The sequence below is a fragment of the Acomys russatus genome, chromosome 26 (genome assembly GCF_903995435.1).
Source record: "Acomys russatus chromosome 26, mAcoRus1.1, whole genome shotgun sequence".
Taxonomy (NCBI): Eukaryota; Metazoa; Chordata; class Mammalia; order Rodentia; family Muridae; genus Acomys; species Acomys russatus.
This window is the reverse complement of record NC_067162.1, coordinates 3,138,276-3,282,454: the sequence shown is the minus strand read 5'-3', so window position 1 is coordinate 3,282,454 and position 144,179 is coordinate 3,138,276.

Sequence of the window (144,179 nt, the reverse complement as noted above, 5' to 3'; positions counted from 1 at the left end):
GAGAACTCAGGGGACATCAAAATGAAGTGCTGCAGTTCAGTGTCGAAGGCCCAGGGGAGCAGTGGTGCTGGCTTCTTCCCTGTCCTGAGACTGGAGCTCTCTATTCTCAGAGCAATGGAAGATCTTTTGCGGTGTGTCTTACTGCCTGAGAAGGGGAAAGAGAGGAGCATTTGGAGGAAAGAGTAAATAGGGATCTATCACCTGGGTTAATTCCCTTTAAACGTGAAACATATAAGCTGGCTGAGTACTTTCTAACTCCCTCATCTCCCACCTGTCTGTTTCTGCCCACAGGTCAACACTCTGCAATGAAGCCCTAGCAAGATGTCCGTCCAAGTCCAGCTGTCTCCAGCAGTGTTTGTTGGCAGATAGGAACCCAGGTAAGTAAGCACACTCAATGGAGGGTGCACAGGCTACCCTTGACTGGTTCCATCTGTCTCTCATCTGTCTTCAGTACCACTGCTCCTGACACAGGCCTCAGACTCATCAAAATGTAAGGCTCCTAAAATGCCAACTCCTCACCATGGCAAGTGGCTCCTCTGCCGCCCTGCCTCCCAGCTCTTCTCACGATCACTTAATTCATGCTTCTAAGAGGGAGAAACACCTAAAGTCACCCCCAAACCTCAGAAGAAGGAGAGCTGGTAAGTCACTATCCAGAGTATCTTGATCTCTTTTCTCTCACATTTTTGTTTATATAAATATGTAGTTATGTAGTTTTTATAGATGGTCTGGATAACTGTCAATCAAGCTTTACTGTATGTATAAGTCACCCAGGAGCTTGTTAGAACGAAGATTTTAACTCCACAGCTCTGTATTTCCAGCCAGTTCCCAGGGAATTCTGGGGCTGCTAGCCTCTGGATTGCATAGTGATCAAGTAACCAGGAGCCCTGATGGGCCTTGAGCTCCTCACTTCTGATTGCTCTCCTGTGATTATGTGAAAAGGGTCCCCAGCCTTGAACTCCATCATCTATTTTAAGTCAATATAAAAACTCACCTTACCCAAGACTACATAGCCACGTACATGAAACCTAGAAATAAATCCATCCTATAAATTTTTCTTCAATGTTTTTCACTGAGGGCTTTTAGCAGTGCTGTACGCTGTACCCTAGTTCAGTTTGCATACAAATTATAATGGAATATATGTGCTCTATCAATAAGAAATAGTAATACATGAAATCACTAAGCATTACAACTAGCCATCCCCACTGCTAATGACTTACCGTGCATTATCTTGTTAGATTTCACATAAACTTAAATAGATCAGTACTAGTTTCACTTTAACGTTGAGAAGCATAGAAAAAAGTGAATGAGCCAACTGTGATTTCCTTTTTTTACTCCAAAGCTAAGATGTTAACTGAAAGGCTACAACATAGCATATGTCATGATGCTAGGATCCTTTTAGCCTTAATCCAAGGTAGATATAAATAATTTCAGTAATCGAGAAAAAAAGTGGAGATACAACATGACATTGCAAGGTGTAAAGGAGACATTTGCTCCCAAATTATCTGGAGTTTTCTACAAACTTCCAACAGAGTCACGTTTTGTTAGGTTTGATCCTTAAATGTTTAGTGCATATATCTAAGTGTTGTTATTTCATGAAGCTGTCACTCTCAGAAGCTCACATTTCTGCTTCTCCTGCTAATTTAAAGTATTATCTGGGATTTTTCACCTATAAAACTGTGTGTATGTTTTTCACTCTTAATTACAGAATATTACAATAGAATAGAAGATATAGCTATACAATTGCTTTTGGGAATAGTATGGCCAGAGTCTAAACTGGCTTTTCTAGAGCATCCATGAGATACTTTCAAGCTTGGTCCTGGTCACTCAGGAGTCCTAAGTAGTTGCACACACTCAGCCTGGGTGGCATTTCCCTCCACCTCAATATTCGGAGTCAATGTACAGGGTTAAGATCTAGTCTCAACAGCCTGTTGCAAGCTCTATGAGGAAATAAAATCACCAGGTCTGATTACTGCCATGTTGTACAGCTGATACTGGCTGCAAATCTCCCAGCCCAGCCTTAGACAACGGGAGTCTTCTCTGGAGACATCAGGAAGTCCTGTCCAAGGCGTAGCTGCTCCTGTAAATGGGACACTGTTCTGTTGTGCACCTCTCTGCCTGTGACCGGGCATTCATCTGCCTTTAATGAGATTTTGCAGTGACAGGATTGGAACAGATTGCTAGCATTATGGCAGCCAGGATATTGTCAGGAGGAACTTGGCAGTGCTCATAGGTGTTATGATACTGGGTCTTTGCTCAAGGGCAAGAATATCGAAGGGAAAATAGGAGATGAGACAGACTGAAGGTAATGTCACAGAAGTTCCAAAGATGAAACCGGTAGCAGTAAATGCATGGGAAACGGTTTGGGGTTTACACACTTTTGAGCCCTTGGTGACTGAAGACATAGCCAAGAATTGCTTCAGTGATATTCCTTCATAAATCTGCATAATAATCTCTCAGCGGGGCTTTGGTGAAATTACAAGTATTCATTTACTAAATTGGGTTCAGTGTCTGTATCCTGCACGCCATATGAATATTCAGCTCAGTGAATGCCTCCCAAGCTATGTTGAAGTTAACACATAAGCTGAATATAACTCAAGTAGAACTCAAAATTGCATGCTTATTTTAACCCAACAGAGGTCCTAGTGCCTTAAAGAATTGGACCCCCACCCTCACTATGTCAGTTAATACTCATTCTAATAAAGCTCAGTGTAAAGCTTTGTAAGTATTTGAGTCTGATTTTTGGCATTAAGTAGTTTTCTTTATAACAGGGGATTAGGATAATAATACACAGGGCTATGAATGGTTTCTTGGAACACTGGCAGCTGCCGAACAGATTCAGGAAGAATGTTTAATTACAGTGCTCAGTAATAACAACAAAGAAACAGTTCAATGAGAGGAAACAAGTCTATTCTGTGACAAAGGTCTGTGCTGATGGAGGAGGTGCAGTGTACCACAGAGTGTACCACAGATAGTAAGAGCTGCAACTGCCTTGGCCATCTACAGGCACTTTACCTTCAGTTTGAGCATTATTTCTTTTCAGCAAAGCTCAGTTGGCAAGCCAGTTTAAACAAACAGAACTGCACACACTTTCTCTCCAAGGTATGTATATCTTTTCCGGAAAATGAACGTATTAATAATTCTTTGAGAAGAGTTGGTCCTATCCACTTCTGCAGTGCAAGAGCACACACCTAAGCATGGCAACCTGTGTTCTTACGTGCAACTCTCAAGCTTCAAGTGGCTGGTTACTCTCTCTGAATCCCTTTCACTCTAAAGATTTCACAGATATTCTGATTATGAAACATGTTCTGAAAACACTCGTTTGGAAACATTTTTGTTTGTATTATTTTATATTTCCCTAAAGTATTATATGACATTAGATGCACAGTCAAAGGTCAGATATAGTATGTAAGATTTTATTCTAGGGAAATATTTGTTTATACTTTTGATATGCAAAGTAAAGTTCTAAATGTGTTTCATATAAAAAATGTCAGTATTAATTTTACCTTCATTTTACAGATCAGTCATTTTCAACCTTCCTAATGCTGCCAAACTTTAATATGGTTTCTCATGTTGTGGTGACCCCTAAACATAAATTATTTTTGTTGTCACTTCATAAGCGTAATTTTGCTAGTTATGAGTTGTAATGTAAATATCTGTGGGTTTTGATGGTTGTAGGTGACCCCTGTAAAAAAGCCACTGATTCTCAAAGGAGTCACGCCCCACAGGTTAGGAACCACTGTTATAGATGTAAAATTCAAAACCATCAATGTTAAAGTCATTTCTGCAAAATGAGGGTATGAATAAGTAAAGTGAGATCCAGATGTGAGGTGAGGTTTTATTCCTAAAAATCCTGGTTTTCTCCTTCCCTTAAGATAATTTCTGGATGTGAGACAAATGTCCCAAGTCCATATCAACTCCACAAAGAGGAAATTAGTTTGTATCTTAAACTGACTGTGTCCTCCATCTAAGGAATTCTGGAATGAGGGGTGGGAGACAGACTTGTTTTAAGGACAGAGCCTTGGCTGTCAAAAGAGTTCAGAGGACAGAGATTCATTTTTTTCCCTGCTAATCAATTCCCCAGGTCAATTTTCTCCCGTTTAAAAAAATGCTACTTCCATGTCTTTATCATTAGGAACCCAGTAGGACACCTTAAGAAACATGCAAATCACACATGCATTGGTGAGTGAGGTGTGTGTGTGTGTGTGTGTGTGTGTGTGTGTGTGTGTGTGTGTGTGTGTTGATCACCAAATGACTAGGTTGAAATAAAAAACCAGAAAATTGTAATCTTTCTTGCATGGGTCTTGACAGTTAGAGAAAGTCTGAAGTGTTACAGGGATTCAGGGAATGTCCACCCTGGAAGATATGTTTTAACAGATATTGTATGTGTAGATTAGGAAATACAGGCCATTGCTAGTGTTGGATGTGGAATTGTCTTAATGGTGCCAGATAAATCAAGTCTTGGGGGTGGAGGGAGGATTTAGCAGTGGTTATCAGAAGATATGAATAAAAGAGCTGGAAGGAGATTCATTGATCTCAGGTGATGAGGTGTCAAGATGTGCTCATCCATAGGAAATGTCTTACAGTAGGACTGCTTAAACAAGAGCAACGTTATCAGGGAAACTGAGGTGGAATCTTCTTAAGGTTAGTCAGAAATTAAACAAGATTCTTCAAATATAAAACTAGGGTGTGTGTGTATGTGTGTGTGTGTGTGTGTGTGTGTGTGTGTGTGTGTGTGCGTGTGTGTGCGTGCACGCCAGGGGCCAAAGGTCTGTGGATAATTACCAGAACCCAGCTCTTGGCCTGGTACCTTGAGAAACAGGAGGCTGAGATAAGATCACCAGATGGGTCACAGGAAAGTACTTGGGACACCTGGTGCCTTGGGACAGCCTGCGGTTACACTGCCATGACAACCCACTCATGTAGATCTCCTCATTGCTTACCCTTTATAAACTATTATGTGAAAAATAGTTTGAGAAAAAAAGTTTGAGAGCTTGATCAGAACCCAGACTTGCTCTCCTTCTTCATGTCTCCTGTCCCCCCAACTCATCCACCCCATCCTCAGGTACCTTTTGAAGACACCGTGGGCCAGAGTGTGTGTGTGTGTGTGTGTGGTGTTTCTATAAGAAGCTAGAATTAGACAATTCTTCTCCACCAAGCACTGTAATTATATATATTGGAAATAGCTGGTGAAGATTTGTAATGAAGAATGCGGGCTTTCTAGGTAGGTAAAGACTCGGATGCACTATGCACAGCCTAGGGACTTACACACTGTAACAGTGTTGGAAAGCAAGCTTTGCCAACTGGACTGCAGGAAATGGGGAGACCAATGGTGTAGGAATGTTTTACCCTTTGAATTTGCTACTAACATACCCCAGAAGGACCATAAAGCTAATACAAAGCTTAAAGTAGAAAAGTATTTTTAATTTTGTACCATCTTAGCTCAGTTTTAGAGGAAGGACGTCATATATCAGTAGTATAATGGGAAAAGAAGCCACATTGCTGTGAAAGTACCCCTGTCACACTATCTGTAGGTAACAGATACATTTTAAAAAATAAAAGCAATCTAGTTCTGATATTTTTGCATGTTTTTTTTTTTTTTTACAAATTTAAATGCTACTGTGATTTGAAGTGAGCAAATGTAATGAAATGTAAACTAGGAAGTAAAACATAATGGGTCATTAGCAAAATGTCTAATGGGATGTCCCACTGATGGGATGGTGTTTATAAAGTCAGATGACTAAAAAGGGGCTCCTCTTGTCCACCTCCCTACAAGCTGCCTGCTAAGGGTGAGTCAAAGTGGTGATCAGAGTGGAAATGCGTGTATCCAGGGTGAGATGGTCCTCACTCTGCTCTGCTTAGCTGCCTAACGGAGCATGGAACTCAGCCCCAAGCAGGTCAGAGGAGGATTTATGGTCCTTGGTGATTTCACTTAGATTACAAAGAGTACCCTGATTTCAGGAATGGCATTTAATGGGAACCGTGGAGCTCGCAGAGGCAAGGAATGAAGCTGGGAAAACACACCCCGAGGCCAAACATCTTCAAATGAGTTTACCTGAGTTATTTTACGTAAGTGATTTTGTTTAATCAGACTTTCTGGGTTCATCTATGAGACAAATGATTTTAAAAGAATTTTGAAAAATAAGACAAAAGAGATTTCTTTAGCTTCTCTAGACTCGTCTCTCTTGTGAGGTAATTTTCTTTCTGGATTATTAAATTAGTAAACAGCTGTGACCCACCACAGAGACTAATGGGATTGTTTTATTTACAAAGCAATGGTGGTTTTTCTTGATTCCTATGCTTAGATTCCAATGTATTAAATTTATACTTAATGAACTCTTTCTATAAGAAGTGGCTGGACTGCATCGCCTTACCGCAGCAAACTCTGCTGTTGCTTTAATTAATTTAAAACAGTTACAACTTTTTGTACCAGGCTTCAACACTTTCATTAAAACCCGTTTGAGTCCCTGTTACCATCTGCAAACTATGTTTCAGTGCTCACTTAAAAGCATTTGGCCATGAAAGATAACCGTGAAGATTAGCCGAGGAATGAGTGAAGCAACTCATACACATATTTAGTTCCAGTTCAGTAAGCAGAGGTCAGACATTGCATAAGAAAGAAAAGCAATATCTTAGGAAAAAAAAGGAACAAAAAATTTCTGACCCTTTAGAGAAGAAACATTGCCTTAATCCTGACACAGCTTTCCCGTGGACTGGTGACTTACCGAAGGATGACTATAGGCATTTGTTTTGATACCTATAAACTGTAAACAACAACTCCACTCTACCTTACGCTAAGAGTAATTAATGTGTAGATAGGGTTCAAGATCATGAGAGCTGCGATGTCCTGAAGGGAGTAAAGGATGAATGATTTAGTCGTTTCTAACGAAGCACCTGAAGTTACAGTTTACAATCAGTTTATTAAAATGTTTTAAGCATCTAGAAATATGTTCTGAAGGAGTTTCTGTGGAGAAGCTGAGGTTTACTTTGATGACTAAGAAGGTAGACACAGTAATATAAGCCTATAATTTAGTTACTTGGGAGGCCAAAGTACCAGGATTGCAAATTCAAGGCTGCCTAGGCGACTGAGCTAGTTCAAGGACAGCTTGAGTAAATTAGCAGGACCGTGTCACAAAATTAAAACAGTATAAATAAGGGGCAAGTGGATGGGTCATTGTCAGAGCTCTTGCCTTGCATGTGTGAAGTCATAAGTTCAATCCCTAGCACCGAAAGAGAGAAAGATAAAAAGCACATTATGTGAGTTTTCATTTAAAACATGGCCATCCTTGTATTGTTCTTAAGTGAGAATCTGCTGTTCACAGAATATTCTCTTGTTCTTTCTTCACTTTGTCATTTTCTTCTTCTTCTTCTTCTTGAACAGGCTCTTACCTTACAGACTAGCCCAGGCTGCTCTCAAAATATCTATATTCCCAGGTCATCTTCAAACTCCATTTTCCTGCCCAAATTTCTGAGGTTCTGGTGTCACAGGCATGTACCACCACATCCAGCTTTATTTTTAGTAATTTTAAATGACACTTATTGATATGTGGTGAGAATTCTGTGTGTGTGCTGTTATCTAAATGCATGATGTATTATTAGCTACCCCAAATAAAAGTGTTGCTATCCATCTGTGTTTCAGACATTATGCTTGACCCTAAAAATACACGAAAGAAATATATACATAGTGTAGACTCAGGCTGCCATGAAGATATTTTGAGTTTTTATTTTTTTATGATAGAAAGAAGGCCTATAAAAAATTAATAAAGGTTATAGTGCCAAAAATCGACAAAACAAAACAAATAAGGGCATCAATCGACATGTCCTACATTCTTAGCTGACTTCTAGCATATAAACGCAAAATCAGAATGGCTTGGTCTGGCCGGTGGATAAGACAAGGTTCAGGATGCAGTGTGAGTTCTTCTGCTGCCTCTTCATTTTATAGTACTTGCCTACCACCCCCGGACCTTCAAAACCCAAGACCAACACACACACATGTGAGTTTCTTTGAACCACGTCCATAGGACCTAATCTCTGGGGAAAAAATTGAATCCTTATGTGTTGAGACGTTGCATGTGGTCCTGTCTTAGCTACTTTTCCACTGTCTTGGCCAGAGGACTTTTAAGCACTTAATTTTGAGCTCACAAAGGGCTAGAATCCGTTACCAAGATGGGGAAATCATGGCAACAGGTTGATAGGCCGGGAGGCATGGTGCAGGAGCAGTAGCTGAGTGTGTATGTCTGATCCATAAGTATGAGGAAGAGCTAGAGAGAGAGAGGGAGAGAGAGGGAGAGAGAGAGAGAGGGAGAGAGAGAGAGAGAGGGAGGGAGGGAGAGAGAGAGAGAGAGGGAGAGAGAGAGGGAGAGAGGGAGAGAGAGAGAGCGGGAGAGAGAGGAGAGAGCTAGGGATAATTCTCTTTCTCTTGATATAGTGAGGGAGGCAGGCAGATAGACAGGCAGACAGACAGGCAGACAGACAGGCAGACAGACAGACAGAGACAGACGGAGAGACAGAGGAAAGGTAATTGGGAATGATGTAGACTTCTGAAACCTCAAAGCCTATCCTCAGTGTCACACCTCCTCTGAAAAAGCCACACCCCCTAATCCTTCACAAATAGCTCTGCAAACTGGGGACCAAGCATTCAAACATATGAGCCTAGGGAACCATTCAGCTTACCATAGGTCCTCCATCTGAAAGGTGGATCTGTCAGAGGGGTCTAAAGACTTCATACAGGATTGTCAAGCTTCATATAACAGTAAAAAAAAAAATCGTATCTATCTTCAAGTAAAATAATGGAGCATATCATGTACTTGTAATGACATTCTGATTGTAGACAACGAGAAAAGCAACCTAGTTGCATATAGAAGTGTAGCGTGTTGTCTTTTGAAAATTAAGGTGATTGGACGAATTTCCTCTAAGATGCTCCAGCAGTTCTGAGGTTTCCTGAGATCTCATATTACATCTTTCCTTCTCCTGAGGTAACCATGAGACTTAAAAAAAAAAAAAAAAAGATACTGAGAGATTTGTACAGACCAAAAAAGGTTTCGCACTTTGATGTCATGCGCTGGATTTGTTTAATATAATTGGGGTCATTTAGAAGCAGTAAATTGTCTCAGTGGACTTGGAGCCTCTTGCTCAATACTCCTGGTACCATTTACCTTGTTAATTTGCTCTTAATGAGTTCGTCAGCAATGATTTAATACAACTTTGAGGAACAGCTTTCTTTAGTCTTTAATTTGCGACAGTTCCCCTTCTATTTGGCAGTACATTAATGGAAATGGAAAATTGCCTCATTCTAAATGTCAGAATAATACTGCACCAAAAACAATTCAGTCATGTCTTTCAAACCACGCACATATGGTTTATCAGCAAATGTCACAGTTCTGCTCCCCTCCCCCACGCCCCCGTCCTGCCTGCCCCTTCTCTACTCATTCGCTTTCCACACGCCTGTGTCTGGTAACCGCGGTGGTTCCCATTAAGTTTGTCACTTCTTTCCTGAAGCTTCATCTCTCCTGTCACCTGCATTTGCTAATGATCCAGAAGCCAGGTCTCATGACACCACATTTGTGTAGATCTTGGAAATGACAAGAGTTCACAGATCAGGTGACAGCAATTGCTTTCAGTGTTATAAATGTCTTTCATCTGCTCTCAAAATTGAAAAGAAAAGTTATGTGAAGTTTCCTCCAAATATTTCTTGTGCCTAATTTTGGAGAGTTTTGTGACATTCCCTCAATGAAGCTATGTTCTCTATGGTACCTATGCTAGGCCAATGCTCTTTTTTCCTCCTAGCACTGTATTCAAGCAAGTTTCTTTATAAGATTAATGCTTTTATTATGAATGCCTTACTTGTGATTTATTGAGCAAGTTCATAATGCGAACTCGTGGTAAGTACAGCTTCACTTGGCCTTATGCTAACTAACTTTTAATTGCAGGTCTTAATTCATTAACACTCAAATGGCATTTCAATAATGTTCAAAATTTGTCTAGAAGCTGAAGTGCCCAAAGACACAGCAATTTCTAAAGTTATTGATCAAGCATGAACTGCCATGGCTATCCTCTGCACACTATTTGTAATGATAAATTTCTCTTCCTGAGAAAGACTTTTCAGATAATGTCTGGAAGAAACACTTCATGGTTTCAGAATATTCACTCTCAATGTTTTTATGTAAATACATACACATTCACACACACATACATAGAAAATATATGTGTATATATGTATTTTATGATATATGTATATATGCATTTGTATGTAGATGTGTGTGGATATTTATGTATTCATTTCAAAACACTTGTCTGACACTGGAATTTTGATGCTTAATTAATTTGGGATATTTGCTTTCTATTTTTACTAGAAACCCAACTCATCTGTGAAGTATGGTACATTAATTCAAATCAAACTTCCTCATTTTTAAATAACAGTTTTATTCCTTGAAAGTTTCATCAACCTGTACTCTGTAAGCTCACTGGGTTAAGCTGAGACTGATCAGAGGAATTTATGGTTTTGCATTAGAGAAGATAGTTCAGAAGGCATAAAGAATTACTCAATTTCTCTCTCTCTCTCTCTCTCTCTCTCTCTCTCTCTCTCTCTCTCTCTCTCTCTCTCCCTCTTCTTTTCTTTCTCTCTCTCTCTCTCTCTCTCTCTCTCTCTCTCTCTCTCTCTCTCTCTCTCTTTCTTCTTCTTCTTTCTTTCTGTCTGTCTCTCTCCTTTCTCTAGCTAGTAGTCCAAAGATATTCCCCAGTCTTACTTTGGAGGTACTATCTTACTTTGGAGGTACTATATAATATTGTAGTAAATGTGTGTTCTGATAGTTTATTAAACATCTAGTATATGACAGATGATTTACAAATGTTATTGAGTCTTATTGTCCCAAAGGAAGTGAAGCAATTTGGGAACAGTTTTGCTGAGGTTTGAAATGTTGTCATTTACAGAGATAGTGTACATGTGTGTGGTAGTTTTAATAAAAATGGCCTCCATGAGTCCATAGGGAGTCGTACTATTAGGAGGAGTGGCATTGCTAAAGAAAGTATAGCCTTGTTGGAGGAAGTGTATTTCAGTCATTTCCTACTTCCTGGGCATCAAAATGATCAAGATGTAGAACTCTCAGATCCTTTTCCACCCTCCTTCCCACTGTAATGACAATGGACTGGACCTCTGAAACTGTAAGCCATCCCCAGCTAAAGATTTTGATTTATAAGAGTGGTCATAGTCATGGTGTCTCTTCACAGCAATAGAAACCCTAACTTGAACATAATCTATGATTCCATCTAGTCTACAACTGTCCATTATTTGTTGTTTACCTTAGAGCAAGAAAGGATGGAGGAGGAACACTACCATGCACTATGCCTCCTTGTCTGTCATAGAGGGGCTCTTTCTCCAATGCTTCACTGTAAGACAATGGACCATGAGAGTTGTGTCTGTCCTATACGTATGTCTGTCCTGGCTGTTTGGCTGCCCTGAGATCAGGACACAGTATGTGCTTCTGAAGCCGTTATGTGTGTTCCTTTACATATTGCCTCCCACCTTCCACAATTCCTTTATCCTACCTACAGCAAATTGAGGCACCCACCTACTTCCTTGATCTGACTTTTTGAACCTAATATAAAATACACACACTTTTTGTGTAATTCTCTTTCCTATTACTTTAGTTGACTGAGTATCTCATTTTAAAAGAAAGATGATTTTTTTTTTTCAGTTCAAAGTGTAAACATTGAAGTAAGGTGGGAAGCTCATATCCTGTGCAGGTAGGGGATTTTGTAGGTTCCAGAGGTGCTCAGGACACTGATACAAAGAGGCACTAAATGGCCTAATGAAATGTTCTCTTCTCCTTATAAAGCCACAGACTTTATTCCAAATACGGTACTGCTTCATAATGAAGTTATTGACATATGTATGTGGATATGTGCACTAAAACCTTTTATTTGTCTATACCAACTTGAACTATCAGAATCACTTCCTTTCTATCTTTTGGCATTTTAATACTTTGACATAACCTCATTCTGCAGATTTTTTCCATATTATTAGTCAAGACTAACAAAAAGAAAAAAATATTGAACTGGAATATGTTGGAAACATATTCTTATAATACGGTCCCTGGGGTTTATTCCAAAAACCTCATAAGTACGTGATTCCTTGGAGTTTGCCTGAACTCTGCTGAGGTAACCCAAGCTGACACCAAGACATCTCTTTAAAGCCATGCTTGTCATGACTTCACTGGCACCTTCTTGTGAATTTCAGTGGTTTGTTTTTGCAGTCACAATCCTGTTGCGCTGTTACTTTCCCTAAATGTCCCTTTTTTCTGGGCGTTCTGTCTGATATACCTTTTGGTTTTATAACATATTTGGTTCTATGACAGATTTATTTGTACTTTATTAATTATTGAGTGAAGTCAAACACACAAGCACGTACTTGCTTGCTTAGAACTTTCCAAATGTATTTTAAAAACTAGGTTCCCTGGACCCTGCAAATGCATGTGGCCTGCCCCTGAGTTATCCTCTGAGAGCAGAGTTCAAGCACCACAGGAAGACATTAACTTTTCTTCATGTTTTACCCTTTCCTTCTTTTTCAAAGCGTTTTAAAGTTTCCCTTCTGGGCTGCAGGGCTTATGTGTCTTCAGCTCCAGCTTGTTCAGTAAGCGACCCTGGGTAAAAGTTATTTATGCTGCTCTCAGCTGAACTAACCAGTGAGAATTTTCTTCATCAAAATTTCTTCTATAAGCTCTGTAATCTCCCTAGCCCTCCTCCTGTTTCAGAGCTGAGACCTTCTTTCTTTCTTTTGAGATCTGTATCTGACAGATTGAAGGTTATTTGACTAGGAGTGTGCCTGTCCTTTTCCCAGTTACTGTGATGAACCACTCTAACAAAACCAGCTTAAGAGAGAAAGGGTTTACTTTACACAAAGTTCAAGGTACAGTCAGTCATGGCAGGAGGTAAGGTAGTCATCCCCAGCAGCTGTCCACATGTCATTCACAATGAAAGAGGACAAGGAATGTTTTCTTTACTTACAAGGTCCAGGACTTCAGCCAGGAAAATAGTGCCACCCAGAGAAAACATTTTCCCCACTTCAATGAACACAATCAAGACAATCCCCACAATATGCCCCACTGTTCCATCTCCCATGTAGTTCTATACCCTTAGATGTTACCAATTAGTACTAGCTGTCATACTACCTCTTTGAGGTTTTCTAAGCAGTGAGACCCAATTAAGGCTATACAGTCCTGGCTCTTTTATATCCCTTGTAGCTTTCTTCCTGGATACTTAATATCAAGAGCATTAGAAAACAGCAACCATAATAACAATAAGAGGATAATGAAACATCAAAGTCAAGAAGTGTTTCTGAGTGATAAATTCTCTTTTAAATCTAGAATTACAAGTAGCAATTCTTGAGTGTGTCAATGGTCAGAGATAAGCTAACATATCACCAAGTATTTGGAAGATAGTTAAATAGTCAATTCTTTAGGTGAGTTATTTTGTTGGCCCAGGCTAATCAAGGAGATGAATGACAGGCAAAAATTGTTTGCCTTAATTAAGAGGAAATTTGATTGTCTTTCTGAGGCCTTTACAATTTTGATTGACATTCTTAAACCATGTTTTTATATCAAGTGTTGGAGAAAGTCAGACTTAACACACACACACAGAGAAAGAGAGTGAGAGAGAGAGAGAGAGAGAGAGAGAGAGAGAGAGAGAGAGAGAGAGAGAGAGAGAGAGAGAGAATTTATTTCCTGCTCTTTTTCTGTTAACAGAAAGAATATCAGGTGCCAGAATGAAACAATAATATGTCTTGTGATGTTTGTCAGGAACTGGCTGAAACTAGCTCATGTATGAGAAGTCAGACACTTAGCCTAATAAACATTTTAAGAGCAGAGTTTCAGGTTACACCATGAAGTCTTGGTGACACATCTGCATTTTGGACCTTCTGAGAACCTTCTATTGTCACCTAAGTTCTCTGCCAGTGGACAGGATCAAACAGTGGGCAGAAGGCTATGAGGGAGCCAGGGGAGCTAGATTCTTATTCCCCTCTGTATCACAAATGGGAGATGCATTGGGTTCATCTCAACAACCAATGGATAAGGCCCAGTGAATAGGTCAAACTTCATAAAAGTATCCATGTTAAGGATGTGAGGGTTTAAAATAGAGTTAAGTATGTAACTTCTAAGACTGTCATACTATATAACAGCTTGGTAATTTGAAATCTCAGTAGCTTACACTCTCAGGGTTCTCAAGTCTAAAAACCCAAAAGCAAGGCATTATCAGAGTGGCTTCATCTGAAAGCCCTAAGGAATAATTCATCTTCCACTATGGTTTTTTCATTTTTTAAAAAAAAAATGTTGATGGATCCTTTGATTTTATAATCATCAATTCAAAGAATGTCACATCACAATGGCAAAATGGAAGAACTATGTTCTGGACTGTTTTTGGAAGTTATATAAAATGCTGTAATAAATCCAAACAAAATGCATTTATGAATCAATTTGATTAAACCCAAATCAGCAACTCAAAGAACAACTGCAATAAAGATATTCTAACAATACTGCCAAGGAAGCAGCTAGGGCAGTTAGAAATTTTCACCTTTCCCTTCTCTCCTGCAAATCTCATTCCACAGTCTCACCCCAGTTCTGCTGCAACCTTCACTTCCTCTCTGCCCCATCTCCACCTTCCATGCACCATTCATTTCTCCAAGAATTTTCTGGGAAACCTCTAGCTAAGCCTGCCAGAGAAGCAGTTAGGCACATAGAGCAGTTAGGTGAGCTTCAGATTTTCACTCTTTCTCTTCACCTCAACATCCAGTCCCCCAGTCTTATGCCCAGCTCTGAAGCAGACCACCTGGTGCCTCTCCACACTCTCTACCTTCACTATAAGCACATCCTGGTGGAACACCCAGGTTTTTTTCCCTCCTGTGGATGGACCCTATCACTGCCACCACCAGCCCACTCCCATTGCTAAGAGTCAACCCCCAATGCCTAGGACTACATTTTAACCATAAACCCCAGGACCACATCGATTAGAATTCCATAAGAATATCCTGACAGACAACACAAATCCACCACACCTTCCTTAGACCCAGAGAGGGCAAGACAAAAGAAAGTGAGGAACAAAGTACCCACTCAACAAAGATAGAACCAGATAGCAGCACCTAGAAAACTGCAATAATCCCAAACCAGAATGCTTAGATTAGTGTAAAAACAATCAACATCCCGGAGAATATATCTCTGCTAGAGCCCAGCAATCTGCCACAGTAGGCTTTGAGATTTGCCACATAGGTAATAAAACACAAAAGTTTTTAAATATCCATGAGGAATGGGATAAAAGTCTTTAAGGAAGAAATGAATACATCCCTCAATGAAAACACAAAGAGTGTAAAGAACTAAGTAAAATAGTTCACAAGCTGAAAGTAGAAATAAAATAAATAGAAATATTTAAGAACTCAAATAGGAAACTTAGAGGCAATCTTCAACAACAGAATAAAGAAGATGGAAGAGAGAATCTCAGGTATTGAAGATCCAATACAAGAAATGGATACCTTGGTCAAAGAAACTGTTAAATCTAAAAAGCAAAACAAAACAGAATAATCTTCCCCAAACAAAAACAAACCAGCAAATTCTGGCACAAAATATCTAGGAAATTTGAGACACTATGAATAGACGAAATCTAAGAACCTAGGCTGCTGACACAGATGTAGCCATAGGCAGCTTGGGCTTCATGTCGGTACCCTAGTAAGGGAAGCAGGGACTGTCTTGGACATGGACTCTGTTACCTGTTATTTGATTACTTCCCTCTGGTGGAGCTGCCTCACCAGGTGGCAGAGGAAGAGGATGTACTAAGTCACGATGCTACTTGGTAGTTAGGTTTTAAAAAGAATAATAGGAAAATAGGAAGAAAAAGAATCCCAAGTTCAAGGCACAGGAAATATTTTTAACAAAATCATAGGAAAAAATTCCCTAGCCTAAAGAAGGAGATCCCTGATAAGGTACAAGAAAAGGAATTCCATAGGTGCATAATAATTAAGACACCAAATATTCAAAACAAAAAAGAGATTATAAGCTGCAACTGAAAAAAGACCAAGTAACAGAAAAAGGTAGACCTATTAGAAAAATACCTATAATACCTCACTTCCCAATGGAGTCTATGAAAGCTAGAAGGGCATGGACAGATGTGCTATGACCTCTAAGAGACCACAGATGCCAGCTCACAAAAAGTTCAATCATAATAGCTAAAGAAAATAAGACATCCCATGAGTAAACAAAATTTAAGTAATTTCATATCTATTTGCAAATATAGCCCTTCAGAAGGTGCTAGAAGAAATATTCAGACTGAAGAAATAACAAGGAACAAATAATCAGAAATCAGCACATTAAAATAAGGGAAATACACAGACACACACACATACACACACACATACACACACACACACACACACACACACACACACATCCCACAACAATAAAATAAAATGAATCAACAAACACTGTTCATTGATAACCTCTCAACATCAATTATCCAATTGGTCTCAATTGCCCAATAAAAACTGACAGACAAAAGAATGGATATGAAAAGAGGATCCATTCTTCTGAGGCAAAGTGCCTAAAAATAAAAAACAGACATCACCTTAGAGTCAAAAAACAGGAAATGATACTCCAAGCAAATAGACCTAAAAAGCAAGTAGGTGTAGCCATTTTAATATCTGACAAAGTAAACCAAAATTAACCAGAAGAGATAGGGAAGGGCAATAAATACTCATCAAAGAAAAAAAGCCACCAAGAGTACATTTCAGTTCTTAACATCTGTGCACCAAACACAAAGGCATCTGAGTTCATAAAAGATACACAACTACTACCTAAACCACATCATTTGCACTCTGCAGGTGAGTAATATAAAAAAAAAAACTAAATATATAAATACTGGAGCCAAGTGGCATTTTGAGCCCAATGAGCCTAACAGATATTAACAGAACGTTTCACCCAAAGGCAAAAGAATACACTTTCACTTCAGCACCTCATGAAGTTTTCTCAAAAATTGACCACACTTTTGGACATGAAGCAATGTATCAATAAATACAAGAAAACTGAAATAACGCCTTGTATCCTATCTTTCCATCCATCATGGATTGAAACTGGACTTCAACAATCACAGAAAGCCCCCAGACTCATGGTAACTGAACAACACAACACTGCAGAAAATGGATCAAGACAGAAATTAAAAAAAAAGAAAGTCTTTCCAGAATTCAATGAAAATAAATATACAGCATACAGAACACAAGTTAGCAGGTTATAAGAGGCAAGCTGATAGCACTAAGTATCTCAATTTTTTAAAAATGGAAATATTTCATACTAGAAATTTGACAGCATACATGAAAGCTATAGAACACATACAAAAAGAAATCACACCCAAAACAAAGAGTTGCTTTTTTGATAAAATAAATAAGATTAGCAAACACTTATGAAAATTACTTAAGAAGTGGAAAGAGCCTATCCAAAGTAACAAACCTACAGAAGGAAAGGGTAAACATAACAAGAGATACTGTGAAAATTATAAGCACATACTTTAAAACTTGTACTCCATCAAATTGGAAAAACCTAAAAGAAATGGATAATTTTCTCAATGCATACCACTTAATAAAGTCAAGTCAAGACCAAATAAATACTTTAAATAAGACTGTAGCCCCTAGAATAATGGAAACAATTATTAAAGTTTCCCTAGGGGGGAAAAAGCCCTGAGACAAATGGTTTAAACATTGAATTCTATAAAATTTTCAAAGAGGAGTTAATGCTAATACTCCTCAAATTATTCTACAAAATAGAAACAGAAGAAACAACCCCCAATTTGTCTTGTGAAGCACCAGAAACCCCAATACCCAAACCACATACAGAGCCAACAAAAAGAGAACTATGGATCAATTTCCCTTCTAAATATAGATGCAAAAATTAACAATAAAAAACTTGCAAACCAAATACAAGAGCACATCAAAAAGATCACCCACCTTAACCAAGAAGGCTTCATACCAGAAATGCAGGGATGGTTCAACATAAGAAAACTGTCGATGTAATTCATCATATAAACAAACTGAAAGAATAAAAACCCACACATACACTGGATCAAGTCATTTCATTAGATTCTGAAAAAGCCTTTGACAAAATCCAACACCCTTCCCTAAGAGTCCTGGAAAAACTAATGGTACAAGGGACATACCTAAACATAATGAGCGCAATTTACAGATGGGTCATAGCCAACATCAACCTAAATGGAGAGAAACTCAAAGCAATTCCTCTAAAATCAGGAAACACATGGCTTTGTCAACTCTCCTCACACCTATTCACTATAGATTTAAAGTCATATGTAGAGCAATTAGATAACTTAGGGAGATCCAAGGGAGGCAAACTGGAGAGGAAGAAGTCAAACCTTGGGATACTCAGCCCTAAATATAATGTCTCCCTCAAATCCCTTCCCTCGGGGCTCAGAGATTGCATGGAAGAGGAGGGCAAAGAATGTAAGGGGATGGAAGACAGCAAGGAAACAAGGCTCTTCAAACCAACAGGATTGATGCACATGTGACCTGGCAGAGACTGAGGCAGTATACACAAGGCCAGCACAGGTCTTCACCAGATGGGATGCTGCAGCTTAAAGCAAAAGTGGCACAAGTCCCACCCTTAACCTTAACTAATTGATAACCAGTTCCAAATAAAATTTAGTTTTCTCCAAGGCAATCTCACTGGAAAACAAATTCTTAAGGGCAGTGGAGGCCAACAGAAAATGAATTCAATGACATTCTTTGAGATTTCTTGTCTCATAATGTGTGTCCGGGCAGCTCAATCAAAGCTGGAGGCCCAAGGACACAACGAAGCCTTTGGGGCACTGAAATAATGTAAAAGACATCCAGGTTACTATCTATTTATTTTAGTTCAAACATTAAGGCCCCTCAAGCCTCAGTGACATCAGAGTGCAGCATTCTAATAAAGTAGAGGCCTATATGAAGGATGCAGTAATCAAGTCGAGGGTCAGGAGAAGAGGGAAAGCAGTGCGTCTGCAAGTACTTTGGACCTGCAGTTAGAAATGGGCCAGGGATGCTGGAATGGGCTTTGAGTATGCCACCTACCTCTGCTTGGAGTGAGTAGGGAATTGATTTAGGTTGAAAGTGAATTATTCTCTTAGAAATTTGAGAAGAGGAGGAAATAAGGTAACAACCACTTTCTGACTTTCACTTTATGACCATATAAAAGAAATTTAATTCCCCAGGCTTTTCTTTAGTCAAATGAAGATAAAAACCCTGAGAGGATTTGATAGTAGCATCTTGGATGAGGAAGTCTTTTGTAATCCCTTGAAAAATAAGTTTCCACTGTTATAAAAAAAAAATACAGCATTAGACAGAAAGTTGAATGTTTGCAAAGACATGTGTGTGGACGTGACTACTGAAGACAGTTAAAATATCTCATACTCAGTAGTGTGGCATCTATTTGCTCCTGACTTTGAGGTTGTCATGGGATAATTTTCTATTTTGTTTTTTCAAAGAGGTGTGTTGATTCACTATGGACAACTTTTCAGGAACTGGACAGAAACCTCCATCACACATGCTGTCTTCCACTGACTGCTATTTCAGGGGATGGTGCCCTGGATTCACAAAGATGGATGGCAGAGTGATGGAGAACAGAGATGTCAATCCCCAGCCACAGGTGATGTTTTTCACTGACAGTGCTGTTTGAGGGAATGGTCCCCTGGTTTCAAAGAGATGGATAAGGGAATTGATAGAGAATATAGGTATTCAATACATGTATCTGAAAATAAATAATGCAAGAGTTTCGGGGACTGTTTAGATGAATTTGATTCCCATCTGGTGTGATAGAGGCTAGGCTATTTCTTTCAATTTACTTTTCAAAGCATACTCTTGTTCCTAACCATTGGATCAGTACTATATATCCACAGTAGTAAGATCACCAGTTAGCCATTTGCAGTCCTTATTTAAAGGAGAAGTGAAACGCCTACAAGCTCTTCTGTATAACTTTGTTTAATAACACTCCCAGGATTCTTCAAGCTGAATGAGGCCTGGATTCAATGTCACAAGAGTCTGGTGTTGGCCTGTATCTGCTACTCAGATACTCACTTTCTCTACTCATCACATAAGGTCTGTCCCTTTCCCTCTGCTAGTCTCCTCATCTTTTTTTTTTTTAAGTAAAGCATCTATAGCAGCTATTCAATAGATGTATCTATAGTTTTTGTATGTCTGTTAGAGTTACACAGTGCTTCACCCCACTTCCACCTAGTTCTCTACAAAGCAACTGCCTTCCATGAGTGTTTTCCTAATTACTCTTTACTCTCATGGAAGTCACCTGACCTCTTTTCAATGGCTTGCTCTACTCTCTGTCTGCTTGTATTATTCCACATGGATCTATGAGTTGTGCTCTCTTAGTACAGTATGGGAATACTAACTATTTCAAGATGCTGGAAACTGGATGATTATAGGACCATTGTTTTTAGATCACACCAACTATAACTACCATTCAGAGGTCAAAAGCTGATGTTGTCACAAGTTCCTCCTACACAAGAAGTAACTGGACTCTGAGATGTAAGGTCTTTCTCCACAGACACATCCGTATGCTCTTACCTGCCAGTGTCTGGAGTAGGAAGATTATTATCTCCTTGCATTAATTTTGGACTATTATGCAAGTGAAACCATAGGGGCCTTGGGAAGTCAGGCATGAGCATGTGTGGAAAGCACAGTAATAAAATTTCCAGCTTCTTCAAAGGGTGGTAAGCAGTGGTTAGGGGGTGAACTTCAATGTCTGGCATAGTCTGTATAACACTGCCATTCTGAGGCCACCCACCTCAAGGGAGAATCATGTCTTATTACTCTTTGAGCAGTTGACTAGGAAGAAAGTGTCTATTTATAAAGTGTGAGTCAACATTAAGCAATGGGAAATAGCTACACAAGGCAAATCACATGTATGTAATGTCTCCTAGGGGAACCAACGAGGGGTATCATGCAACCAGAAAACAGGAAGTCTCATCAATAGTATAGGACAACAATAGAGTCTATATGGACTCAAAATTAAGATACACTGTTTCTGTAACACAAGCTGATAGTTAGTTCCATGGGTGGCTGGAGTTACCTCTTCTCAGCCTGGAAGGTTACTACATATCTATTAAATTGGTATTACATTTTCTATCAATTTTCTCAAGAACTCATTACATAGTAATGAACAAAGCAGATAAAATTATTTCATTTGAGTTCTTTCAAAATGGCTCTTAGTCTATTTGCCAACATGGAAATTTTTGCATCAGTTCAGCCTTGTAGCTCTGTATTGTACCTCATGGGTGTTAGCAGAGGTATGAAGAAACAGCAAATAACATACTAACTAACTAACTAACTAACTAACTAACTAACTATATATATATATATATATATATATATATATATATATAGTGATTCGTCTATCCTCTACCCCATTTCCCCTTTTTGGAATGAATGAGTGTTAAGCAGGAAACAGAGTAGGCAGGGTATTTGATTTTAAATTTATGTAAAGATTTGTTCAAAGCCAAAATGAAAACTCTTTAGAAAATGTGAAAAGAGCTGAGACTCTTGTCTGTCTCTGGCAGATACCCTGTTTGCTTATGTATTCATACAGTGAGATCAAATGCAAGGCAAGCTCCTGATTTAGTCAGTGCCATTTGCCTTATCTTATCTAGATTTGCAAATTCTTAGAGGACAGCAACCACATTAACTATAGGTGCCAACTCGCTTTGCCTCTGCTCACTCAGAAACCTATTAGTCACTTTTCTTGATAAGGTATTGCTTGTGCTATCATTTGGAAACTCTACATTGTTTTGTTATTTCTATTTATTAACTATTCATGGCCAGTTGCAACCATAAAAAATATCTTTGTATATGCTTACCATATTAGAAAAGTGACAGGCAAAAACAAAATAAAACAAAAACATATCTAGTCAGAGAGAACAAGCTCTTAAATCACACAAAGAATAATCCCAGGATCAGTGTGTGTGTGTGTGTGTGTGTGTGTGTGTGTGTGTGTGTGTGTGCATGTGTGCATGCCTGCATGCATGCACATCTGCATCCGACTTATCTTTGGAACAAGATTTTTGAAGCAAAGTATTACTAGATAGTGAATAATTTTATATTTTAGTAATTGTCACTTTAATGGGAAATCATCTTTAATTTTATAATAACTGCAAATTAAACAAAAATTCAACAGCATTGAAATATGAGAATCCAAATGGCATTATTAATAGAATTCTTTTAGATTTTTATGCAGCAATAATGCAAATGAAAATAAAGGGCACATGTGTTCTTGAAGTAGTTAAAAACAAAACAATAGCAAAAGTTATTTTTAGATATTTTGGGCCTGTGTTTGGCTTCTAGATACATATGGGGATTCTCATAATAAATGAAGAACAAATTCCTGAAACTTCTGGGATATAACTAGAAGAAAAGTGTGCCATAAAATTAGGGGCTTGGGGTTCCAAGATAGTGGTGTCTCTCACGCACTGTATCTGATCTACCACACAGAGACCAGAGATGAGATTGAAAGCCACAGACTGCAAGAACTGGAGAGCACTATGTGAGTGGGGTTCTGCACAGTGCAGACCACAGGTGGGCTTGGACCCAGGTCAAACAACAGCCCACGAAGGACCTGAACCCACTCTCCAGGCTTTGGAACGGAGGCCACCTGTGGACTGCAGCTGACCTCTATAGACCAGGTGCAGTGTGTGGGAAGGTGGAACATCGGAGCTTCTGGCCTGGGGAAGTCTCAGAGAAACAAGTGAATCTGTCTGCAGACACCCCAACCTGCCTTGCCTCAGTCCATGGGAGCCCCAGAGGCCGCAGAGAAGCACATGGTGGCCAGCAACACCATGTGTGGTCTGGGTAGGTCAAGCCAGAGCCAGGCAGCAGCCTCAGCAGCTGATAGAACCTGCCCAGGACAGTCCCAATGGCCGAGCAGGGATTCCCATGCTCGTGGTCTTGTGGAGAAGTTGGATTGCCCTGAGGGGTCTGAATTGCAGCTACAAATCAGTGGGACTGAACCGCCAAATGTGTGCAACCTGGACTGGTCTGCTAGCTAGATGGGTCTGGACAGTAACCTGACTGCTAGCCACAGCGGCCTGGGCCTTGACAATTGAGTAGTTAAAACCTGGCCTAGCCAGTCCCCAAGGCCCAGCAGGATATCCCACATGCTTAAGAGAGACTGGACTGCCCAGAGGGGTTAGGACAGAAAATTAAACAGTGGCCTCCAGCACAGCTGATCTGAATCCCCTCAGTAGTGTGAACAGCATCAGGCAGAAGTCTACCTATGCTGACCCACTCAGGAGTGTAAGGTGTAGAACAAAGTCTCCTGGAGCTGAAGCCAGGTCATCTGCCAGTTCCAGAGAAGAACTCCCTGATCCCCACAGGCAAGGGCACATGACCTATAATCACTCACCAACTACCCACTCTCAATGACCAAGGAAGGACAGCAGAAGCTACCACACAACATCAGACATAGCAAGATGACTAAAGGACAGTGTAAGAACACAAACAGAAACCAAAACCGCTTAGCATCTCCAGATCCCAGCTATGCCAAAGAAAGCAACCCTCAGAATTCAAACACAATCAAAATACAAGAAAATGACTTAAAATCCTTAGTAATGAAGATGATGAAGAAGGAAATGAGTAAAATCCGTAATCAAATGCAGGAAGACGCAGCCGAGCAGCTGGAAGATATAAAAGAGGCCTATAGAGAGGCACTGGAAAAATTTCAGGAAAATGCAAACAACCATATGAAGGAAATCAATAAAACAGTTCAAGACCTGAAGATGAAAATGGAAACAGTGATAAAAGCACAGACAGAGGAAAACATGAATGAGAGACCTTAGAGAAGAAAGTAAGCAACTTCGAGGTGAGCTTCTCTTATGGAATCCAAGAAATGGAGGAACCAACCTCAGGACTAGAAGATACAATTGTAGAACTCGAAGCAACCATGAAAGAAAATGCTAAATCTCAAATTTTTTCTGACATAAAAAAATAAAAGAAATCAAGGACGCCATGAAAAGACAAAGCCTGAGAATAATAGGCATCGAGGAAAGAGAAGAGACCTGACTCCAAGGCCCAGAAATATCTTCAACAAAGTCATAGAAGAAAATTTCCCCAATTTATAGAAGGAGATGCATATAAACATATAAGAGGACTACAGAACACCAAATATAATAGACCAGAAAAGAAAATAAATACAGACAATATACAGAACAAAGAAAAATATTAAAAGTGTCAAGAGAAAAAGGCCGAGTAACATACATGGCAAACCTATCAGAATTACACCCAACTTCTCAACAGAGACTATAAAAGCCAGAAGGGCCTGGGCAGAGGTCCTGCAAATGCTAAGAGGCCAAAGGTGCCAGGCCAGACTATTATACCTAGTGAAAATATCAATAACCATTGACAGAGAAAACAAAATATTCAATGACAAAAACAAATTCAAACAGTTCCTTTAGACAAATCCAGCTTTATAGAAGTTACTAGATGGAAAATTCCACCCCAAATGGACCAGCCACAACCAAAACTACACAGGAGATAGATAACTACACCATCACAAAACCACAACCACATAAACTCTGTTCTGTAACCAGCATCAAAAAGTAAGGGACTTAACAGTCACTTGTCATTAATATCTCTCAACATCAATGCACTCAACTCTCCAATAAAAAGACACAGACTAACTGAATGAGTGCATAAACAAGGTCCAACATTCTTCTGCATTCCAGAAACACATCTCCCCCACAAGGACAGACATTACCTCAGGGTAAAAGGCTGGAAAAAATATTCAAAGCAAATAGTCACAAGAAGCAAGCTAGTGTAACCATTTTAATATCTAATAAAATAGACTTTCAACCAAAATTAATCAAAAGGGATGAGGAAGGACACACCATACTCAAAAAAGGTAAAATCAACCAAGATGATATCACAATTCTGAACATCTATGCTCCCAATACAAGGGCACCCACATTTGTAAAAGAGCTATTAACAAAGCTTAAACCACACATCAATCCTCACACCTTAATAGTGGGAGACTTCAACACCCCACATTCACTGAAGGACAGGTCATTGAAAGAGAAACTAAGCTGAGGAATAACATCATTAGCCAATGTGATGAATCAAATAGATCTAACAGATATTTACAGAACTTTTCACCCAAACAAAAAGGATTATACCTTCTTCTCTGCACCCCATGGGACTTTCTCACAAATTGATCACATAGTAGGTCACAAAGCAGGCCTAAACAGCTACAAAAAGATTGAAATAATAACTTGTTTCATTTCAGATCACCATGGTCTAAGGCTGGACTTCAACAATAAGAAAATAAAAAAGAGCCTACACACACATGGAAACTAAATAACTCTCTACTTAATGACACCTGGGTCAGGGGAGAAATAAAGAAAGAAATTAAGGACTTCCTAGAATTCAATGAACATGAAGGAACAGCATACCCAAATTTCTGGGACACATTGAAAGCAGTGCTAAGAGGAAAATTCATAGCACTAAGTGCTTTTCTAAAGAAATTAGAAACATCCCACATAAGCAACTTAATGACACATCTGGAAGCCCTAGAAAAAAAAAATGCAGGAACACCCAAGAGGAATAGACATTTGGAATTATCAAACTCAGGGCTGAAATTAATAAATTAGAAACAAAGAGAACAATTCAAAGAATCCATAAAACCAGGAGCTGGTTCTTTGAGAAAACCAACAAGATAGACAAACCATTAGCCAAACTAACTAAAAGGCAGAGAGACACTGTCCAAATCAACAAAATCAGAAATGAAAAGGGAGAAATAACAACACACACGGAAGAAATACAAACAAGCATGAGATCCTACTTTACCACAATATTTGACAATCTAAGGGAAATGAACAATTTCTTGATCAATTCCACTTGCCAAAATTGAATCAAGATCAGATAAACAAAGTAAATAGTCCTATTTCTCCTATAGAAATAGAAGCAATCATTGATAATCTGTCAACGAAAAAAAAAAAAAAAAAAACCCAGGACCAGATGGTTTCAGTGCAGAATTCTACCAGACCTCCAAAGAAAAGCCAATACTGATACTCTTCAAGCTACTGCAAAAGATAGAAATGGATGGAACATTAACAAATTAATTCTATGATGCTGCAATCATGTTGATACATAAACCCCACAAAGACCCAACAAAAAAAGAAAATTTCAGACTAACTTCTCTTATGAACATTGATGCAAAAATACTCAATAAAATACTCAAAAATGAATACAAGACCATATCAAAAATATCATTCACCATGACCAGGTAGGCTTCATTCCAGGCATGCAGAGATGGTTTAATATATGGAAATACATCAATGTAATCCACCATATAAACAAATTGAAAGAAAAAAACCACATGATCATCTCCTTAGATGCAGAAAAAGCATTTAACCAAATCCAACACCCATTCATATTTAAAGTTTTCCAGAGATCGGGAATACAAGGAACATACCTAAATATAATAAAGGCTATAAACAGCAAGCCAATAGCCAACATCAAATTAAATGGAAAGATACTCAAGGAAATTCCTCTAAAATCAGGGAACAGGCAAGACTTCCCACTGTCTGCATATCTCTTCAATATATTTCTTAAAGTTCTAGCAAGAGTAATAAGACATCAAAAGGAGATCAAGGGTATCCAAATGGGAAAGGAGGAAGTCAAATTATCCCTATTTGCAGATGATATGATAGTGGACATAAGAGACCTGTAAAATTCCACCAGAGAACTCCTTCAGCAAAGTGGCTGGATACAAAATTAACTCAAAAAAAGTCAGTACCCTTTCTATATACAAATGACAATCATGCAGAGGAAGAAATCAAAAAAACTACTCCCTTCACAAAGCCACAAGCAACATAATATATCTAGGAGTAACTCTATTCAAGGAAGTAAAGGACTTGTTTGAAAAAAAAACTTTAAATCTCTGAAGAAAGCGATTGAATATGACATCAGAAGATGGAAAGATCTCCCTTGTTCATGAATTGGGAGAATTAACATAGTAAAAACTGCCATCTTACCAAAAGAAATTTACAGGTTCAATGCCATACCTATCAAAATACCTACACAAAATTTTAAAGACGTTGAACGATCAATTCTCAACTTCATATGGAAAAACAAAAAACCCAGAATGGCTAAAACAATCTTTTGCAATAAAAGATCTTCAGGAGGAATCACCATACCCTATCTAAAGCTGTACTATAGAACAACAGTAATTAAAACAGCATGGTACTGGCACAGCAATAGGCTGGCTGATCAATGGAATAAAATTGAGGATGCAGAAATGAATCCACACACATATAGTAACTTGATTTTTGACAAAGAAGCCAAATCTATTCAATGGAAAAAGGATAGCATCTTCAACAAATCATCTAACTGGATGTCTGCATACAGAAAAATTCAATTAGACCCGTATTTGTCACCATGCACAAATCTCAAGTCTAAGTGGATTAAAGACCTCAACAAAAAACCAGAGACACTAAATCAGTTAGAATAAAAAGTGGGGGGAAGAGCCTGGAACACATTGGTACAGGAGACAACTTCCTGAACAGAACACCAAAAGCCCAGGCCTTAAGGTCAACAATTAATAAATGAGACCTCATGAGAATGAGAAGCTTCCATAAGGAGGAGACATTGTCAACAGAACAATCAACACCCTACAGACTGTAAAAAGACCTTCACCAACCCTACATCTGACAAAGGTCTAATATCCAAAATATATAAAGAACTCAAGAAATTAAACACCACCAAAACAAATAACTCAGTTGAGAAATAGGGCTCAGAACGAAACTGAGAATTCTCAAAAGAGGAATATTGAATGGTTGAGAAACACTTAAAGAAGTGCTCAACATCTTTAGTCATCAGCAAAATGCAAATCAAAACAACTCCGAGATTCCATCTTACACCCATCAGAATGGCTAAAATAAAAGATTCAAGTGACACCACATGCTGGTGAGGATGTGGAGAAAGAGGAACACTCCTTCATTGCTGGTGGGAATGCAAACTTGAACAACCACTTTGGAAAACTATCTGGCACTTTCTCAAAAAACTGGGAATAGGGTTTCCTCAAGACCTAGCTATTCAACTCTTAGGAATATACCCAGAAAATGCTCCACTACACAATAAGGACATATACTCAACCATCTTCATATCAGCCTTATTCATAATAGCCAGAACAAGGAAACAGCCTAAATGTCCCTCAGTTGAAGAATAAATAAAGAAACTGTGTACATTTACACTATGGAAAACTACTCAGCTATTAAAAACAAGAAAATCCTGAAATTTGTGGACAAATGGATGGAACTAGAAATTATCCTACTAGAAGCAGAAAGACTCACATGATGCATTCTCACTTATAATTGGGCACTAGCCCAAAAGGCATGTCCCATGAAAGTCTTCAGTTACCAGGAGATTGGGACAGATGTGAGGACATCCTACTGAAACTCTATGTAAGAGAAATATATGAGATGGAGAAATAGAAGGACCCAGAGGGTCCTAGAAACGTAGAAGAAGAACACTGTGACAGGTGGATTGGGGGCCTAGGAGGTCTTCTCAAACTATTGAAATAACCAAGGACATTACATGTAGTAAACACCAAACCCTGAGTCTGATCTAACTAATGGACAGGACATTCTCCACAGTTGTGTGGAGAGCCGGGACTGACTCTGACATGAACTCTGGTGCCTATATTTGACCACTTCCCCTTGGTGGGGAGGCCTGATGGCACTCAAAGATGTTACCAAGACAAGACTTGATAGCCTATGACTATATAGTGGCGGAAGAGGTCCCCCCTCGGTCATAGACCTAGGGGAGGGGAATAGGGTGAAAGCGGGAGGGAGGGAGGAATGGGAGGATACAAGTGATGGGATAACAATTGAGTTGTAATCTGAATAAAGTAATAAAATAAAATAAAAAATTAGGGGCTTAAGGTACCTGAGATACTGCCACAGGTGCATCAAGCTGGTATAATTTTGATATGTTAAGAACATCAAGGGAAAGTACAGCTTTTTCCTTTAAGTTAGCTTATTTCTATTTTCTCACTTGTATTTCTTAAGATATAGGATGTCGTTTTGGAAGCTACTGCCTCATATTCCTTCAAGAGAGTCTTGACGTTGCTTTCTGGTTTGATTCACTTGATTACATATGATGTTTGTAGAACAGTCTCTAAGACACTGCACTGGGTTGGTTCCATCAGGCCCTTAGTGATGGCTCCATTATGTCAGTTGAGCCTTCTTTTCAGCCTCATGTCTGTAGGACATTCTCTAGAGTCATCCACAAAAACCTGGCATGGTGATGATTAATCAAGAGAGACTGAACCCCTGTGTCCATCTCTATCCACTTATGTTCATAGACTCTGTTTCTGACTTAACATCAGGACACAGGATTCATCTGAATATAGTTTATCAGCCAGTGTATATTATCTGAAGGTAAATTGTTTTCTAAGAAGAAAAAAAATTTCACCTTTTTATGGCCACATCCCTCTGCCATGTGACTTGGCTGCTACACTCCACTAGATGCACTTATATTCAACACCTTTCTAAGATGTAATTGAGTATGAAAGTCACCTGATCAGTTGGACATGAGCAAGTGTGGTCCAAATAGATCTGTTGCATGATTATTAATAGTTAATATTTATATATCATTTAAATAAATCAGCGGTTACTCCTTAATCAGCTTTATATCCAAATAATCACACAAAGAGACTAGGATCTGTTTAATTAGTCTAGATCATAATGCTGAGCAATAATTATTCTATCCTAAACCTCCATGCTCGTATAGCTTCCGCCCATTCAGATTTCCTACTTTATACTTGCTTTAAAATCATCTCCTAGGCTCGGTTCATTCTTCCTGGTGCTTCCTATTCTTCTGCACACTAATCCTTTCTGTCTTTCTTCTCTTTCTCCTCCCCTCACTGGACCAGGATGTCCCACTCTATTCTCTGTCTTGCTCAGCATTGGCTAGTTGGCTTTTATTGGCAATGCAAAGAACAAATGACAACATGTTTACACAAACTTGAGACAAGAGATACTTAGAATAAACATCAAAGTGTAATGTCCTGATTGAATCCAGATAGTGGGGTAGAGTAATCAGTATTTGAATGAACAAGATTAAACTGTAGACAGTCCACAAGAATTTTATGCAAACATAGATCCCTGAAGAGTGCTGTATACGGGGCTTCATCTCTTTGGTCTTTGTTTGGATGCCATTGTTCTTGTAACCAGGCTGCATTTGCTTAATCGAAGACAAGAATTAATATGAAAAGAGGCACCATTGTCCCAGGTCACCCAATGTTCCAGATTTCCAATTGAAGTCATCCTTGATTTTGTAGCCATCAGCCTTATCTGATTTATACACCTGTCCAGTGAAGCACAGTATCATGGTTAAAACTACAAAGGAAAACCCAACCAAATGCTTGGGTAAATTCCAGCCAGTTTCTTGTGCCATGGTATGCTTATTATATAGAATAGTTTAGTGGTTTGGGAGGTACATCACAAGAGAGAAGCTGTCATTACAAAACTCTAAAAGATCAAGATGGCTTTAGGATAAGACAAGTATCAGCTGAAAACACAGAAGAATCTTCTAGTTAATATTGGAAAAAAAGAGGCAATCTGTTAGAGGTGATGCAGTGGCAAAAAGACAGTAACTGCAGGCTGGGAAGATGGTAACTCCTGTTATATAGTTGCAAACAATTGAGGAAACTGTCAAAAACACAAAGCCGTCCCCAGTAAACTCACAGACGGGCCTAAGATTTTTATGACCAAATGGTGAAAGTGTCGATTGGCTTCTGGCTAGCTGCACTTGAGAGAAAGATGGGCTATAGAAGGAAGTGTTTGGCAAGCTGAATTTAGAGATATATTGAGATTACAACTTTCCTGGATTGGAAAATAAAACTGCTTCATCTCCAATGTCTACAGCTAAGCATAAGGTGCTCAAAATAAGACATGTCTTCAAGAAGAAGCATACACTTAAGGACGGCCTGATGGTTGGAAGGTCCGTTTAAAACCATCTGATAGACTTAAGATGGTGCTTGGGAGACTTTCAATTAAAAGGCTTTTACTAATTTTAAAGGCACTGTCTCAGTCTTCCTACTATGATATCTAATCAGCAGAGGTGCTTATTTTCACAGAAGTTTGTGTGGTAGATGTGGGGAGTAAAGACTGTACTTGATTCTGCTTTATTAAGGCATTCAAAAACTGTCACAGTGATGACTGCTTCTGCTATCAAGATGTAAAACTGGTTACCTCCAAAGACCATGAGTAAGACCCTACATTTTAGCAAGCCTCAGGCGGTTAAGAAGGCATGGCAAGAGGACAAGAATGATATGAACTGGAAACCAACTTCTGGGGCTAAAATTGGATCCTGATTAAGGATGATACTAGTTCAAAAAGAATAGGTCTTTGTTAACACAGGCCTGACAGGAATGCACAGGAGCTATGCAATTGTGCCCTTCTCTTTCTGGGTGGGAGCATCTGTTACTATCACAAGTATCTTCTCACTAGTGTATGTTGAATGCGTTGGCAGGAGCTAAATAACTTTAGTGCACATCCTATTGAGACTTTAGGTGAGAGAAGCCTGGGAGAATGAGGAAATAGAAGGATCCAGAGGGTCCTGGAAAACTACAAGAGGAACTGTATGACAGAAGGATCTGGGCCCTGGGATCCTCCTCAAACTATGGCACCAGCCAAGGATAATATAGGCAGTAAACTTTGAATCCCTACCCAGACTAGCCGATGGACAGGACATTCTCCACCGTTAAGTGGAGAAAGAGATCTGACTTTGACACAAACTCTGGTGTCTCATATTTGACCATGTCCCCTGGATGGGGAGGCCTGGTGGCACTCAGACGAAGAATAACAGGTCACCAAGAAGAGACTCGATACCCTATGAGCATATACAGGGGGAGGAGGTCCCCCTCAGTCACATACATAGGGGAGGGGAGTAGGGGGAAAGTGAGAGGGAGAGAGGAATGGGAGGATACAAGGGATGAGCTAACAATTGAGATGTAATATGAATAAATTAATAAAAAATAAATAAGGTTGGTGTATAAAAAAAAGAATCACAGCTGAAGGGTTGTACACAGATAAACATCTGTTTGGGAACTGACTGTGGTGAACATATTTCAAGTATGTCACCATCACTGGGACGACTGAGCACCTGTGTCTTACATGTGGGAAGAAAGTCTGTTTGATGATTAGAGGACAAACTGGGCAGGACTGTATGCATGAAGCTCCATGAACATTCCATTTTATATGTACATTCTTTTGTGGTGTAACTTTGCCACCCTTCCCATCCAGAGGTAGAGCTCAGCTCGTCATTTCCCAGACCTGATTTAGTCAGATAACTGGAAAATGAGGAACTCTAAGAGAAGCCAGCACGTGCAAAGCCTGTATTCTCTGGAAGTGATCAATGTTAGTGTGTGTGTCACCTGTGAGGATGTGGGTGGTCCTGGCATAGCCAGAGGAGTCACCTACAAGGAAAAGAATATATGTTAAGGAGTGAGAGTACTAAGAATTGAGCTTCAACTGTGGAGAATGTCCTGTCCATCGGCTAGGTCTGGGTGAGGGTTCAAAGTTTACTGCAGGTATTGTCCTTGGCTGGTGCCATAGTTTGAGCAGGACCCCTGGGCCCAGATCTGCCCATCATAATGTTCTTCTTGTAGGTTTCTAGGGCCCTCTGGATCCTTCTTTTTCCCCATTCTCCCATGCTTCTCTCACCTAGAGTCCCAATGGTATACTTAATACCCTATGAGCATATTCAGGGGGAGGAGGTCCCCCTCAATCACAGTCATAGGGGAGAATGGGAGGGGGGAGGAATGGGAAGATACAAAGGATGGGATAACAATTTAAATGTAATACGAATAAATTAATAAATATATTTTTAAAAAAGAATTGAGCTTCACCGTCATCTCTAGCTGGCACAATACAGAGTTCACTACAGCCTTGTGAGTGAGAGGCACATAAACTGGAAGCATGGTGCACTTGACCCCAGTCTAAGCTACCATCTCCTGAATCAAATGCAGATAACTATTATTTCTGTCTATTAAGTTTTAGAAGGGCTTATCATGCATCAAAGACTAACTGATTCTGAAGCGCAATGTAAAATTCCCTGTCTCCATAACACTCCTTTTAAAAATTTTATAAAAAACATGTTAAGGGACTGGGAGTATGGCTTTGTGATGGAGAATTTGGCTAATATAGAAAAGGTCGTAGACTGAGCTCGTGCACTGAGATATCCCAAAGCTAAGGGAATTTATTGCAATTTTCAATCATGAGGACATATCTCCCAGGATCATGTTTTTTAAAAACTCTGTGTGTCATGATGAACAATTGTAATCCTGGATGCAGGAAGGTGGAAAGACAGAAGCAAGTAAATTCCTAAGGTTTGTTGAAGAGTCATGATGTCTTGCCTCCTTAGCTAGTGAGAGACCTTGTCTAAAGAAAACAAACCAAATAAAAACTGGTGGATGGCATCTGATAAATGACACCTGAAGCTAACCTCTGACCTCTACACATAACATGCACACACACAGGAATGCATATGAGAATGCACATCCTTCTGTACACACAGAAACAAACAACACACACATAATAGTTAATTTCCTTTTAAATTTATTTTTACTATTGCCAAAATGTGCTTAAGCACCACTATCCCACCCCAATAACACCAACTTTGAGTATTTCCTCTTAATAGTTGGGTTGTTTCTCTTTATTTATTTTAAAGTTTTCTCTTGGATTTTGGATTCCCTTGCAAGAGTCTCTGGTAATTAAGGAGTTTTCATCTGCTTTATTTAGGAGTTTGAATTGCATTCCACCTGCAACATTGCCCAGGATTCCTTCACTACGTTCTGAGAAACTATTCCCAGCATAAAAAGATTCCTTTTTGTGCAAGAGAAAAGCCTTCTTTCTTGGCCATTTGGCCATTTCATATTTATTTTTAAGTGCCCATTCTTTATGGACTAAGTTAGAGTTTCCAATGAGCCTTTCTTCAACAGCCTCCAGGCATCTTCATGGCTATTAACTTTCAAAATGTCTTCTGGGCATTGTTTTTTTTTTTTCTTAGTAAAAGCCCACATTATGCCATCATTTCCTTGTCTAAAATAGTGTAATTCATGATGATTATTTTTGGCTTTTCTTCCTTGCCGGCACACTGGACTTAACCCTGTGGTGATAGGCTTTGAACAGACAGCCCCTTAGATGGATGGAAGGGGAACCATCCATCTCTTCCATAAGCACCTTCCACTCAGTGAAGTTACCTCTTTTTTGAGGCAAATGAAGGCCAGGGTCTGCATATGCTGCCAGCAATGAATCCTCTAAGTACTGGGAAGATGCCACAGGGATAGCAGAGAGAGGAACGAATCTTACAACAAGCAGGGGTGAGAGGTCTGGTAGGAAAGTTTGATTACCGCACAGGGAAGTGTTCCTCTTGGTGAACTTTGTCTCAATACTGTGATAGTTACTCTCCTATTTTACTATATTTCCCTTAAAGGATTTGAAACATAATGCAACACTAAGCAACAAATGAGAATCTCTTCCCATCCAAACCCCAAATGCTGCAGCGCTGTACTGAACTACTTAAGAAGAGCTTATGGTGAATTTCCTAGATTTGGTAGATGCCCTCCTTGAAAGGGCAGAGAAAAGCTTTGGAAAATGACTCTAGAATTTTTCAACTCTCCAGTAAAATAAACAAAAAGACAGTATAACAAAACTCAAGACTCACACACACATCATATGAAAGGCATCTCCATAATCCTCCAAAAACAAGTGGTGATAAATCAGCACAAACAACAACACTGGTATCATTGTGTCACTGGAGACAGGCTTATCATATGGGTCTCTGTTCCTTGTGAGAAAAGAAAGTGGTGGGCTATTCTGAAAAGTGCTGTCCAAAATCACAATGAAAAAAATGGTAACAAGCTTATTAAGGGGAAAAAGTGTGGGAATGAAAAAGAAAGTACAAGGGATATAAGAGTGAGTATAACTCAGGGTAATACATTCAGAGAAATGAAGACAAAGTAAGCACGAAAAATAAAACAGGAAGGAGATTTTAAAGATCTTAAAAGAAAAGGATAGATATGTAGGCTGATAGTGAAAATAGCAAGTATGTGTGCTAGGAGGCTATACAAACCAAAGGAGGAAACAGAATATGTGCCAAAATCATATGCTGGAAAAAAAAATATATATGTAGTGTGTGTCTGTGTGTGTGCATGCACATGTGTGTGTGTGTGAAATCTAAGCCAAATGTGTAAGCATAGTTATCACATAATGGATTTAAATAAGCATAGATTACATATTAAAACAGCAAGAAAAATCAGACTGATAAATAAAATTAAAAATATACTGAATTCTAGATGTGATAAAAGAAGATTAAGACCAAATTACTAAGAGAAAAATAATGAAACTTGGTAGTACCAGTCAGCACAATTAATCCAATAATCAGCAGAATTTTTCATAAAGTAGCAACTACACATGTAAGAGCAGACTCCAATAGCTGTCTGTAACTCATAGCAAAGTCAAGAGAAGGATCTATTTGTTAGGCAACAGAACAGCATGATACTGTGTGTTTCAACAATACAGAAGATTTTTGCTTTGAGGCACATATTTTTGATTCTTGAAATCCAACTATATATAGAAAAAGAATATGAAAAACAACAAAGATTAGAAATCATATTAATAATCTAAACTATAGCAGAAGAAAGCAAACCATTAACAACAACAGCACAAAACAATAGGCACATCCTTATAGACATTTTAAAATTCTATGAAGCAGTTAATCAAAGGAGAATGGAGAATAGAATTAGAAAACTGCTTAAAATTATGACACAAAACCATGAATCTGTAGGAGAAGATAATTTTACAGTTATTATGTAAAGAATAATATAAATAAGAGTATTAAATGTTTTCATGAAAATGTCAGCATGAGAAAGAGAAACACAAGGAATGGTAGTGCAGCTGCCCATTCTTATAACCAGAGCTGCGTGGCAGCAGTCTACTTTATGGGCTAGATGATTCTCCTTTTGGTAACTGGCAGAGCTGAGTAACTTGCCAGGAAGTAAACTAAGTTTACTTATGCATTTTAAAGCTATAATGTAAACAACGATACCTATTACAGTAAAAGTGTAGTGACCTTTACTTTTAAAAATAATGTTTTTCCCACATCCTCGCCAGCATGTGGTATCACTTGAATTTTTGATCTTAGCCATTCTGATGGGTGTAAGATGGAATCTCAGAGTTGTTTTGATTTGCATTTCCCTGATGACTAAGGAGGTTGAGCATTTCTTTAAGTGTTTCTCAGCCATTTGATACTCCTCTGTTGAGAATTCTCTGTTTAGTTCTAAGCCCCATTTCTCAATTGGGTTATTCGGTTTGGTGGTGTTTAATTTCTTGAGTTCTTTATATATTTTGGATATTAGACCTTTATCAGATGTAGGGTTGGTGAAGATTTTTTCCCAGTCTGTAGGCTGTCACTTTGTTCTCTTGACAGTGTCTCCTGCCTTACAGAAGCTTCTCAGCCTCATGAGGTCCCATTTATTAATGGTTGACATTAAAGCCTTCATTGCTGGTGGGAATGCAAACTAGTATAGCCACTTTGGAAATCTATCTGGTGCTATCTCAGAAAAATGGGAATAGGGCTTCCTCAAGACCCAGCTATTCCACTCCTTGGAATATACCCAGAAGATGCTCCAGCACACAACAAGAAAATTTGCTCAACCATGTTCATAGCAGCCTTATTCATAATAGCCAGAACATGGAAACAGCCCAAGTGTCCCTCAGTAGAAGAGTGGATAAAGAAACTGGTACATATACAGCATGGAATACTACTCAGCTATTAAAAACAAGGAATTCCCAAAATTTGTGGATAAATGGATTGAGCTAGAAATGATCATAATGAGTGAGTTAACCCAGAAGCAGAAAGAATCAAATGGTAGATACTCACTTATATCTGCATACTAGCCCAAGGGGCATGTCCCACGAAAGCCTTCACTTACCAGGAAACTGGGACAGAGGGAAGGACATCCTATTGGGACTCTAAATGAGAGATGCATGGGAGAATAGCAAAATAAAAGGATACAGAGGGTCCTAGAAACCTACAAGTAGAACAATATGATAGGCAGATTTGGGCCCAGGGGTCCCGCTCAAACTAAGACACCAGCCAAGGACAATACAGGAAGTAAATTTTAAACCCCTTCCCAGATCTAGCCAATGGTCAAAATATTCTCCACATTTGAGTAGAGAGTGTGATATGACTTTCTCATGTATTCTGGTGCCTCACATTTGACCATGTCCCCTCGAGGGGGAGACCTGGTGGCACTCAGAGGAAGGACAGCAGGTTGCCAAGAAGAGACTTGATACCCTATGAGAATATACAGGGGGAGATAATCCCCCTCAGGAACAGTCATAGGGGAGGGGAATAATGGGAAAATGGGGGGGCGGGGAATGGGAGGATACAAGGGATGGGATAAACATTGAGATGTAACAAGAATAAATTAATAAAAAGAAAAAAGAAAAAGAAAAAAAAATAATGTTTTTCTAATGGGTTATTTCTAAAATGGTCTTCATTAGGAACAAGTCACTTCTTTTTGTTTGTTTTTGAGACAGGTGTTCTCTCTGTATCCCTGGCTGTCCCAGAACTCTCTTTGTAGACTAGGCTAGCCTTGAATTCAGAGGTTCACCTGCCCCTTCTTCTCACAGTGCTGGAATGGCAGGTGTTTACCACCATGATAACTTCTTATTGTATGACAAATAGAATTAGTAATCCCACTTTCGTCTCCATGTTTTTCCAAACCTACAAAGAAATAAGGAGGCCAGCAGTTGTGGTCAGGAGGGATTTACTCACCCATGAAAACCCTAGGTGGCCTTCCTGGGAACCTCTGTGCTACCTTACACACCAGCCCCTAGACAGCAATGAGTCCCAGGGCAGGAGGACTGGTTGGGAAACCTCTGCATCTCCTCCCACCTAGGTGTTCCAGGTTGAAAAGTTGAACTCTTCTGTCATCTCAAGCAGATCAGCATCTAGAGGTAGTGGCAGTCTCAGACTCAGGAAGTAGACCAAGTAAATCAGAACAGCACTGCTAAGGTTCCTGCAACTTTTGCCTACAAGAGAGATGCAGAGGTCATTATGCAAGGTGTTTCTAGGGCAGTTTAGACCTTCATGACCTCTAAGCAAGCTATGTATACATAGTGTGCTGATGTCACAGGAAAGCTTACTATGAAGGGCTTGCCGCTGTTTGACTGTGAGTGTAAGGAGAGAAATGGCATAAAGATGAGTTTTGGGGAAAATCTACATTCTGTAGGCATTGCCAGTTAGGAGTGGTTATGAAACACCACTATGGTCAAAACCCAAACCAACTCCTCTACAAGAGCACCAAGGGCTCTTAGCTCCTGAGCTGTCTCTCCAGCCCGCTGTTAAGTTTTTCCAACAATTAAAAAAATAAAGAAAGAAAAAGAAAAAACAACTTCTTCTTCCTCCTCTTCCTCTCTTTCCTCTTCCTCCTCCCCTTCTCTTCCTCTTCCTCATCCTCTTCCTCCCCCTCCTCCTCTTCCTCCTTCCCCCCACTGTCTCTGAGACAGTCTTAGGCCAGCTCACTCTGATGTCAAGGATGATTTTGAACCGATTATCTTACCTCCGCCTCCACAACTGCTAGGATACATGTGTGCACTGCTGTACATGTGCTTCCCCCTGGGAAGATATCCAAAACAAAAGTTTGTTTGTGTTATATAATTCAGAAGCAAGAGTATTTTCTTCCACCTTTCTGTGGATTTTGTTTTGAATGAAAGTGTATTTAAGAACACTGGGATCATATTATTTTGATAATTTTGGATAATTTATCATTTGTATGTAGCACAGAATAAAGTCTTTTGAAATCAGTAATTTTATTATTTCTTTATTCTTATTATTTATTTACAAATAGTTTGGAATTCTATTGAATACGTTTCCCATTTAGTTATCTATCGGGATATTTATTCATTTACTGCAAGGTGAAGGTGAACATGTACTTGGGCTTTGTGTACATATTTATGCTACATTTTTGTTGTTGTAAGGAAACTCCTCTACCAAAGGCAATTTAAGAGGACTTTACTTTGTCCTTGATTTCTGAAGGACACGTTCTATAATGGTGGAATGTGCACAGAAACAGGATGTAAATCTGAGGGATCACGTTGTGTCCAGAAGGAGGGCCAGCTAACAGGAAGTGGGGTGAGGCCATAACCCTCCGACTCTGTCTAAGGAGGCCCCTCAGAATGAATGCAGAACACAGCCAGCCACCAATCTCCGCACAAAGATTTATTTCTCCCCCTTCCCCAAGGAACACGCAGCAGGGAAGGGAGCACTGCCTGTAGACCAAACAAAGGCACACTACTGGCCTTTTTGTAGTAGTGTGATTTTAAGGAGTAAAAAGGGGGAGTCTGTGTTAGGATGAGTTGGTAGGTCCTGATTGGACCTGTTAGCGAGTGTACCCAAAATGTGAATTGTAATAGCTGGAGCTTGATGTTTGTTTAGTCTTAAGAATGAGTCATTGGCCAAATAAAGGAATAGACCTTGGTGGCTAGCTTTATGAATGTGATATAATTGTGTAGCAAGGGACAGAGAAGGGAAAGGAGAAAACCCTGCTGGTGCCATGTTTGCCCTGCTTGGCCTGTCAGAGAACACTTCCTTCTGCCCTTAGAGATATACTTTCTCCTGGTAGGCCTTACTTCCTAAAGGTTCTAGAACAGCAGTTCTCAACCTCTGGAGGGGGTACATATCAGATATTTAAGTTATGATATATAATAGTAGCAAAATTACAGTTATGAAGTAGCAACAAAATAGTTTTGTGGTTGGTGTCACCACAGCATAAGGAACTGTACTAAAGATGTGCAGCGCGAGGAAGGTTGAGAACCACTGGTCTCGACCTTCAGACAACACCACCAAATGGGACTCAAGTGTTCCACACACGAGCTTATGGGAGACATTTCCTATTCCAGTTAGCACATGTGAGTTCCTGAGGAATATTTGATCATAAGCATAAGAAGCTTGGCATGAAAAAGCAGTCATTGAGCTGGGAGTAAGCTGTCAGTTCTTCATGCAAAAAGATTGTCTTTGTTTTTTCATTGCAAGAAATTGTGCCGTTTACTTTTTTAACACAAAAAAAAACCCAGAAAAATTTTAAATGAGAAAATTTTGGAAGATGTCTCTCAGATATGGGAGATGGTCAATGTTCTTTACATGCATTTTACATGTATCTACCTGCTCTTCAGAGCTGAAACAAGCACAGCATCTGACTTCCAGTTCTTATGCATCAACTCTTATCTGGAAATTTACCACAAGGGTTTTCTCAGGCTGCTAAGCATCTATGGCCACCTCAACCCCCTTTGCTGTCAAGGCCATCAGCATCTGGGTAGAATGCTGTATACTTTTCTTTCTGTTTTTAATTCTGCTCACACCTGTCAGCTGTCTAATTAAGTGAGTTGATTGCTCTGTCATTTGTACTTCTCTTGAAGTGCCATCAGATTTCCTTTCTACCATTGTAGAAATGCACTGATTAATCGATGTCTTATGTCTTCTTGTACTGAGCTCCACTGAGTTTTTGCAGTTGGAGGGTCTCTGCATAACTTTCCTGTGCTTGGTGCTCAATTTGGAATGAGTTTCAACTGCAGTCCATTGTTCAAAAGCAGTAAAGTAGAACACAACATTTATGTTTCCAAATATAAAGGTTTTTTTTCTTTATTGGTTTTTCAAGACAGGATTTTTTGCCTTGGCTGTCCTGGACTTGCTCTGTAGACCAGACTAGCCTTGAACTGACAGGGATTTACCTGCCTCTGCTTCCCTGAGTGCTGGGATTACAGACATGTGCTACCGCACCTGGCTATAAAGCTTTTTATTAGCATTTTTTGTTTCATAGTTATCTGTCTCATGTGTCCTGGTGCTTTTTATGTGTCACTCTCAGCAAAGACAAGTGAATATTTTGTATTATCTTTTCATTGCACAATGCTGGTTCGAAGGAAACTATGGGAATGTTGAATATGGAGTCACTGAAATTACAGTTGTTTCATATACATATTTATGCATATCATATTGTTATATAACATGAATATTATCAATATAAATGTCATATGTATTATATGTAATTAAACAGTGGAATTTGCACCAAACTAATTCATCTGATGCAATTTTTCCATACACATTCTACCAATAGTATATCCTTGGAATGATTATGATGAAGAAAGTTCTCATTCCATTCTGAAATGAAACAGAACGATGAATTATCCTTCTCTTTCTTTTAATGTTACCTTTTGTGCACACAAATGATTGGCTAACACAAAGAGGCGTTGCCAACTCTAAAAGCTTAATAGGTCATATACATTTCTTAGGATGTCATTACCATTTGCACAGAAGGCAAGCTCTAGTTCAAACAAACACCAAGGGCTGGCCTCTCAAGGCCCTCAGCGTGTGAATGACTTTGGATACTTGCTCAGTCCTTTCTTGGACTCTTTTTTGAACTCTTGTGTATGGGGAGTCTGTAGAAAATGTTTGTGTTCATAGGGCAGAACACACATTGGGACTGTAGGAAACAGTAATATGCTTCGCTCTCGTATTAGACTTCTGAGCTATATGCTAGTTTAGAGATTAGATCTGTAAGAATTCAGAGTCTGTGACCATATAGGATCAAGCCAAGCTCTTCTGGTTTCCAACTCCATGCACACCTCTCACTGGCTGTATGTTTGTGTGTCTGTTCAGGCCACACACCCTTTAAGCTATTGCTGCCTCAAGCTTTATAAAATGCCTTATTCATCTTCAAAGCTTTAAAATTCTTATCAAACACGTGGACTCATTGCTTGCCAGCCACAGTGCTCAGCACTTTAAACATGCCTCTGTAGTTATCCTTCAAACAACCATGAGAAGTGCACTTTATGATTAGCTCAATTTTACTGAATTTAGGGCTTCCAAAGTGCCATAGTTTAAATCTGAAATGTCTCCTATAGTTCATGTGCTTAAGCACAGTCTGCAGTTGGCAGTGTTATTTGGGAACACCCTGGGCCCTTTGGTAAGAAGGGGCTCTGGAAGCCGTAGGTAGATTACTAGTGGTGGGCTTTGAAGGTGATAGCCAGTTCTAGTATGGAATGATTTCTTTGTTTTCTGGATGAAGAAGATGAGAAGAAACTGCTGCTGTGTGCTCCTGCAATCACAAACAGGAGCTGTTTGTGTCATACCAGTGTCATACCTTTCCCAACACATTGCACTTGACACTATAAACTGTGAGCCAAAAGAAATTCTTCCCACTCATAAGTTGCTTCTATTGGTCATTTGGTCAAGTGACAAGAAAGGGTATTAATATACAAAGCCTAAATTTGTTCTTTGAGGTCACTGAGATTGCAAGTAGCAGAACCTGAGGGAATTACTCTTCTTTGAGTATAGCAACTTAAATCTGCATCCTACAAACATGGAGCTGAAGTGTGAGCCATCATTACAGAATGGAGACTATACGGTTTCATAAATTAATTTCATGGAAACGTCCAGTGATACAAAGATAAGAATATGATCCAAGCATGGGTGACTGATTTTTTTAAAGATCCCATGAGTCATTTAAACAGAATTGGAATATTAAGTTGGACCCTTCATGTCCAGAATGAAAATTTTCTTTCCCTGCCCTGCTAGTACCTTATCACAATGTATCCTCATCCTTTCTACCCTCTGCTGGTGGATCCATCCCGGAAAGTCTAAGTACCCACCAAGGTCCAAGGAACCTCCAGAATTAATTTGGCAATTCAGAGATTATTTTTTTGTCAGCTTCAGCTGTTTCTACTGCAGCGCCAATGCTAGGACTGGAATGGTAGAGTTCCTCCAAACTCGTCCTGCCAAATATGCCCAGAAAAGCTTCTTGGGAATACTTTCTCAGTCTGCTCACAGAGAGGTTGGGCATGGGTTCAATTCTCAGCTTTTGCAAGGAGAAGAAAGCTTCTGTGTCCAGTGTCTTCTTAGAAACAGGCCCAGAGCCTTGGAAAACACCTCAGGCCACAGGAACTGCCTAGGGCCGGAGCAGCCTCTGCAGCAGAAAGATGGAAACTGCCTCTGGGCCTTTACTTGGAGTTTGGGCTTTAACTGTGACTGTTAGGGTGAGCTATCTATGACCTAAGCAGCTAGTTTAAAAATAATCTTCCTTGAAACTTTAAAACCTCAATTGCTGATTTTTCTGGTCTTCCCTTCTGCAGTCCCTGGTTACTATTGCCACTAAAGTGACCTCACAATCTAAAAACGAGTGACAAAAACAACAAGATGTCTACAAGCTACACTTTGAGAATAGGCTTAGGAAAGAAAGTGGATGCTAGGTGTTGTGTCTCATGGTTGCAATCCCAGCATACGGTGGGCAGATGGATGAAGATGGGATGGCCATGAGTTCAAGGCTAGTATGAGGATCAGAAATAAATTAAGTAATAAGGCTAGCCACAAAGGAGAAACACACACACACACATACAATTACTGTTTGAAGAGTTTGTTGACTGATATTTTCTTTCTGTGCATGGCAGAGTCTGACTTATGTATACTAGGCTGAATTGGAAAACACTGCATCTCAGGCTCACCCTGAACTTGTGACCCTCTTGCTGCGGTCTCTTAAGTACCACCATGCCTTGTAATTTTTTTCTGAAAGGCCACAGCATCCTCTTTAGTGGACTTACAAATAAGTTAATGTTCTGTTAGTAGACTTAACTGACCAGAGGATAGATAGTTTAAATGTTGGAACTGAGGGGAAAAAAATAATCAAAAATAAAATAAACAAGCATCATCTCCCCTGCTGTGACCCCCTTGCCTACAATAGTAAAAAAAAAAAGAAGAGGAGGCAGCAGAACCCAACTTGGAATTGAGATGAACATAATGCTCTTTTAAAGAAAAGCCAAATAAATAGCTTGTGAAACCGGAGAGTGTGGGCGCAGCATGTTTTAACACTCCCCTTTCCAGAACTGGTGATGCCATTAGAGACTATGAGACCAACAGGTCCTTCAGAGCCGTCCTTTCAGGGTTGGCATCAATGTATGAGGAAACAGTCAGGACAAAATGAAAACACAAAGGAACTACTATTTTAAAAAGTTGTATTGTTTGGATTCAATCACCAACAATTTTGGCAAATCCCTGAAGATTTCTATTGTCCTGGACAGTGGAGGCAAAAAAAAGTACAGAGGTGGATGCCAGACTATGGGAAGCTGAACAAGCTTCTTTTTAATTCATGTCATTAGTTCTTCAAAACTTGGTGAAGTAGATTCAATATCGTTTTGTTTTCCTCACACTTATTTATGAACTGCATGCACCTCTCACACTTTCTTAGCTTTAATCATTATTCCCAAGGAGCTGATATCATTTATGAATCTCCTTTAACCCCAAAGAATGAAAAAGGACACACACTGGTGTGAAATGATAATTTCCATGTGTGGGTGCCAGGCAGGAAAGGTTTCTGGTCATTTCCTCTGCTTGATCAATTGCCTTGTCTAATCTATTTGACTATGGACAGTTGGCCTGGCCTGACTTCAATTAGCTTAATGGGGAATAAGGTGGCATGAAGTGTATATTGTTACAGATTTGTAAATGCAAAGGCGACTAGAAAATCGTTTCTGTTGAGGGGAATATGGTCGATTAGGCCAACCTCTCGCTGGATTTACGAACACACTCGAGCCTCAGCTGAGCAGTGTGGAGCTGGGGAAAGTAACTGCGGTGGCCTTTGCTGAAGCCCACAAGGCCTTTTGATTTCTACCCAAATAAAGCAGCCTTTTGGCATGGCTTTCTGAGCTGGCAGAATATCTGTATAACGTCTGCAGAATTTAGAATGGCCAGGAGGGGCAGGTCAAAGGCAGCCAAATTATGATATCACACCCATAAAATCTCATCAATGGTGACACACAGAACACACTCAGGGAATTGCTTCCATTAGTTTATCCTTATTAAGAAATTCTGAGCAGTGCAGTGTCTACATTCCTTAGCCAATTTAACATTCTGCCCTGTCCCCTCTTTTGTTCACTGCTTTTCAGACAAACAAACAAACAAACAAACATGTAAACCAGGCTACGATGGGTCTCAACTCTCAGGAGCTGAAGAGATGTAGTTTGGAGCAACCTGGGTTACTGAGGCCATCTGCGGGGTGAATTTATAAATGATGTCTTTGCTTTGAGGATTGCCAAAGAAGTTTCTGAGTCTTCTGGTGGTTAGTACGGGAGTATACCTCACAGGGCAGTGAAGAAGAGCCCACTATACAATTCTGTCCTTTTTGTTAAGGTCAGAGACAGGGACTCTGAGCAACCTGCTGACCAAACTTCGGCTTGCTCACGGGTCAAAATGATCAGGTTATTTTGGAAAGAGCAGTAATGATGATTGTTAGACTGCTAGGGTAGAAACACGATCAAGGAAAATAGCGGAATACGCAGTTGAGTGCCAACCCAATTTTTCTTTGGGTCACACATGTTTTTAAAGCTAAAAATCTGGCTCATCTACAAAACGCCATCAGGAGGAGCCGAGGGAAGTGAGAAGAGCTGATGGGAAGCCTTTCCTGGTAACTGTCTGACCCTGTCGGAGTTGAGAATGTCACTGTGTGGGGGCAGATATTTAGCAGCCTTCTCAGCTGTCCTGTCTGGATGCCTGGAGCTTGCTCAGCCAGCAGAACTTGGGAGCTAACAGAGAGCCATGAGGCGGAGAGAAAGCTTTTTTGTATAGACCAATGTGGAGAGCAGAGTGGGAGGAACTGACAGCCAGGAAGATCGAACTGAGCCAAACGACACCCAAAAGATTTACCAGGAGAAGTAGAAAATGAAAAACGAATATTGAAAAGGTTTTGAAGACCAAAGGCAGAGTCAAAGATTTTTCTCACTGTTTCATAAGGCAAATTTTTAAAAGAGCAGTGCATAAATTAGGGACTATAAATAAATTTTTGTTCCTTTATGTGTTTATGCTACTGTACCAATGTTTATTTTTCATATTAGGTCAGCTTTGAAAAATTCCAGTTCTCAAATGCAATTCCTTTATTAACATTTTACAAATACAATAGAAGCTATTATACTTGTCTGTAAGAGAGACTAAGCAGAATTAATTAGAAACTAATAGAAATCATGAGATATTTCGGTTATTTGAAAACAATATTCTTTAGGTATAGAGATGTATCTTAAAATCTTGGCCTATCCATTCAAAGTCCTGGTTTCTCTTTGAAGCCTTGCATGAAACACAGGGAGGCAACAGTTACACGCCTGTAATGCTAGCCCTGGGGAGTTGGAGGCTACAGGATCTAAAGTTCAAGGTTATCAGTTGTGGCTATGTAACAACTCAAGGTCAGGCAGGGTTATACAAGACCGTGAAAAAGCAAAACAAAAACAAAAACAAAAACTAAAATAAAATAAAAAGGTGTTCTTTTAATGTAACCTTGTAGTCCGTTTGCATTCCTATAAACTTGTATATCAAATACTCGTGTCAGGTAATGTCGGACGGACAGGTCTTGATATGTAATGTGGTAGCTCCAATAAGCTAAAAAATCATGATAGAACCCCAAAGCATGGCCCAAAGAAAGCAAACAAAAAAAGGTGGCAGGCTTTGTCGCCTCATTGTTTGGATCTCATTGCTTTGGTGAACATTTGTCCTGAGGAGATCCTGCATTAAAGTGAGGAAGAGACTATTATGACTAGTGTCGTATTCAGTGTGAATGAACCAAACCAGAGCTGTGCTTCAATAAGCTGAAAGTGTCTAGCATGTGGGCTTCCTGATGTTTCATAATGGGAGGTAGGATCAAGAGATAAAAACGGGGTGCTGGAATAGGAAAGAAAGTGAGACACACGAACAGATCTGAGTACAGGAGGGAACGGCACCTTGGTGAACACCCTTGATGATCAGGCAGGAACAGGGAAAGCAAGTGCAGGTTGCACTGTCTACTGCTGGCCAAGGGAGGAGCCCGCTGGACTCTATGATCCTTTGGAGTCTGAATTTCTTTGATTTTGATTCCTTTCTTTTTTGAGAAACATAGTTCCAGCTTCACTGAATAGCACTGGAGAGTGACTGGACATGGTTTATTTTATTGAGGGGAGAACATTGCTGTTTTATCTCTTAGGGTTTCATTTTGTATATGCTATAGTTATTCTTCTGAAATTTAAAGTCATTATATGATTCATTAGGAAGGTAGAGTGGAACATGATGATAATAATGAGTGGTTTGTTTTGTTTTGTTTTCCTTCAAAGTAAAACTGGCGAATCTACTTCTGACTGGTTCTCAATATTCTGCATTCGTGAAAGATCTGACAAACGCAGGGCCCAGATTCTATTTAACTTAGATGCTATGTTGAAATGTTCTAATGCTGCTTCTTACACAGACAAAACCCATCAAGCCTGTGTGAGCTCACACAACAATACTCTCTAGTTTCTGTTTTTCTCCTTGTGAGCAGTGGAAAATTAATTGGCAAGCTCTGGGTGAAAGGAACTGGAGTTTATATATATATATATATATAATTAATAGTATGCTCAAGACAACTGTTTAAGCACATTTAAATAAAAAGAAATGAAATTAAAATGGCTTGCAGATTAAAAGCAAGCTCACGTAGTATTGAAATAGACACATCAGGAAGGTTGTTGCACAGGAGTTTTTTCCATGCAGTTCTTGACACAAAGGGAAGCACACTAGGGTTGCCATCACTGATGTCAATAAGTGTAAACACATATTGTCTCAGATATTGTCTTAGTCTCAAAACCATTGGAAAAAAAGAAATTGGAGAAAAGGTGGTTTCTCACCATTCTTGACTTTAAAAAAGTAAAAATAAAAACAATGATATGCACGTGTGTGTTCTCACGAACATGGGAGGGAGAGATGAGATAGTCATACAATTGACTAGAACAAGTAGACTGGTTTTTGAACCTTCTAGTTTTAATAAGAGCTCTGACTTCAGGAGAAAGGAAGCAGCACAGGTCCTGGCGTGGCTGCTCTGTGGACACTTACAGATGATCAGGGTGTAGGTAAGGCCTCCCACATCTTCAGATGAGTAGCTCCCGGAAACCTCTCAGAGTCTAGGAACACAGAGTCCTGGGATATCATCTGAAGGTGACATCACCTGTCACTGTGTTCTTTTACCTGTTGGAATTTTATATAGAAGATTTCTCCCATTGTGTCAAGGTCAAGTCATGAGATCAGGAGTTGTTTTTGCTGGTAAGCCATTGTTTTAAACCTTATATTTCCATCCGGCACACTGGGTTTGGAGAAATATTTCTTAAAGCCCTAATCAGGCAAGCTTCATCAACTCTGGCTGCTGGGTGTAGCCCTTCATCCATGGCTCTTTTAATATTTTCTTGGCACCTCTACTGTTGTGTTGAAGATCATCTGAGACTCAGACAGAATGATAGGTAATATGAGGAAATTGGAACTGAACATATTTACTGTACTGGCACAAGCACTCACATTACTAAAGCTGGCAGGCTTATCTAAATAGCCTTTCTTTCTAGGTTAAAGAATATTGTTTTAACCCTTCGGTACCCATCACTCCCTTTTCCTAAAGCAAAACTGTGAGAGGAACTTAATAGAATCGCCTTTCTGGTTATATGTACTCTTCCTGCCCTTTAGTGTATCTGCAATGGCTTTCCAAATGTACTGTCATGCAAGAGGTAAAACACTGAATAAGATGAAACAGTATCATGGAAATAATTAAGGTTTTATTTTTTGGTTGAACTACTGTGGAGGAAAATGTACCAACACTTTGTAATTATTCTAGTGCCTGCTCTCCTGGGCACAAGTCTTTTGGCAATGGAAATATGGACGACCCCATTTTCCAAATATGGATCATAAAACTGGATTGATGAAAAGATGATGGATGGATGGATGGATGGATGGATGGATGGAATGTCATAAAATTTCAAAAAGTTAACTTTGATGAATTGGAGGACTAAATATGAAAGTAATTATCTTTACTAAGTTTTGTATAATGTAGAAGGTAGCTATGAAAATGTATAAGCAAGAAGCATCCTTATACAGACAAATGTGTGGCATTACATTACATCTCTGACTTACAGTGTAAGCAACATTTTATAAGACTACAAACCAGGAGGCCCCATCTCCCCGTGCTTTAAATAGATTAATAACATGTGATGTTGGAAAGGCAGGCTTTACTTTTGTTTCTGTATTCAACAGCTCAGAATATGAGAAGAAAAATGAAGATGCTAGAAGATACTTGGACATGTTGAATGAAAGGAGCTGGCTTGCTAGCTGTAAAAAATCCATAGATAATATAAACTATTGGACCACTTCCGTTGATGTTAAAAAATAGATTCTAAGTTGACTCAAAGGACAAATAAATGTTTACTCCTTCTTTCATGAATAAGTTCAACTTCCCTGTATTCAGAAGTAGATGAGGGGGCAATCATGAGGTGACAAGCTGGAAAGTAGATGCCTGGAGACTGGCCTGATGTGAATTTTCCCATCTTGTGTGAGACAATTTGTTATATCCCATTCATGTGTCCAAATGCAAGATTAAAGATGTGTAGAAAACACCCATGTTCACACATCTATCATTCAGATGCAAAACAAAATACAAAATACCAAATGTCTCTAGAGTTGAGCCAGATCTTTCTTATCTTTGAACAATCAAAACTTATAAAAGCCTTAGGGAAATAAAAGGATTCATGAGTGATCAAAACTGCTAAACTTTTGACAATTGTTCTGGTGAAACAAAACTGTCTTCATTATAGTGTATTGCTATAAAGAGTCTAACCAAAATATATTTCCAAAAGAAAATATTGTTATTTTGTTATTTGCTTTCCTTCTCCATAGACATTACATAAATAAATAACTTCCTGTGGGTGTTTTTTCCTCTAAAAGCTATTCCATTCAGGAGAAACAGAATCTTCTCAATAGCAAAATATCTCTTATGCAGAGACTTGTACTCCATCGCCAGGCTCACCCAACAGACACTCATTATCTTTCCACCTACTAAGGTAAGGAATATGTGGGATTAGGTCTGACGAAAAGTAGATCACTGTTTAAGAACAGTAGACAAACCACATTCTGTGGGAATTCAGAGGACCTATCACTACATCTCTTTCTGCCAGAGATGTCTTCACCAGGAATCTACAGAGTGTCACTGATGTTTATTCCAACAGGCCAATGGATGATTCCCTTTTGAAAACTTTCTTGTATGGAAATCTCTGGCTCACAATCTTAGTGCTTTATGTGACTTTTTTTCTTATGCCTTCTTAAGTGTATTAACCTTCTAGATTCTTTTTCAGGTGAATACAGAATCTGTGGTAAGAAGGGAGCATACAGCTGTTATCACAGAGAACATGACTTGCAAGTTATATTTTCTTTTTTTTTTTTTTTTATTAATTAATTTATTCTTGTTACATCTCAATGTTTATCCCATCCCTTGTATCCTCCCATTCCTCCCCCCCCCCATTTTCCCATTATTCCCCTCCCCTATGACTGTTCCTGAGGGGGATTACGTCCCCCTATATATTCTCATAGGGTATCAAGTCTCTTCTTGGCTACTTGCTGTCCTTCCTCTGAGTGCCACCAGGTCTCCCCCTCCAGGGGACATGGTCAAATGTGAGGCACCAGAGTATGTGAGAAAGTCATATCACACTCTCCACTCAACTGTGGAGAATATTCTGACCATTGGCTAGATCTGGGAAGGGGTTTAAAGTTTACCTCCTGTATTGTCCTTGGCTGGTGCCTTAGTTTGAGCGGGACCCCTGGGCCCAAATCTGCCTATCATATTGTTCTACTTGTAGATTTCTAGGACCCTCTGTATCCTTTTATTTTGCTGTTCTCCCATGCGTCTCTCATTTAGAGTCCCAATAGGATGCCTTCCCTCTGTCCCAGTTTCCTGGTAAGTGAAGGCTTTCGTGGGACATGCCCCTTGGGCTAGTATGCAGATATAAGTGAGAATATACCATTTGATTCTTTCTGCTTCTGGGTTAACTCACTCATTATGATCATTTCTAGCTCAATCCATTTATCCACAAATTTCGGGAATTCCTTGTTTTTAATAGCTGAGTAGTATTCCATAGTGTATATGTACCACAGTTTCTTTATCCACTCTTCTACTGAGGGACACTTAGGCTGTTTCCATGTTCTGGCTATTATGAATAAGGCTGCTATGAACATGGTTGAGCAAATTTTCTTGTTGTGTGCTGGAGCATCTTCTGGGTATATTCCAAGGAGTGGAATAGCTGGGTCTTGAGGAAGCCCTATTCCCATTTTTCTGAGATAGCACCAGATAGATTTCCAAAGTGGCTGTACTAGTTTGCATTCCCACCAGCAATGAAGGAGTGTTCCTCTCTCCCCACATCCTCGCCAGCATGTGGTGTCGCTTGAATTTTTGATCTTAGCCATTCTGATGGGTGTAAGATGGAATCTCAGAGTTGTTTTGATTTGCATTTCCCTGATGACTAAGGAGGTTGAGCATTTCTTTAAGTGTTTCTCAGCCATTTGATACTCCTCTGTTGAGAATTCTCTGTTTAGTTCCAAGCCCCATTTCTCAATTGGGTTATTCGGTTTGGTGGTGTTTAATTTCTTGAGTTCTTTATATATTTTGGATATTAGACCTTTGTCAGATGTAGGGTTGGTGAAGATTTTTTCCCAGTCTGTAGGCTGTCGCTTTGTTCTCTTGACAGTGTCTCCTGCCTTACAGAAGCTTCTCAGCTCATGAGGTCCCATTTATTAATGGTTGACATTAAGGCCTGGGCCGTAGGTGTTCTGTTCAGGAAGTTGTCTCCTGTGCCAATATGTTCCAGGCTCTTTCCCACTTTTTCTTCTAAGTGAGTTAGTGTCTCTGGTTTTATGTTGAGGTCTTTAATCCACTTGGATTTGAGTTTTGTGCAAGGTGACAAATATGGGTCCAGTTTCATTTTTTTACACATAGACCTCCAGTTAGACCAGCACCATTTGTTGAAGATGCTATCCTTTTTCCATTGAATGGATTTGGCTTCTTTGTCAAAAATCAAGTGACCATATGTGTGTGGATTCATATCTGGGTCTTCGATTCGATTCCACTGATCAACCAGCCTGTTGCTGTGCCAGTACCATGCTGTTTTAAGTACTATTGCTTTATAGTACAGTTTGAGATCAGGTATGGAGATTCCTCCGGAGCATCTTTTATTGTACAAGATTGTTTTAGCTATTCTGGGTTTTTTGTTTTTCCATATGAAGTTCAGAATTGAACTTTCAATGTCTTTAAAAATTGTGTAGTTATTTTGATAGGGATTGCATTGAATCTGTAGATTGCTTTTGGTAGGATGGCCATTTTTACTATGTTAATTCTCCCGATCCATGAGCAAGGAAGATCACGCCATCTTCTCAGGTCATCTTCAATCTCTTTCTTCAGAGTTTTGAAATTTTTTTCATACAAGTCCTTCACTTGCTTAGTTAGGGTAACTCCTAGATATTTTATATTGCTTGTGGCTAATGTGAAGGGTGTGGTTTTCCTAATTTCTTCCTCTGCAAGCTTGTCATTTGTGTATAGGAAGGCTACAGACTTTTTTGAGTTAATTTTGTATCCAGCCAATTTGCTGAAGGTGTTTATCAGCTTTAGGAGTTCTCTGGTGGAGTTTTGAGGGTCACTTATGTACACTATCATATCATCTGCAAAGAGGGATAATTTGACTTCCTCCTTTCCCATTTGGATCCCCTTGATCTCCTTTGTTGTCTTATTGCTCTGGCTAGAACTTCGAGTACTATATTGAAGAGATATGGAGAGAGTGGGCAGCCTTGCCTTGTTCCCGATTTGAGAGGAATTTCCTTGAGTATCTCACCATTTACTTTGATTTTGGCTATTGGCTTGCTGTATATAGCCTTTATTATGTTGAGGAAAGTGCCTTGTATCCCGATCTCTCTAAAACTTTAAACATGAATGGGTGTTGAATTTTATCAAATGCTTTCTCTGCATCCAAGGAGATAATCATGTGGTTTTTTATTTTCAGTTTGTTTATATGATGGATTACATTGATGGATTTCCGTATATTAAACCATCCCTGCATGCCTGGAATGAAGCCTACTTGGTCATGATGAATGATATCTTTGATGTGCTCCTGTATTCGTTTTGCAAGTATTTTATTTAGTATTTTTGCATCTATGTTCATAAGAGAAATTGGTCTGAAATTCTCTTTCTTTGTTGAGTCTTTGTGAGGTTTAGGTATCAATGAGACTATGGCCTCATAGAATGAATTTGGTAATTTTCCATCCATTTCTATCTTTTGGAGTAGCTTGAAGAGTATCGGTATTAGCTCGCCCTTAAAGGTCTGGTAGAATTCTGCACTGAAACCATCTGGCCCTGGGCTTTTTTGGTTGGGAGACCATCGATGATTGCTTCTATTTCTGTCGGGGAAATGGGACTATTTAACTTGTTTATCTGTTCTTCATTCAACTTTGGCAAGTGAACTTGATCAAGAAAATCGTCCATTTCCCTTAGATTTTCAAATTTTGTGGCGTATATGCCTTCAAAGTAGGATCTTATGATTCTTTGAATTTCTTCAGTGTCTGTTGTTATGTCTCCCTTTTCATTTCTGATTTTGTTGATTTCAATACTGTCTCTCTGCCTTTTAGTTAGTTTGGCTAATGGTCTGTCTATCTTGTTGATTTTCTGAAAGAACCAGCTTTTGGTTTTGTTGATTCTTTGGACTGTTTTCTTAGTTTCTAATTTGTTAATTTCAGCCCTGAGTTTGATAATTTCCAGGCGTCTACTCCTCTTGGTGTTTCTGCTTCTTTTTTTTCTAGGGCTTCCAGTTGTGTTGTTAAGATGCTTATGTGCGATGTTTCCAATTTCTTTTTAAAGGCACTTAGTGCTATGAATTTTCCTCTTAGCACTGCTTTCAATGTATCCCACAAATTTGGGTATGTTGTTTCTTCATTTTCATTGAATTTCAGAAACTCCTTGATTTCTTTCTTATTTCTTCCCTGACCCAGGTGTCATTTAGCAGAGAGTGTTTTAGTTTCCACAAACGTGTAGGCTTTTTGTATTTCTGTTGTTGTTTGAATTGCAGCCTAAGAGCATGGTGATCTGATAGGATACAAGGTATTATTTCAATCCTCTTGTATCTGTTGAGGCTTGCTTTTGTGACCTACGATGTTGATCAATTTTGGAGAAGGTTCCATGGGGTGCAGAGAAGAAGGTGTATTCTTTCTTGTTTGGGTGAAAGGTTCTATAGATATCTGTTAGATCCATTTGACCCATGGCATTGGTTAATGATGTTATTTCTCGGCTTAGTTTCTGTTTCAATGACTTATCCTTCAGTGAGAGTGGGGTGTTGAAGTCTCCCACTATTATTGTGTTGGGGATCGATGTGTGGTTTAAGCTTTTTAGGAGATCTTTTACATATGTGGGGTTGCCCTTGTATTGGGAGGCATAGCTGTTCAGAATTGTGATGTCATCTTGGTTTGACTTACCTTGATGAGTCTGAAGTGTCCTTCCTCATCCCTTTTGATTAATTTTGGTGTGAAAGTCTATTTTGTTCGTACTAAAATGGCTACACCTGCTTCTTCTTGTGACCATTTGCTTGGAATATTTTTTTCCAACCTTTTACCCTGAGGTAATGCCTTTCATATGGGTGAGATGTGTTTCTTGGATGCAGAAGAATGTTGGGTCTTGTTATGTACCCATTCGGTTAGTCTGTGTCTTTTTATTGGAGAAAATTGAGGCCTATGTGAGGTTGAGAGATATTAATGACCCAGTGACTGTTAAGAGTCTTAACTTTTGATGTTGTTTCCAGTCGAGCGTTGTGTAGTGTGTTTTTGCCATGGGATAGTTATCTATTTCCTGGGGTAGTTTTTGGTTGTAGCTTGACCCTTTGGGATGGAGTTTTCTCCTTCTAGTACTTCTGTAAAGCTGGGTTTGTGGATAGGTACTGTTGACTTTGTTTTTGTCATGGAATATTTTGTTTTCTCCATCAATGGTTATGATAATTTTGCTGGGTTAAGTAGTCTGGCCTGGCATCTGTGTTCTCTTAGGGTTTGCAGGATCTCTTCAAGGACCTTCTGGCTTTTATGGTCTCTGCTGAGAAGTCAGGTGTAATTTTGATAGGTTTACCATTAAATGTTATTTGGCCTTTTCCCTTGCAGCTTTTAATATTTTTTCTTTGTTCTGCATGTTTTGTGTTTTGATTATTATGTGGCGGGCAGTTTCTCTTTTCGGTCAATTCTATTTGGTGTTCTGTAGGCCTCTTGTATGTTTATAGGATCTCTTTCTTTAGATTGGGGAAATTTTCTTCTATGATTTTGTTGAGAATAGTTTCTGGGCCCTGGAGTCTGATGTCTTCTCTTTCTTCAATGCCTATATCCGCAAATTTCTTCTTTTCATGGTGTCCTTAATTTCTTGGATGTTTTGTGTCAGGAGTTTTCCAGATTTGGCATTTTCTTTAATGGTTGATTCAATATCTGTGATTGTTATCTTCTAGCCCTGAGATTCGTTCTTCCATCTCTTGGATTCTGTTAGAAAAGCTCACCTCGGTGTTGCTCGCCTTCTTCTCTGAGGTCTCACGTTCTCGTTTTTTCTTCTGTCTGTGTGTTTATCATTGAATCCATTTTCATTTTCAGATCTTGAACTGATTTTTTGATTTCTTTCATCTGATTTTTTGTATATTCCTGAGTTTCTTCCATTGCCTCTTTATAGGTCTTCAGAGCTTGAACCGTTTTAGTTATTTCTTTCATCTGGTTGTTTGCATTTTCCTGCAATTTTTCCAGTTCCACTCTATGTGCTTATTTTATGTCTCTCACCTGTTTGTCTGCGTCTTCCTGCATTTGATTACGAATTTTATTTGTTTCCTCCATTATCATCCTCATTACTAAGGATTTGAGGTCATTTTCTTGTATTTCCGTTGTATTTGAGTTCTCTGGGTGGTTTTCTTTGGGATAGCTGGAAACTGGAGACGCCATGTTGTTTTGGGGTTTTTTGCGTATGCTTTTTCGTTGTCCTTTAGACATCTTGCCGTCTTTGTTTTTGTTGGGTAGCTTCCAGAGTTGAATGGAGGGTGTCTGATGATAGATTCACTTGTTTTCTTACGATTTCCCTAGGCTGCGAGCTCAAAGCTTCACTGGTGTGGATGTTAGGAGGTTAGCCCTGTTGTTCTGGTCTCTCACAGCCAGTGATCCTCAGTCCCTCTCTGCTGTGGATCCTGCAATTGTTCTGGGTCTCTGAATGAGCGTTGGGTCAGGCCAAGGTATCCACAGCCTTCTGTGTTCCCTGCCAAGTCCAGCCAGGAGCACTGGGACCGAACCACGGGCAGAACTCAGCTAGATTCTCAGGGCCAGAACCGTCTGCCAAGCTCAGCTAGGGATTTTGGGCCCAAAATGCACACAGGGCCCAGCCAGAATTTTTGGGCTGGGACTACGCACCAAGCTCCACTAGGGCCTTTTGGCCCAAAGTGCGTGCTGTGGTCAGTTATTGACTCAGGGCCCGAACTGACCACCAATCTCAGCCAGGAATTCTGGATTCAAACTGTACACTGTGTCCAACCAGAGTCTTAGAGCTGGTGGAACCGAGAGCTCTGTCCAGCCTGTGCCACAGCAGGAGAACTGCGGCTGCTCTGAGTTAGCGCCAGTGGTGGAACAAGTGCTCCGCCCGGACTGTGTCACCGCAGGGGAGCTGCCGCTGAGCTGAGGTGGTGCCTAGGATGGAACCGAGCACGTCACCAAGCCTGCGCCACAGCAGGAGAACTGCGGCTGCTCTGAGTTAGCGCAAGTGGTGGGAACAAGTGCTCCGCCCAGACTGTGTCCCCGCAGGGGAGCTGCCGCTGAGCTGAGGTGGTGCCTAGGATGGAACCGAGCACGTCACCAAGCCTGCGCCACAGCAGGAGAACTGTGGCTGCTCTGAGTTAGCGCCAGTGGTGGAACAAGTGCTCCGCCCGGACTGTGTCCCGCAGGGGAGCTGCCGCTGAGCTGAGGTGGTGCCTAGGATGGAACCGAGCACGTCACCAAGCCTGCGCCACAGCAGGAGAACTGCGGCTGCTCTGAGTTAGCGCCTGTGGTGAAACCAAGTGCTCCGCCCGGACTGTGTCACCGCAGGGGAGCTGCCGCTGAGCTGAGGTGGTGCCTAGTGTGGAGCAGCGTGCTCAACTAAGCCTGCGCCACAGCAGGGGAGCTATGGCCACGCTGAGTTAGTGCCTCAGGCAGAATTGTTTGCTGGGCCGGGCCAATACCCGGGACTCTGGGGCCGAACTGTCCGCCGAGTCCAATCTGGGTCCAAAGGCTCCACGCGACCCAAATCCTGCCCCGAGTCCCCTCTCCCGCAGCAAATCCCACCAGCCACCACACCAATTGCCTCCACCGGAAGGCTATGAGCTGCAAACCTCAGCCGCCGCTGCTGGTGCTGCTGGTGCTGCCGCCTCTACCGCTGCCGCTCCGATCAGAGAAAAACCACGCTCCTCCCGTGTGCAGGGGCACGCAGGTCCTCCGCACCCTGGTCCCTCCGAACCGTGGAGCACTCCCGCTGCCGTGATGTTCGGACCTCGGTGTTCCTGGCTCAGAAATCTGTGCAATTCCCTGAATTGTTCACTGGAGCCTCCAAACGCGGTCCACACTGCTCGCCGCCATCTTGGATCCTCTCTCAAGTTATATTTTCATTACTTCTTTCTACCTTAACATTAGAAGTACAAAATGTGGTAAGCTAAAAACATTACTAGATCAGTATGAGACACAGAGATTTATTTAGTTCCTATCACTTTCAATTCTTGGTGATGGGTACTTGGCTTCTTCATGAGATATTGATACCGTGGACGAATAAATAATCATATTTTGTTAATTTCTGGCTTAGCACAGTGTCACCTTAACTAAGAGACAATAAACACCTAAAAACAAAACCACTTGACTAATCTTAAAATCCTCAGTGACAACATAATTTTTTCATATTTCAGCTACAATATTTAGTGGATTTTTATAGCATTCTGGAACAATGATTGAAGAATAATGATTTGGCTCAAACACTTTGGGAATATCTTAAAAATATATTATGAGAAAACTAAAGTCACAGTTCATAGATTAGTCTTTGCTCTTCATAGGGAACATAAAAAAGGTATACCAGATGTCCGGACAGTAGATCATTGTGGCTTCTCCCAACCTCAGTCACGTATAAAGTAACAACAAAGACACAGCCTGAGAAATGCCTGCTCACATTATTCCCTTGTGTGAATGTTATAAAGTGCAAATACATAATGTAGTCACTGTGACATGCTGCCGAATCATAATTATGCATGTTGCACATCGTTAACGGAACAAAATCATTATACAGTGCAAGAGTGTATCTTTTCTTTTAATAGCTGGCTTAAATACATCAAACTACCCCTATAGGCAAGAAATGGAGACAAAACCTATGTACATGCTTTGCTTGCCATGCACTACAGGCCTATAGCAAGCTTTGTAGATTCCATGCCATTCATGGCTGGCACTGTGACCTAAACCTGACAGGTCTACCACATGCTATTCCTTTTATTGTTCTTAGAACTTGTAGGATACTGTAAGAGAAGGTGAGACGGGCTACATGCAGCCTGAGACAGAAAATACCTAACAATGACTGAATCATTGTCGTCTTGACAATGAACGACTCATATCCCATTGTTGTTTGCTGGGTATGCAGGAGTTTTTTCCTGACTGAGCTTCTAATTTGTGGTCAGCTTGTCACCCCCTCTTTGGCCTCCCTAGACTCAGTGATTTCCTTTAAGGATAACATGTGTGTTCTTCAAATCCCTTTTCGTTTCAAAACATCTCCAGCCAAAATAATAAGCTTCTACTTCCTTTTGCATCTGTCTTTAGACTCCTTTATTTTGGTGTCTCCTTTCTAAACTTTGCCCTGGACCTACATCTGACATCTCGAAGAAAAGGAGTTTTGTTTGTTTTTAATGTTTTAATCAAGTATAACAGCAGCGTTTTTTTAGATTCATCTTTCTATTCCCACTCTTCCTAACAACTTTGGGGAAATAAATACTTTTGGTCTCTAATATTTTCATAACCTAATAATACTCAAGGCAGTATGGAAAAAACAGTTGCTCACCCTCTGAGGGAATATGATTGTAAAAATTATAGCATGTCCTAGATTAAAGTAGTAGCCTCTTATATTTTATTCACATACGATTTATTTATGTATATATGTTACAGCTAAATGAGATCTAAGTGATCTAACATTAACTACCTATATAATAGCCAACATTTAAAATACTTAAAAATAAAACGTAAATATACTAAAATATAAAGACTACTTACTATTGGTAGTAAGAATTATGACATTTTATGTTTCTAAATTGAAAAGTATGATGATTGTTTGTGTATGTGTGAATGCATGTATATGTCTGTGCCTGTATGCATGTGTGCACTCAAAAAGAATCTGGACATATATGTAGGTATAAAAGTATTACAATGTAACCCATTAGTATGTACAATTAATATTCACTAATAATTTTAACAAAAAGATGTCATATTTTATTACAATTGAGTGTTGTGGAATATAACTGTCTTTTAAACCATTCTCATAGACCTGTGAAATGCTACAAACAAACATACTACTCTTCTGGTTCAGTAGTTTTTTTCCCTGAGGCCATATACTGTATTTAGACATTGCACTGAGCAGAGTGTTTTTGCAATCATTTGCAATCAGTAATGCAGGCAACTCTGGACTGCTTGAGGCCTTAGAGGTCCCTGGGCCATATACAGCACTGGAGCTCCCACAGTGTAAACGCCCATTGCAAGCAATTACGTGCTCCTCCAAAGGATTCTGTTCTTGATGTGTGCACCTGCTGAAATACACCCTTCACTGGGTAATGGGTAAGTAGAGTTTCCCCAGAATTATTCTAATACCCTTAGCAATACATACACAGCATCTTTAAAAAGAATTTGTGTTACTTTCTTCTTTTTAACTCAGATATCATCTCTTGTATCCGTGATACTGACTTTGAAATTATCATTTTCCTTTTTTTCTTCTCTATATGTACAGAAATTAGAGAATAAAGAGGTTTTTGTTCTCTTCTGTTTTGTTTTGTTTTGTTTTTATAAACACATAACACATATTTAATGGCTCATCTTAACTTGCTTTTGGGGATAGCAACCTCATGTCTGAAAGCCATAAAAGAGAACTGTCCTTAGCTCTGGCTAGCTCAGGTGTGAATACTATATATTCATCTTGCCATATTTGTGTTACCATCAAATAATTATGCTAACATGCATCAAATATAACTAGGAAAATGCTAACCACTTACTGGATATCCATCTTTACTGCTTCTGTTGGCATTGCTAATGAGCAAATCTAAGAGAGGAAACAAATCAGACAATAGCTAAATGTGTAATTAAGAACACACTGCTGCCATGAACCTACTTTGTAAATAAATGAATTTCTAGAGGTGCCTATAACAACAGTACCCACTTTTAATCAACTGCCTCAGGAAAATGGAAAGCACTAATATGGCCTTGATTGGGTGAGTATTTGTGAATAAGGACAGGGTAAGAAAAATATGAACCAATAACAGTTAACAGCATACATGCAGAAGTATAATAGTTAAAAACTAATAATTTTCACAGTCTCTTAAATACACTGGGGAATACCAAATATTCCCTCAAAGATCAATGTATATAAACAGAACAATTGAGTAAGTACTGGAAAAAATAAATTGATGAATTTTAACACAAATTCATGATAAAATGTTTCATGAAATTATAATCCAAATAGAAATGCTTAGTGCTTATCTCAGAAGTTTTCAGCAAACAGTATGTTTTCATTAAGGAATTTTTTCTAGCAGGTTCCTTTTGAGTAATATTGAAAACTTCTTTTTATTTGTAGATACTCAGTTTATTTTATTTTATTTTTGCCCAAGGAAAATACACTTTTCCTTTAAAATTTTTATTAAATATTTCTTTATTTTTACATTACATTTATATTATTTCACATATATGATGAACTATCTGTATCAAGAAGATCCATGACACAATCAGGAATTATATAAATGTTACATTCTTAGTGTTTTGGTTAAATGAATTTGACAGCTTTGAAGAAAACATCTTTCTTATCTTGGTGCATCTAAAACTCTGAATGTAAATCAATATCTATCATATCTCGTCATAATCAACTTAAAACATCTATCTAGACCTAGAAACTTTACCCTTAAACAAATAAGCTTAATTGTAAAACTAAACTATTTGGCCTTCAACCCTATCAGAGACTTGAGAAGGATTAAAATTGATTACCTAAGTACACCAGGAGTGTGGGTTACTAACTTTTCTTTCTTAGAATTCCAACTATTTATTGTTGTAAGTGCATATGATTTTTAAAGCTATTTACTTATTTATACAATGTGGCCCTAAACATGTGGTAGCCTTCCCATAGCATTCTATATACTGAGTGAGATTGTAGCATTGCACCATCATACCTATTGGAATCTATTGTTTCATTAATCTATTGTGTGACAATTTTTAAAAATATATTTTATTAAATTATTCATATTACATCTCAATTGTTATCCCATCCCTTGTATCCTCCCATTCCTCCCTCCCTCCCATTTTCCCCTTACTCCCCTCCCCTATGATTGTGACTGAGGGGGACCTCCTCCCCCTGTTTATGCTCATAGTGTGTCAAGTCTCTTCTTGGTATCCTTCTATCCTTCCTGTGAGTGCTACAAGGCCTCCCCATCCAGGGGACGTAGTCAAATATGGGGCACCAGAGTTCGTGTGAAAGTCAGACCCCACTCTCCACTCAACTGTGGAGAATATCCTGTCCATCGACTAGATCTGGGTAGGGGTTCGAAGTTTACTGCACGTATTGTCCTTGGATTCCATCTTACATCTATCAGAATGTCAAAGATCAAAAATTCAAGTGTGACAACTTTATACACATACAGAATACATTCTGGCCATACTTATCCCTCTGCAGGCTGCTCTTACCCCCCTGCCACCCACACTAGCTACCTCCACCTCCCACCAAGTTCCCATCCCACCTTCATGTCTTTTTGCTTGTTTTTGTTTTGGTTTTTTTGCTTTGCGAGCTGCTGCATTGGGCTGGAGCTGCCCACGTGAGTGTGGAGTTCTCTCTTCTAGTTCTGGAATATGTCACCAGTAGCTACATCCCTAAAGATAACGACTCCCTTTCCCTGAGCAGCCATAAAATGCCAGTATCTCCTCTTGTCAGGGCTGGGCTTCATGGCCCCCTCCACCATGTATGACAATGTTTATGGGTTCAGTCTCAAACAAATCCTGTGTAGACAACTGCAGCTGCTGTGAGTCAGCACCTCCTGCCCCAGGGTTCAGAAAGAGACTAGGTAGTCAGGGTCATGCTTAAAAAGCCTCTCCTTTCTCCGGGTCAGCATACCTTACCCACCCAAAACAACAGCCAACGAAAGTGTCTCAGGAGTTCCTTTGTGGCCTGGGACTACATTGCGTTCGGCAAATACCGATGTAAGAGGAATTAACTTCTCACTTCAGTGGCAGAAAGAAAGGGCACAGCAGACCTTGTGGAGGTATTCATATAATGGGCAAGCTTGCACGAAGCAATGTCTGACACGAAGAGTGTATGAAAGAACGGCTTCACCGTGGGTGCCACAAACTGATGGAAATCACTTGCCATAGAAGTGTTCTAGAGTCCTTCCGGAGAGCCTTGTAGGGAGGCCTTCACCGCTGCTGCAGCTATGTTAGTCCTGGTTCAGTCTATGCAAAGATCAACGGACCTCCAGAAACTGCAATGAATACACAATTAGGCCATTCATAAAGTAGTTATAGCTAACGCTGAATGAAGCACCGACCCTGAAAAGGAAAGGTCAAGGTCAAGTAATGTATGATGGAAGTGAAGACGTATGACTGTTTTGTTTACGGAACATAATGTGGAACGGTAATTCCACATTTTTTTGTGACGGATGTGACTGGTTTGAATATATGCATGTCTCTGTGAGCCAAATTAACTATACATTTCCCACCTCCTTATATCACTTGGCTTTGTGCAGACAATGCCTGAAAGACAGCAAGTTAATTTATGTTTGTTTCCCTTGCCAAGTATGATTAATCGATGTAATATGTCTATTCCTTTTATGCAAATGCTAAAATGAATCCTCATTTATATTCATATATATGTATCGTAGATAAATACTTCCCAAAGAGATGATCTCATCGTGGGCAACAGTTTCTTCATAGTTCCGTGGATGAGACGGTCAATGTGTTTTCTCCTGAAAATTTATTTCAGTCTGGAAGAAACAGATAAAGCCCTTCCCTGCTCGCACAGAGCTTAAAATCTAGCCCGCAGAGATCAGGTTGGCCCTTTGCAAGCCGTCAACTCGCTCCCTACTATCTTCTTGATCTCAGGAAATGGAGTCATTACTCTACACAACGCTGAAGCTGAAGACATGCCGTCCCTTCTCCCTCACATCCTTCACCCTCGCGTCTCTTTGTTCAGCGAGGTTTTAGATCCTAATTTGAAAAACAGATCATTAATCTGCTTTTGTCGTCTCCCTTGCCCCTATCCATTTCTTACCTAGTGTTAAAACAAAGCATTCCTCAAGTTTGTTGTATAAGGCAAACTTTCCCCCTTCCTGCTCATAAATTCTGTTGGCTCAGGAATTGAAAGAGAACCATGGGGAAATTTTGGCTCTGCTCCCGGCGCCCGGAGCTTCAGCAAGGCATCTGGAAGTATCTTTCCTCCGGTGCCTGTGGGTGCTGGCTGGGGCTGAAGGTCTCAGAGTCCTTCCATATGACCTCTTCACACAGGTGATAAGTGCTTCACACAGCACTGTGACTGATCTGCCCTGAAACCAGAGCCTCGGAGAGAGAAGAAAGAACAAGAAGTCCCTCAACCCGCATCCCCCATCACCACACCCTTAATCAACTAGATGGGAAAATTGTAACATTCTTCTGCAAATCCCTGTTGCTTGCAGCAGCCCTATCTTTGCCCCATTCAGGGGCAGGAGTTCTGACTCCACACCTTTGTGGGAGTGACATCAGAGCACGGGTGACAACCTCAGTCACTTAAGTGAAAATACAGTATGCCTTACATGAATTGCTCCAGTGCCTGTTAAGCTGTACATGCCCTGTCCCTACACTGTCACTGTTCCCTACTCATTTCTCCACTAAAGGCAGAGTGCTCTTCTGAGACTACCTAATGCGACTTACCAAGTGTATTGTGCTTTACATCCTGGTTCACTATTTTCAATGGAATAATTTGTATTTATTCTTTGATAATTCCATACAGGCAAACAATGTATCTTGTACAAAATACTGTCTATGCATGTGCGAAGTCATCCTCAATCATAGCCTAAAAGTGCCATACTTGACACACTATGGAGGACAGGGCCAGACAACAAGTGACATCCCATGATATTTTAAAATGTGGTAACATATTTCTATACATGATAAGACATTATTTAATGGTTTTGACCAGAGATAGAAACAAACCATAGTGAAATATATTAAAGATGGCCCCAATAACAGAATAGAGAAAACAAAATAATGTTCCATAATTTTTTAGCCTAAGTATGCTATTTATTAAGTGCCTCAGGTTTCCTATAGAACTTTTAGCTAAATCCTGATTTAAAATCATGAAGCAATTATTTCAGCCTACAGACAAACCCAAAATAGGACACCTTGTCTATTTTTACAGTAGAAAAAGTAGATATATTTTCAACACAACGTTGTTTTCTTTGGAATTTATCATCTGACTAACAAAGTTTACCCCACATCACACGGATAGGATGGGTTCTGAAGGTAAATATTACAATAGTTTGGTTTTCTGTCAGATGAAAGAATTATTTGTATATATACAATAAGAACATGGCAAAATTGCCCCCATACACATACCTTGAAGCTGCACAGAAATTACCATGATTAACATAATGGAGATGCTGGCAATTCTAATAGTTAATTTAAGAAAAATGATCGCTCAGTTCATGCAGCCATTCTCAGGTGCACACAACTTAAATTTATTACTTCTCATATTTAGGAAACCAGAGAATTAGATTGTCCTTCCACAAAAGGCACCCGATGTCAGCTCTACTGCAGTTTCCCATGCAAATGCATGCACTCTTGCCTTTATAAAACCAATGTGCCTGGTTATAGGAAATCTGGTAAAACCAAAAGTACAGATATCAATCAGAGAGAACCTTTCTCTTTATGCTCTTTTCTAAAGAAATATATTAAATTATTAAAATTTTTAATTAAGTATTATTATATTATATTAATAATATTAAGTTTGAGTGGACAAACATATGCATAAAATTAAGCTTGTCCATGAATAAACTCTATTATTAACGAGCTCGTCTTTAGACCTTTCTTGTGCATTGCCACCCCGTGGGTATTTTTAGACTGTTCTTCCTACCAAGCCTTTTCCAGTACTGTTACTACATTTGCATGTATTTGTAGCTCAACTTATAGATTCCTGAGAAAGTGAGCAAACTAGTAAACTGCCCATGTAACTTCAGAAATGATCATTAACTGAGGATTTTTTTTCAGATCTCTTATCAATAGATCAGTGAGAGAGTAATGGCTTCTGAGCCTCATCTCTGATACACCAGCCCCTGACTTCCTGGTTTTTAGTTTAATGTGGATATTTCAGAAGTACAAAAAAGGAACCTGATTAAGTGAGCCACATGGCACTGGAGTTGGAATACCAACAACATCCTAAGAGTGTGTTGAGTTTAACAAATGTCTGAATACTTTAAAAAGTCACAAAACCTGGAGTGTAATAAGTTCTCGTGGGAGGCCCTGGGGTTGGCAGTTAGGCTTAATAATCATGGCAGATTCTGGAACACAGTTACTGACAGCATGGCTCTGGGCGAGGCTTCTCTGTGAGCATACATCCATACAGACATGTGGGAAGTTCATCTCAGCTTTCTATCCCTGTGACACCACACATGTCACCAACTGTTCGTCTTCCCCACTAAACCGTGAAGTGTTTGAAGGCAGATATCGCCCCCATTTGAATCTCATTTTCCCTTAATTTATTTATTTATCCACTTCACATCTCAATCGCAGCCCCCTCCTCTCCTCCCAGTCCCAACCTCAAGCCCCCTCACCCACTCCCCTTCTCAACACTCCCCACGGGTTCCTAACCTCCCTGGCACATCAAGTGCCAGCAGGACTCTGTGCATCCTCTCTCACTGAGGCCAGACAAAGCAGACTGGTTGGGGGAAAGGGTACCAAAGGGAGGCAAGAGAGTCAGAGACAAGCTCCCATTCTAGTTATTAGGGGACCTACATGGAGACAAAGCTGCACATCTGCTACATATGTGTAGCGGGTCAGGATTTAGCCTGTGCATGCTCCTTGCTTGGTGGTTCACTCTGTGAGCCTCCATGGGCCCAGGTTAGTTGACTCCATGAGTCTTCTGGTGGTGTCCTTGAGCTCTCTACCTCCCTCTATTCTTCCTTCTGGTCTTCTATATGACTTTCTGAGCTCAGCCTAATGTTTGGGGGTGGCTGTCTTCATCTGTTTCCATCATCTAGTGGATGAAACTTCTCAGAAGACTGTTATGCTAGGCTCCTGTCTGCAAGCATAGCAGAGTATCATTAATAGTGTCGGGGGTTGGCTCTCTCTCATGGGTGGGTTTCAAATTGGGCCAGTCATTAGTTGGCCATTCCCTTGATCTCTGCTCCATTCTACCCCTCCATATCTTGTAGACAGGACAAATTTTGGGGTGAAGATTTTGTGGCTGGGTTGGTGTACTCTAATGTCCACTGGAAGTCCCACCTGGCTACAGAAGCTGGCCACTTCTGCTAGAGGTCTCAGCTACGGTCACTGCCATAGACTTCTGGGAGCCTCCCCTATCTTAGGTCTCCTGGACATCCCAGAGATGCCCCTCACCAATTCCCCTTCTTTCTTTCAATCCCCTTGCCAACCCTCCTCACACCTGATCCCCACCTCCATTGCTGTTCCAATGCTATCTCCCACCAAATCCCCCACACTTCCCATATACCTCCCATGTCTATTTTATTTCCCCTTCTGAGTGAGATTTAAGCATCCTGCCTTGATCCTTCCTTGTTACTTATCTTTTTTGGGTCTGTGGGTTGTAGCATGGTTCTCCTGCCCTATATGGCTAATCTTCACTGATAAGTGAGTACATAACACGCATGTCATTCTGGGTCTGAGTTATCTCACTCAGAATATTCTTTTTTTATTTCAGTCCATTTGCCTGCAACCTTTATGATGTCTTTTCCTTTAATATATGAGTAGTAGTCCATTGTGTAAATGTACCACATATTCTTTATCCATTTTTTGGCTGAGTGACATCGAGCTTGTTTCCAGTTTCTGGCTATTATGAATAAAGCTGTATGAACATAGTTGAGTAAGTGTTCTTGTAGTATGGTGGAATGTCCTTTGGGTATATGCCCAGGAGTGGTATAGCTGGGTCTTGAGGCAGAGCTATTGCCAATTTTCTGAGAAACCTCCAGATTGATTTCCACAGTAGTTGGACAAGTTTGTGCTCCCACCAGAAATGAAGGAGTGTTCCCCTTGCTCCACATCCTCACCAGCATATGCTGTTACTGAGTTTTGGATCTTAGCCATTATGATGGGTGTAAGATGGAATCTCAGAGTCATTCTGATTTGCATTTCCCTGATAACTAAAGAAGTTGAGCATTTATTTAAGTGCTTCTTGGTCATTTGAAATTTCTCTGCTAAGAATTCTCTGTTTAACTTTATACCCCATTTTTAAAATTGGGTTATTTGGTGTGTTGTTGGTTAATTTCTTGAATTCTTTATGTATTTTGGATATTATCCCTCTGTCAGATGTAGGGTTGGTGAAGACCTTTTCTCAGTCTGTAGGCTGCCATTTTGTCCTATTGTCCTTTGCCTTGGAGAAAATTTTCAGTTTCATGAGGTCCTATGTATTGATTGTTGACATTAGTGTCTGAGCTGTTGGTGTTTTGTTCGGGAAGGTGCCTCCTATGCCAATGAGTTCAACACTCTCCCCCACTTCATATTCTATTAAAAATTAGTGTATAGGGTTTTATGTTGAGATCTTTGACACACAAGGACTTGAGTTTTGTGCAGAGAGATAAATATGACTCTATTTGCATTCTTCTACATGCAGACATCCAGTTAGACCAGCACCATTTGTTGAAGATGCTTTAGTTTTTTCAGTGTATGTTTTTGGTTTCTTTGTCAAAAATCATGTCCGTATGTGTGTTGGTTTATTTCTGCATCTCTGATTCAACTACATTGATCAACCTGTCCATTTTATGTCACTACCATGATGTTTAAATTACTATTATTATTTAGAAAGCTTGAAGTCAGTAAAGGTGACCACTCCAGAAGTTCCTTTATTGTATAGGATTGTTTTCATTATTCTCGCTTGTTTTGTTTTTCCATATGAAGATGACAGTTGCTCTTTGAAAATCTGTAAAGAACTGTGTTAGCATTTTGATATGGATTGCATTGACTCTGTAGATTGCTTTTGGTAATATGGCCATTTTTACTATGATAATCTTACAAATCCATGAGCATGGGAGATCTTTCTACCTTCTAATATCTTCTTTCTTTCTTCAGAGACTTGAAGTTCTTGTCATACAGGCCTTTCATTTGTTTGGCTAGAGTTATACCAAGATATTTTATATAACTTGTGGTTATTGTGAAAGGTGTTGTTCCACTAATTTTTTCTCAGCTTGTTTATCACTTGTAAAAGGAAAACTACTGTTTTTTTTTGTTGTTGTTGTTGTTGTTAATTTTGTATCCAGCCACTTGGCTGAAGGTATTTATCGGTGGTAGGAGTTCTCTGGTAGAATTTTTGGCGTCACTTATATATACTATCATCTCTTCTGTGAATAGTGATACTTTGACTTCTTCCTTTCCAATTTGTGTGCCCATGATCTCTTTTAGTTGTCTTATTGCTCTAGATAGAATTTCAAGTACTATATTGAACAGAAAGGAAGTGAATGGGAAGCCTTGTCTTGTCCCTGATTTTAGTGGAATTGCTTTAAGTTTCTTTCCATTGAATTTGATGTTGTAAACTGCCTTGCTTTATATTGTTTTTATTGGTCTTAGGTATGCACCTTGTATTCCTGATCTCTCTAAGGCTTTTTCAGGATCAAATGAGATGATCAGACTTTTTTTTTTCTTTCAGTATGTTTATATGGTGGATCTTGATGTAACTTTGGTAAGTGGTATCTATCAAAAAATTGCCCATTTCATTTAGGTTTTCCAACTTTGTGGAGTACAGGTTTTTGAAGTAAGATCTAATGATTCCTTGGATTTTCTTGGTGTCTGTTTTTATATCCCCCTTCTCATTTCTGGTTTTGTTCATTGGGGTACACTCTCTCTTCCTTTTAGTTAGTTTGGCTAAGGGTTTGTCTAATTAAATCTTGTATATTTTCCCAGAGAACCTGCTCTTGCTTTCATTGATGCTTTATATTGTTCTCTTTGTTTCTAGTTCTTTGATTTCAGCTCTTAGTGTGTTTGCTTCTTTTTTGTCTAGTACTTTCAGGTGTGCAGTTACGTTGCTAGTATGAGATCTCTCCAATATCTTTATGAAGGCCCTTACTGCTATTCACTTTTGCTCTTAGCACTACATTTATTGTGTCCACTAAGTTTGGGTATGTTGTACCTTCATTTTCATTGAGTTTTCAAAAGTCTTTAATTCCTTTCTTTATTTCTTCCTTGAACCAGTGGCCATTGAGTAGAGAGTTGTTCAGTTTCCATGAGTTCATAGGATTTCTGTTGTTGTTGAAATCCAACTTCAATCCATAGTGGTCTTATAAAATACAAGAGGTTATTTCAATTTTCCTGTATCCTTTGAGGCTTGCTTCATGACTGAGTATATGGCCAGTTTTGGAAAAGGTTCTTTGAGGTGCTGAGAAGGTATATTGTTTTGTGTTTGGGTGAAATATTCTGTAGATATCTGTTAAATCTACTTGATTCATAACATCTGTTAGTCTTATTTTTTCCTCTGTTTGGGTATGTCTAGGCCTGTATATTGTTTAGAGTGGGGTGTTGACATCTCACACTATTATTGTGTGGGATTCAATGTGTGATTTAAGCATTAGTAATGTTTCTTTTACAAATGTAGGTTCCCTTGTATTGGAGGCATAGATATTAAGAATTGAGATGTCATCATGGTGGATTTTTCCATTGATGAATATGAAATGTCCTTTCCCATCCCTTTTGATTAGTTTTGGTTGAAAATCGATTTTATTAGAAAGTAGATGGTTACTCCAGTGTTTTTCTTGCTTCTTTTCTTGGAAAACTTTATCCCAGGATTTACTCTAAGATAATATATCTTTTCACTTATGTGTCTTTCTTTTATGCAGCAGAATAATGGACCCTGTTTTTTTTGGGGGGGGGTTCTTCTTCTTCTTCTTCTTCTTCTTCTTCTTCTTCTTCTTCTTCTTCTTCTTCTTCTTCTTCTTCTTCTTCTTCTTCTTCTTCTTCTTCTTCTTCTTCTTCTTCCTCTTCTTCTTCCTTTCTAGGTCTGAGTCTCTTTAATGGAGAATTGAATCCATTGATGTTGAAAGATAGTAATGACCAATGACTGTTATTTACTTTTATTTTAATGTTGGTGATGGTGATAGTAGTAGTAGTAGTAGTAGTAGAGTGTGTGTGTGTGTGTGTGTGTGTGTGTGTGTGTGTGTGTGTGTGTGTGTGTGTGTTCTTTTGGTTTTGCTGGTTTGGAGTAATTTATTTCCTGTGTTTTCTTGGGTGTAGTTTGCCTCTCTCCATTGAGATTTTACTTCTAGTAATTTCCCAGGCCATTCTGGCTTTTAGAGTCTCTGTTGAGAAGTCAGATATAATTCTGATAGGTATGCCTTTATATGTTACATGAATTGTAGCTTTAATATTTTCCTTTGGTCTATATATTTAATGTTTTGACTATTATGGGAAAGGAGGATTTTCTTTTCTGGTCCATTCTATTGTTTGTTCTGAACACTTTTTGTATGTTTATAGACATATCTTTCTTTAGGTTGTGAAATTTTTCTTCTATGATTTTATTGAAAATATAGTCTGGGCTTTGGAGCTGAGAATATTCTCATTCTTCTATTTCTATTATTCTTAGTTTTTGTTTTTTCATTGTGTCACAGATTTTTTGGGTGTTTTATGTTAAGAAATTTTTAGTTTTACCATTTTCTTTAACCAATGTACTGATTTCTTCAATCACATCTTCTACATCTGAGATTCTCTCTTCCATCACTTATATTCTGTTTCTATGCTTGCATCTGTCATGTCTATTATCTTTCCTTGGTTTTCCATCCCCAGGATTCCCTCAGTTTGTGTTTTTTATTACTTCTATTTCCATGTTCACATCTTAAACACTTTTATGAATTTCCTTCACCTGTTTGATTGTTTTTCCTGGATTTCTTTAAGAGATGGATTCATTTCCTCTTTAAATGACTCTATCATTTTTATAAGACTTGGTTTAAGGACATCTTCGTGTACTTAGGCTGTGTTAGAATATCAAGGGTTTGTTGTAGTATAATAGCTGAGTTCTGGTGGTGCCATATTGCCCTGGTTTGTGTTGATTGTGTTTTTATGCTGATCCTTAGTAGTCTGTTTTTCTCTGGTGATGGTTGGCCACCTAGATGTTCCTTGGGGCATCAGGCCTCCTCAGGAAGGCAGATAGAGCTGTGTCCCAGAAGATGGATCTCAGGGCACAGAATTCCCCAGAGAGACCCAGTGGGCAGGGAATTGGAATGGAGGGTTCTAACATAGATGTTCCTTGAGCTGGTGGGCCTCCTTGGGAAGGCAGGTAGAGCTGTAGGCCAGGGTACTGAGCTCAGAGGATGAGCACACCTTACTGAAGCTGATGCTGGCTGTCCCCCACAGGGACCCAGCAGGAAACTTCTATGGTCTAAGCTAGAAGTTTCTGGAGCTGGCAAGCCTCCTCCAGAAGGCAAACTGAGCCATTCCCTAGACAATGGATCTCAAGGGATAAATTTCAGCTCAGCAATCCCCCCAATTTTTATCTTACTCAGCTTTGTAATCCTATTAACTAGTAAAAAATATAATTTGATATGTGAAAGCAGTTGAAGACATGACTTGAGACTACAAACATGCTAAAGAGAGTCTCCCCTTTGGACAACATGTTGCACTCCCATACCACCTGTGTTAGAAGGAAAGTTAACACAGTCAATTCATCTATTTTAACTTAAAAAACAATAGTCGTATGTAAGATGTTAGTGTTTATCCTTTATTAAATGCTTGTTTTAATTTTAAAATCCTCTACTTTAAAAAAGAACTCTAGTTTTGTGTTTAAGATTTTGCTCATAAAATTGTGGTAGATATTAGTGAGGTTGCAGTGAGTTGTTAAGTCTTAATGCATCATTGTAATTTTAAGCCATCACTTTCCAAATGATATGCAATGATCTAGTAGGATTCTCAGGGTCTTCAGCATTTTCATGGTTGAGAATTATTATATTATCAGGATTGTGAGCTACTTCTGCCGTAGATGCTAGTTGGTTAAACAAACCTTTGTTTTCAATAATTCAAGATTTTTTATGCATATTGAGTAATTATAAGTCTATTGGTCATTGGGAACTCCATACCCAGTGAAATAAACACCAACTCATCCTTCTTTCTCCCTTTCTTCTTCCTTGCCTCCTTCCCTCCTTTTCTTCCTTCTCCTTCTCCATTCTCTCTTTTTTTCTTTCTCAGATAGTGGATAAAATTAAATCTTTTAATATCTCTTCAACATAGATGGATACCATCTGGTAAAGAGTAGAGAGAAGAGGGGCTGATTAGCATACAGCAGCCACATGACTTTACTGGTTGTTTGCCTGTTATTCTGTACCTTTTCTTTAGCTTTCATTGCTACCCTTCTATACATGCACCATAGCAGCTGGAGTTTTCACAGACCAAGAAACCTGGTTTCAAATTCACAAAACCAGTTTTGTTCATTGTATATATTGGAAATGATATCAAAGCACATGATATATAGATTCAATTACTAGTTTTCCTGTCATAACATCTTTGTCATTGCTTCTACTTTGACTTCTTTCTTTTGTCTTCACCTCACTTCCCATAGGTGTACATATGTACATCTCATTTTAATTTGATATCAGAGTGACCACGAAAATGAATCTATTTGCTTTAGTACTCTAAATAAATGGGGATATGTATCTAATTAATTAAAACAGTAATTATATTAAGGAAGGTGGAATTCTAATGAGTGTCCTCAACATGTTCATCATTGGTGAATATACCTATAGAGTCCATTTCCCCAGAAGATGAGAGACTTATAGTTATGATGGGATATGGTGCTTGAGGTTGAATTATATTAAGTGGAAATGGATAATAAAAAGTCCTAGTGAGTTGACTGTATTAATTTAACAGGGGGATTCTCTGGATGAGCTAAAGAACTGAGTAAACACATCATCTCAGTCAGGAGACGAGATGTCAGAAAGACTCCAGTTTCAGGTGCTCTATTGGTCTTGAAAGAGCAAGGTGCCCTGATACTAACAGAACCTCAAGGAAAAGGATGTTAAACAGCCTCTGAGAACATGAGAACACCATGGGTGGTACTAATATGGGGACCTCAGTCATCCTTGAGCTAAATGGAGCCAACAGCTAGAGAGCTCAGACAAAAGCCACAAGTTGATGTGTATCAGTGGCAAACATGACAGCTACAGTGTGGTGAGACACAGAGATCGAGTTAATTCAAGCAGCATGCCAGATCCACAGTAACTATGAGATGATAGCTGCACAGTGACTTAAATTGCCAACTATGCGAAGCTGAGTGGTTCGCTTAAACTTCAGAACTTGAATACTTGGAGGCACCATCTTTGCAGATATGGTTAAGGCAAGTATCTCAAAGTGAAATGAGTCTGGGCAAGAATGGGCAAAAGAGAAACTGCTAGGAGACCCTGTGAAGAGAAAGGCAGAGATGAGAAAGATGTGAAGGCTGCTGGCAGTCACCAGAAGTTGGGAGATAATTGTGAAATCAACCCATATGAAAATTTGATTTTTTTCTTTGATGCCTGGCTTCTGGAACCATCACAGAATGAGTAGCACTACCAAAACTTGTGATAATATGCAGTGTTAAAATATCAAGACACTGTTTTCTCCCTATCAGCAACAATTCTGCACCTCCCAATGATGGCTGTCTAGGGAGATTGCCTTTGCTGATCCCTGGATGAGAGTGTCCCAGCTGTGGTCCAAGGTTCACTTATATTTATCCCTGGTCTGTGACTTGCTGTGCTTGTCCTCTACAGGCATGTAGAGGTTCAATGTTGGCTTGGGTGACTTACTGTTTCTAAGCATCAACTATCACACGTGCTTATTGGCACTTGATCCCTTCTCAGAATTAAAATTATCCCTTAGCATCTCTCTGGCTATTCAGAACAGAAGTTACAGATGACGAAAAAAGAATCTCAAAGTGATTTTTCGACTACATTGTAAAAAAAATATTTTTAAGAGTTGATGTGGTCCAGCCAACAGTGCACCGGACTGGAAACCTGGTGTCTCCTCACCCTACAAACCCATTTGACATAGTACACTAATATAACTATCTTCCATGTGATTCCTGCCCACAAGATACTACACAAGCATGAGATGCACAGCAATTCCAATGCTGGTGGAAAAGGACCTCTTCAAAGGCACACTGCACTTCAAAAATGCATTTTGGATGAGTGCACTTTGTGCTGGGCTCATAATCCTTACTGGAAGAAGTGTGCTGACCCCAGATTACTTAGGTTGGTGTAAAATTTCAGAAGGCTATTTCTGTTTCTGAAAATTATTTTATTTCATTTTGTGGGGCTGAAAATTGATTCTGGGGATTGAACCTCTTATTTATTGTATGGTAGCAAGTGTTCTCACACTTAGCTATGCCCCTAGATGCTCTGAAGAAAGGTTCTTCCTTGCTGACAGCAATCATGACCATGGATTATAATCAGCATGAAGACATCATTCTCCTCAGCCCTTCTCTAGCAGAGTGCTCATGTCTTTGTTACTCTATAGGAAATATACTCACTGGTTGTTTCTATAGTTATTTTTTGGCCCAGTTCTAAGCAGTTAGAATCACTTATGCCTATCCTTTAGGGATTTAACCTAGGGACCTGTCCATGTACACAAGTTCCATACCACTGAACTATAACCATGACACTCAGTATTTTGAGATAAGACCTCTTTAAAGTTCTGCAGGCTGGCCTTCAAATCACTCTGCAGTTTATGCTGGCCTTGAACTTTTTATCTTCCTCTCTCAGCATACTACATAGCCGGACACCTAGCCTAGTTATTGAGAACCACTTAATAAAATATTTGAGATTAAGAGAAATGTCAAAGATCATGCAAGAGTTTTCTACAAGTCCTTTAACTGGATGTAACTCCTTCAGTTGGATCCTATAAAGTAGTGAATACTTAACACTGAGCTGATGGCCTCTGTCATCCGATAGCCTACTGTGTGTGTAAAAGACAGAACCTGACAGTTTTGCTCAACATAGTCCAGAGTATTGATGCAGCATGCTAGAATTCCTATCTTCCTGTTCACCCCTCTGGACTGGCTGTCCATTTGCACCTGGTTCTTCCATGCCACCTATACAGGAGATTCAACTCTACAAATTTTCTCTGGCCTTACCTCACAATTGGAAGGCCAGAAAGCTGCTCAGCTCTGCTTTTATTATTCCCCTGTTTTGTTGCCTACCTCAGTCCCACAGACTGCATTCTATCTTCTAACCAGCCTCTCACGACTACTGAATCTTCATGACTTCTGCTATACCCTTTTAATCTTCTGTAATTATTCTGTGGTCTGCATATCTGCACACGTGTATGAACGCTCAAGCACACACAGAGACAGAGACAGACAGAGACAGAGAGACATAAAGGAGACAGAGACAGCAATGTACCATTGGATTTTGTAATCTAAGAGTTAATTCAATGTGTAATCTGAGAGTTAATATTAGTAATCATGATGTTAATAAAAGGAGCCAGCATTGGTCTTAGGCAGGGCTACCAAAGAAAGCAATACATTGCTATTAATGAAAACAGCTTACCTTATGAATTTGTTGTTGTTTGATAACTTCTGACATTTGAAAAACAGATACATTTATCTGTGCTTCAAACATAGTATGCTTAGCATGAAGTGTTAGGTCATAATTGGATATTATTTTTGTTCCTTCTTTCATGTATCTGAAATTTTTTCTCAATCTTGTCAAACCATTCAACAGAGAAAAGTATAAAATGCTTGCAAAATTTTTAGAATTCTCTGAAATTTTTGCTTTAAAATTGTGCAGGTATGTTTGGATTCTTAGAATAAGTTGACACAGGCTCTTTGTACATCCCAGTTTATGCTGTCATTTTTTAAAATTATCTTTAATCTTTGAACCTTATTTACTTAAAGTAAAGCACTTAAAGTAAAGGTGAAGGAGACACACTGAATGATGGAGGAATCATTTTTCTTGTGGGTGTCTCATTTTTTGGCTTCTTAGAACAGCAATGAGGCCAATAAAAATGAGTTGCCTTTGTTTGTTTCCCTTCTCTGCCTAAATGAGTAGAGAGAAGATTAGTTTTATGTTGTTTCATTCTATCTATCTGTCTATCTGTCTGTCTGTCTATCTATCTGTCTATCTGTCTGTCTGTCTATCTGTCTGTCTATCTATCTGTCTGTCTATCTATCTATCTATCTATCTGTCTGTCTGTCTGTCTGTCTATCTATCTATCTATCTGTCTGTATATCTGTCTATCTGTCTATCTCTCTCTCTCTCTATCTATCTACCTACCTATTTTAGGTTTTCTTAGGCTTCAAAAAGCTGTTTCTGCTGTGTTACTCATTGTGAGAAAAAAGTGTTTAATTAAACAAAAGATTTTCCAGATGTCTCAGCAAATATCCTTAGCACAAAAAAAAAAAACTATCCAAGTGCATGGAGTTTTCCTTCCAACTTCCTTCCTGCTCTGAAAAAAAACTAAAAGAAATCAATGAGATAGTTGAGTGTCTGTATGCATATATATCCAGAGGTATTAATGGATGCTGAAACATTAAATTCTGTGTTCTTAGAAACATCACAAATATTAAAAGACATAAAATCAATAGGTAAATATACAAAAGTAATCATCCTTTCTGTAACTATGTATACCAAGACTGATTAAATTGAAGTTAGTGGGGGAATTTAAAATTCTTTAGACAAGTAGTATATAAAGGCAACATTAAAGGAAGTGAAAGACATTGTCGGACATAATTCATTTAATGGAGTTGTACTTTTGTGGGAATATTTTCCTTTCTATGCTTCCATTTTGAAAGAAGTATGTACAGACCACCATTCCCAACACTAAAAGTCTTTATCTTCTAGGATTTAGGTCCATGGCCCTTCTTGATTCCTTCTTCCTCTCAAAGAACAAATTGTAACCCTTGTCACCATCTGTTCCCTCTCTAGCCATCCTCTGCTCTTTCTCTTTCCCTCTTCTTCCCACATCATCTTTCTGCATGCATCATAATCTTTTCTGCTTGATACCTCTTCAGTTAGAGTATACACTGAGGCTCTATAACTCAAGAACAACTAACAGCATTGGACTTTCAATGGAAACTTATGTTTATCTTATTAGTCAAACTGAAAAAAAAATCAAGGTGTTGAGATCTGGTGGGAGGAATGGTCAAATTGTTTCTGGTAGTCAAGCTAGAGTAGAGGAAATCTGGGGTAAAGAAGTATTCTATCCATAAAGGAAATTTTGAAGTATAGAGAAAACAGTTTTTGCAATACAATTAAGTAAAGTGACTTTATTTTGGCAAAGTAAACACTTGACAAGGACCATTTCAACAAATATTGAAAATAGAATGCTCAAGTACACTGCATACACAGTAGCTAAAGTAAAGAACCAACATAGAGACCCTTAAGATGATAAATAGTTAAAGAAAATATGGTATATATCCAAAGTAGAATATTATTCAGCTACTAAAACTGTGAAGTCTTGTCACTCACATCAATGTGAATGGAGCTAGAGATCACAGTGTCAAAAGAAATAAGGCAGAATCAGACAGAAAACAGCACATGTTTTTCTTACTCATATGCAGGGACTGAAAAGCAAAAGAACAGAGTGGAATAGTGGAAGAAACAAACACAAACAAGAATGACTTAGTTTTAGATTTCTGTGGGATATTTTTTGGCTAAAACAACCTATGATAAGTTTTAAATGAGTAGAGAAAACAGTTCCTAACATGTCTAGGTATGGTGGCACACGCCTTTAATCCCAACACTGAGTGGGCAGAGGCATGTGGTATCTCTAAATTTGAGGCCAATCTGGTCTACAGAATAAGAGTTTCAGGCCAACCATGGTTATATAATGACATGCTACCTCAACAAAACAAACAAATGAAAGTAAAGGAAAGAAGGAAGAGAAAAAATTTAAAACAAAAAAGATTACCCTTTGAAGAGATAAAAGTGTTTATAGATGTGAATTTTGTACATTTCATCCCTACATTGAGATTCCATGATACATCCACCCAAATATGTGCAAATAATGCATTTCTGCAGATAGATAGAAAATATAAAGATAGATAAGTAGATAGATAGATAGATAGATAGATAGATAGATAGATACACACACAGACAGACAGACATAGGTAAAATTACTAGGTCAATATCATATTAAAAACAAAGCAAGGAAGATATAAGGACTACATCTTTTCAATCTGTATTTTATTAAAATGGCATTGAAATAAACTAGCAAGGATTGATCTATGAATTTTAGAGTCCCTGTCAAGAAGATCCAAGGTGGTAGTGCCGATCACACACCACATCTGATCAGCAGGACAGCCGTGACTGTGCAGCACCCTAAAAACCAAACCGAGAACTACAAAACACCAGTGTTGCTGATTCACAGGTGAGAGGAGTACACATTGTGTGGAGCATGGGTGGGTTTGACCCCTAGCCACCCAGTTAAGCAACAGAAAAGACCCTGGGGACAAGAAGCCACATTAGCCCCCATCTTGAAAAGGACTGTGAGACACCTATGCAGCTTTGGGCTCAGATCTATTTCCACCCACCAGCTGCATATTGGCCTGTCATATCTGGGACTTGAAACAGACAGGCAGAGCTGAGTCCTGGCACCAGCCACAATCCACAATAGCTGCCATCCCTCAAGCAGTTTTTGGCACAGATCTCTCTCCATCCACCTTCAGCTTACTGGACTGGCCCATCTAGGACGCAGAGGAGACAAGCTGAGCTGAGTCCCAGCACCGACCACAATCAAAATTAGCTGCAATCTCAAGAAATACTGTGAAGTACCGGAGAGCTTTGGTCTCCTACCTCTCTCAACCCTCTGGCTTTTTACCAGCCTGACCTTTCTGAGACACAGATCACATAGGGAGAAATGAGTCTAGTATGGGCCACAATCCACATTTGCTGCCATCTCAAGAAGGTCTGAGGGGCACCTGAGCAGTTTTGGGCTTTGATGTCTCACAGCCCCCGCCCCAGTTTCTTAATGGCCTTGCCCATCTGCAACACAGACCAGATAGGCAGAGCCATATTGAGAACAACTGTGGGACACCTGAGCAGCTTTGGGCTTTGAACTCTCTCAATTTGCCCCTCTCTTGCTTGACTCAACTGGGATACAGACAGGGAACACAGCAGAGCTGAGCTGAGTGCAGACACCAGCACCCATTTCTACCATACTGAGGAGGAATTTGGGGAGCCATAGAAAACAACCTTTGGGAAACAAGCTCTCATTGCTTGCCCCCAACCTGCTTGGAATATGTGGGACACAAAGCAACCCTATTGGATAAACCTCTAGTCCTGCTAATATTGTAGGCAACCAGATGACTAGAGGCCAGTGCAAGAAGACAAGCAACAAAACTCAGAGCCATATAATACCACCAGAAACCAGTCATCCTACCAAGGTAGACCCTGAAGATATGAACATCCATGAAGTACAAGAAAACTTTAAATCTGAGGTGATGAAAATGACAGAAGCTTTGAAGGAGGAAAATAAATTACTCAAAGAAATACAGGAAATTATATTCAAACAAATGAAGAAATTGAATAAATTCTATAAAGAAATACAGAAAAATACATTCAAATGGATGAAAGAATTGAATAAATCCTATAAAAATTACAGGAAAATTCAATACAACAGAAGAAAGAAATGGATAAAACAATTCAAGACCTAAAAAGGGAAGTAGAAGCAACAAAGAAAACACAATCTGAGACAATCTTAGAGTTGGAAAACATAGGAAAGAGAAAACAGAAGTTCAGACACAAGCAACACCATCTGAATACAAAAGACAGAAGAAAGAATATCAAGTGTGAAAGATGCAATCAAAATTATCAATACACCAGTCAAAGAATATATTAACATTAAAACTAAAAGTTGACTGACAGAAAATATGCAAGAAATCTGTGATACTATAAAAAGACCAAATCTAAGAATAATAGAAATAGAAAGAGAAGACTCCAATTTCCAATCCCAGTTCAACAAAATCATAGATGAAAACTTCCCCAACCTAAAGAAAGAAATGCTCACAAACACACAAGAAGTGTACAGAACTCCAAATAGGTTGGACAAGAAAAGAAAAGCCTTCCACCACATAATAATCAAAACATTTAATGCACAGAAGAAAGAAAGAATATTAAAATGTGCAAGAGAAAAGGGCCAAATCACATATAAAGGCAAAACCATCAGAATTACACATGACTTCTCAATAGAGACTATGAAATCCAGAAGGACCTGGAGAGATGTCAGGCAAACATTAAGAGGCCACAGATGCCAACCCAGACTACTATACCCAACAAAACTGAGTAGGTGGAGAATACAAGATATTCCATAACAAAACTAATTTTTAATAGTCCTTAGCCACAAATCCAGCCCTATAAAATATACTACATTGAAAACACCACCCCAAAGAGGCTAACTACATCCAGGAAAATACAGGAAATAAATAACTCACATCCACAAATACAAAAGAAAAGAAAAACCCTCTCCTACCACCAACATCAAAATAACAGGAACTAACAACCACTGGTCAATAATATCTCTCAACTCAGTGACCTCAACTTCCCAGTAAAAAAGATACAGGCTGACAGAATGGATTCAAAAACAGGACCCATCATGTGGCCGGAAAGCTGTATTCCAAGCAAATGTACCCATGAAGCATGCAGAAGTAGCCATCTTTGTATCTAATATAATTGACTTTGAACCAAAATCAATCAAAAGAGCTATGAAGGACACTTCATAGTCATCAAAGGAAAAATTCACCAAGATGATGTCTCAATTCTGAACATCTATGCACCAAAGCAGGAGCACCCACATTTGTAAAAGAAATATTACTAAAGCCCCACACATTGAGCCCCACGCATTAGTAGTGGGAGACTTCAACCCCCACTCTCCCCAATGGTCAGATTAACAAGAAAGAAACTAAATGGATATACAATGAAATTAATAGATTTCATGAATCAAATGGTCCTAACTGATATCTACAGAACATTTCACCCACACACAAAAAAATACACTTCATTCTCAGCACCTCAGGCAACCATCTCCAAAATTGACCATATACTTGATAACAAAGCAAACCTCAACAGATATAAGAAAATAAAGTAATCTCTTGCAACTTACTAGACCACCATGAACTAAAGCAGGAACTCAAAAACAAAAACAACAACAACAATAACAACAGAAAGACTACAAACTCATGGAAACTAAACAACTCCCTACTCAATGACCTCTGGGCAAGGAACAAAATAAAAAAAGAAGTTAAATACTTCCTGGAATTCAATGAAACTGAAGGCACAACATACCCAAACTTATGGGACATGATGAAAGCAGTGCTAAGGGGAAAGTTCAAAGCACTAAATGCCTTTCTAAAGAAATTGCAGAGATCCCATACTAGCAACTTAACAGCCCACATGAAAGCTCTAGAACAAAAAGAATCAGACACACCCAAGAGGAATAGATGGCTGGAAATCATCAAACTCGGGGCAGAAATCACTAAATTAGAAACAAAAAGAATAATTAAAAGAATCAACAAAACCAAGAGCAGAGTCTTTGAGAAAATAAATAAGATAGACAAATCCTTAGCCAAACTAACTAAAAAGCAAAGGGAGAATATTCACATCATCAAAATCGGAAATGATAAGGGAGACAGACAGACAATGGGGAAATTAAAAGAATCATTAGGTCTTACTTCAAAAGCCTACATGGCACAAAATTTGAAAATCTAAATGAAATGGAAAACTTTCTTGATAGCTACCAATTATCAAAATTGAATCAAGATCAGGTAAACAAATTGAATAGTCCTATATATCCTAAAGAAATAGAGGCAGTCATCAAAAATCTTCCAAGCAAAAAATGCCCAGGGCTAGACAGATTCAGCACAAAATTCTATGAGACCTTGAGACAAGAACTAATACCAATTCTATTCAAACTATTCCACAAAATAGAATCTGAAGGAACATTACCAAACTCATTCTATGAGGCTACAGTCACTGTAATACATAATCCACAGAAAGACTCAACAAGGAAAGAGAATTTCAGACCAATTTCTCTTATGAACATTGATGCAAAAACACTCAATAAAATACTCACAAACTGAATCTAAGAACATATAAAAATGTCATTTATCATGACCAAATAGTCTTCATCCCAGGCATGCAGGGCTACTTTAATATGAAGAAATCCATCAATGTATTTCAACATATAAACAAACTGAAAGAAAAAAGCCACATGGTCATCCCCTTAGATGCTGAAAAAGCTTTTGACAAAATATAACACCTATTCACATTTAAAGTCCTAGAGAGAGTGGGAATACAGGGCACATACCTAAACATAATAAAGGCAATATACAGCAAGCCTATAGCCATCACCAAACTAAATGGAGAAATTTCTATGAATTCCACCGAAATCAGGGACAAGACAAGGCTAGCCACTTTCTCAGTACACTTCAATATAGTACTTGAAGTCCTAGCTAGAGCAATAAGATAACTAAAGGAGATCAAGGCTATACAAATTGGAAAGGAAGAAGTCAATCAAACTATTACTATTCATGGATGATATGATAGTATACAGAAGTGACCCCAAAATTTCTACCAAGGAAACCTACAGCTGATAATTACCTTTGCCAAAGTGGCTGGATACAAAATCAACCCAAAATAATCAGTAGCCCTCCTGCACAAAAATGACAAACAGGCTGAGAAAGAAGTTGGGGAGTCTACACCCTTCAAAATAGCCAAAAATAATATAGAGCATCTTCGTGTAACTCTAACCAAGAAAGTGAAAGACTTGTATGAAAAATAAATTCAAATCTCTGAAGAAAGAAATTGAAGAAGATTTCAGAAGATGGAAAGATCTCTCATACTTGTGGATAAGGAGAATTAACATAGTTAAAATGGCCAATTTACCAAAAGCAATCCACAGATTCACTGAAATTCCCATCAGATATCTACACAATTCTTTACCAACTTTGAAAGATCAATTCTCAACTTCATATGGAATAACAAAAAAACTAGAATAGCTAAAACAATCCCGTACAATAAAAGATCTCCTGGAAGAATCTCAATCCCAGATCCCAAGCTCTACAATAGATCAAGAGTAATAAAATTGCATGGTACTGGCATAGAAATATGCTGGTTGATCAATGGAATCAAATCAAAGACTCAGAAATAAGCCCACACACCTATGGACACCTGATTTTTGATGAAAAAGCCAAAACCATACAATTCGGAAAAGATAGCATCTTCAACAAATGCTGCTGGTCTAACTGGATGGCTACATGTAGAAAAATAAAAATAGATCTATTTTTATCACCCTGCACAAAATTAAAGTCCAAATGGATTAAAGGCCTTAACATAAAAGCAGACACATTATATCTGTTAGAAGAAAAAGTGGAGAAGAACCCCAAACTCATTGGCACAGGAGATAACATCCTGAACAGAGCACCAACAGGTCAGGTTCTAAGATCAAAAATAAATAAATGAGACCTCATGAAACTGAGAAGCTTCTGTAAGGCAAATAACAATGTCACCAGAACAAATTGAAAGCCTATGGACTGGGGAAAGATCTTCACCAACCCTATATCCAACAAAGGGCCAATATCCAAAATATATAAAGAAATCAAGAAACTAAACACCACCAAACCAAATAACCTAATTAAAAAATGGGGTACAGAACTACCCTTAGAATTCTCAATGGAGGAATACCGAATGGCTGAGAAACACTTAAAGAAATGCTCCACATCCCTAGTTATCAGGGAAATGCAACTCAAAACGACTCTGATATTCCATCTAACACCTATCAGAATAGCTAAGATCAAAAATTCAAGTGACAGCACATGCTGGCAAGAATGTGGAGAAAGTGGAATACCCCTCCACTGCTGGTGTGGCTGCAAACTTGTACAACCACTTTGGAAATCAATCTGGTGCTTTCTCAGAAAATTGGGAATAGTGCTACCTGAAGACTCAGCTATTTTATTCCTGAGCATATACCTGAAAGATGCTCCACCATACAACAAGGACATTTGCTCAACTATATTCATAGCAGCTTTGTTCATAATAGCCAGAATCTGGAAACAACTGACATGTCCCTCAACCAAAGAATGGATAAAGAAACTGTGGTACATTTATACAATGAAATACTATTCATCTATCAAAAACAAGGAAATCTTGTAATTTTCAAGCAAATGGATGGAAGTAGAAATGATCGTCCTAAGTGAGGTAACCCAGATCTAGAAGACACACATGGTATATACTCACTTATAAGTGGTTATCAGACCAACATAGATGATCTCTGAGAGGTTCCACCTGGCCTCTGGGGGAAGAGCTACAGGTTGTATGAAAGAGATGGCTGATGGAGAAGCGGGGGCGGGATTATTCGGGAGGAGGGTTGTCAGAGGCTCCACAAGGAGACAATCAAGGCTGACGGATCTGAACCCAGGGTTCTTGCAGGAACTGATACACCAACCAATGATAGTACAAACAGAGGACATGGACCCCCTGTTAAGGTGTAGCCAATGGGCAGCTCTTTCTCCACATGGGGAAGGCATGGGGGAGCAGGGGACTGCCAGTGACATGACTCTGGTGCCCAGGATTTGATCACTCTCCCTTGGAAGAGGTGCAATGTTGGAACACAGAAGATGTAGACTGGATGAGACCTGATGGGCTGTGGTCTCACAGTGCAGGAGAAGAACCCCACTGGTCAGAGGTATAGGGGAGGAGAATAGATCTGAGGGGTGGAGAGGGTGGGGACAGGATGATAAGAGTGAGGGGATTACAATCAAGATGTAATATGAATAAATTATAATTTAAAAAATAGGTAATGACATTGCTCATAAGAGACAGAGAATTACCTCCTCCCTATATGTAATTAGATCTGAAAGTTTTGTGGCCATAGTCAACAAATTTTAGCTTTCCCATTTTGTTGTGGAGTCTCAGACCAGTTTACACAACAATGTATAAAGTGACATTATTGCTCTCAGAAGAGTTGCATTATGGGGGTGGGGTGGGAGTTGGTGGGGGATGAGCAGCTGGGTTAGTGCACCCCCAGCACACGCTCCATCACTGAGGACTGCATCCATGACACCCAGAGTCTGTTCAACAACAGAGTAAGCAGAAGCCATCCCTTTAGTGGAAGTTCTTAAAATACAGAGACACCTAATTTAGACCACAGACTTGCTTCTTTTGGGGTCACTGAACTCAGGAATCTGGTAGTGTCATTATGTCCAGAAAGATTGTACCTTCTTTTTCTATGAGAAAATGCAGATATTTTGAATTATTTACCATGAAGAAGACTGAGTGTGGTTCTGAATCCAGTGGCGAATGTTTAGCTCTGTGAATCCACAGCACAGCACCTTAAAAGTGAGCTTCCTGGTATAAAATGAAAGTTTCTCTCTTAACCTTAAAGAATGAAGGAAGTGTTTTCCTTTTTCTCTAGTCATCACAGCCCTCTTTTCTACTTCCTGTTTGAGAGTGCTCTTGGATGCTAGCTCTATGGCTACACAGCTTTTCAGCAGATAGGCTCTATTAACTTTTTCCAAGCTAATGGCTTACTTACAAACCAGTGATTCTAAATTATAAGAAATGAGGAATGATTCACATTCATTAATATGGATGCATTTGGCAACTCATACAACTCATAAGATGGGGGAATGTAACAAGGCAATTGGTTGACACAAGTTCATCAGTCCATGAGGTAGGTGCCAGTGATGCCAAGCAGAGACCACTGGGACTTTTGGCTTTTCTTATTTTGTTCATTTGTTTTTTGGGTTTTGTTTTTGTTTTATCTCACGTGAGCAAAGCAATCATTTCTTCAAACGTTTGCAGTTTGTGCGAACATTTGCTGCTCTTGGAGGAACTTAGTGAAAAACAATTCTCAAAGGAAGTAATCTAGTGGCATGAGCTGCTGGGGCTCATATTATCAATATAATTTCCCTTAGATGTCACCCGATTCCAACTGAATCAGTAGTTCCCTTCTTCCCTCCTCATAGGTTAACCCAAGATCACCAGCCAAGTACCAGGAAACAAGACTGCAGACGGTCTTCACTGGCCCCACACAGGGAAAACATGCTTCGCATCTCTTTCTCCTGTTTCTTTTCTGGAGACAATGCCCCATGTATCATGCTCTGGCCTTACTCTCACTGTTCACAGGAAAGCAACTTTGAATTTCTCATCCTCCTGCCTCCACCTTTAGTGAACACTTGTTGCTCATCTCTCCCTTTTCATCTCTCTCTCTCTCTCTCTCTCTCTCTCTCTCTCTCTCTCTCACTGTATTCTCAGGAGTGGCTGAGATTCTCTAAGTGAAGAGACTTAAATTTTCCTCCCCCTTCCCTCTGTGTGTGTGTGTGTGTGTGTGTGTGTGTGTGTGTGTGTGTGCATCTTTGCTCTTTACTAAATGATAATAAAGCATTGCATGCTTCTTTAGTGTCACGTTTACTGGCCATATCACCATGTACAATGTATGAGGAACCGGGACCAAACCCAAGGCCTCTTTCCTGTCCCCCGTTACATCAGCTATTGATTTTTATTCTTTTCACAGATTTGTGTTGACAGATATTCTTACTCAGTAATGAAATCAATAATCAATGAACAATCTCTCCACTCTTTGTCTCTGTATATATCTCTATTTTTCCTTCTTTTTTCATTTCTCTCTCTGCATAGCAAGCTGATGTTAGTCTGAAGAATCTTTTCAACATAGTCTATGTTATTATTCATTGGGCCATTTTTCAAAATACCTTTTCTGCATAATTCAATCAATCTTAATATACTATACAATAAAATAGTCAATTAATTCAGACTATTGATATAACTAAATTTTTCCAGTTTGAATTGGCTCACCTTTTAAATAAATTATTGTCTATCATAGCTAATGTGGCTATGTAAAAATGCAAAGTCCTGTATAAAGACCCCAATATAATCACATTTGCAAAGTCAATCTAAACATTGTTGTTGGAAAAAGTGCATATTTACTTATGTAACTGGAGTAAAAGAGATAATGAGGAAAATGTCATTATATTCATGTCTCCAGCTATTTTTTTAAATTCTACTGAAATTTAAAAAATTAAACGGCCTTGCAGTTATCTGTGGAATAGAATGTACAGTCCTTTGGGCAGTTGTCATATTGCTGCGGCCATATAGTAGATTTAAATCATGCACATGCAATACTGAATGGTCTCAGCATGTTGTGCTTGCATATTTACAAATATATTTGTACATGCACAGCCACACAGAAGTATAAGTGCATGTGCAAACACACACTCATATGCACACACAAACACACACATGCATACACACTCTCTCATACACATACACACACTCAACACACATGCACACACACTCTCTCTCATACATACACACACTCTCATACTCACACTCAACACACATGCACACACACACTGTCTCATACACATACACACATATGCACACACACTCTCATACACACATACACACACACACATTCACACTTACAGTCAATAGAAATTAAAAGAGAGGAGGCCAGGAGTTTGAAAGCAAATGGAAAGAGAGAAAGATAACAAAGGGCAACAATGTAGTTACATTTTCATTAAAAAAAGGAAAACAGATCCAAAAAAGAAAAAAAAATCTTAGCACTGTGATCCCCAATCAAAATTTTATTTATTTATGTGAAAAATTAAAGTCATAGTATTTTCAATTCAGGACCTACAGATATATATATGAGCACATTAATTAGCATTTATCTGTATTTATAAAGTCTTGGAGTGAAGAAAAAAGTGTCCTTACTTCATTGAAGAAACGCAATTGTTAAGAATTAGTATTTATATTCAGTGGGTAACTGTGTCCAAATCATATTCCATAAGTGACCAAGGCTACAGAAAGGGTGGAGACCCAGCCATTTCCGAGCCTCTAGAGTGTTTTGTGACTGGTCTTGCCTCAGGAGTCATACCCAGGGCCTCTCACATGCTTGGCAACCACTCTCCAATGTGCCACATTCTAGTTAGATTCCCTTCGAGGAGATGGACTCAAGGTGGTCATTTGTGCCTTTTCCTTGTTTCGATGCCTTAAAATCCAAAGCTGAAGTGTGTAAGAATGTGAAATCCTAAATGGAGCTTCTGACCTTTGCGAATCATCTCCATTATATAAGTTAACTAACAGGGCTTCCATACAAACTGTATGGCATAGATACCTCACAATGAAGATGACGAAATCAAACCGTAGAGAAATAAAACAACTAAAAGGCTAAGATCTGAATCTAGAAGTTGTGAATCTAGTTTGTATTCTTTTTTTCTTCATTAATGTATTTGTTTGTTCATTTTACATCCCAGTCCCATCCCACTCCTTCCTCTCCTCCCAGTCGGCCCAACCACTTAACCCATCACACGGACCCCTACCCTGGCACAGCGAGTGGCATCAGGGCTCCTCTCTCACTGAGGCAAGGCAAGGCAGCCCTGCTAGGGAAACGGGATCCGGAGGGAGGCAACAGAGTTCAAGTCCGAGTCACCGGCCCCGCTCCAATTGTTACAGGACCCACATCTCCATGTTTGTTTGTTTGTTTGTTTGTTTATTTGTTTAATTGAACAAAACTTTAATGAGTGTTCACTGAGAGCAAACGTCGTCAGAGTGTGACTGGAGAGTAGAGAGATAAAAGAAACTGTAGATAAAGCCTGTTGGAAAACTGAAAACCGTCCCTATCGGGCTTCTTACAGCAAACTGAGCATGCTCAAACCAATGTACGGAGGAAGCCAGGAGGTCCTTCCTCACAGGGCTTCAGTTAACTGAGGATGTGCAAGAAAAGCCCAGGGACGATAAATATGGGTCCTATGAAGTCGTGTTTGTCTCCTGACCTGACATCTTTTGGGGCAATTTCCTCAGTTCATTAGCCCAGTTCTGTTTTTGAATATCTTTTCTTTCTTATTAAACTGTCTCGATTTCTATTTCTAACTGCATTTTTTTCTGCCCTGGCATCAGGTGTCTTCTGTACTCAGAACAATGGCTTGGCTGGAAGTATGTCGGTGTTTTTTGGTTCTGTATTTCTTCAGATACAGGCCAAAAGCCTAAACATGTTTTCTTCTTCTGACAGTCTTTTTTTCTTCTTCTTTTCCCTCTTCTTCTTATTCCTCCTCCTCCTCCTCCTCCTCCTCCTCCTCTTCTTCTTCTTCTTCTTTTTCTTCTTCTTCTTCTTCTTCTTCTTCTTCTTCTTCTTCTTCTTCTTCTTCTTCTTCTTCTTCTTCTTCTTCTTCTTCTTCTTCTTCTTCTTCTTCTTCTTCTCTCTCCATACATATATTCAAAGGTGGGACTTTTCTCCCTCAGGCTGCCTGCTCTCCTGCTTTTCTCTCTGACTTTAATAAAATTTCTCCTTGAGTTTGTTTCCCACCGTGTAATTTAATTATTTTATTAAAGAGACTAAGAATCTGGGAAAAAAAACACCTTGGTTTCCTCATTGAAAAGGGCACCATGTCTGATAAGGCAAAGGCTGACGGCCTTGGTCACTTTCTTGCAAATCTCTGTCTTTTCCTCCTTTTCTCAGGAGATGGTGAGGACACGGGGTTTATCTTGCCTCTTGCTGCCACCCATCAGGGGCAAGTTAATGTTCTTTACTAAATAGGACATTAACAACTTCAAAGACATTCATCTCAGGGCACAATGGCTGAGATAACTGCAATCCAGTGAAAACATGGTGGCAACATCCAGGTGGCCGCAGTGGGCGACTTTAGAGCTTATCTCTTCTACAATTCCTTTTTTCTTCCAATATCAACTAAGTTAACGTCACTAGCTGTTCTGGAAAAACTGCTTTTCCCAACTGGCATTCTCCCACAGAAAGTGACTGAGCAGAATATTAGCTTCAGAAAATAAGATAATTTGTCAACTGTGCTTGAATAGACAAGGGATCGCCTATCTGTTGTTAATATTTGCATTGTATAGCTGAGAATTTTTTTTTCTTCTCAGTGGATTATGTCAGCATGTAAATGTGTTTTTGAAATTCACATGTAAAAATGATTGTGATGTAGATTTATGAGAATATTTAAAAATATTGAGACTATATATAAATATGGAAAACATATAGTTGCAAAGAAAAATCTTTAACTCTACATTATTTTATCTGCAAGTATGCAATTTCCCTGTCCAAAAACCAGGCAGGAAAATGAAGGAATTGTACCAGAATTCACCCAATGTGACACTAAGAAAGTAGTAACCCAAACTTGACAGCTCAATTGAACTGTTCAAAACGCAGCAGTGAAAGGGAATTTTTAATAAACATTGTTGTACATGTGTATCAGTGTACACTCCTGTAGACACGTTTTTTTCCTCACTTTTTCAACTCACTTAAGTCAGAATGGTTTGTGTCTAATCCCCCCTCCCTGTGCATATTTAATTTAGGATTGGAAAATGTACATGGGATTTGGGAAGCTAGAGGGGCCACTGAACCCTGAATGTCTGCAGGGCTCAAGACTGCTGTGGAGTCTGTTTGTCCTTGTCTGTTTTCTGGCTCATTGGCAGGCTTGGGCATTGGAGGGGCGGGGGTCAGGTCTTCCAGTTCATGCTGAGAGTTCTGAAGTCACCTAGCTCTCAGGCCAGGTGTATATTTGATTTACAGTAAAGGGTACCACTTTTCAGTAGGCAACCTAGATTGTTAATGTTCTTTTCAGAATAAAGGGGGAGGCAGGAGAAAGAAAGGGAAGAAGAGAGAAGAGAAGAGAAAACACTGTATTGGGTTCCCCTATAATAATTTCATGCCAAGGGCCTGCTGCCTCCTTGGAACCCCTCCAACATTTACCTAGAGACCTTAAATGGAGTATAAGTCAGGGCATACGTGTGGAAGGATCCTGATCAGAGCCAAAATGTTACACTGTGGAAGTTCCTTTCTGGTTTTTAACCACAAAAGTAAAAGCCAGGATGAGTGTGCATTTTATTTTATTTTTCTTAATTTCATTTTATTAATTTATTCATATTACATCTCAATGGTTATCCCATCCCTTATATCCTCTCATTCCTCTCTCCCTCCATTTTCCCCTTACTCCCCTCCCCTATGACTGTGACTGAGGGGGACCTCTTCCCCCTGCATATGCTCATAGGGTATCAAGTCTCTTCTTGGTAGCCTGCTATCCTTCCTCCAGGTCTCCCCATTCAGGGGACATGGTCAAATATGAGGCACCAGAGTACGTTGAGTGGAGAGTGTGCATTTTAGAGGAGGAAATAGCCCAAACTTTTGGGAACTGTCAGTCACTGGCTCTGAATCAGATACAGCTCCTGAAACGTAAAGGATCATTGAGGTCCAGTGGTCAGAGTAAAGCTTCTGGGAGTCAGGGAAGTGTTTTGGTTTGTAGTCACTTCACAGTGGGTTCACTAGATCAGACCCCCCCACACCTATGCTGCAGTCATTCTCCAGCTATGAATGTACAGTTTGAATCCCACATTCAACAGGAGGTTAGCATCCATCACTGAATCCCTAGCCCAGACAGCATTAACTGTTATCATAAGTAAGTCCAAGTGGCAGTCACTGAAAAGGAGTCCACTTTCCCACATAGTAAACTAAACAAAATATACCTTTCTGGAAGGTTTTATAAAAATCATTGCCAATATCAGGCATAAAAACTGTTTTATCCCCACTCAGCTTACATATTTGTCAAGTGCAGAAGACAGCTATATCTTGCAGTATGGTGTGTTACGTCACGTCTTTTCAGGTAATGACTCATTCCAATTCTGTTGAAGTTTAGAAAAATCACTATCTGGCAAGGACATTTTCTTCAGTGTCCTTTAGCAAAGATCACAGGTGCAGCCCGCTCAGGTGAAAGGGCTGTGATGAAGTCTTCAGCATTCTACCTCGGGGCTACGCTGACTCATTCTACTCCACAGGTGTCTGAACTGCCTTGCCGTTCCCAAGAACGCCAGGCCAGGCCATTGCCTTGTGAAAATGGTAATGATTGAACCTGACAAGAAGGAATGACGATTAGCATAAGCAGTGAAATAAGACAGATGCATGCCAAGTGGGGCTAATAGAATCTTCACGAATCAGGGCTTCCCACCCTTAGAAGTATCTGGAGCTTAGAGCGGTTGTTTTTCTGGTGGAATGAAAACTGTTTCCTTTTATTTATCTGTAAAGGAAGATACGGTCTAGGTACTTTTCTTTGGATTTTGTAGATATCATATACTTCTGAATGTGATGTATTTATTTATGAATTAATTTTTAGAGTGCTGAGAGGTAACTGTATGAGCCCTAGAACAACATATGTCTGTTCCCCAGGTCGAGGATGATATAAAACACACTGTAACAGTTGGGCCATAGAACCAGATAAGGCAATGTTAAGGCAATGTTACCAAGCCTTTGAAAGCAAATAATTGCGTGGACCACTGCATTTGGAAATAAGTTCTATCTTTCTTTTAAGGTACTAATCATCCCTTTAAAAACATTTTCTTATCTATTGATGCCTTTAGTGAAGAGGGGCTCTCAGGATACGGGTCATCAGTTTTATGCGCCATCTGAGGCACCAAGCATGAAATAAGAGTTGTCTAGCCACTAAGCCCTGAAGCTGGAGATACACAGCCCCACTCACCCATCAAGTGGAGGTGGCAGTTAAGTTTCGATTCTATGATATCAAGAAGGTAATACAATATTTAAGTTACCTAAGTTGTCCAAATATGTTTCTACCCTCTTTGTGAACTGCATGTGTGGCCCTTGGACAACTCTCCATACTTGTGGTTGAAAAGAAGAATATTTGGGCCTGGTTTGCCAAAAGATGTATGAGTTTTCTGGCTACATCATTCTCCGGAAAGATGAGCCATCTATCCCCTGGAAGGGTGATTGCAGTGAAAATTCCCTCCACTGTGAAAGGAACAGCACTTTTGAAGCATAGATTTGTCTTCCTTGCACATATTTTAATGCCACCATCTGTGCATGCTTATTCGTGATGATCATGTTACATAGCTTCATTTCTGACCCAGGGAGTTATTTAACAGCTAAAGAATAATGGGTAATAAGACCACCGTTGAGGCTTTAGTTACATCTTGAGCTGAGTGGCTTTGTCTTTTCGAAAGAGCTGAGATATGCACTGAAGGTTTTTCATACTGTAAATCAGTAACCATATTATAGCAGGATTTCTCACATAGCATGGTCAAGAAATGGTTGTGGTTTTCTCTAATTGAGACCTTCATTGAGCCCCTAACAGGATTTTTATGTCTAACTTTTTCAACTCTAGATTCATGATTTAAGAAAGATCTTGTTTTCTAAGAGAATAATGCTCCTACTGGAGGAATCCAGAAGTGGTTCAACGAAAGTAGAAGTTGGGGTTACTCCATAGAAAGGATGGTGCTTGAAGGCTACTAGGCACATTTGGGTTTCTGCACTGGCCAAAGTGCTAAAACTCAATGGAGGAATGAGATTTCACCATACATTGAGTATATGAATGGCTATTTCTGAAATGTATGTCACTCAGAGCCGTACTACTTAGTATTCCTTACCCTGTAGTAAAGCTAATAGGAAACTATGGTAACTAGTAAAGTCAGAACTTCTCATGGCTCAGTAACTACTGGAATAAAGCCTGAGTTACTTCAGCAAGTATAGCATCATTGAGAAAGTTAAGTGCTTGGTGACAGCAGAGAGAATAAATAAAAATAGGGAGTAAATGAATGAAATCATTAATATAAACTGTATTTCTTTGTTAAAATTGTGTATTTGTGCATGTGTGTGAAATTTTCTGTCCACCTTCCAGTTTTTACTATCCAATATAGAGTACGTTGATATTGATTAATTTCAAGATTAATTTTTAAATCAGTGGTTCCATTAGAGAGTTTGCTTCCTTTCAGCTGTATAAGTAAGAAGTGCAGCATGGTCTAAGATATTTGCTCAGAAATTATGTATTCTGAAAAGGTGTACATAAGGGGACTAGGATGCTGATGTGTGTGCTCTCATCTTGTCATCGATGTCATCTGATCTGAGAATGGCTTTGTGATGAGCTCCGTCCTTATACGGTTCCCGGTTAGACTGCCAGCAAATTCTACAAGATTTGCAAAGTTTAGGTAAAGCAATGGCCATAACGCTTTGAGCGAGCATGTGGGGCTGCAGGCATCTAACCTAGAGGGCAGCACTATGCAAAGGTAGACCAGAAGTTTACCTTGTAGGTTTACCAGATGCTGTAAGTCCTCAACTGTTACATGTGCGTGTCCTTGAGAAAAGCCTCATTTTCCTCTGTGAGTACTGTTCCAAGGATGTTTGAAATGATTGGAGACAGATAAGTAAGCTCCAGTTCTCCTTTGAGGTTTCAGGTGACCCCTACCATTTGCTGTTTCTCACCTAGCATTTCTTCCTGGCTGCCCTGGTGACCAGCAACAAGTTTAGAACCACAAACCTTTCTTTGCACAATGTCATCTAAAATCCTTGCAATAAATTTATACTTCCATATCAGTCAGAATTGTTACACTTTCTGGATTAAATCACAAGGAATAAAGGAATTAACGACATATTTAGACATAGTCCCTTTTAGGAAGAATACAACTGCTATGAAAAGTTTTGTTTAATTCATGCTTATGATTATCTTGAGCAAAATCTCCTAAGTAAGCATGGTCCTTATTAATTTGACATTTTTTATTTTTGTAGTTTCTCTGGAAAGGTCTTTATGCAGCATTTTAATGAAATCACATATCTCAGAAAACTGAGAAGTAAATAAGTAGATTTCAACATATGTTGCATATGTATACAAATTAGTCCAAGTACTACTTAAAGTGTATGCTTTCTGTGTGGATGTGAGAAAGAAGGAGAATATTTGTTAGCATGCTGAAAATAGAAAAAGGGCTAACATTCCTTTTCTTTCATGCTTAAGACTAGGCTCTTAGGAAGCAAGCCACTAAGGAGTGAACCTCTGTGTTGCCCATGGCTTCTGCTCTTCTGTGTTGCCCATGGCTTCTGCTCCTCTGTGTTGCCCATGGCTTCTGCTTCTCTGTGTTGCCCATGGCTTCTACTCCGTTCTGCATCCAGATTCATGTCCTCAGTCCCTGCCCTGGCTTCCCTCTGTGATGGGCTTATAAACTCCGGGTAAAATAAATCCTTCCCTCACCTCCCCCCAAAAGACCAGAATTTTAATAAAATCTGTAGAGCCACAGAGGTTAAATATAGAATAAGAGACTAGGGGGTACAGATAGATCTCTTTAGGAAAAGGAAATAGAACAGATATGGATGGAAAGGGGTTACAACAGGAGGATCAAGTGAGGAGAGGGAAGGAAGAGGATGGCAAGAGAGGGAACACAGGGAGCAATAGCTAAAATTAAGGGCCATTTGGGAGGTAGTATGGAAACCTAATATAGTAGAAGCTTTCTAAAATGTATGCATATATGAAGGCTATCTAAACAAAATTGTCGAATAATGGAGGAGTCAGAGTCCCAGCTAGCCATCTCTTGTCCTCAAATGAAGTTTTCATCAAACTGAGTTGCTAGCCAAAGGGGTTCCAGGGGTCCTCAAACTACTCAGGCTGTTGTGAATACTATAGCTTGCTCTCTAAAAATTGATGACAAGGCCCCACTGCTGAAGACAACTCACTGGGCATGGATGGAGAACTCAAACTGGTGCCTACATAGAGCCCTCGGTATAGGAAGGCATTCTGCATATTACCAAAAGAAGAACGCAAATACCAGGTGAGATACAAACCCTTTTATCTACATTGGTGTCCTCCCTACAAGACAGCTAGAGCCATGGTGGCACAAAGCTTGTGGGAGTAACCAATAAATATTTGGTTTAAGGCCCACTTCAAGAGATGAAACCCGTATCCGACACTACTGCTTCAGTGATCAAGAACCAGAGACTAGATAGCCTGGGGACCTAGAGTAAAACCAGGTATTACTGCTCTAAAATAAATAAATAATAAATACATAAATGAATAAATAAATGACCATAGCGATAAAATTACCCCCAACGGCTATCTGCTATACTTATATCAGTGACTTGTTCATCCATCACCACAGAAGCTTCCTCCTGCAGTAAATGAGAACAAATACAGAGACCCACAGGCAGACATTACACAGAGACGGAAAGTTTGGAACACTTAGCCCTGAGTGGGATGCCGGTATCAAATGCCTCCCCTCAGGGCTCAGGGAAAACCATGCAGAAGAGGAGCTAGAAAGAGTGTACGACTCCGAGGGAAAGGAGGACAAGAAAACAATGTTCTGTAAATTAACATGAGCAAAGCTCATATGAACTCACAGAGACCGAGGCAGCATGCACAGAGCCCCCAAATAAATAAATAATCCTGCTGCTTTATGCATGACTTCAAGTAGGAAGATTCTAGATGACCCAAAGAAGGATTGAATACTAATAAGGCACCCGCAGTAGATGAATCTAGCTGCTTGCCCACATTTAATCAGAAAGTAGGTCTGTTTGTCATTATAATGATCAGATATATTCAACACCTATTCTACTTTCTCCACTGCTAAGGTGAGTTTGGGCCAGAGGGAGATAATACTTGCTTCCATCATCCCCTCCCTGTTAAAGAATGAGCCGATTGTGGACCGTAAGTGGAGACATCAGCTTTTTCATATTTTACAGGTTAAGGCAGACTGTAAAAGACATATTTCTTCAGTGTGGGGGAGAATGCATGTCAAGATAAATTTTCTGAAAATTTACCTATAAAATGGACTGAGTTATTCCACAGCCACACAGACCAAGGTTTGGGATCAGGCTTCACTTAGTTAAGTGCAAAACATTCCATATGCTTCCAGAAATGATAGCAGCTTTCTGTTTGTTTTTATTACTACATTTCTTGCTATGCCATCAGGAGCTTATTGTAGATAGCATTAGCCCAACTCTCTTCTTTGCTTTTACCAAAAAGGTCACTGAGTAGTCATGTTGATTTACATGACTGGGTGACCTAAACCCTCTCCGGTCTGAGTCTGAGCTCCTGGGACCATAATTATCTCATTATTTCTAGTATTCATGGTTTAATTTAAAAGTATGCTTTTGTTTTCTATGTCTAGATTATATTTTATCCATTAAGAGCCCTCATTTAAGGCTTGTGTTGTACCTTATTTCCCTGCAGTGTGTAGGTGTCTGTTCAGATGGGTGCTGTGGGCTGTGTGGGCCACCTGTCCAAGGAAGCCATCTGAAATTAATGGGTCATCACTGGGGTGAGGTAGCAACCATCCAGACTGGTAGATGTAATGGAGATATATTGAGGATTATCTCTTCTGTGTCATGTAGATCAAGGATGAGACTAATCTCTGTCATTACCAAGAACGTTATCCTATTTTTCACTTGCTCTTTTGTCTCAGGCTCCATAACTCCCACTTGGGCTTTGTCCTATGATAGCACTTATCCTGTAGCTAGGCAACAAAAGGGTGGGGTATAGTTGTTTCAAATCAATTATCCTTTGCTAGCAAAAATTACTGTTGTGTGTGGCTTTTCCTAGAGAGTCGTGACACATCTGCTTTCCCGAGATAGGCCACCTACAACAGACCAAAGTAACGAGTGCCTGAAGTCCAGCTTGGTGAACCAATGATTTACTGGGGATGCTAGCAGCAGGTGTAAGTGATGCAAAGGCAGCCCCATCACTGAAAATGCCACCCGAAAGGGTGGGCACGATGAAAACCATGTCCCTGGAGCTCTCTGCACAACAAGCAGGCGTCTAGACAGGCACGAGAGACTTCCTGGCATCTCAGCTGGTCAGCTTCCTTCCCCAGCGGTTTCTTACTGCTTCTATAACTTAACAAGGAGCTCACACGAATCTTGCAAGTTTTAGCTTTGGCAGAAAAGCAGTGTCTTTACTTCCCAGTCTCATAAGCTCCCCCCTGCTTTCTAAAGAGTGTTTCGGTTATGAGGAAATTGCTGTACAGCAGTGGCCCACGGGCTCTGTGGACCAGGGAGATGTCTATGAACTGGAGTTGCACTAAGAAAACTATTACCCTGTGCCTACATGTCCTCTCTCCAGCAGGAAAGCTGTAATAGTGTGATTTCAAATGATCAAATACTAATGCTTAACATATACAGTAGTTCTCAGAATTACTCATCATATGATTTGTGGGAAACTGGGTAAATGTGAGAAGGTCAGTATGAGATAAATTTTTCCATGAACATTTGTGATTTTACAGGATTGTTCCTTCTGAAAAACTCATTTTTTTCTAAAGCCAATTGATTCTGAGTTGAAAATTTATGGAAATGTGGAAATTGGGGAAGGTTTATGGCTTTTCTTTTGGGGGGGAGCTTCGAGACAGGATCTCTCTGTCTAGCCTTGGCTGTCCTGGACTCGCTTTGTAGACCAGGCTGGCCTTGAACTCATAGCAATCCGCCTGCCTCTGCCTCCCAAGTGCTGGGATTAAAGGAGTGCACCACCATGCCAGGGAGCTTTGTGACTTTTCATTACAGTAGTATACCCATTTATTTTGGATCTACCATTGTCATAACTCCAAAGCTGTCTATGGATCACATCCCCTGAGAACTTCTCTGTTTTCCATTAAGAAATCATCTTGCAATCAGTGCGTCCCCTGGATAAATGTGAGTGAATTGTGTTGCTCAAATTGCTATCATTGTGCTCCATGATTGTACCATCGTGTTCAATGTCCAAAACCAAACTGTTCCACGGAGTTGCTCTGTGAAGATGGTACCCACGTCCCTGGCTTTAGAAATGAGAGTCCAGGCCTTGCCATGGTGTATTCATCGGCTGGGTTTCCAAGCCTTAGTGTGTAAACCCCAGAGCCACCCTGTCCTTCACCCAGCTCTCTTGCCGTTCGCTACATCATGACATTTTTGGCACTCCAAGTTCATTTAGTTTGGCCCGCTGCTTTCTGAAACAGAACACTGGGATTTTCCAAGGTTCTTGTCAAGGAATTACATGCTCGCTTATTCTTTTAGGTATTTTTAATCTCCCTTGATCAAGTATCTTCAGAATCGAGCCATTTTTTAATCCTTTACCATCCACTGCTCGGGAGGGACTCTCATCACAGTCTTATCCATCCTTTACATCTTCATCAACTTCAGCTCTTCCCCAGCTGAATTATCTGCTTCTTACCTCAGTGCTATCCAGAGCAAAGAGCAGTGGGTACCAGCACCATGAGTGGAAGACGGGGATCTTTGTTTATCTTCAGGTGAAGAAAGGTTTAACAAAATTAGATAATATGAGGTATTAACATTCTGCACCCATGTTAACCATCCCATTATTTCTTCTGAGGCCTCTACCCTTTGTTTGATAGATCTGCCTAGGTGGAGAATTTGGCCTTCTTTGAAACTCTCTTTACTGCCCAGATTTCTAAATTACTTCTTGGTGAAATGAAAAACTTTATACACTGCCCTGGATGCCATGTGGATTTCACACTTCGCTGTTAATTGATTAATCACTAAGTCTTTAATTATCTTTCACTAGAGCATTAATTGCTCCCGGGGCTGGACGACCAATTCCACTGTTTCTATAATTACTGTTTTCTCCATTTGTTTTCCAGAAGGCCTGTTGTGTTATACCTGCCAGTGAGTTTCAGTTCACATTTAAGAAAGGGAAAGCAAACACTATGCACCAAAGCCTATGAATGACCCAGCTACTAGTAGCAGTGAAGTTCCCATTGCCATAAAGCTAAGTCACTCAGATCCAAAATTCTGGCTAAATTAATTTTCCATTCATAGCTACGGACAGTTATTGTACTTTTCCCTTCTTAGTGTGACCATGAAATTTTTCTTTTTGAGCAAGTCTTACTAAACATCTGTTTGTCAAGTTCTGTGAAACATATTAGGTGCATGATGAGTGAACTAAAAGGGTTGTCTTCCCACTGGTCCTCTCCTTCCTTCTCACATGTGAAACTTTGGTGTTTTTGCCTCTGGGACACATACGATGCAACATCAGCTTTATCTTGTTTTCTGCACACTGAGATTAAGCTAACTGCAGGACAGACTTCTCTAGATATATGAAGCTACACAAACACAAAATATAAAAAAGGCAGCACAAATGGGCCTGGTCCACTTGGTGGTTGTAACTGAGTATAAAAAAAATAAAGAGGTTATATCCAGATATAAGTTCAATTTTTCTATTTATTGGCTAGACAAAATGAAGGGCTATACCTTCGTTTTTTGGGAATCATATGATCTACATTGCATGTTGTTATGGCAACATAGTTTTATGTGGTATTTCTTTGTGGTCTAAGGATCCCTCGGGTGTTTTTTCTTTCTCATTACATACTCACTAGGATAGATTTTTTCATATTGTACAATTAATTTAACATATAGTAACACAATAAACATAAGGAACTCAGTGAAGTGTTTTGAAAAATGGCGAAAAGTGTCTTCACACTAGCTTTTCCTCTGTTGCAGAAAATACAGATTATTTACAAAGAAAAATATGTGAAAAAGTAGTATGATTATTACAATTACTTTTATTGTTTTGATGTGAGTTATTGAAACCAGGGCTTTTGCATATACTAATTCAGAGTCAGACTACTGATCTGACACCCTCTGTGCCTTTTAAAATTCCTAGTGTAGTAAGTATCAGTAGGTATGAGTCACATAAAGAAAGAGATTTTTCTCTTTTTGGACTCTCAACAGCTATTAATTTTTTCTTCAGCAAGAAAGCTTACAGGGCTTCTAATTTTGGTGAAAATAAAAAATGATCACTTGTCAACTTTTCCCTCAAACACAAAAATACCAAAAACCCCACAAATGTTTAATGGTAGCTATTATGATAAAGTTTATAGTCATCCAAATACAAGTAGAAATTCTTAACATTCAAAGCTAGGATAAAATCTCTGAGATAGATAATCAATGCAGAAATGTTAGTAATAAGTTTCAAGATATATGGTTCTGAAAACCCATGTGCCTAGCAAAAGAGAAGCCTGCAGAGGCAAAGCAGAAGGGAAATCACGTGTCTAGGAAGAGCAGTCCAAGTGAGCTTACTGTTCATGTCTTCCTGACCATTATTAGAAGAAATACTTAACAGTAGAAGGTGTTTTTATAGACAGGACAGAATGGTAGGTCAGGTAATAGGAAAAGGGAAAAATATAGGTAGGATGAATCCTGCACTTTAAGGGTCTCATTCATGGACTTTGGCGGGAGAAGACGCACACTCTGATCTCAGTAGCCAGGAGTCTGTCTTTGCCACAAAGACGCAGAAACCAGAAACTGACAACGTTTAACTAGAGCTGGAGGACATTAACCAAGCAATAGCCCATCATACAAAAAGAGGATTTCAATGAGAATCAGGAAGTCAAAGTGGGGAATTCTGGGTAATACTCAGTAATCCATCCTAGATTATACTTCTTATAAAGAAAGAAAGAAAAATGTGAAGCCTATGAGAAGTCTCTGCAGGTTTCAAGATGAAAAACAGTTTACTTCCAGGGATAAAGAAGACTTTATTTCTGTTACTTCAAAGGGAAGTCTTTGTCCTCGTGGTAAAGTCTAGGGATATTTGTATGTGATGAAATGAAAGAGAAAAACAGGGTTGACAAGAACACTGAATATTTAAAAAAGAGTTGGATGAAGAAAAAGATATTAAAAATTAAAATATGACCCCAGGACTAAAATCAAAATCAGAATGACACAAGTGACAGAAAGTGAGTTCACTGGAAGACACAAGTGACACTACGAAAAGTGAGTTCACTGGAAGACACAAGTGACACTACGAAAAGTGAGTGCACCGGAAGATACAAGTGACACTACGAAAAGTGAGTTCACTGGAAGACACAAGTGACACTATGGAAAGTGAGTTCACTGGAAGACACAAGTGACACTACGAAAAGTGAGTTCATTGGAAGACACAAGTGACACTACAAAAAGTGAGTTCACTGGAAGACCAGATTAGAACAAAGAAGGCAGAAGAAGAGAAGACAGCACCCAGAGACATGAGAAAAATCAAGAGCCAGCACATTCGTCACTAGTAAGACTAAAGATACCAAAATTATAAAAGTCAAACTAAATGAATATGTGCCAAGAAAACAAAAAGACTCTCCAGTTAAAAAACCAGTAACACTTAATGAACACATACATATCTCAAGGCTTATTAAAACTAAACCAGTTAACAATATAATTTTAAACAATGTAATTAGTTAAACTAAATGCTTCTAGGAAAAAGTTTTTTAAAAAAGCAATGGAGTATGAAACAGAAGAAAAGTTGCTAATATAATTTTAACTAATCAAGAAAACTACAAGAGTACTTTTGGCAAATATAAACACAACTAAACAAATTTGAAGAAAACAAAAATGACAGGGTAAAATAGATGAAAATACTGTCATCTTGGAAGCCAACAGGATTTCTTTTTCAAACATAGAGTGTTTTTTATAAAGAAATAATTGACAGCTCTCTCTCTGTATGTATGTATGTATATATATATATATATATATATATATATATATATATATATATATATATATATATATATATATATTGACATTTTTATACATTAAAAAATACCACATTTTAAAATGCAAAGAACAAACTACAAGCTTAGGATGCATACACAAAGCTAAAAAAAAATATGCAAAACTTTTAAATTCAACTGAAAATAGGCATAGGCCATTCAAGAAAGCAAATGTTGAATACATAAGAAACACACACTAACAATTGTTTTCAATGGCCTTGGACTTTCAAAATGACATACAAAGAGAGAACAAAAGTTAAGACATCTGGGCCTGGGGAGATGACTTGCTGGTTGAGAATCCTTGCTGCTCTTTCAGAGGACCTGAGTTTGGCTCCCAGAAACTACACAGGGAAGTCCACAGATGCCTACAACTTTAGCTCTAAGGGGCATTTTGACCTCCATGGACTATGTACACATAAATGCACATACTAATATGCATGTGTGTATGTGTGTGCACAAACTTCACACCCACATACATGAATGTACACATGTACTCAAATATGTATACATATATATGAATCTTTTTTTAAATTAAGACATCTGACAACAATAAAGCAAAAATATAAAGCAGTAAGAGCTCTAATTCACTTTACTCAAGAGTGTGAATCAGTGCAAATACCTTGGATGAGAAATTATAATTTTGGAAGATTGAACAAACAAACACTCTATGACCTAGAAGTTTCAGAATAGGTATCCTTCTAAAGTGTGTGTGTGTGTGTGTGTGTGTGTGTGTGTGTGTGTGTGTGTGTTTACACTTATGTGTGTGGGAAGGTAAAAGATTTATATATGTTAGATGCTGCAGGTGAAATATATGAGGCAGTGTACAAGGATCTCATATAACACACAATATACTATTTTTGTTAGTTGAATAGATATATGTGTCCATTATTTTATTCTCTTTGCTTTTTGATGTGCCTTAAAAGTGCATAAAGAATAGATATATCTATATGTAAATAAATAAATTCTAAATAAACAGAATAGAATATACATGTAATATAAGAGCGTGGCCTTTTAAAAAGCAAATATATGAGTAAAAATCTAGAAAATCAAAAAAAAAATCAAGTGTGACTAAGACATAGCACGATACATGAGCTTTTAATTTTTAAAGAGATTATCACATAGTAAATTTAACAGGGAAGAATTACATTAATAAAGTGTTACATCTAATAGAGTAGACATATTTATGGAAGAGAAACATAACTCAAATAAAAGTAACCACTGTGCCTTGATGGAATGTAAGCTAAGCTGGAAGATTCTTACACTGTTGGGATCAGATTGGGACTGCTATAACTTGCTCCATATTGTGTCCAAAGGCTATGCCTTGCCCTGGTGTGGCTCCATGTTATATGCAGTGTTGGCTTTACTTTGGGTGCAAATGCAGAAGCAGGATGACTTTGGGCCTCCCAAGCATCACCATGAAGCGCAGACTAATACCTTCTTCCTAAAAGTACAAATGTATCACCCTCATATATCATAGTAGATTGAGAGAACACAAACATATAGGCATGGCATGAATATCTGGAAAACCAGGCAAGAACTTGTTTCATAGTTTTTAGACTAAAAGAGGGTGCCACCCCTTCACCTGGACCCTAATACAGGAAGACACTGAACACTGTGATGATGCCTGTCTCCACCAACCTGTCCTGTCACCACCCGATGTGTGTAAGAAAGAACTGATAGGCAGAAAACTACTGCCTTTCCCAGGGGTTTCAGCTAAGCTTGAGCCCGGGCTGAGACAGCGTCTACTTGAGTAGCCATCTGACCATTTGTCCTTCTGGGTACTACCTTACACCTCATCTGTGTGGTTCAGTGTGTGACGCCGAAGCTGTGCTATGAGAACTTACAGCAGGAAAGAGGCAAGCAACTGGATAATTCGTATTCTTATTCTTCTGCTTCTTCTTCTTCTTATTCTTCTTCTTCTTCTTCTTCTTCTGTCTTCTCTTCTTCTCCTTCTCCTCCTCCTCCTCCCTCCTCCTTCTCCTTCTCCTCCTCCTCCTCCTCCTCCTCCTCCTCCTCCTCCTCCTCCTTCTTCTTCTTCTTCTTCTTTTTCTTCTTCTTCTTCTTCCAGGATGGTCTCCTTGAACCTTTTGCAGCTGGCTGTGGCTTCTTCAACCCCTTTGTAATTATTCTGTGACCTCTATACCTGCCAACAGATAAAAAGATATAATTGCTGTGTGCTGCATAGATTGGGATCTGAGAGTTAATGTTAGTCATTAAGACTTGAATAAAGGAACCCATATTTCTCAAGGGTCAGCTGTCTAGGGGAAGTCAGGATTACTTGGCTGACTGCAGACAGCAAAACCAGTGTAGCTGATGAAGTTATTGTTAGTAATATTTTGTCACCGTGGAAAGACACAAATGAGTCTACCTGTGTTTCGGACACAGCATAATCCTGACAAACGTGATTTCTGAACTCTGTACCACCCACTTCGCACCTAAATGCCAGTACTTGACAGGGAAGTCTTGCTGGGAAAGAAATTAGGTTTATTCTAGGCCTGCCCCATGGAAATATGAGTGAGCAAATAATCTTCCACTCTAAAATCCCACCTTCCAGGACCCAGGTACACAAAAGGACATCATATAAGGAGGGAAAGGTGGAAAGGGTACACACTAAGTGTGGCCCTCATGCCACATGGAGGATTTTCTTAATCATTCTTTACTTCCTGGGGCTCATATCTGTGGTTCCTTGGATAAGCAAGTTACTTTTCTAGAAGTTAAGAATCATGATGTATTTTCTAATATGATCTTAAGGTCATTGGATGTTCTGGGTTCTGAAAACCTAAAGAAAGTTAGACTATTTGTATCTTATTTAAAATATTTTTTTATTTTTTACATATACATTTATATTATTGTATATATATATATATATATATATATATATATATATATATATATATATATATATATATACAATAAACTACCTACAGCAAGAAGAACCATGAAACAATCAGGAATTTTATAAATGTTACATTCTTATGTTTTGGCTATTTGTATTTGGCAGCCTTGAGGAAAACATCTTTCCTGTCTTGGTACATCTAAAATTGTGAACGTAAATCAATATCTATCATAGCTCATCATTATCAACTTAAAATATCTATCTAGACCTAAAAGCATCTTAACCCCTAGACAACTAAGCTTTATTGTAAAACTAAGCTATCTGGTCTTCATCCACATCAGAGATTTGAGAGAGAGTAAAACTTAATTACCTGAGTAAACAGGAAGTACAGAGGAGTAGCTTCCAAAGTAAAAAGAAGCGACAGAGACAGTTTGCTGCCTGAACAGTCACCCAAAACTCTTTATAACATTGGAGAATCATCTTCAGCTTTCTGGTCCAATATATCTGACAGACATATTTATGAGGCAGGAACTATTGAGGACTTACTTACCCTGTCTTGGCAGAGTTTGGCTGTTGACTCTGCCTGCATCTAAATCTGCCCTTTCTTGGGGCAGAATTATGTCTGTGGTAGAAATGAGGACATTTTTCCCAGTGGCTTGTTTGTCACATTTGAAACCATCTCCTTAAGGGGGTTCCTTGATGCTCATCATCCTCTTTTAGGTAGGCTGGGTGTAGCCAGGCGTTAACCTGTCTCATTGTTAGTAAATCTTTAAAATAATAAAAAAAACATTTTTAAATGCCATATACTGTATGCCTGAGGTTTTTGAAGACTTTATCTAACTATTTTACCTTAGCTTTCTATAGAATTATATGATCTGTTGTACCTAAGATGTATATTCTTGTGATAAAAATAGAGTAGTAATTGATATGAACATGATTTGATCAACTAACAATTGACTTGTATAACTTATTTATCATAAACAGCCTGCAATAGCACTTCCAAAATATTGGGAGTAAACCTTGTATTATAATTGAGTTGTATGGGTATAATATTTCATATTGGAGTAGAAATATATATAATGTGTGTGAAGAATAATTTTAAATTTGAACTCTATACCACTGTATCTAAAATTAAACATTTTGCATCTAGAATCAGAAGGAACATTACCAAACTCATTCTATGAGGCAACAGTCACCTTGATACATAAACCACAGAAGGACTTAACAAAGAGAGAGAATTTCAGACCAATTTCTCTTATGAACATTGATGTGAAAATACTCAACAAAATATTCACAAACTGAATTTATGAACAAATCAAAACTATCATTTACCATGACCAAGTAGGCTTCCCCTCAGGCAAGCAGGAGTGGTTCGATATATGGAAATCCATTAATGTAATTCATCATATAAACAAATTGAAAGAAAAAAACCACATGATCATTGCCTTAGATGCCAAAAAAGCATTAGACAAAATCCAACACCCATTCATATTAAAAGTCCTGGAGAGAACATGGATACAGGGCACATACCTAAACATAATAAAGGCAATATACAGCAAGCCTATAGCCAACATCAAACTAAATGGAGAGAAACTTAAATCAATTCCACTGAAATCAGGGACAAGACAAGGCTGTCCGCTCTCTCTGTATCTCTTCAATATAGAGCTTGAAGTCCTAGCTAAAGCAATAAGACAACTAAAGGAGATCAAGGGAATACAAATTGGAAACAGAGAAGTCAAACCATCACTATTTGTGGATGATATGATAGTATACATAAGTGACCCCACAAATTCTACCAAAGAACTCCCACAGCTGAAAACCACCTTCAGCAAAGTTGATGGATACAAAATCAAATTAAAAAATCAGTAGCCCTCCTGCATACAAATGACAAATAGGCTGAGAAAGAAGTTAGGGAAACTACACCCTTCACAATAGCCAAAAATAATACAAAGCATCTTGGTGTAACTTTAACTTGTATGAAAAAAAAACTTCAAATCTCTGAAGAAAGAATTTGAAGAAGATTTCAGAAGATGGAAAGACTCCCATGCTTGTGGATAGGGAGAATCAACATAGTAAACATGGTCATCTTACCAAAAGCAACCTATAGATTTAATGCAATTTCCATCTATCTGTATACTAAACATTGATGAGTGGCCTTGCTTTATGCCTATACTACTGTCAAGTGGGGGTGTGGCTGTGTAACTCTGCAAAGGTATAGATGCAAAAGAGAAGCCACCATGAGAGTAGCTCAGAGCTGTTCTTGAGCTTTTTGGATACCCAGATCTTCTGCTTCTCTCTGCCCATGAGTTCTCTGATGACTTTTTATTCTTCTTAGAGAAGTAAAATCACACTTGCAGGTATTCCAATCTATGAAAGATCTAGCTCAGAACTAGATAACTTTGTAAAATATTGTCAAACATGATAGTGTGCTTACATCACCTTGGGCCACGTCACTTGGCAAGTTGCTTTAGCTGTCTCCCTAGTGTCTCTCTACTTTGCCACTGTTTCTTTGGCTTCTCTCTCTTACCTCTTTCTTGTTTGTGTACTGCCTTTCTTCTCTATGTATTATATAGAACAGCACTAATTGATGTCATATTTTCATGAGTCTGGATGGCAAGTCCTTAGTTACAGATACCATCTACACATTTCAGGTCTCTTGAGCTATAGCAATAACCTATCACGATCTTCTTCCAATACAGTAAATTATCCCTTAAAGGGACCCCAAGTGATACCTGGTAAGATAGTTTATTTTTGTTTTCCAATTGTGACTGTCAGAGTATAGTGTAGAAGTGAAAATAGTGTATACAGAACTATATCAAATGTAAAATGTGACAAAGCGGGAATGAAGGGAAAGAAAGAGAAAAGAGGGTATTTGTAATGATAGTAAAAGACTATTAGAAGTGCTGATACTATGCTCCATGCTTACAGTACTATTTGGGTATTCATAAAATTTACATCAAAATGCACAAAGCAAAAAGATTTTTTTAAAAATTCCAGGCTACTCTGCTCTAATGAGCTGCCCTTTCTAACACTATGGGCATAGGTGGAGGTGGAGCTCCTTTTCATAAGTTGACACATTGTCTTTTTCTCTGGAATTCTTCAGTGCGTTTTGCCCTGTGTTTCCATTTTCAATGCCACTTGCTGTGTTTCTTCAAAACTATCCTTCTGCTGTGGTTGAAATCCTGACCATTTGGAAGGCGCCTTCCTTCTTATTGATTTCCTAAGACATCTTGCAGTGTTCCTGCCTAAAGCCAATTTCTTGTGGAAACTACCGTACGTACAAAAAATATGTTTTAATGGAGATGAAACTTTTGGTACTGACACCCTGAAACAATGGCAAAGAAAGAAATTGCATTGTCTTGGCTCTGTCACTATTCTCCCAGGGGTGAGATTGTCACTAATGACAATCAGACCTGGGGTCAATGGTAAAATTCCCAGATGTCTTACTCAAAGCCTTGAGCTAGCATGTCTACCATTACAACTCTCCAAGCAACCTTTTAAAAAATAACTTCTAATACCTGATTTCATGTAACTCAAGCTCCACAAAGCAAGCCATGTTTTTCTTGCTTACTATGATGTTTCTAAAATATAAGAAATGTCTGGCAAGTACAAGGGTGAATGAATTGATGGGCATCATTTTGCATGGGTATTCCTCTACCATTTTGATTTCATCTCATTGGTTCTTGAAGAAAAAGGTCATATCAGCTAACATTCTCACCAAGCTAACCCTGTCATTGTGGGAAAGGGCTAAAGGACGTTTGTAGTGTGTCCATATATCTAGCATCATAGTTTAACAAGAACCTGAAACAAAGATGAGAATGTTAGCCAAAGCATTTCTCTCTTCCAATATGATTTGCTTTTTCCACAAACCAATGATTAAGGAAACACATAGGTGTCTACCTTGCCATTAATGCTTAGTTTCTTTATACTACATTATTCTATCTCATAGTGACTTTGTGTAGTGTAGTGTGTGTGTGTGTGTGTGTGTGTGTGTGTGTGTGTGTGTGCGCGCGCATGCATATTATGGTTTCAGGCTTGTTTTGGTTCTCCTGAGTCATCATGAGGCACTGGTCCTCAGATGAATTCTTTTCCTGAAATGCTCCCTGTGATTATACCAATAGTTACATTTTCATCAAATTCACCAACTTATCATTCACATTTCCACAATTTTTCTACCTCTCACCACATTATATAGAATATCAAGTTGTTGGTGCTTGAAGGCTATCCTCCTCCTGTGGAATCTGTGGCACCTTGCCTGTCTATTTTCTTAGCATCCATCTTCTAGTACATCAGCCCTTAATCGTAATAACTTCTCCCCTCTCGTTCCCTCGCCTGTCTCTACTACAGTCTCCTCTCTTCTTTTCCCATCTCTTCTCTTCTCATCTATAGTCTCATCTCCTTTCCACCATCTCTTCTCCTTATCTCCCCTGTTTCCTCTTCTATTTCCCTCTCCACTCCTCCTCCTCTGCTCCCCTTCTGTCTGCTCTTCTCACCTTTCCTTTGGTCCTCTTCTTCCCCTCCCTTTTTTTCACTCTCTTCCCCTCTCCACTTTTATCTCCTCTCCCCTTTGGTTTATGTGCTCTGAGGGATGGAATCCAGAACCTGAAACATGCCAGGTATGCACTCTGTCCCTGAGTTGTCGTCTCCATTACTGTACTCTTCATCTCTCACCTTCAGTCTCTCTATGACCAGTCTTCCCCAAAGGCATCATGTACAACAGGTATTTCAATATTGCCTCACCAAAGTCAAACAATTCATCATACTATGCTTTTCAAATATTCTTAAATTCCCTCTAACTTGTTGTCTTAGAACCAATTACTGTAATGTTTTCCTAGGTGTTCTAGAATGGAGTTATGATACCACCATGTGACCTATTTCCCACCAATATTTAATTCATTTTGCCTTTTATCAAATTCATTCTGCTGTTGTTACTTACTTTCCAAATTTACCTGTATACTTCTTCCCAAAAACATATATCTTAATTTGTATTTTCTACTGCACCTAACATAGTGACACCTAATAAGTTTAGTATTTGCTGTAAAATAATGATTCTTTTATTTCATGGGGGTTTTTTGGGGAGGGTATAATATGGCTAGAAAAATGAATGTTAGGAAAATGTTAAGGAAGCATTAAAATGCAAATGACTAAGTGAGATTTGAAAACTATTTTCAGCCTGTGCCAATGTCACCACAACCAGGCTTGTCAACGACCACCAGTGTTGTGACCTGACCAGAACTTACTTAGAGTTCAAAGTTAGTGAACTAGGAATTGGGTGCCCACCTCAGAACCCTAACTGTAAGTACCTTTCCATTTACTATTTTGCTTTTGAGAATATTTAGCTAGAATCCCAGTGGTGAGTTTTCATATCAGTCTGGTGGAAACAAGAGTGGGTCTGCATGATGAGCACTTTGACACAGGAAGACAGACTTCCTTTGCCAAATCTCTAACAGTGATAAAGCTGTGGGTAGAAACCAGGTCCCATGCTTGGCCATCTGGTGTTCCGTCAGCCAGACCACACTGTCTCTCTGGGTTGCCAACCTAGTTTAATAACTGTCCATGTGGTATAACTCTGCTCCCTTCCTTTCTATGCTGTTGAAGATGAGAAATTTTTCTATTGAGCATGTTGGAAAAGACAGAGAGAGAGAGAGAGAGAGAGAGAGAGAGAGAGAGAGAGAGAGAGAGAGAGAGAGAGAGAGAGAGAGAGAGAGAGAGAGAGAGAGAGAGAGAGAGAGACCAGACCAACAGTGTTAGATGTGCACAAGCATCCTCAGGCATGTGCACACAAACTGATACTGTTCATAAGACTTTGGAAATGTGGGAATTTTACTAGTAGTGAGATAAAACTTTTCTCTTTCATTCAATGAAAATGAAGGTTCAAGATGGATGAAAATATGCATGCTTTTTCCTTTTCCATCGCCAAGCCTCTGGACAGCCCTTGATGCAGTAGTATTTCAGTTCATACTTTTTCAAGTCTCCAAGTGCTCTCTTTAAGAGCCATTGTTACATTGAACCTGACACATTAGCTGTATTTTTGCAAGACACTTTTGTAGAAGTTGTGACCATGATGTAAAAGAAAGTAAAACTAAAAGAGACACAGGTTTGATGGGTGGCAGAGACTGGGTTAATTCTCTAAAATAAACATTCGCCAGTGTTGTAGTATTCCCCTCACCATCTCATGTATTAATCAAAATCCTGCACAGTGAAGATATAGACTGCAAGAAGCAAACTTTTCCTTGTGAAAGAATGAAAGGACTGAAGAAATATAGGGCAATGGAGAAGTCATGAAATATGGATGGCCCAGGATCATGTAAGCCCAGAAAATCCCAGAGGGGTGGAAAGCAGAAGAGAAACCTCTCTGCTTAGGAATATAGCACAAAGCTAATCCCTGGAAGTGGCAGGTGGCTGAGCCTTGTGTCCCTGCTGCCCGGGTTCCTGAACATGGTTTGTACCATTCAATGCTGTATTCTGAAAGGAAAGATATGGCTTTTATGCTGCTATCACTAAAGAAGTTGAGCTAGACATAACACATAGAACACTAAGGGCTGTTCCTCAAATGGAAAATTGGGCTGTAGGTTTGGCAGCAGGTCAAACAGGAAAGTATTCTGATAAGACATATGCATGCGTGCATGTGCATGTTTAATCTTCAGAATGAAGTTTTATAATGAAGACTGTGGGAATAAAGAGGGAAAGTAAAGGAAAACCAAGTGTAAAGAAACACACACACACACACACACACACACACTTAGAATTAAAGGTTCAGGGAAGGGGTAGTAGGTGAAGTAAGTTGTAAAATGCATAGGTGAACGTGGGATGGAAATGTTGGTAGAATTAGCCTGCATACCAACAAAACAAGAGATAGTACAGTTATGATTGAAGACAAATGTGACACCATGAAACGTTCCTCCTATATAAGGGCTTCCATTGAGAGGCACAATCCTTTTGATAAAGTAGAAAACTGTAAATGGATTTTCCAAATATATCTGAGCATTGCACAAATCACTAAGGGCTTAATAAAACTGTGAGGAGAAATGTTTCAAAGGAGATTTTTCTAATCTAATCTCTAAGGAGATTCTAAAGAAAGCCCCTACTTCCACTCTTGCCCATCCCTCTGCAAAGCCCAGAGTCTGCACAGCAACTGTTGGATACAGGCCAGGAAGTCAAAGCATCCTACCCAAGAGGATCTGCTCTCCCTCCCCCTACTCTCTTCTTATTATTAGCTCCTTATTCTGGGCACACAGGTCCGGTGACTGCTCTCTGGGGAGCTGGTGTCCACTCCCTTACATTGGCTCACACTCTTCTCTGCAGAAGAATGGCTGTCACTTTCTTCCCTCTAATGCCCATGTGCTGTAGCTCTGTGCATTTTAATAACCATAATTCAAAATGTTTCTTTTTGTTTCTTCAGAATATCTCATTGTCCAGAGTTTCTTTAGGTTATGTACAATATTTTAAATTCTAGTTATGCAACTTTTAATAAATTGGTTCTGCTTCATTGGTAAGAGAGAGAATGTTCATGAATTTAGCACTGGGCACTTACAATGCACAAGATTTAAGTCTGCAGATTTGGTTTTTGTAGCAATAATAATGTTGGTACCTGTTTTATTCTTACTCTCCTTCATTATTTCTTTCTACCCCTTGTGTGTGTGTGTGTGTGTGTGTGTGTGTGTGTGTGTGTGAATTGTCCTAGAAATAGAACTAAACAGAACTAAATAAGACACCTAGTCAGAGAAAACTTGGGATGACTTCCTAAGTCAGATCACGTATGCAGCCGCCAGTGATTTCAGGAGATAGTCAGGAAATATTGCTGAGGCGTTAAAAAGACACTAGTCTAGCCTCCTCTTAAGGTAACCTTACTTCAAGGAAGAAAGTCCTGGAAGAGATTATGTGGCCTACTGCTTGTATCCTCCATTCCTGATGACTCCCAAAATACATACACGCCTGCCTGTGCCTTTCACACCCTAAGTGTTTGAGGGAAAGGAAAACTGAGAATTCTGCATCTTTATCATTTTCTCTGACTGGTGGAGGTTGTACTTGTTATGGAGTTGAAAGTCTTGGGCAAGCTATACATTTTCACTTGGATATTCAAATTTTTCTAGTGATGGGCCAGTATTACCTGTATTTTTAACAGCATGAAAAACAGATGCTTGAATTTCTAGTTCTTAAGAGCAGCTTCTTCAAAAACCTTATATACTTTTCAGCGTTTCTTCACTTCCTCAGATTAATTCATCAGTGTTTTTCCTGAATTTTTAGAGATTGATTATTTTTATACATTTAATTATGCTGCTAGAGTTCAGATTCTTTCTATCATCTATCAATCATCTCTTTGCTCTCTATTATTTATCCATGTCTATCTATCATCAATCAATCATCCATCACCTATCTATGTATATATTCTCTATCATCTGTTTATCTAACTACAATTTGTCTGTCAATCTATCATCTATCAATTGCATATCATCTATCTATCTATGCATCTATCATTTATCTATCATTCTGCTTATCATCTGTTGACTGTCTATAGACCATCTGTTTATCACCTACATATCTATTTTTCAGTGATCTGCTTAGCATATGAAAGGTTAAAAATTCAATATTTTATTGCCCCAGAAGTTAATTAATCAATACCAGTAGCTTTCAGTCATTTCTGCTTTAGTTTTTCCAAATCTGTTGCAGGGTTAGCTGTTCTGTTCCCTTGATCTGTCTGCAAGATTTCATGCCAATATCACACTGATTTTAATTATTGGCTCTTAGAATAGAAAAAGTCCTCTTGTTTCAGTATTTCGTCTTCTTTTTCATTATTTTAATAGTTCCCTGCTGGTTTTTTTTTTTTTTTTTTTTGAGATGTAATTTTGAATGATTTTTTGTTACAAAATAGATTCCATTGGGATTTCGTTTAGGGATTGCATTTAGAAGATACAAATTGATTTGGGAAGAATTGGTATCATTGCAATACTTAATCTTCCCTACAGTATAATCTAAATTTTATGGCAGCAAAAAAAAATATAAGACTGTTTTCTTCTGGTGCAATTTTTTGAAAAATAGTTGTATCTTATCTAAAACACTCTAGGACTGCTTGTCTACTGCATAGATGGATGAGTGACTCTTTATCTTCGCTTTCATCTCATGGCCTGCTGGTTCACGATAGAACTCCTTCTGAGAACCTCATTGGGATGAGCTGAAGCCAGCAGCGAGCCCAGGTTAGTAGCTCAAAAGATAACTTTCATCAAAAGAAGGAGTGGACACTTCTAAATGCGTAGATGATGATCTGCCTTCCAAATGTGGTAATTAGCAGTCATGCCTTTGTGGTATCTCTCCCCTTTGCGGACTGATTCATCTCCCTCTCCTTACTTTGTCAAGGACTTGGGACCCAATGTATGTAAAAGTTGAATTAAGTTGCTGAAAGGAGACTTGATTCTGAGGATTCCTGGATGGGCTCTCCAAAGTGGAAAAGAGTGGATGTTAAAAGCTTAGAGTCTAGTTTTGTAGCAAAGTATCTTGTAGAAACTTTCTAGATGTGTCATTGTAAATTTATCTTCCTTGTGCCGTAATGAATTTGAAGCTGGGGTGATAATTCAGTTTTATAAAGTGCTCGCCATGCAACAATGAAGTCGTAACTTCAGATCCCTACCATCTATGTAAAAGCCAAATATGGTGATGGTGGAATATGTCTTTAACTTTAGCATTTGATGGAAACCCAGGGTAGACACCGACACTTCCTGGCTGGCTGGTAGCTGAAATGCTAAGCTCATTGTTCATTGAGGGACCTTGTTTCAAAAAAAAAAAAAAAAAAAAAAATGAAGAGCAACAAGATGCCTGACATTGATCTTGGGCCTCCCTGCACACATGTATTTTCACCTCCTCCCCCAACAAACACATATGTGAATAATCACAAAATAAAAACATACAAAAGAAGATAAAATCAGTGATATGCTTGTTGACATGACTTCTAAAAGCACGTACTTCTCATTGGACATTTTCTCCTCACTATGAATGCTTTCTTTTTTTTTTTTTTTTTTTTTCTGAATTTGGATGAAATAGATTTAGTTGAAGGAGAGAGACAGCTGAGAAGATACAAGACCAACCATCAGCGTAGTGTAAAGCTGGTGGTTGAAGACGATAAGAGGCCTGTGTTTCAGTTCTGACCTCCCACAGCTTCAACAGTTGTTGGAGAGGTCTGGGACAGAACCAGCTCCTGGTGGCAGCCTTTGGCAGCTATAGAAAATGCATCATTTTACGAGTACAAGTTTGAATCATAGACACTCAACAGATCTGTGTTAGAAGATCCGGGAGAAGTTACTTGCAGATATGCTACCTGCTTGTAACTTTTGATTCCTGCATTCTTTGCAACCTTTTCCAAATGTTTCTTATAAGTGTCATGTAAATTTATGCTAAAATTAATATGTATCTGTTTTCCCTCCAGTGGTTCACACTTAGAGCATTTACCTAACTGTTACACTTGTTTGAAATATTTACGCATGTAGTATTTATGACAAAAAATGGACACTGTAGCTTTGTAGAGTATCCCATAATCCACATCTTGTAAAGTGAAAAATGAGTTTATAGAATCTTCCAGGTTTAGGCTATTGTGACCAGAGATGATGGGGTGGGGAAGAGCAGTGAGATAGTGCAATTTGCTAGCTATGCTTCCTTTCAGTGCCTGGAAAAGTTAAGAAATGCAAATTCAAGTCACCTTGGAGTCTGAGTCATCATAATTGATAGGAACAGATCTGTGCATCGGGGCAGGGGGGCAGCTGCTCCATAGAGGATGGTAACACAGCCCAAGGAGAGGTTCTTGAGAACAGCACTCAATGGTTATTTTCTAGCCAAACTGCTTAGCATTCCAGAAAGTTTCCCTTGGTCTCTTTAGATGTGGTGTTCTATTGCCTCTTTGTAACTTCCCTCAGTGACTTCTGGTTTTAGATCTATTTTTCATGACAGGGTTTCTTTTTTTCTCTCTCCTATCTCTTATATTTCAGAAAATGCTGTGAAAAAAGCTATTCTAGACATTTAAATTTTTCATCTTATTTATTCTCTCATTTATTCATTTATTAATGGTTTGGCCTTTGTGGGGCGCTATGGTATACTGCTTTTAAAGTAGCTTGAAATTAGATTTTTTTTCCAGAAAGTTTACTACATACCAGTTATGGATGAGAGAGATCTGTCATCTTCACATTAGAAAGACTGATCTTGTTTCCATCTGCTAATTCCCGAGGATGTATATATTTCAGAATTATGGCAATATGCATTGCATAGCTAATGTCAGCAGGCTTCTACTCTTAATATATTTTTAAATTATAAATATTATTATCAGGAGATGAGTCTGTCACAAAAACAGGAGAGCAGTCATAGAACTGCCATGCAGAAATAAAGGATGATAAAATGCATTTTAAAAGCTCATGTGCACAGTGGGAATGCCTTGGTCATCAATAGTGTAGGGCTCCATCTTGCATTTCTCTTTTCTGTTTTGTAAATAAGTAAGTAAATACACGACATATTTATCCTCCATTTTGCCTTCCCCTATCAATGTTTGTCAGTTCTCAGATTGGGTAACTAGCGAAAAAGAAGCATTGTAGCTCACCTGGATGTTCGGGAGAGGCAGGAGCTCAGTGGGTGCTGTATGTAATTATTAAAGCACATCCATTTTGGAAAAAAAAAAAAAGATCCATGCCAGAAATTACTCCAAAGGACACTGCCACATTTTATCACAAGGAAGCTTGTGTTTAAAATGTCAAAATAAAATAGTTCAAGCAGCTGAGAGTAAAGCGTCGAAAACGCAGGCAAATGAAATGATTTTACCTGCAACAGAATCTGTGTGCCGTTCAGGATTTCTTCTTCTTCTTCTTCTTCTTCTTCTTCTTCTTCTTCTTCTTCTTCTTCTTCTTCTTCTTCTTCTTCTTCTGCAGTATTTAGATTGTGAAATAAGTGATTATGAAATCATAAAGACATCAAGTTACAAACTACAAGTCTCATCCGCCCATTCCTTCATGTTTCTTGTAGCTATTTACCAGCACAAATGGTAGACATCCATCCTCAAACACAGATGTGTGCTGCAGTCCCCAGTTAGTTATACTGAACACCTAGAGCGCATTTCAGGACGGTTATCCACGGCCCTTCTCATCTCCACAATAATTTTAATCCAGGGTCACTATTTAAATGAACACATATTTATTTTTATAATAGAAATGTTTATCAATTCACAAACAGCTAGAATGTTCCCAAAACTCATTCTCCAATAACAGCTGTCTAATGAGGAATGTCTATGGAAATAAAGTGGATAGGGCGACACTACCAAAAAGTCTGGTGTCTTAGCAAGTACAGTGGCCATATGAAAATATGTCTATCTAATGTATTATTTTCTATACCAAAAAGTCTGGTGTCTTAGCAAGTACAGTGGCCGTATGAAAATATGTCTATCATCTAATGTATTATTTTCTAGATTAGATGGATTTTTTACAAGTCATTTTCTTCTTCCTATTTATTCACAGTTAAATACCTTCTTTCTGTTCTATATTTAAAATGTCTTCAGTGCTTTGAAATACTAGTGTATTTCTCTCTCACACACCACAAAGGTGAAAGCACATGATTTATCAGCTTGTAATGAAATCTATTTGAATACTACAGCGCAATAATTTTAAAATTAGTACTTCATCTTTTTATTTCTTGTATTTCTATGCATGTTTAGAAGACAATTGTGAAAGTCGGGTATTTTGCTTCAACTGTGAAATTTTAAAACTGAACTGAATATCATTGAACATTTATGCAGAATTACGAACAGTCACATTATTTATCGTCATTTGTAAGAGTATAACTTGCTTACAGAAATGTAGATGCATTGATTACACCATTTTCCACATCATGGAAGTAGCCAGCCTTTTGTTGGACTCCATCTACTTCAACAACCTTAATTGGTATTTAGTTCGTACTTACTATACTGAATATATGTGACTGTGCTAAGCCCTTGAGATGATGTAGATTTAATTAAACAAGTGAAGTCAATAGCATTATTGACATCAAGGAACATATGTATTATTGACCTCATGTGTATGCATAGAGTGTGAGTCTAGTCTATGGGTTCAGCAGGTTCTAGATATGCAGCAGCTTCTGCATTTATGAGTAAATGTGTGACAGTGGTTTCTTGTAACCCCAAGGGAGTCTCTACCAGCTGCACTGCAACGTTGACATCTTCCCGATGCACCAAGGCACAGGGATACTCTTTCTGTTTTATCTTCAAAGGTCAAGTGACATTCTCATATGCATATCTTATTAAAATTTGAAAATTCTTAACTACACCCCCCAAAATACAGAGTATTCAAATAGTTCATAATCAGCCACATGATTGATCATGTAATTTGTAGCAATTCATCAATCCATCATTGATATCTTATCAAAGATATGCTTCTTCTGCTTGGGAGTTTCACCAAATAATTTTATGCTTAAGTAGATATAGTCATTAGCTTCCTCAGTGTTAGATACAATACTTTTAAGATTTCAGTTAATAACTGTTATTTGGTCAATGTTTTCCATTCTACGTGCATGAACTCAACCCATCTTTAAAATGCACTTTGAAACATTTAAATATGATGGAGTACTAGTCCCTTATTTTAAGCTAAGTGTATCAGCAAATGTGAGAATAGAACAAACTCACAGAGTAAAGCTGCACCCTTGATTGGAGCCAGGAGAGACTGGTGCTAGAGGGGTCTAGGGCACAATGCATACATTTCAGAAAAGAGGACACACAGATGGCTTAGCTGCACTGATCATAACTTACACTTTTCCTCTAGTCGAATTATGTTTTTTTTTTCCAAAATTTTCTACAGTGTACACCTTACTGGGGCTTAAGAATACTTGTGAATTACTTTTTTAAAATGTGCATCATCTTCTTTGAAGAAGACTTAGTGTTGCCAAGTTAATCTGTTTTATTGTCAGTGAATCTTTAAAATGGTAAAAAAAAATTTTTTAAATGCCATAGTCTGTAGGTTTCTGTGGTTTTTGAAGAACTTGTGTAACTATTTTACCTTATCTATCTATAGAATCATATCTATTTGTTAACCTCGGGATATATATTCTTGTAATATAGACTAGTAATTGACATGACCATGATGTGGTCAACTGACAATTAACTTGTATAACTTATTTATCATAAACAGCCTACAATAGCACTTTCAAAGTTTTGGAGGTAAACTTTGTAGTCTATTTGAGTTGGATGGGTACAATACCTCATATTAGAGTAGAAATACATATAATGTATGTGAAGGATAATTTTAAATTTGAATTCTATACCAACATATCAAAATTAAACTTACTTTACATCAATATACAAAATTCTATATAAATGAATTAAGAATAACCTTGGGAGTAACAATTAAAGCCTTAAGTTGAGGAGATATAATAATCTACTTTTTGCCCTATCAACCCTATGTGTTTCTATATTTCCCCCTTTTTTCCTTTTCAACTTCCTTATAGAGATGGCTTCAAATGTTGCAAACAAGCCACTGGGTAAAATGTCCTTGTTTCTACCAGAGACGGAATTCTGCCTAAAAATGGGCAAGCTTGGATGCAGGCAGAGTCATGACCAAACTCTGCCAAGACAGGGTAATCAAGTCCTTAATAATTCCTGCCTCATAAATATGTACATCAGATATACTGGGTCACAAGGCTGAAGATGATGCTTCAGTGTTATAGAGAGTTTTGGGTGACTGTTCAGGCAGCAAACTGTGTGTCATTTCTTTCACTTTGGAAGGTGCTAACCTGCACTTCCTGTTTACTCAGGTAATTAAGTTTTATTCTTTCTCAAGTCTCTGATGGGGTTGAAGACCAGATAGTTTAGTTTTACAATTAAGCTTAGTTATTTGGATGTTAAGATGTTTTTAGGTCTAGATAGATGTTTTAAATGGATAGAGATGAGATATGATAGTGATTTATGTTCAGAATTTTAGACTCACCAAGATAGGACAGATGTTTTCTTTAAGGTTGTCAAATACAAATAGGCAAAACACTGTGAATGTAACATTATTAAAATTCTTAATTGTTTCATGGTTCTTGCTGTAGATAGTTTATTTTATATATGTGTAATTATATATATATATGTATAATATTTTTTAAAATGCAAGAAATTCCAGTTTTACCAGCTAATGGGTACTATGTTGTGTGTTTGTTGTCTTTGCGTAAGCCTAGAACTGCACTTGATCCACTGAAGAAAAATCGGCCTTGATTGTATGCCTGAAACTATCCCCCAGTACCACAGATTTTCAATCTTACTTTCTGGTCTCCCACTAAGTCAAGGAAATACAATGTATGATTAGCAGATTAGGGTGGCTTAAATTCATCTTTCTTTAAGTTTAAAATAAGTTGTATTGACTATCATTTAAAGTAGCAAAAACATTACAGATGAGCTTTGGTGGGTTACAAGTTGGTTGACCTCAGTGGACAATGTCCATTTATACTCCATGTCAGAGTTAATACTATATAGTCAAATAGACTTTTACTGCCTCTACACCACTCTTTTTGTGTCATGACCACTTTGGGAATACAGAAGGGTGGAACAACTTAAGCATTTGGCTACTGATATGTTTGTTTTACTGTTTCTGAGTTTGAACAAAGTTAAAGATTTTCTAGTCTATTAACCCCATGGTTCTATCATTGAGAATTTTTTCCCTGATGGGATTCTTGGATGAAGTATCTCCTATTGTACAATTAGAAACTATAATATGTGCTAAGATTATCCCCTAAAGACAAATATAAACCTCTATATAACTTATTAAAAGTTTTATTGAAGCTTAAGAGATGCCTCAGTTGGTTAAAGGTTTTCTGCATATAAGACTAAGAACCTGAGTCTGAGTCCTTAACACCTATGTAAATGAGCATTGGCACAGAGGAGCCCTGTGATTCTAGAGGAGGGATCCCTGAGCAATATACTTTGCTGGATTGGCCAAATCTATGAGTTCTGTGTCCAGTATATAACCCTGTCTCAATATAAAAATGTAGGAGCAAATTGAAGAAGACGTGTGTAAACTTCCTGCTTCCTCACATAGCTCACACACACACACACACACACACAGAGAGAGAGAGAGAGAGAGAGAGAGAGAGAGAGAGAGAGAGAGAGAGAGAGAGAGAGAGAGAGAGAGAGATACAGCCATATACATATACAACTACACATATATAGCAGAACAATCTGAACGCACATACCCATGCATGCACCACTCATGACACACACTAAACATGCTTTGTAGGTACAGTTTGGCCTGCAATGCTTTCTTATAAATTCTGGTACTCTGAACATTGATGGAGACAGACTAGTTAGATCCAACATTAAAATTCTAGGATGCCTAAAACTTCTCTGACTTTGCTTCTAGATGACCACTTTTAACAATGTCTGGCAAGCCAAAGCAAAATGGCAAATAAAACTAAGTCTGTTACTAAAAAGGTAAAACTAGGGCGGGAAAAAAGAAAATAGACAGTCATTAAATATAATTTATTTCTTTAATTAAATGCTATATTTGTAAATTGGGAATACTGTTACATCTTTGTTTAATATTTTTCTCGCTTTCTAGAATAGTATCCAAATTGCAAAGACTCAATTTCACAGTCTGTAAAGAAACTAAGAAAATACAATTCTGTTATTAAATGTGTGAGAATTGTTTATGTTGATGTAATGTTAAACTAAAAGAATGATAAAACATTTAAAAGACAGTTGTAATTGTTCTTTGTATTCATTCTGAGCTTCAAAAATGTTTATTATACATAATTTTGGATAAAAAAAATGTTGCAGAAAATAAAAGTATTGGTATTCAGCAGTGTGGAGATGATATGTGTGCTTTCCCTAACCATTTTACTCATAACCATGTAAACACAGTTAGCCTTAGGAAATTGGTTTATGCCAGACAACTATCTGATATGAGTCTCTGCACTCCTCAGTTCTCTATCTTGGGTAGAGCAGGCTCTTAGGAGACAGAAGACATGACCTACTCTTTCTTACCCCTTTGCTATATTATAGGGTATCTCTGGATCCTGGTGGCCATTTCCTGGAACTGAAAGTCACACTGACTATTCCACTGCTCTACTTTGTCAATTCCTCAAGATTAATTATGTGAAAAAAAGATTAATTATGTGAGATAGCATGGATTTATTTTAATATGCATGAATATTATATCTACATTTTTAATATTTGCTTAACATTCATATTGAAAATATATCATCATTTGAATTAATGAGTATTACTGGAGATTTAAATAGTTTTAAATGCATGGTATAACAAATAATTCAGCTATAGATAATGTCAAAAATCACTAATTAGTATGATTATTAAGTGCGCCAGTAATATTTTTCTAATAATAAATCCTCAAATTTTTAGCTTGTTAAAATGGTCTTTGGAATGTGTGACTTGGTATTACCTTATCTTGTATTGATGTTACTTGTGGTAGACTAACTGCCCGTGAAAATAGCCTAGTCTTAGAGTATTAACACTGCAAAAAATTCCTGTCTTGCTCACATTGTCTCCTGGGCTTGCTTCTGGTCAGTGGTTCTCCTATGTGGCTTTGATGTAAAAAACAAAAAACAAAGAAAACAAACAAAAAAAAACCCTTAATCTAGGCTCCTTCACAGGGTTCTCACTGTCACAGAGCCCACGGAAACACCTTAACATGATGCAGGCTAATTCATGTGTGCACCTAAAACAAGGGACTCCCCTTCCACCCACACTATAATCTTAACTAAAGTTATCTGGATCCATGCATTCTTGTGACATCATCTGTCTTCAGATGGGCATTTATGTCCATGTATGTGCTTGTGTGTGTGGTGGGAGTGGTCATGGGGGAAAAGCTAAGTCCTTGTCTGTGCTCAGGAGGAATAGGAAGCTTTGGTGAGCACATAGGACGGTTCTTCTCCCAGGATCACTTTTCTTAACTGTACTGAGATGCTTATGGATGTCTAGGCCGTGTTAATTCATTCCTGCTGACATGAAGCAATTATCAAAGCATTTTTCCCAACCTTGAGTTTTGGTTTACATGATAAATCATATGGTCTCTGTGACTAAGACTCAGCACCACCCTAAAGTATACTAGGTTTCCTCTTGCCCCATTCAGGTGCCCTCCTGCTTCCTACACCCCACTTTGATATCCACATTGACACCACTTTGGCCAGGTGATTTTATCTAACAGAAGACAAAACAGTCCTCAGAACACAAAAAACACTGCTAACTACCCCTTTCTTGAGACCAGGAACTGAAAGAAGATAGGTTTTAGTTCAGTATGAAAGGGACATTTTATAATCAATAGCACTCAAAACACTGGGTCAGGCTACTTTATAAAACAGTAATGCTCTCATCCCTGTTTATATGCAGGTGGGATAGGAAAGTTGAAACATGTATGTTTCATGTCTCTCAGTCCTATAATTTTATGAGCTCTAAATGTCTTATTCCACACTTGGAATGAGGCCAACTTGGGTCTTCTGGGACCCACTCATTACTGGAAAATGCAGTTATTAGTGACAGCCCTTCTGTGACTGGTTCTTCACTTCAGAAGCAGGGCTCAACCACAGCTTTCTAAAATAGCTTAATGCTGGGGATATTTTTCCATGTTTCAAAAAGTGGAATTTCCTCTCTTTGCCTTGGGGAATTGCTGCTGAAGAATTTAATACTTTGTCTTTTCAACTGAACTGATAAAAGCATGGCTCTTCTTAGGGACATTCTATTCAAGTGCATAGTATACTCTACAATTCTGGTCATGTTTCCCTGAAGTGAAGGGAAAGAACTCTGATTAGTTGCACTCTGAAGATGCCCTGACTGATTCTCGCTCTGTTCTCCCTCCTCTTTCCATCCCCATGGGTTTACCTTGCCCATCATATCCTGTAGAATAGTAAGAAGGAGTGAGATGTGCAGAGGGTTGAGGAGAGAAAGAGGGAAAGAGACAATCTTCGAAGGAAAGTGATGCAATTTTGTATTCAAATTATGCATTGATAGACTTGCTTAATGATGCAACAGTTAAAATATGATAATGAATATGTATACTGAGTGATATATTAGAGGAAAATAGCATAATTTCCCCCCCAAAAAAGTGCCCTATTATCAGCAACAATGGGAAAGTAAGTAGGTTTTGTACTTGGGTTGCCATCATGACTGCTCAGAAGAGGGAATTACTGAGTTATTTAAATAACATATTTGTAACTTTGAAAATGAGTAGGCTAATACATTTAATGACTTTCTCTTTTAGTTTTCTTTCACTTCCATTTCTTTTTCCCCAGAATTATACACCAAACCAAATCCCACAGACCTCAGCTTCCTGTGTGGTTCCTAATTAAGCCATGGGATACGGGCTCCAGTTCCAAGGACTCCACCAGCTGAAGTCATCCTTCCTCCTTCCCCCACCCAGCACCCCTACTCCCACTTTCTGTCATTTCTTCTCTCTACTACTCTCTTCCATCTTCAACTGCTCATCACCCTGAAATCTTTGTTTTGTTACCATTAAGAGAACTAATCTACAGTCTGTTCGTTGGTGTTGTTTCTATTGAGAAAGTTGTTGCTGCTGTTGCAGTGGCTCTTCTAGGAGTTCCTTGTCTTCTCCCACAAATAATAAACAATTTGAATATAATGGACCTGTATGTAGTTTTTTCATACTCTTTGAGTTTCATGTTTGTTGAATTTGGGGGATTTATGGTTTTCATTCAATGAATTTCTCCTTTACATCCTAAAAGGAATGATTTATTTACTTTTATCAGTGTGTGATTTTTCTGCGCGTGTATGTCCACCATGAGTACACAGTGCTCAAGGAAGCCAGAAGAGGGTGCTGGATGCCATGAAACTGGAGTTTCCCAGTTTCTCGCTGAAAGTATTCTTGACCCTGTGTCATCTCCCCAGATCCTCCTATTCCCCTTTAAAGAATTCAATTAAAAGTAAATAGAACTGCTTGAAATTATTGACCAGCTTCTCCTCCTCTGCTTCATTCTGAAGAGTTGCTCTCGCTATGACTTCATATTTTTCCTAGGTCTAACCTGCCATCAGTTTCATACGGCTTAATTTTTATTCTAGTTTGTGTCTCAAAATTTTTCATTGGCCTCCTTTATAATCCTCCTATTTTTAAGCATATAGAACAAAGTTGAAATAACTTTTAATGTGCTCACCTTTTGGTTCTGGCCTCTGAATGTCTGAGGTAGTTTAGACTGACTGCTTTTCTCATGGTGAATTTGAGTTTACTGAGAGCTGCACATATTTGTTCCCATGGGTTTTCTTGAGCTTCTTCCAGAACGTGGTTACTGAGACACAGTTTGATACTTTTGAGACTTGCTTTTAAGATCAACTAAGAAAGACCAAACAAGTGCTTACTCTAGAGTTTGTCAACTGCTGCCCTGAGGTCAAGCACTTTTGTGATCCCTGCCCAGAGTCATGAGGTTCTTTATTTCAGGTACTAGGGTCACTAGTAACCGGCTGTGTGTGAGCTTCAATTCTCTTCAGGGTTTTTCCCCAATTTTGCTTAATTTTCTAATATGAAGACTAATCTGGACTTAGCTAAATATTTGTAAGAAATCCTAAGCTGACTTCTGGAAGTCTTTTCTCTGTACAGAAAGCTTCTTTTCAACCCATTATCCTATAAACACTTGCACAGTCCCCTCAGGCTAGCTCCACCTCTCTAACTCAGTAGGTCTCCACTTTCGCTTGGGTTCCCTTCTATACCATCCTACATGGAAAATGCATCATCTTATACATCTAACATGAAGTAGACCAGGGCAACCCCACTCCTCTCACAAAAGTAAGAGCAAGCCACAGGACAATCGCACACCTCATCATCTTGGCTTCTTTCTACAATAGTCCTTTCCTTTAAATCACAGATTCAAAAAGTATTCTTGTGAGTGCTTGCTTTATGTATTTTCTCAATTTATTTCATAGTTCAGATTAGCAGACAAGCACAAATCTACAGCATCTTTTATTCTATTATTTCTTTCTTCTAATTATTAAGTGTGTGTGTGTGTGTGTGTGTGTGTGTGTGTGTGTGTGCGTGCGCACGCGCGCACGTGCGTGCACATGCCTGTGTAGATATAGATATGGGCATATGTGATAAGGGCATTGGGTCTTCTGGAGCTGGAATTACAGATGGTTGTGAACCATCCAACATGGATGCTAGGAACCAAACTTGGGTCCTCTAGAAGAGCAATATATGCTCTTCACCATCGAACCATCTCTGTAATCCTGAAAGCAAAATTTCTTGTCTTGACCTTTTTCTTCTCTCCCACGTAACCACTCAACAATTGAACTTGAATGTCTCACAGACATTCCAAATGCATCATGCATACAAGTGAACTCTACACTCCTCGCAAATACTGCTTTTAATTTCTCCTCTGTACTTCAGTTATTCAAGCCAAAAATTTAGGGTCATTCTCGGTCATTTCTCTCCCACCTCACAGACTATGCATCACCAGACACTCTTAACTCCACCTTCCAATATTCCCCAAAGTCACAGAGACTGCTTTATTGCAGGGTGAAAGCATGTTACAGCAACAGCCCGGAGTGAGCCTGGCAGGAATGAAAGAAGGCGGGCACAATGTGATAAACTAGGAGGGAATTTAAGGAGATTAATTTAAAAGGCAAGTAAGGAAACAAAAATAGAAGCAGTTCATAATCCAGAGCTAGTAATGGTGGGAAGTTATTTCTATCCTAAAACATGACAGGGCAAAGGGAGGAAGAACAAAAGTGCAGAAGTAAGCGGCTAGCTGTGACCTTTGGGAGAGAGACGCAGCCAGATATTCGACAATATGGCAGCTGGGAAGCTAGAGAATTAAACGCACTGACCTCACCTCTCAATTTGATTCCGTGTTGATAGCTCTACGAGCTGAGCCCCGCTAAAAGCTAAGGCTGAAGAGCCTCTCCTGTTCAGAGCAGAAGAGACTGTTTCTAGCTACGCATTAAATTCTGGTGCAGGGTGAGTCTGCAAGAGCAAAGGTATGATTCCGAGCCCAGCCCCAGCCCCACCGCGGACTCTTGGTGGTCTCCGCATTCTACTCAAGCCCTCTGCAGACTGTTCCCAGTATCCAGACGGACTCATTGAAAAGATAAATCTATTTATGTCATCCCAGCGCTTAAAATGCTGAAATGGCATTTCCTGACACTTTGAATAAATAAAATGTAAAATCGTTATTGAGATCTAAAGTTTTTCCATGAGCTCATCCTTGGCGACTTTTCCAGAACAATCTCTAATCACTCTCTGCATCTCTCGTTCTGTGGCGCCTGGGATGGCCCTTGCTGCTCTTCCCTAGCTCTCCAAATTCCCTTCCAATTTGCACTTGCTCCCTCTGCTGATAGGTCTTCCACGGTCCCTCAGTTGAGCCAGATGGAGACCAGACCTGGAGGGGACAGCTGTGCCCCCGGCCAGGCACCCAGAGCCTGCCGTCATCAGCAATACTGTCCATCATAGGTACCTACAAAGGCCTTCATATTGCCCAAGGTGCTTGTGACCGATTTGGCTTTACTTCAAATAGACACAAGTTACAATCATTTCGGAAGAGGTCAATTGAGAAGATGCTCTATTAGATTGGCCTGTGGGCAAGCCTGTGGGGCATTTTCTTGATTAATAGTTAATGGGGGGGGGGCCAGTGCCCTGTAGGCAATGTCACTCCTAGGTGGGTGGTCCTGGTTTGCATAAAAAAGCAAGCTGAAGAGAGTAGGTTCAGTGGTTAAGAGCACTTGTTCACATGAAGGGCCTGGATTTGATTCCCAGCTCCCACATGGAGGCTTGCCACTTCCTCAGGCACCAAGTAGTGCCTGGATATATTTGCAGGCAAAGCACTCATGAATTAAATAAATCTTAAAAAAAAAAAAGAATTTTTAAGAAAGGAAAAAGAGAAGGAAAGAAAGAAAGAAAGAAAGAAAAAAAAGAAAGAAAGAAAGAAAGAAGAAAGAAGAAAGAAAGAAGAAAAGAAGAAGAAGAGAAAGAAAAAAGAAGAAAAAGAAAAGAAAGAAAGAAAGAAAGAACAAAAACTGAGCAAGCCTTGAGGAGCAAGACAACAAGCAGCAAGCAGCACTAAGCTGTGGATTTTGCCTTAACTCTTGCCTCCAGGTTCCAGCCTTTAGCTCTTGCCCTGGCGTTCCTCAGTGATGGAGTGAACCTGGGAGTTGTAAATTATATAATAAACCCTTTCCTCCCCAAGTTGCTTTTAGAAATGGTATTTTATCGCAATAATAAAAACCCAAAATGCCTACAAGTTGTAGTTTTATTATTCTGTCTCTTTACTCTCCCCTATTTTATAATCTATCATAGTGGTTACTACCTGTTTCTTATTACTTCCTTTCCTCTGATAGACTATAAACTCCTAGAAGGCAAGTGATTTGCTTTTAAGAGCTTCTGTGTCCTTGGAAGTAGAGCGGATATCATCATGTTACATAAACAAGTGTAAACTGAGCACATGGAGGCGTGCCTGGTGATGCTCTTCTATTTTCCTAATCGTGAGAGATTTTTCTTACATTCCTTCCAGTTTCCCCTGAAGGTACAGCACCGTGCTTTTTGTTTCATTCTCGAACATCAGTAGACTCTGTGTTTGTTCACACAAGCTGCTTCAGCAAAGTGATTCCTTCTAAGTGGTCTAAGCATGAAAAATTGTTTAGCCCTGGAGGGTAGAATTCTGAGTTCAGATGTAATTGGTGTAAAGGTTGGTTTTTATTTGCCAACTTGATACAGATAAGAAACATCCGGGAAGAAAGGCTCAATGACGGATTGTCCAGAGCGTGTTGGCCTGTGGGTAAGTCTGTAGGCCATTGTCTTCATTGTGCTCACTGGGGTGGGAAGACCCAACCAACTGCTTGGGTTTGGGTCCTAGACTTTATGGAGTGGAGAAGGTGACCTGAGTAGCACCCTGCACCCTGCATACACTCATTCCCTCTGGTCTTGACCATAGATTGTGATCCAATGGGATGTTCTGTGTTCTTGTCATGTTGCCTTTCTGCCATGATAGACTATACTCTGACATTGGGAATTAAAATAAACCTTCTCTCCTCTAAGTTACTTGCTGTCAGGGCATTTTATCACAACAACAAAAGTGAGAGTAGGATAACAGGATTGGTGTCTTCTGAGCACTGAGAGGGATGATGTCTTCTGTGTTTCTGTCCCATCTTCTAGTAGCTTTCTGGAAATCTTTGGTCATTCTTGGTGCGGTGTTAAAGTTATGGTATATTCCTAGTGTATGCCTCGGTTTTTAAATCTCTTTTTGTTTCAAGAATGCCCCCGCTAGTCATTCAAGCAAACTGCCTCTAAAATGACTGTCTTAACTGAGGTTATGTTTTGAGATGCTGGCAAGTCAGAATTTGAGAAACCTCAATTCAATGCATAAAAATTTGTGATATTGGGGGCCTGGAGAGATGGCTTAGCGGTTAAGACCACTGTCTGCTCTTCAAAAGGACCTAAGTTCAATTCCTGGTGGCACCCACATGGCAGCTCACAACTGTCTGTAATTCCAGTTCCAGAGGATCTGGCACCTTCAAACATACATGCAGGCAGAACACCAATACACATAAAAATAAATCTTTAAAAAGAAAAAGAAAAAAAAAAAAGAGAGAGCTGACTCTGTGGCTTGGGACTATATGTACAAGTTATAAGACTCAATATTCAAAACTACAAAATAAACAAAAATTTAAAAAAAATTTGTGATATTATCATGAGACTCAAATAAATAGGAATTTAGAAGAATAACCAATAATTTGTAATGTTTAAGTATTTTTGAAGTATCTAAATATTTTTGAAAGGCTACAATAGAATAATTTCTATATTTTCTTCATTCGTACACTTCAGTTAACATTTTCCTATATCTACAACTACTGGATCACACCGGCTTTTCTCCTTCCCTCCTTCCCCTTGTCCCTTGGCTCCCTCCCGCCCTCTTACCGGTTACCTCTTTCCTCCCGCTATCACCACCCTTCCTTTGAGAATACGCTGTGCTCATACTGTTATGTCTAGCCTAAATTCAGAAACTCTACACTGTAGAAATCTTCACACTAAGGTGTAAAAACTTGACAGATACACTGCAGCCCACCAAATGAGTAAACCAATGGTGACATAACTTTTAGTCAACAAAACGCATTCAGTTTCTTCCAGTGTCCCTTTGGGAGCCAGGACTGAATTCAAAGTCACAGGTTACCTTAGGTTGCCATGTGTCACTGGCCTCTTTGAATCTGCAGCTTTTTTTTTTTTTATCTTTGGAGACCCTGGCATTTTCATTCTGTGAGCTGTGCCTCAGTTGATCTTCCTGAATTGTTCTTGTGTCCCACATCACACTGAGCATCCCTGAAGGAACAGCACAGAGATGCTGCTGGGTTCCTCTCAGGGACTCCATGTCAACTGCTGATGTACCTATCTGTCATCTCACTGCTGGGGATGTTCACCATGTCATTGGTGCAGGTGGGGGGCAGATTTCTCCACTTTCATGTCCCTCTAGTTCCCATAGTAACTGAAAAGTGTTTTGGAGAGCGTCTGAGACCATGTGGATAACTCAGGGTTATGCAGCTGGTACTGTCACCACCTGAATGGCCACCTTGGCTCTGGTGCCCAGTGGCATCTTTCTTACTTCCTTTACTTTAACTCCACTTCATAGTTGACATCCTAATTTAAGAAAAAGCTCATGTCCAATCTCTCATTCTTTAAATACCATAGTGATATTTAAGTTACTCCATAATTCCCATTTTCTTTGAGAAATCTAGTCTTTTACATAACTATTTCTTTTGCTATCTAAATTTCCCAGATTTCCCCAGTGGCTGATTCTTAATGTGCTCTCTTTTCTTCTCTCGTGCTTCTTTAATTGTTAGAAATTTTTCTTACATTTTGGCATGTATGAGTGCCACCCTTATTTCATTATCACTTTATAGCTTCCTGGTAACTGTGTTAGTCAACTTTCTCTGCTACTATAACAGGTATCTGAGATGACGAGTTTAAAAAAAGAAGGGTGATTTTGATTCATTGTTTTAGAAGATCTAGTTCATGATAAAGATTCAATGCCTTTGGGTCTATAGTAGCAGGTTGTAGTGCAATACATACAAGAGTGAAAACTACTTAGCTAGTGGTCAGAGAGAAAAGAAAGAGGATGAAGACTCACAGTGCCCTAGGGATATGGTCTCAATGGTTGAAGGGCCCTCTGTTAGCTAGGCTTAGTCTCCACAATCACCAACAATGCCAGCACAGGGAACATGCCTCCAATGGGGACCATTAAAGCAGTTCTCTAATCATAACTGTAGTGGCACCTATTGCCTTTTTACAAACCTGTTTCATTTGGGGTTTCTTTGGTTCCTGCAGATTTTCTTCATCGGTAAGATCTCTTTTCAAATCAAGTCAGAGTTCAGATGAACCTAAGGCTTCACAAAGTTTGCCTCTGGTTTGGATCTGCCAGCTGCGGTAGTTTCGTTCTCGCCTCCGCTTTCAAAACAACATCAAAGAGAACAGCTTCTACTATATTTCTACTCCAATGCTCCTTGGGTGGCTCACGTGATGGTGGTGATTCTCCTTAGAGTCCTTGAGAGGCTCTCATCATGGGACTTCAAGATGTGTCCAGCTCAACTTCCAATAAAGGAAAGCAGCCAACTCTGGCCTATTGGTACACAAGCAGCAACGTATCTTCCAGGTTAGTGCCCTTCCTCTTTCTTGACTTAGGTGATGGCTCCCTGCTGTTTCCAATAACAGGGCCACCAAGTATTCATAATTCATGACGTTTTCACTATATGCATTGTACCTCTGTGAAAATCAGTTATCATGCCTACCTGAGAAGATAGGATTCACTCAGAAAGCACTTGGGTTGAATAAAAAGTCTAGGATTGTAGCCATGTTCAGAGATTTGATTCTCTTTTCCATTTTTCTGAAGTAGAAAGTAAAATAAAATGTAATAAGCCCACAAAATACACTAAAATGCATTCCTCCAAGCTTTTCAAAAGATTTCAATTGTTATACATTCACAAAATTTTTGTGTGGTGTCAAGGAGCATTAAATGAGTCCCCTTTGGGTTTTCCGATGACATCTTTTTCAAGTTTCTTGATGTCTGACATCCAACTTACAGGTTTAAATGCATGGTCACTATCTATAATTGTATGCTTATATTGTAGGCTTATATTAATTTGAATTCTCACAGTATTTCACTGAACACTAGAGTGTGGGTTTGTTATCTGCTACAAGACTTAGTTACTTAAACCATAAATACTTTTAATACCTCATAGTTAAACCTGGAAACAGATGATATGAAATCCTTCTGGAAATGGAAACTTCATTATATATGTTCGGTATAGTAACGGCAGGAGCTTCTGAGGGGTATGTGGTAGATAGAGAGTGAAGAGGAGGAAGAGGAAGATGAGGAGGAGTTGATAATGATGGTAAAATAACATCTCTAAATCTGATTTTTCTGAAGTCTTTCCTGAAACATGGAATAGGGATACAGAAAAAAAAAAGGAGTAAAAGAGTGACAGAGGACAGAGAGAGGTCCGGTTCTCTAGTGAGACAGACAATTGCAGACATTCAGGACAAAACAGCTAGAGTATAAAAGACAGACCTGCTCTGGAGATCATTCTGGCCAAAGAAATATCTTCTTTTTGAAAAATAGCTGACGCAGCGGCTGGATTCACAGAGTAAGCCTGTGCCTTTTCTTAGCACTCATCTCAAGTGAGGATGGTTGGTTGCACATTTGTCTTTTGATCTTTATGAAGTAGAGCTGGGCTTCTTCACTTAGCAGACGGTAAGTTTATGGAAAGCAGAAACTGTGCTATAAAGGATAAAGGTGCATCAAAGCCAGGGCAGCCTCAAACTCACCCCCTCCACTCACTTAAAATTAAGGGGAGAAGGAAATTATTTGTGCTAGCTGTATCTTCACAGGCAATGACACTATTTCCGTATGTAAGTAGATAATTTTTATGTTTGACGAAATACAGTTCCAGCTAAGGGCTTTCACAAATGTGTGTTCAATGTGTCTATCACACTAAGAGTCAGCTACAGAGAATCCACACAGAAAGCACCACAAATCCAGGCCCCAGTGTTAGTCCACAACTAAGCAACACTACAGACTTTCAGCTGTGCCTTTCTTGTCATCGCCTTGCATTTTATTCACCCCTTTTTCCTAGTAAAATCTATAGTCACATCATCCCACACTCTGTTGACATTTTGTAATCCTTTCACTGATGGCCACAGTATTAACCAATTCCATTTGGAAAGGATGCTGCTTTGGACCTGGACCTGGACAGAAAACAAGACCACAAGTCTCTATTTTAACGCAGAACTGTTCCTAAGCAATACCAGTGTACTTCTTTCCTGCTAGCTGTTTCCTTTCAAGCTTTCTATCGTTATCTTCCTTCTCTGAGGGGGATTTGGGGAGACAAGACCCTTGCTCCAAAAAAATGCAGGTTTTGGACCACCTCCTTGGTTCAGATTTTTAGTCTCAATCTGGTCCTGTGCTTGGATCTGCCTCTTCCGTCTGGACTCACGCTCTGTTCTCACTAGACACCCTGAATAGCCTTGCAAACTCATCAACAGCATTCCCCACGGAGATGATCTTTATATAGCCCTCCATGGGGCCAGTTGTCAGGATTTCTCTGCAATAGCTGTTTTGCAAATACTTCTCAAAGATTACCTGCTGCATATATCCTGCAAGTGTTTTGCTACGGAAGGGGCAAAAGTGGCAGCAGATTGCCCAATCCTCTCTCGGGCCTCCACAGTCAAGGCGGGCCGCACAAATGCAGGGGCTGTCTGTCTGTCTTTCCACTCGTGAGAAGCCTCTCACAGACAGGCTGTAAACAGCTTGGGTGGTATTGGTGTGACACCGCCTCTCTTTGCCTCCCACGCCTTCTGATTTTTAGCTTGTTACTTTGCTCACGTGTACCATGTCTTTAAATATGTCAGTAGGGGCCTTGGGAGCTGATTTTTGTTCGGCTTTCACATAGGCGATTCTTTTGTTAGTTTGGATAATGTTTTCATACAGAGAAATGTGTACAATTCAAAAGGCTCTGACAAATTAAACACCTCTATTAAGATACAGACTCTACGTGCTGAAAAGGTTGCTCGGTTACTAAGAATAAGCAGTGCCCTTGCACAGGATCTGAGTTCAGTCCCCAGAGCACCAGCCCAGGTGGCTCACGAGGGACTCTATCTCTCTAGGGGTTCTGATTTTCTTTTCTGTCCTCCAAGGGCTCAAATGCATATGTTTTTCCCCTTTATTTCTTTGTTCTTTTTTTTTTTTTTTTTTTGAGACTGGGTTTCTCTGTGTAACAACCCTGGCTGTCCTGAGCTTGCTTTGTAGACCAGGCTGGCCTCAAACTCAGAGATCCACCTGCCTCTGCCTCCCAAGTGCTGGCATTAAAGGCATGCGCCACCACCGTCCGGCACACGTTCTTGAACACACACAAGCACACAAAGAAAAGTGGTATCTTTTAAAAGATACACATTTCTAATGAAAACCAGAGGCCAGGGATTCGATGGAGAGCAATGAGGAGTAAGCATGTGGGGGGTTTTCAGATTGAGGAAAAGAAAGGGCAAATGATAACTATGACCTAAAATCTAAATTAAATATTTTTAGAAGATATACATTTTGTCTTCACATGTAATTTCTACTACCTTCAACCAATAAATTTCCACACCTCATAAACAGGTAAGAGTCACCATTTGATTAAATTACATACATTTAATCAAATTCCATATATGCTATGTACAATGTTTGTTATTTTGTGTCTGATTTCTTTCAGTCATAACAGTTTTGAAATTTATCAACATTACAGGTTCCATCAGTACTTATTGAAGATGCTTGTTTGCTTACCCATTCTCTCACTGATGGACCTTTTGGGTAGTTTCCAGCTTAGGACTATTATAAATGAAGTTTTTAAATAAATATTCTTATAGAAAATTCTGTTTGATCTTTCTTTGTTGGATCCCAGTAAACACAGAGAGGTTGGTAGTTCCTGTTTAACTTTTAAAAATCAATTTGCTAAAGCTTTCCAAAGAAATTTAGTATTCCTTCCGTCAATGTATGGGAACCCAAACTTTCTATATCCTCACTAATGTTTGATGTCATCTGTCTTTAATTTTTTTCCTTTGGAGCAGGTGTGTAGAATGGGATTCTAACAGGTATAATTTTCATTTGCGCTTCCCTGATGATAGAAGGAACATTTGAGAAGCATCTTCAACTTTTGTTGAAAAGTTGAAACTCTCTTTGCCCTTTTCATTATTGTTTTTCTCTTTTTGGGATTTCTTTCTGTGAATTTCTTTGAATATTTTGGACATTGTTACTCTCTGGGGTCTATGTGCATCCCAGTCTGCCCTTGGTCTATTTTCTGTCTCTGTCGTCTGTCTCGTGATGTCCTTATATTTTCATATAGTCTAATTTAGCATTTTTTGTTTACTCTTGTATTTATTTGCTGGCTGGTGAAGAGTCTGACATAGTCCAAGCTGGCCTGGGATTCAAGACTTTGCACCTGTCCTTTGGATCCTCCTTACTTCACCTGCCAAGTGTGGTGATCCAAACACCCACAGGCATGTGCTATTCCTCATGCTCAGAAACATTTGCTTAGTCCAGTGCAAAATATGTATTTGCCTATGTTTCCCTGTAGTAAAATTTGAGAATCTAGACTTTATCTGTAGCTGAGGATAACAAAAACAAAAGCTTTACAGAGGAGGAAAAGCAAGGTTCCTCTCAAATTGAAAATGAAACCAGAAACAGAGAAATGAACTTTTAAAATAACTTTTGTTAAGGGATGATGTAGAACTTGTGTTTCATCTTATCTGTAAGATTTATGCAATTTAGGACCATTTATGAAAACAAATTATCAAAATGCATTTTCTACCCTTGTTGGCAGTCTTATAAAGAAACAACTCACTGTGTGTGCATGGTTCTACTTTGAATTCACTTCCCAGTTACCCCCGTGTATTTGGCCACCCTATCTTGATTACTACAGATCTGGAATAAGTCTGAAATTAAGCAATATGTATAATTCATCCTTGCTCATCTTTTTCAAGTTCGTCTGGGTTATTTCAGGGTATTTGCATTTTCATATACATCCTAAAATTGGTTAGTCAATTCTCCTTAATTAAAAAAACACTACTTGGGTTCTGATTGGATTTTTTTTTTTTCAAAAAATCAGGAATGAATGCTGAGGCCAGAAATGGATTTAAGTCTGCAGTCAGGGCCCAAAGCCAGAGGACACAGGCACGAGCTGCAGAGTGGGTCCTTGTCTCAAAACAGAGCAAGACAAACAGAACAGAGAATGTTGAATTCTGTCAAGTTCAACTTTTTTTTTTTTTCATTAACTAATTTATTTACTTTCCATCCCAGTTGGAACTTCCCCTCTCTCCTTTCCTCCTCTAATCCTATGTCCCCCTCCTTTTCTTCTCAGAGAAGGGGAGACCTTCCATGGATATCAACCCGGCTTGGCACCTCAAGTTGCAGTACAATGATGCATGGTGCACCTCCTTTTGAAGCCAAACAAGTCACTGCGTTTAGGAAAAAGGGATCCAAAGGGCAACAGAGTCAGAGACAGCCCCAGCTCCTGCTGTTAGAGGTCCCCCATGAGGACCAAACTGTACATCCTCCGTTACATATGTGGGGAGGGGGGGTTAGGTCTGTCCCATGCATGCTCTTTGGTTGGTAGTTCAGTCTCTGTGAGCCCTGTGAGTCCAGGTTAGATTTTGTAGGTTTTCTTGTGGTGTCTTAGACCTCTCTGGCTCTTTCAACCCTCCCTCCCCCTCTTCCACAGCATTCCCCAAGATCTGCCTATTGTTTGGCTGTGGGTCTCTGCTTCTGTTTTCATCAGCTGCTGGATGAAGCCTCTCAGATGACAGTTATGCTAGGCTCCTGTTTGAAAGTATACCATAATATTATTAATAGTGTCAGGGGTGGGCAGGGGGGTTGGTTGACCATCCCTTCACTTTCTGCTCCTTCTTTATCCCTGCACTTCTTAAGGGCAGGACAGACTGCGGGTCGAAGGTTTTGTGGCTGGGTTGGTGTCCCCATCCTTCTATTAGAAGTCATGCCTGCTTACAGGAGGTGACAGGTTCATGTACTGCATCCTCTATTGCTTAAGAGTCTCAGGCAGGGATCACCCTCCTAGGCCCCTGGGAGTTTCCATTGTCCTAGATTTCTAGCTTGTCCCAGAGACACCCTCACACCCCCACACACTGATTCAAGTTCTCGCTCCTGCCAGCCTCCCCACACTTGCTCCCTCCTGTTCCCTTTTGCGCACCCCTCTTCCAGCCAGTTCCCCTGCTCTCTCCACCCCAGGTGTCTATTTTATTTTCCCTTCTCAATGAGAGTCAAGCACCCCCCTTATTACTTGACGCCTTCCTCCCTTATTCCTTAGCTTCTTGGGGCCTTTGGATTGTAGCATGGCTATCCTGTACTTCATGGCTGAACTCCACTTATAAGTGAGTACATGCACCATGCTTGTCTTTCTGGGTCTGGATTACTCCACTCAGAATGATATATTCTAGTTCTATCCATTTGCCTGTGAATTTCATGATGCCATTTTTTTAATAGCCGACTAATATTTCATTGTGTGAATGTACTACTTTTTCTTTATCCATTCTTCAGTTCATGGACTTCTAGGTTGTTTCCAGATTCTGAGCAAGTGTCTTTGTGCTATGATGCAATATCCTTTGGGTGTACACCCACGAGTTGTATAGCTGAGTCCAGTGGTAGAGCTATTCCCAATTTTCTGAGAGACTGTGTTAAAACTTTTTTGTGTGTCTGAAAATAATCACAGCACTCTTGTCTTGTAAATGAAGTGAATTACACTGGCTTTTTTAGATAAAGAAATTTTTTTTTAATTTATTCAATTTACATCCCAATTGTAGCTCCCTCCCTAGTCTCTCTGGTCCTACCCTCCCTCTATCTTCTCCCATCCCCCTCTCTAGTCCTCTAAAAGGAGGAGCCCTCTTCCCCTACCAAGTGACTCAAGCCTATCAAGTCTCATCATGATTGCCTGCTTAGGTGTTTGGGGGTGAGGGTACCAGCCTGGAATCCAAGAACTTTCTCTGCTGAGTAAGCTCTTCCCAGGCTGGACTCCTTCCTAGGCATGACCTTGCCTTCATTTTCTCTTCAGCTTAACAAACTGGTGTTCCAGTCATGTGCCTATAAGCCTGGTTTTGCTTTTTAAATCTTAAGCCAATCTTAATTTCTGTGATAAGCCTCCTGTATACAAAATGTATTATGGTTTTGTCTATTTATGGATTCAATCAATTTGCTGATAATTTGTATGCTAATATTTCTAATAGTCTTATAGTTTTTCTTATAAAGGTCTTATCAGGTTTTGGTATCCTGGTTATACTAGTATCGTGGAAATTAGTTCGAGAGAAGCTTTGCTCTTTCTTAGAGAAAGGTTTTATAGAGCCCACCAACCAAATGGTTTGCATGAGAGTGTTTTGGTATGAGATGCGTACAATTTGGTGTTTAGAAAATACAGGAAATCCTGTTTTTCACATGTTACTTTTGGAAATTTAAAGTTTAGATTTTTAAATTTTTATTTAAATTGTAGTTTGGTTTCTTGGTTTTGCTGTTTTGTTTTATGAACTAGAATATCATGTGTTTCAGGCTTCACTTAGAACTCCCTGTGAGTCACGGACAATCTTGCAGTTCTGATCCTCCTGCCTCTGCCTCTTAAATTTCATGGTTGTATCCCCATGGAATCCTGGGCTTCACAGATGCTGGGCAATCAATTGATATATGGTCCCACCACTGTAAGTTTTAGTAGCATAATATTGATTGCTTTATTGATTGACAAGTGTCTCCTGCTTCTCCTTTTTTGTTGTTTTTTGTTTTGTTTGGCTTCTTCTGCTGGAAATTTATACAGTTTAATATAAATTTTTTCTAATAGAAATATTTGAATATTACATATATTTTTGATATATATGTATACATATCATTATTTGAGCTGTGTCTTACAAATTTTATAGGATTTAATTATTATTCCGTTCAAGCAACTTACTCCCATTATGTCCTATTTTATATTATATTGAGAATCATGTGATCAACATTCAAAACTTGAAGGTTTCTAGCATATTGATGTGGCTGATACATCTTCTATTGTCAAAGAGCATACTCTTTATTATTTTAATACTATCAATTGATTGAGACTAACTTTACTGCCTAGCACATAATCTAGTTAAGTAAGTTTTTTACTGAAAAAAAAAATGCACAATCTTTTGCAGGGTGGATAGAGAGAGAAAAGTTTGTTAAAATGCCTGACAGTGATTATTACACTGAGAAGCCAATTCTGGTACCAGTTATGCCATCACAGCTACTGACAGGAATTGCCACACTCACTCTAATGATGTTTGGGCCATCACAGAATAGGGCCATAAGTTTCCCTATAAACAATGGGATATCCAAATGGTTGGTTAAAGAGTTATGGAGCTATAAAAAGGAGTCGAGAATTATTTAGTGACTGAACTAATAATACTTTCCACATTTTTTGTCAGTTTTCTGACAAAACTCACAGATTCCCCAACCTCACAGATCTACCTTCACTATCATGCTACACCCCACATTTTTGTAGTGTGGAGGTCTGTTCCATGTTTTTGGGATGCTATACTTACCTAAATTATTTTGCATGGGATGCTTGTCTCTTCATTTCCCTTTATTTACATATCCAGTAACTAATTTATACTACCTGTGAATATATGTAGCATAGTTTACATTGTAATGGAATAGTACTTACTTCCTCTTGTTGCTAACATTTCTCCAACTTTGGCTTTGGAGAAACTAAAATGAAGGAAGAATTAAAATGAGAAAAAAATAATATCTTTCTAAATATACTTTCTGAAATCCAAGTTTTATCCTGCTGAAAGAAAAGAGTACAGAGCCATGAACTAAAGCGATCATCACTTCCTTTTGAGCTAAGAAAAATAGGACTTTGCTCCAGCCTCATATGATTTTGCAGTTCTGAACTCTGACCCCATCTGTCTATGTTCCTTCTTTTGAAAGTAGTCTTCAAGGTCAATGGTACAAGTCAGAACAGAAACCCACTGATCTCACCTGGCACCACTACTATCCCAGCCTCTGGACAGCAGAGGACTCCAAATGTCCAGCAGCCGTGGGCCAGCTCATTTGAGAATGGAAAGCAGAGTCAGGGGGCAGACTTTACAGCTGATGGGGACATCCCTCCCAAGATCCCAGGGAGCTGTTGGGAGAGTGGGAGAGGCATGGGCTAGCCTAATATTAACCTAATACTGGGTTGTTTGCAGGTACATGTGTAAGGTCAGTAATGAAGTGGGTTAAAGCCAAGAGTACAAAAGCATTGTGGGCTGAAGACCCCGGTCAGGCTGATGCTCTTCATACAGGCCAAGGAGAGCAAGAGGTAAATCTGCTTTCAAGCCTGATTTCTTGTCACAGCAACGTGTATTTGTCCATTTAGAACTATAATACACATTTTATTTGTTAGTGTGGTGGGTAGCTTTGAACTCTCTAGCCATCTTGTTTGTGATATCCATACTCTCTCACCTTTAATCTAGAATGTATCACAGACTGGAAATGAATCAGAGATTTAAACTTTGGCTCGTCCATAACTCAGTCCATAAGTGAAGATAAGATTAAAAATCTTTGGAGTTCTACATTTCATATTTGTAAAAATAAGAAATATTTACTTTTGTTTCAATATTATTTCTGTCATATGTTAGATATGCTAGTTTGAGTTTCTTGTTTCCACTTCTGGGTCTCAGTGCGTGAATTTGAGGTTTGTACCTGGTGAGTGAGTGAGTCTGCCATAGTTTTGTTCTGTTAAGACTGGAGCAGTTGCAGACTTTGTGAGAAAGAAGCATTATCACAGTAATGGCTCAGGCTAATAAAAGTTAACACGTTTTAAATTGAGTTCCCTTTTCCCCGTGGTGTTCTCATTGCAAGTTCAGGCACTTGATGGCTCAGTTTTGTTCTAATGTAACATTATGTCATGGGTTTGGGTGGGGGGTTGGGGATGGAGGTGCTTCAAGGTCAAAGTACAAGTAAGTGGTAATTACAGCTATTTGTTATAAGATTCCAGATAGCATTTCATATCATGAATCTGTTATATGACCATTTATACAAATTGACCAGCAACCTGCCTACTTTCTCTTTGATCACAAACCAGCTCTTGGTTAAGAATGATAATAAAGAAATAATTATGAGCCATTTCCTTGGAGTGGTGCACCCAGAGCCCTTTGGAGCAAAAGTTTCTCTAAGTGAAAAACAGAGGCAGCGTTGTTGTATAGGAAACTCAGATTAATCACCACAGTTCATGTCCCCTGAGCACAAAGGGCAGTTCTTGGTCACTGGCATCAGTGCTGCATTGGCCTTTCCTATGTATTGCTTGCCCATGGGGTGGGTGAAGGGTGAAATGTTACCTTCTGTTCAACAAGGGACAGAGAAAGTCAGTGATGCCCACTGGCTACGTACTGGGTGCGAAACTCCAAAGCTTGTTGCCTCATGCTTTTTCCTGGATACCTTATAGACACTAGAAAAAAAGATCTCTGGGAAAATGACAACCAGGGTAGGGACCATAGATGGGGAACTCCAACATGGCCTGCAGTGGAAGCCTGTTCTCAAGCCATCTGCCATAGCATCAGATTTTCCCTTTACCAATTACTATACCTTTGAAGTGACTGTTTACTTTCAGTTCACTGAAAAGTTGCAATGACTAAGAGTGATTAATTGCAACCTGTTCCTTAATAATCTCATTTACATAAGAATTGTCAGATAAGCTTGCTTGTCTCTGATGAAGAGATAGTCCTCCTTTTCTCACCTTTGTTCTCACAAACAAATAGCAAGCAATACCAAGGTCATCCAGCAGCAGTTAGTCTGATATTACATACTTGATTAATAAAAACAATGATAACGGTGGTGCCTTAATAGAATATGTGAGATTTCATTAGAATATTTACAGTTTTGATTTAAAAAAAAAAAAGAGGAAACAAAATAACAATGCTACCCTACACTCAGGAAAATATTTAAAATATAATCAAGAAAAATCCCAGAAGCAAAGATTTATAATTCATATTGTGCCACTATACCAAATACTCAGGCATCCATGTTTAAAAATGAACAAGAATATTGTTCACCCATTGCTTGGCCGAAGGGGTAGAGAGGGAAGGGTGGTAGAAATGAATTAAACAGAGTGTTCACATGAAGGTAAATTGAGGGATTCTTTTCAGCCTACTCGAATTTAATTAAAAATAAATGCGGAAAATTGTTTTAAAAGATTGTACACAGTGATTATCTCAAATTGCCATGGGAAATACAGAAATGCCTCATTAAAAAACACATTTAGACATTTTTTAGACATAAACTCCATCATTTATATTCTAGCTTAGACAAACCTCTTCGCTTCTAAAAAATAACAAGCCAAAATATGTCATCATAATTTTCCTGTATCCCAGAATATTTTGCATATGTGATAAGATGATATTTTGGTCTACATAGACATGACAAAAAATAATCTTAAAGGGAAAGCATGATGATTTTACAAAAATAAGACAAAATCACTAGTTACTGAATTGTGCACAAAAAGAAAAGCAGAAATATACTTGAGTCAAACCTGGGAAGGTCTGAACACCAGGCTAGGTACCAATCCCAAGACACAAGATTATGATTTCTTAACAATAGGCAGTGTTTTTCATCTATAATAGTAAGAGACTTAAATACCTTTTCTTTTCACTTGAGAGATTTAGTTGATGAAAAAAAGTAAGCTTTACTTATGTTTTTGTTATTTAAGTAAGCAAATAGTTTAATTAGTGTACAATAATGTCATGAACGTGAGCAAAGCCAAGCTTTCCTCAAAAGTCACTAGGCAAGGGTCTAGTTAGCTTCTGGTTTGTTCTTGTTTTTTGTTTGTTTCTTTGTGTTTGTTTTTTTGTTTTGTTTTGTTTCCTTTCTGACCCACAAAAGGCATGGGCACTTCATTTATAGTTGAGTAGTTGAAGTCATCAGCAAGGGACTATAGAGTAATATATATCATGTGGAAAAGAAGGAAATGAATGACTATTTTAAGATTGATGAGGTAAATTGTCTACATTTTGACTAAAACTTACATTTGTGAATTCAGAAAGAAAAGATATCAGCATTATTAGGACTTGTTAGTATCTTTCAAATCGAGGTGCATGTTAAACAATGCAAAGAGAATTGCTTCCTTTAACTGTGGGGTTTTTGGTTCGTTGGTTGGGTTTTTGTTGTTGTTGGTGGTGCTGGGTTTTGTTTTGTTTTGGTTTGGTTTGGCTTTTTTTTTTTTTGAGCGGGAAGCTGGTGGTCACTTTCCTGATGCAGATTATCTATGATATATTTCTTCCCTGAGATACTATACTCAAAGTTGCCACTGCATGTGACAGATTTCATATGCATACATATGGTCTGCATGTTTGTACCTTCCAAAATTCGCACTTAATTTAATTGTCATTGTAACAATACTAAGGAAACCGGCCTTTAACAGGTGATTAGAGGCTCATCTGATACTCAGGGTCAACAAGCATCCTGCTTCCTAGAGAACACAGTATTGAAGCATACATCTTAGAAGTAGAGTTCAGCCCCTTACCAGACCTTATCTTAGCCATCTTGTCCTCCTAAGTTGTATGAAACAATTCCTTTTCTTTGTATATTACACAGACTCAAGTTCTATAAAAGCACCAAGTGAACTAAGATGTGGAATTAAGAAATATTAATCATAACAGAAGCAGTATTCCTGGGTGGAACTGTGTAGAAATTTAACTAGTAGCCTCAAAATTGCTTAACTAAGTAAGTATTCTTTTATGTTTGTACAGTAAATGTTCATGGAATTCAAAGACAAGCCATTGAAAATTTGAAAACCATGATAGTATGTTGTTTAATTGCACACCCTTGGGAACTGGGCTAT